Below are 144,179 nucleotides of genomic sequence, written 5' to 3'. Positions count from 1 at the left end.
TCCGGGAGATAGTGGCTTCGAATCCCACTGTCGGCAGCCCTGAAGATGTTTTTCCGTGGTTTCTCATGTTCACACCAGATAAGTGCTGGGGCTGTAACCCTAATTAAGGCCACGGCCGCTTCCTTCCAACTCCTGGGTCTTTCCTATCCCATCGTCGCCATAAGACCTATCTGTGTCTATGCGACGTAAAGCAACTAGCAAAAGAGGAATAATAATAAATTATGTGGGTTGCGCACCTGGATATCATGTCCGCCTCCGTAGCGTAACGGTTAGTGTTATTAGCTGCCGTCCTCGGGGGCCCGGGTTCGATTCCCGGTACTGCCAGGAATTAAAAAAACTGGCAGGAGGGCTGGTATGTGGTTGAAATGGTACATGCAGCTCACCTCCAATTGGGGGTGTGCCTGAAAATAGCTGCACCCCCTCAGGATGAGGACACGAGTTTATTTACCTGGATATCATCATGTGTGATGCCCAGCACTTGTAGATCTTTTTCTACCGCAGGGATCCAGGACCCTTTCGTCTTTTAATTCTGGAATTATAGAGAAGATCCACCTGGTTGACCTCGCTAGGCACATTCTTGTCACGTGACCGTAGTATGAAATCAGTTTCTTCCGCATCGTGTCGGTTATCTTCTCCGCGTGGGAATATTGCTCGTATTCTCCATGTCTTCATGTCAAGCATAAATGAAATAAAAATATCATACCATATAATCCAGAGTGTCTACAACGAAATATCAATATTCTTCAACGCCAAGCCCAGACACTGCCACACTACCACCGTTGTCTTTTTTTCTCAAAAATCTTTCTTTGATCTCAAGTTTCTCAATAAGGTTTTTCTTGTATATTACGAGTCACTCCGCCTCCGGACGAATGACGGTGCGGTAGTGTCTGAGTTTGGCGTTGAAGGGTATTGATATTTCGTTGCAGACACTCTTGGAAAAATGGTATGATATTTCATTTATGCTTGACATGAAGACTCATTCTCAGACATGTTGGGTTCTATCTACTCACCTAGATATTGAAACTTGCCTGGTACATATCCAGCTCTTTTAGTGCCGGCTTTATGTTTGTTATCAACAGAGATTATTTTAAAAGAGACCTGAAGATCAGCTTTTTCTGCCTGTCTTAAGCTGGCTGATTTGTTTTTCAGCTGTCCGTACGGAATCGGAAAAGACTGCGAGATCACCTGCGAAAGCAATTCAGTCAATTACAAGGTTCGTGTTCCTGCAACCCAGGCTGACTCCACTGTCCACCCATTCATTTCTCATTTCCTTGCGCCACTCGCGGGTGACTTTCTCCGGAACACAGTTGAGCACAGGTGAGAGCCGATCTCCATGCCTGATTCCTGCTCTTATTTCAAATGCATCTGAAATTTATGCTCTGAATTTCACTTTGGAAGTGGTTTCTGTCAGAGTTTGTTGAATAATACCTCTTATTTTGCTGTCCAAGCCAAATTCCTTCAGAATTTATATTACAACACGTCAATCAATCGAGTCATAAGACTGTTTGAACCGAGCTCGATAGCTGCAGTCGCTTAAGTGCTGCCAGTATCCAATATTCGGGAGATAGTAGGTTCGAACCCCACTGTCGGCAGCCCTGAAGATGGTTCTCCGTGGTTTCCCATTTTCACACCAGGCAAATGCTTGGGCTGTTCCCTAATTAAGGCCAAGGCCGCTTCCTTCCCACTCCTAGCCCTTTCCTGTCCCATCGTCGCCATAAGACCTATCTGTGTCAGTGCGACGTAAAGCAACTTGCAAAAAAAAAAGGCTATTTGAAACGACAAATTCCTGTTTCTGAGCTTTAGATATGCGAGGGTAGATTTTATTATTATTATTATTATTATTATTATTATTATTATTATTATTATGTTGTGTATTCAGCCCGAAGGCTGGTTCGATCCTCTGCAGCTCCGCCAACAGCTGCCATAAATAGTCTATGCGTCACTGAAGAGGCGTACTAGGGAAATGAGGTAGTTTCCCGTTCCTTTGCTCACCATTATTATGATTATTATTATTATTATTATTATTATTATTATTATTATTATTATTATTATTATTATTATTATTATTTATTGGGACCATCGAGGATCTCCTTAGGTCTTGTTACATTTGGCAGTCAACTTTGCTTCCTATTGTGCCCAGAATTCCCTTATTCTTTCTGAGTGGCCATGCGTTGCTCTGTCCAAAGGACACCGTGTCATCTTTCTGGTTGTTCGTCTCGGTTTAGCCCGTTCGTCACTATATTTTTTCGGAAGAGATCTTTGTCAAAGACGTCTTCGGTTTTGATTTGTATCTTTTTAAGAGCTTCTTTGATGTTTATAAATCAAGGCATCATGATTTTAGGTTTTGAATTTAAAAAATTGAAAGAACGTTTTTGTCAGCCTGCTTCTGTCCATTCTTTTGAGGTGACCGTAAAAATGTCCTTATTGGATCTTTTTTTGTTTTGCGGATGCCATTCTAGTAATTGGATCTGACAATTCCTCCAATGATTCCTTTTTATTTTGCCTCCACTTCTTCGAGGATTCAAGGGATAGGGCTTTGGCCTCATACTTAACTATTGGCTTCAGAACCGTTTCACAGCGACCATTCCCATTACTTTATATCCAGGATTCTTTTAAAATACAGTGTCCATCTTCATTTTTGCTATATTTGCAGCTTTACCTGTACCACGATCCAGTTGATACACAGTATTATTTACTATTTCGAAACATTCAGAAAGTGACAGATGCGAGTTACGGAGCCTTTGTGTGCTTTTTTGATGCATGTAACATTATTCTGAATGTAACTTCATTCCTCACACTCATATCCCAGGCAACTGTTTTCGCACTGTTGATGAATAGGATTTTCAGAGTTACGAAATTATGGGATAGACATAGTCTTTTAATATAAAAAAAATTAACCGAAATGTAGACTGTATTGATTTTAATGACTAAGAATGTAGAGCACATATGCTAACTCAAAAATATAGACAATTTCAACTTCACAGGTCATGGTTCGTAAAGATAATACAAAATATAATTAAGTTTAGTTTCCTAAACAGAGATGTATTTACATAGAAATCGTTTCCCTGCTGATAAGCCATCACCGCTACCCAGGTATATTTATTGCACGCTGGCAGCATGGTAGATACAGGGCAGATCTACAGGCTCGCTATTAAGAGGAGCAAGCTGACTGTGATAGCGGACGGACGTATGTGCCTCTCTCCTCGCCAGGAAATTGTACTTATCAGTACATGCCAGAAGCAATTTGTCTGTGTACTTTTAAGTGCACCTCACTGGCATTTCTCTGGTACTTCTCAGTACTATTTCTGTTTCAGGATTGTATTACCGGTATCATCAGGGAAGATGGCAGACGACTGGGAGCTCATTGAGGAAAAGAAGAGAGAATGGTTCCAACCCGTGACGTGAAGGACTTCAGGCTGCAGACTGGTTACGCTGACACGGTCACTCCGGCACTGCTGGTATACCACGACTAGAAGCAGAAGATAACGGGGCCAGAAAGCCTGAAATACTGCATAATTAGGAACATTCTGTACTTTCACATCTACGTCGAAGACTACCCAGACTCTGCTCGGGAACCGAGCCTTTTCTGCTCCGGGGCGTAACAGTACGAAGAACCATTCCAGACCTTCCAAACAGTCACAATTCCGGGAATAGATTAGACTCACTGTTGCAGTACTGACAGCGCCATGAGGACAGACGAGTCGCCCACGACCTCCAATTAAATAACAGCAATGACCATAATGTTATATGAAATTATGTAAATTATTATCTGGAATTCTAATTTGATAAGATTTCAGTGAGTGCACAGTCTAAATGATCTGACCTGTAAATGAAACGTTTCTGGAACACGAAGTAAACATTGTGACTGTGTTATGATTATTAAATGAGCTGTAGTCTACACGCCCTGTGCCGCGTTACAGAATAGCGTAGATGGTAAGAGCAAGCTGAATTCTACGGTGCGCCGGTCTTGCCTGTGATAGGGTCAAGTCAGGTCAGGGGTATTCTTTTCTCTTTTTTAGCACTTACCGTCTCTTAATGTATGTGGAATATCCTCTTTTCTACAAATTTTCAATGAATTAAAGTGTATGTGGCCCTAAGAAGGGCCTAAGAAGTCTTGGTAAGTAGCGGGAGGGAATCAAACTGCACATAGCAAGTGCTCGATATCATGACCAGCATGGTTCGTGCACATCGGGGCATGCCACTGAATGGATATTCTAGTGCGCTGTAGGTTTCAGCGATGAGTTGTCGAAGGCACTCGAGATTTTTTAGCTCATGTGTTTAAATTGTTTGTTTACATGAAGAAGTCTAACGGCGTTAAATCCGGTGACCTGGTGGTCCAAGAAATAGGACCTCCCCTTCCTACGTGTTTTCTTGGATATGTCTCATTCAGATGGTCAGGAGAGACTAACATCCAATGTTATGGAGTTCAATCGTGTTGAAACTATATCGTTAAACGTTCTCCTAATGGACATCCCCCAGCAGAAGTGGGAGTCCAAGACGTAGAAAGTGCAGGTGGCGTGCGCACACCATACATTTAACACCCCATTCCACTTGACAGGCTACTCGTCACACCCAGTGGGGATTATCAGCACTCTAATAGTGCATTTTGTGGCGGTTGACGATACCATTATTGTGGAATATGCTTTCCACATTAGTTTATCGTAGTTTTAAGCGTTAATATCGCGTTTTTCTATACCGGGTTACTTGGCACGACATCTTACCTTAGTTATATTGACGTACGATAGAAGATTGAAAGGATGCCATATATTTCAAACGGTCTATAGTTACATGACGAGAACAATAACAGAGTCCAGCATCGTTTGCGGGATGTTCCTACAGTGCATTCGTGCCATACGGGACGCTAGGAGAGAAATATCGACCTGGCGATGATATCACATGATTGTTGGGCCACAAAAGTAAATATTGGTAAAGTCAGCTGACCCACCTGGTATCTCATAGCACCAACATCCTCAATGAACTCACACTATTCAAATAGCCGATACTACACGACCATATCATTAAAAACTTCCTTTCTAACATCATTGATGGTAACGGATTTAAGGCATCAAGTTACTTTTCTTTTCAGGAGTTAGTTGCCGAGGATGGCCGCTCATAAAGCAGTTGAGCGCGTTCCAACCGATAATTCATTTACCGTCAAAATCACCAGTGGCTATGGATAATTCGTTATAACTGAGATAGAGTGGCTGATTGCCTGTCATGTTAATCTACATAACTTATTCCCAAAATAATTAAATATTGGTAGGTTATCAAAATTGTTAAAGCATTTTCCTTAATTAGTCTCATTTAATTAGAATATGTCCGTGCGTAGGAGATAAGATCAGCTGACTTTCTTACTGCACATTTACACCGTGGAACTAAGAGAAAGAATTCTGCTCATCTAGCATACTTTTTACTGTGTAGGGTGTTTTTTTTAATGTCTATGTGTGGCGGTGGGGGGATGGTGGAATGCTGCAGGAACGATTAACGGTCCACCGCCTTTAATCCTTATGATAATTACAAGTTACAAAAGAAAAAAGTGTGGAAAAAGTCGGGAGCCGTAAGACACTAATGGCCCCATGTGTCATCGCTAATGAACTTTTTAAAAATCTCTTGAAAAATCTCAACTTGCTTTATATTATAGAAGTTCTCATATCGAGGTACTTATAATTATTAAGAAAACTAATTTATTACAATGCGCGTCTTTTTTCTGATTAAATACTAGCGTAAGCCGTCTAAACACGGTCTATAACCTGTAAAATCATATTTATTCAAGCTAAAGAGGTTGTCACCTTGGTCTCATGATAACATTTCTTATTGCTGTTCGCTAGGTTCAGTTTCTGGTCCTAAACAATATACTTTTTGCTAAAGGCATATTTTGGAAGAGGGCTCGATAATTTCGGAAGATTTACTCAAAATTTCGGATGATGTTTTCAAATATGTCAATTTTTATTTTTCTACAGACAATTAAATGATCACACAATTAACACTGAGCGATGGAACTGAATAACTTTCAGTCATTTACCTGAGTTCGATTCTCGGCCGGGTCTGGGATTTTAACTTTCGTTAGTTGATTCATATGGCTCGGGGAATAAGTATTTGTGCCATTTTCAGTAATAGAAATCATCCTAGGTAGGGCTCCATTCTCATAGACGCGCAGCTGCCTATACAGCGTCAACTCGAAAGACCTGCACCAGGCCTCACCGAAGGCCACACGCCAGTATTATTATTATTATTATTATTATTATTATTATTATTATTATTATTATTATTATTATTATTATTATTATTATTATTATTATTATTATTATCTTTCTCTTCGCTTATATAGATGTGGTTCCTCCTCAGACATAGAAACACCATTCCAAGTTCGAAATCCTAGCAGGATTTTACTCATCGATTGCCCCTTGAAATTATGTGGAAGGTCGTGTACTGATATTCCAACTCAGCTATTATTTAACAGTACTTACATGCGAGAGACTCGTACCACTGGCACGTTAAACAAGACCTTCTTAATGTGATATGTCAGTATCGCGCCACAAATTTCCTTAAGCCTGCTGGCATTTCAAGGAAACTTAAACACATATTACTGTGGTAATATGCAGCCGTGTAAAGTGTACTCCTGCCTAGCAGCTTGTGTCTAAAATGTGAGAGTGGTAATAGGAAGATGACCAAATAATTTCGTATTTTCTGGAATAGTTTCAAAAATCGGACGATCATCTGACATTTCATAGTACCTGGCAACATTGGCATAGCCCTTAATTCCGAACTGAATTGCAAAATAAGCAATGGTAGTTATCATAACAGAGCACCGTATTTCGCTCAGCTCTTGCCGCCAAGCTGCGTACCAACCCTGTCACAGAATTCCCAAGACTCTCCGCCTCACTCTCTTTCGCCTCATTCTGTTGAGAGGTGTCCGGCTTCGTGACTGACTGGTTAGCATGCAGGCCTTTTGTTCAAGGTGTCTCGGGTTCGATTCCCGGACGGTTCGGGGACTTTAACTTTCATCGGTTAATCCCTCTGGCTCGCAGTCTAGGTTTGTGTGTCGTCTTCAACGAAAACTCATCCTACGTACGGCCCCAACCTTGCAGACGAGCAGGCCATCCGTGGGTGTCAACTGCAATGTAATAATAATAATAATAATAATAATAATAATAATAATAATAATAATAATAATAATAATAAATTATATGCCCGCCTCTGTGGTGTAGTGGTTAGCGTGATTATCTGCCACCCCCGGAGACCCGGGTTCGATTCCCGGCATGGAACGGGGTCCACTCAGTCTCGAGAGGTCAGCTGAGTAGGGGCGGGTTCGATTCCCACTTCAGCCATCCTTGCAGTGGTTTTCCGCAGTTTCCCACTTCCCCTCCAGGCAAATACCGGGATGGTACCTCACTTGAGGCCACGGGCTCTTCCTTCCCTCTTCCTGGTATATCCCCTCCAATCCTCCCATCCCCCACACCAGGCCCCCGTTCAACATACCAGGTGAGGCTGCCTGGACGAGGTACTACTGGTCCGCCTTCCCAGTTGTATACCCCGACCCAAAGTCCCATGCTCCAGGACACTGCCCTTGAGGTGGTTGTGGTGGAATCCCTCGCTGAGTCCAAGGAAAAACCAACCCTGGAGAGTAAAAGGATTATGAAAGAAAGAAAGAAAGAAAGAAAGACAGAAAGAAAGAATTATATCTGGCACCTTGGCTGAACAGTAGGCGTAGAGGCTTTCAGTCCACAGGGCCTCGCATTCAATTCCCATCCGGCTCGAGGATTTTAACTGCGTACGGCTAAGTCCACTGGCTCGGGAACTGGGGATTTGTGTTCGTCCCAATAGATACCTCTCCACGTAGGGTTGGCGTCAAGAAAAGCAACCGGCTGTAGGACAGCGCTTAATCCACATTAGTGCCGAAACCAGATTACTGCGAAAAGGCTAGGAAATAAAAATAATATATAAATAAATAATAAAAAGTAAACAATAATAAATGGTTCATGGTGTGGGTTACTGTAGTCACGTCCAAGTTCGTGAACCATGGGCAACGGCTGAGTGGCGTAGTAAGTGGTCCTGAGAGTCGGGATACCAGTTCCTATGGAATGGGAATAGGCATCTCAGACATATTCTGAGTCATGGCCCTCCTTGTGCTTAGAACGCTAGGACTATACAATCAATCGGTGGTCCCAAACCCGTTAAAGGAGAGATCCTTATTTGGACTATGTGTAAGTAGGGTAGCATCCTGCTTCATGAATTAACCGAGCTCAGAACATTTTAAGCAAGCCTCGGACCTAAGGGAGTAACGGAGTCCCACTCCCATTTGACAGCTGAGGAACTCCTTGGAAACAGCTTGGCGAACGAAATGGAATTCGATGGGGAGCTATCAATATTAATGCGGCTTATGGAAGAAAGAAAGTAGAACTGGCTGAGTCAGCAAAGAGGATGCATCTGGATGTGCTAGGAGTAAGTGATATTCGGGTAAGGGAAATTAACGAGGAAGATATAGGAGATTATAAAGTGTACCTGACACGTGTTGAAAAGGGAAGGGCAGAGTATGGGGTAGAGCCGTTTATCAAGAATACCACTGCACGCAACATAGTTTCTGTTAGGCACGTAAATGACCGAATGATGTTGATAGATTTGGCAGTTGGAGGAATTAGGACGAGAATTTTCTCAGTGTATTCGACATGTGAGGGTGCAGATGAGGACGAAGTTGACAAGTTTTTTGAAGCATTGAGTGACATCGTAGTCAGGGTCAATAGCAAGGATAGAATAGTGCTAATGGGCGATTTCAACGCGAGAGTTGGAAAGAGAACTGCAGGATACGAAACGGTGATTGGTAAATGTAGGGAAGATATGGAGGCTAATGGGAATGGGGAGCGTTTGCTGGACTTCTGTGGTAGTATGGGTTTAGCAGTTACGAATACATTCTTCAAGCATAAGGCTATTAACCACTACATATGAGAGGCTAGATGTACCAGATCCATAATAAACAATATCTTAACCGACTACGAATTCAGGAAGTCTGTTAGGAATGTACAAGTTTTCCGAAGATTTTTCAATGAAACAGACCACTATCTGATCTGTAATGAACTAAGTATCTCTAGGTCTAGGAGAGAGAAAATTAAATCTGTCTGCAAACGAATAAGGGTAGAAAATCTCCAGGACGAGGAAATTAGACAGAAGTACACGGATATGATTAGTGAGAAGTTTCGAACAGTAGACCAGGCATCGTCAATCGAGAGCGAAATGCCTTCGGAGCCAGTTTGCTCCCCGCTCTTGAGGAACGAGAGCAGCTTAGCGAGCAAGTAGAGGAAGAAGTAGGGGAAGTGCATGACGTAGTACAGCTGAAGGTCAGTGGCTCAAAGGTATAGCACATCTTTCTGGACAGGTTAAATTGCGACACGATTCGACGTGAACACACGTGAGGTGACAGTAGTGTGTTCCCGCCTTTATCCTCACACCGCATGACGTTCAAGCCTAGTCGGTAAATGTTGCATTTACAATGGAAGAGAGTTCAGCACAGCCTAGGCCATCGATGCCAAGAACATTCAAACCTTCTTGGGATAAGAGTATTTGATACTTCAAGAAAATAACACACAAAATGTTTAATATGTAATAAAATATTGAATCACATAAAAAAATTAATCTGCAGCGCCGTTGTTCCTTATTGTCATTTCAACAAGTATGATAAATATGAGGGCCGGGAAATAATAGCGTTACTATAAAAACATAAATATAACACATTTAATGACGTGCCTACATTTTATATTACCCTATTCAACTCTGTTTATATCATAATGTATGATAACTCCTCGGAGATGATTTATTTATGTACCGGTACGTATTTCATTGCTGTTGTTCATATGGTAACATTTTCGAGCGGCAAGTACAGTACCGCCACGGTATGGAACCCGCCTGTCCACTACTCTCTGGTCACGTGACTGACTGCCGTCTCGAGCGGAGCAAGTAATTCGGGCTCCCTAGAGCAAGTACGTGATGATGTCTGCAGTAGACAGTAAGAAGGTTCAGGATATAGAAAGAGAATGGGCGGCATACAGGGATGCTGTAGTAGAAACAGCAAGGGAATGCCTAGGAATAACTGTGTAAATATGGTAAAAAGCGAACATCTTGGTGGAATGATGAAGTGAGAGGAGCTTGTAAACGTAAAAAGGAGGCTTATCAGAAATGGCTCTAAACAAGGGCTGATGCAGACAGGGAATTATACATAGATGAAAGAAACAGAGTGAAACAAATACCTGTTGAAACCAAAAAGGAGTCGTGGAAGATTTACGTAATAATCAGGAAAGGCTAGGTCAAGCGGCAGGGAAATCTTTCTGGACAGTAATAAAGAATCTTAGGAAAGGCGGAAAAAGGAAATCAACAATGTTTTGGGTAATTCAGGTGAACTGATAATAGATCCCAGGGAATCACAGGAGAGGTGGAGGGAATATTTTGAGCATATTCTTAACGTAAAATGAAATCTTCCTGGTGGTGTTGCAAACAGCCAAGTTCACGGGGAGGAGGAAAATGATGCTGATGAAATTACGCTTGAGGAAGTGGAAAGGATGGTGAATAAACTCCATTGTCATAAGGCAGCAGGAATAGATGAAATTAGACCTGAAATGGTGAAGTATAGTGGGAAGGCAGGGATGAAATGGCTTCATAGAGGAAAATGTAGAGTAGAGGATGGGAAAAGACAGGTGGAACAGGGTCATGGGAAGGAGAAAAGGGAGGAGGAAGTAGCTTCTGCAGCTATCAGGAAAGATAGGGCTGACCAGGCGGGGAGGGGATCAAATGAGGTGGGTAGGGTTGAGGCTCTGGTCATGGGGGATTCCATCGTTAGACACGTGGGGAAAGTGTGTGGAGGAAAGGGTACCAGGGTAGAGTGTTATCCAGGAATTAGGTTGAGGCAGATGTTGAGGAAAGTAGAAAAGAGGGAGGAGGGGAAGGAGAAGGTGGTAGTGTTTCACGTTGGTACCAACAACGTAAGGCAAGCTGATATAAGTACCAACATAGTTGGAGATGTGTGTAATCTGGTAAATGCAGCACGGGTGAAGTTTAAGAAAGCGGAGATTGTTATTAGTGGAATACTGTGTAGAATGGATACTGACTGGAGGGTGATTGGGGATTTAAATGAGACTATGGAGTGGGTAGGAGATATGGATCTGCTCTCAGATGGCCTTCATTTAACCCGCAGTGGTACGTATAAGTTAGGAAATTTGTTTGGAAGGGTAATAGGGAGGTACATTCAGGGAAACGGGATGGCCTAGGGAGCGCTGATAAGGGAACAGGGAACTGGAAATCAAGTAGGGATGACATAAAATCGTTAGTGTTGAACTGTAGAAGTATTGTAAGGAAAGGAATAGAATTAAGTAGTTTAATAGATGTATATTTACGAGATATTGTAATAGGAGTTGAATCATGGCTGAGAAATGATATAACGGATGCAGAAATTTTCTCACGGCATTGGAGTGTGTATCGTAGAGATAGGATAGGAATGGTGGGAGGGGGAGTGTTCATTCTGGTGAAAGAAGAATTTGTAAGCTACGAAAAAGTTAAAGATGAGACACATGAAATTCTAGGTGCAAGGCACATTTCTAAAGATAATAGGCAACTTGATATATTTGGAGTGTACAGATCGGGAAAGGGTAGCACTGACATGGATTCGGAATTATTTGATACGATAGTCAGCTATGTGGGAAACGACATGGAAAGAAATGTGATTGTAGCGGGAGATCTGAATTTGCCAGATGTCAATTGGGAAGGAAATATGAACGACAGGAACCATGACCAAAAAATGGCAAATAAGTTAATATGGGAAGGACAGCTGATTCAGAAAGTGATGGAAGCAACCAGAGGGCAAAATATCCTGGATGTCGTGCTGATAAAACCAGATGAACTCTATAGGGAAACTGAAGTAATAGATGGTATTAGTGATCATGAAGCTGTTTTTGTGGTAGTTAAAAATAAATGTGATAGAAAGGAAGGTCTTAAAAGTAGGACTGTTAGGCAGTACCATATGGCTGATAAAGCAGGCATGAGGCAGTTTCTAAAAAGTAACTATGATCGGTGGAAAACGGTAAATAAAAATGTAAACAGACTCTGGGATGGGTTTAAAGGAATTGTTGAGGAATGCGAAAACAGGTTTGTACCATTAAGGGTGGTAAGGAATGGTAAAGACCCACCTTATTATAATAGAGAAATAAAGAGACTAAGAAGGAGGTGCAGACTGGAAAGAAATAGAGTTAGAAATGGCTGTGGAAGTAAGGATAAATTGAAGGAACTTACTAGAAAATTGAATCTAGCAAAGAAGGCAGCTAAGGATAACATGATGGCAAGCATAATTGGCAGTCATACAAATTTTAGTGAAAAATGGTAGGGTATGTATAGGTATTTTAAGGCAGAAACAGGTTCCAAAAAGGACATTCCAGGAATAATTAATGAACAAGGGGAGTGTGTATGTGAGGATCTTCAAAAGGCAGAAGTATTCAGTCAGCAGTATGTTAAGATTGTTGGTTACAAGGAAAATGTCGAAATAGAGGAGGAGACTAAGGCCAATGAAGTATTAAAATTTACATATGATAACAATGACATTTACAATAAGATACAAAAGTTGAAAACTAGAAAAGCGGCTCGAATTGACCAGATTTCTGGGGATATACTAAAGACAAAGGGTTGGGATATAGTACCATATCTGAAGTACTTATTTGATTATTGTTTGGTCGGAGGAGCTATATCAGATGAATGGAGAGTTGCTATTGTAGCCCCTGTGTATAAAGGAAAGGGTGATAGACATAAAGCTGAAAATTACAGGCCAGTAAGTTTGACATGCGTTGTATATAAGCTTTGGGAAGGCATTCTTTCTGATTATATTAGACATGTTTGTGAAATGAATAACTGTTTCGATAGAAGGCAGTTCGGTTTTAGGAAAGGTTATTCCACTGAAGCTCAACTTGTAGGATTCCAGCAAGATATAGCAGATATCTTGGATTCTGGAGGTCAAATGGACTGTATCGACATTGACCTGTCTAAAGTATTTGATAGGGTGGATCATGGGAGACTACTGGCAAAAATGAGTGCAATTGGACTAGACAAAAGATTGACTGAATGGGTTAATATATTTCTAGAAAATAGAACTCAGAGGATTAGAGTAGGTGAAGCTTTATCTGACCCTGTAATAATTAAGAGGGGAATTCCTCAAGGCAGTATTATCGGACCTTTATGTTTTCTTATATATATAAATGATATGAGTAAAGGAGTGGAATCGGAGGTAAGGCTTTTTGCGGATGATGTTATATCTATAGAGTAATAAATAATTTACAAGATTCTGAGCAACTGCAACGTGACCTCGATAATGTTGTGAGATGGACAGCAGGCAATGGTATGTTGATAAACGGGGTTAAAAGTCAGGTTGTGAGTTTCACAAATAGAAAAAGTCCTCTCAGTTTTAATTACTGCGCTGATGGGGTGAACGTTCCTGTTGGGGATCATTGTAAGTATCTAGGTGTTAATATAAGGAAAGACCTTCAGTGGGGGAATCACATTAATGAGATTGTAAATAAAGGGTACAGATCTCGGCACATGGTTATGAGGGTGTTTAGGGGTTGTAGTAATGATGTAAAGGAGAGGGCATATAAGTCTCTGGTAAGACTCCAACTAGAGTATGGTTCCAGTGTATGGGACACTCACCAGGATTACCTCATTCGAGAATTGGAAAAAATCCAAAGAAAAGCAGCTCGATTTGTTCTGGGTGATTTCCGACAAAAGAGTAGCGTTACAAAAATGTTGCAATGTTTGGGTTGGGAAGAATTGAGAGAAAGAAGAAGAGCTGCTCGACTAAGTGGTATGTTCCGAGCTGTCAGCGGAGAGATGGCGTGGAATGACCTTAGTAGACGAATAAGTTTGAATGGAGATTGTACAGAAATCCTGCCGTCTAATATCTTGGAACTTGAAATTAGGTACAATGAATATGGTATAAAAATTAGCCTTTCGAAGGCTTAATTGATGTCAGTAGGTAAGAAATTCAACAGAACTGAATGTCATTGGAGATACAAAGCTGGAGCAGGTAGATAATTTCAAGTATTTAAGTTGTGTGTTCTCCCAGGATCGTAATATAGTAAAAGAGATTGAATCAAGGTGTAGTAAAGCTAATGCAGTGAGTTCGCAGTTGCGATCAACAGTATTCTGTGAGAAGGAAGTCAGCTCTCGGACGAAACTATCTTTATATCGGTCTGTTTTCAGACCAACTTTGCTCTACGGGAGCGAAAGCTGGGTGGACTCAGGACATCGTATTCATAAGTTAGAAGTAACAGACATGAAAGTAGCGAGAATGATTGCTGGTTAAAAGGTGGGAACAATGGCAGGAGGGTACTCGAAATGAGGAGATAAAGCTAAGTTAGGAATGAACTCGTTGGATGAAGCTACACGCATAAACCGGCTTCGGTGGTTGGGTCATGTGAAGCGAATGGAGGAGGATAGGTTACCTAGGAGAATAATGGACTCTGTTATGGACGGTAAAAGAATTTGAGAGAGACCAAAGCGACGATGGTTAGACTCAGTTTCTAACGATTTAGGATAAGAGGTATAGAAATAAAATAGGCCACAACACGAGTTGCAAATAGAGGATTGTGTATATTCAACCCCTTGATCAGTCCTCCCCCCCCCCCACCCTCACCCCCATTTAAAAGTATTCTCTGAAAACAAAAATGCATGTTTCTTTATTTTTAAAGAAGATTCCAAATACCTATTTTCGCGTCTGCAACATCTTCAATTTTTAAGATATAAGTATCCTCATAAAAAATAATTCAACTACTTTTCACTTCCTTTTATCCCCTGTTAAGTACCTTCTCCGAAAACAAAAAGGTACAGGTTCATGTATTTTTAAAGGGCATTCCAAATACCAAGTTTCTTGTCTCTAACATGTTAATTTTTTACACATAATGTAGACATACTGGTACTCATTTTAAAAATTCACCCGCTTTTTCAATTCTTTTCAGCCCCTTAACGGGATTTTCCTAAAACAAAAAATACGTGTTTCATTATTTTTAAAGGAGATTCCAAATACCAGTTTTCATGCCTGTACGTCTGTAATGCCTTTAGTTTTTGAGATTAATGTATACTCGTAATTCAACTTCTTCTTCTTCACTTCTTTCCACCTCTCTCCCCCCTTAAGTGGACTTTCCGAAAACAAAAAAGTACGTGTTCCTTTATTTTGAATGTAAATTCAAAATACCAACTTTCATGTCTGTAACACCTTCAGTTTTTAAGATAAAGTATCCTCATAAACGTATTTCAACTCCTTATATATTTATTTTCAACCCCACACCGCTTACTTCGATTTTCCGGAAAAAAAAACAACAAATGCGTGTTTCTTCATTTTTAAAGGAGATTCAAAATACTAATTTTCACGTCTGTAGCATCTTCAGTTTTTGAGATATAAGTATTTTCTTGCTATTTGTTTGCGGCGTCCACCTAGGAAGAACTTCTGTCCCTACTTGCACCATAAGTGAGGAACCTGCGTTTATAATGTAAATGGCGGAGGTATAACATGTTGAATGTGAGGAAAGGAACATTAAGGATGAAAGAAACCACGCCTTCTCGAGGCCAGGGATATCAATCACTTATAATTAAAAATCCCTACCCGGCCGGGAATCGAACCCGGAGCCGCCGATTGACATGCTCATGAAGGTAATTCAACTCCTTTTTCACTCCTCTTCCTACCCGTTATGTTGATTTCCCCTCCCAAAAAATGCGTGCTTATTTTTAAAGAAGATTCCAAATACCAATTTTCACGTCTTTAACATTTTTAATTTTTGAGATATAAGTATCCTCACACATAGAATTCAACTTGTTCAATTGATTCACCCCCCCCCCTTAAGTGGACTTTCCGAACACAAAGAATACGTGTTTCTTTACTCTGAAAGAAGATTCCAAATAAAAATGTTCATGCCTCTAACATCTTCAGTTTTTAAGATATAAGTATCCTTATAAAATGAATTCAACTCCTTTTACACCCCAGCCCGTTAAGTTGATTCCCTCCTCCAAAAAATGCGTGTTTCTTTACTTTTTAAGGTGATTCCCAATACAAATTTTCACGTGGGTAACCTTAAATTTGTGGGATATAAATTTCTCCATAAAGAGAATTACATTTTCTCACTTCCTTTCACTCTCCGCCCTTAAATGAATTTTTCGAAAACCAAGAAAACTTGTTTATTTATAAAGGAGCTCTCAAATTCCAATGATCAAGACTGTAACATCTTCAGTTTTGAGATATATGTATCCTCATAAAAAGGAATTAGGCTCCTTCTTCACCGCCCCCACCCCCAAGTTGACCCCCCACCCGCAAAACTGCGTGTTTCTTTATTTTTAAAGGTTATTCCAAATACTAATTTTCACGCCTGTAACATTTAGTTTTTGAGACATAAGTATCCTCATACAAAGATTTCAACTAATTTTTCAATTAATTCACTCCCTTAAGTGGATTTTCCAAAGACAATAGATTACGTGTTTCTTTACTGTGAAAGAAAATTCCAAATACAAATTTTTATGTCTGTAACATCTTCAGTTTTTGATAGGCCTATATAAGTATTGTCATAAAAGTAATTCAACTCCTTTTTCAACCCCCGCACCCACCCTTCCTACCCGTTAAGTTGATCCCCCTCCCCACAAGTGCGTGTTCCTTTATTTTTAAAGGAGATTCCAAATACCAATTTCCACATCTTTAACCTTCATTTTTGAGATATACGTTTCTCCAGAGAAAGAATTCAATATATTTACTTCCTTTTACACTCCCCACTCCAGTGAATTTTCCAAAAACAAACAGTACTCGTTTCTTTAAAAGAGCTTCCAAATACCAATTATCACGACTGCAACATCTTCAGTGTTTGAGATATATGTATCCTCATAAAAGGAATTCATCTCCGTTTTCTCCCCCCCCCCCTCCCCACATACCAAGTTGATTCCATCAACAAATGTGTGTTTCTTCATTTTTGAAGGAGATTCCAAACACCAGTTTTTACGTTTCTAACGTCTTTATTTTTATATAATATATTCTTAAACAAATAATTCAACTAATTTTTCATTTTTTTCAACCAACCCCCTCCCCCCCACCCCGTTAAGGGTATTTCCCGGAAAACAATGAACACGTGTTTTCTTATTTTTAAAGGAGATTCCAAATACCAATGTTCACGTCTGCAACATGTTAAGTTTTTGAGATATACCGTACTGTAGATACTCTCATTTTAAATATTCACCCTCTTTCTCAGTTCTCCTTTAAGTGGATTATCCGAAAAAACATATTTATGTTTCTTTACTTTTACAGGAAATTCCAAATACCAGTTTTCAAATCTGTAACATGTTACGTGTCTGAGATAATTTGCAGATATAGTCTTTTTAAAAATTCACCCAGTTTGTATTTTCAAAGGAGATTCCAAATTTCATGTAACATCTGTAATGTCTGTAACATCTTCAGGTTTGAGATATGTCTCCTCATAAAAGGTGTTCAACCCTTTTCCCCCTTTTTAACCCCTCTTAATGGGATTTTCCGAAAACAAAAAAATACGCGTTTCCTTATTTTTAAAGGAGATTCAAAATACTAATGTTTACGTCTGTAAACTTTTAAGTTTTTGAGATCTAGATATCCTCATTTTAAAAATTATCTCCCCTTTTTACCCCCTTATCGATGGAATATCCAAAAATCCTCCCTTAGCGAGCACCTACATGTTAATATGAATGTATCCCCAAAATTTCATTTCTTTATATCTAGTAGATTTTTCGGCGATGATGAATCAGTCAGTCAGTCAGGACAAGTTATTTTTATACAGGGTTATTCACCTAACATATTACACGGAAATAACTTCTAAACTGTTAAAGATATCGGCATTCTGTTTTCATATTCGTAAATGGTAATCAGGGTCTTGTAAAATAACGTGCTACTTAGTCTCATGGGGTGATTAATAATCGAGATATTGATACTAATTCCATATTTTTAAATGGAATGTCACAAATTTATACACCTGGCCTAAAAGTTCCACTGCGTACAAGTTCAAATATGTAAGTATTTTCAAAATCGGACAAGTACATTTTGAGATATAAATAAGAACAGCATGCGTGGTTTCACATGCCGCATCAGACGGCGTGAAGTCGGGTAAGGACATACTGACGCGCAAGCAGTTTCCTGGGAATGAGTTCAGCCTCAGAACGGATACCAGGCATGTATTGTAAACATTGTGATGTACCGATGCTAGGAAAACAACAGATGGGGAATCTGCCACCTTGGCGACTGCCCTAAATGCATATCAGGATTGATTGATTGATTGATTGATTGATTGATTGATTGATTGATTGATTGATTGATTGATTGATTGATTGATTGATTGATTGATTGATTGATTGATTGATTGATTGATTGATTGATTGATTGATTGATTGATTGATTGATTGATTGATTGATTGATTGATTGATTGATTGATTGATTGATTGATTGATTGATTGATTGATTGATTGATTGATTGATTGATTGATTGATTGATTGATTGATTGATTGATTGATTGATTGATTGATTGATTGATTGATTGATTGATTGATTGATTGATTGATTGATTGATTGATTGATTGATTGATTGATTGATTGATTGATTGATTGATTGATTGATTGATTGATTGATTGATTGATTGATTGATTGATTGATTGATTGATTGATTGATTGATTGATTGATTGATTGATTGATTGATTGATACCGTAACATACCCTAGGTGTGCAAAGTTATTGTATGACTGGCAAACACACAACGGGGAAGGGCGATTAATTTTTTTTGTTTCGTTTTGTTTCGTTTCGTTTTGACATCCATGTGTAATAGGCTGCGCTCAGTTTAGCGTCTTTCCCTACGGATGGGAATGGGAAGTATTTGGAAAGGACGTCGGCCGTGGCATATCCCTAAGGTACCTATCCGGTATTTGCCTGTTGTTGAACATGGGACTCCATGCAAATCACTTTCATGTTGGGCGAGGCAGGACTCGAACCTGCGCTCTCCCGAATGCAGAGTAGTCTGTCGAGTAGCGGCTAGCATTCGTATCTGTCGCCGCGGTGGTCCGGGTTAAATTCCCGGCTCTGATAAGTCATTTAATTCTGGTTGGAGGGCTGGAACGGGGTACACTCAGCCTCGTGAGGCAAAACGGAGAAGAGGTGGGTACGGTACCCATCTTACCTATCCTGGAAGTGTTTCCGCGATTTTCCACCGCTACTCCAGGCAAATGTCGGGATGGTTCCTTACTTACTCCAACGGCCGCCTCCGTCACAATTCCTCACCTGAATTACAAATACAGTACACTACTACAGACACCACAATAACACAGGTTATCAGACACATTCTAACACACATACAGTACACACTCACATCCAAGCACATGGGGCTACACGACCACGATGTCCAAGCCCCGGAAATGAAATAACAACAACTATTCTCTGTACCCCTTCGAGTGTCTTAATCACGTACGTCTGGAGAGGAACCCGAACAATAAGATGCATTACTGAAAGTGCGACCGTATAAGCATTACTGTTCTGGAATAGACGTAGTGTTTGAAAATGTGGATTTTGTCATGAAATCGCAGTGTGAATGACACTCGTCTTGCAAACAAATGGAAATAGTAAGATAAGGTAGTGTAGCTGGTATTAGAGGGCGTAGGAGGGGAAGGTCTTGTCCGCCCTGTTCTCCTGGAAAACGTACCCCGTAACATACGACAGGATATGTGGTTCCAGCACGACGGGTCTTCTGCCCACTACTCGCTTGTGGCCCGGCAAGTCTTAAACGAGATATTCCCCGGTCGATGGATCGGACGTGGATGCCCCATTAGGTGGGCAGCACGGTCACCTGATTTGACACCGCTGGACTTTTTCTTCAGGGGTACGTGCACGGACATAGTCTACGCGTAAGCTCCAAAAACATCACAGGATCTTAAGCGACATATCATTGCAACATGTGCTGCAATGTCGAGGGAAACTTTTCGGTCCGTGACATCATCCCTCGCGACACGACTGCAAATGTGCATTGCCGTTGATGGTGAACATTTCGAGCACATAATGAAATAGACACAATGTGTATGCGGATCACTGAGACGCAGTCCGGCTCCATGGCTAAATGGTTAGCGTGCTGGCCTTTGGTCACAGGGGTCCCGGGTTCGATTCCCGGCAGGGTCGGGAATTTTAACCGTAACTGGTTAATTTCGCTGGCACGGGGTCTGGGTGTATGTGTCGTCTTCATCATCATTTCATCTTCATCACGACGCGCAGGTCACCTACGGGCGTCAAATCGAATCAAAAGACCTGCACCTGGCGAGCCAAACTTGTCCTCGGACACTCCCGGCACTAAAAGCCATACGCCATTTCATTTTTTCCTGGGACGCACGTATTCAAACATTACCCACCTCGTATCTTTATTGTAGTGATCATTCAGCCTCCAGCCAATCAACGATTGGCCACGAATGGCTTTGCCACATAAAGTACTGAACTCGTTGCCAACACGGTCTCTACATACAAAATGCCAAGAAGCCCGACTCATAACAATTACACTGACGAGACGTTGTTGTACTGTACACTAAAACCAGTGACAATTATAGCTTTCGTTATGTTCTTTTCAAGGCAAAGTACTTATTTTATTCCTTTTAAACACATCAGTCCTCCGTGTCCTGTCATGACTTCGCTTGTCATACACACTTTACAAACCCATCACATGTGTACGAGGTGCTTACATACCTGGTATCCATTCTGTGGCTGAACTCACTCCCAGGAAACTGCTTGCGCGTCAATATGTGCTTGCCCGACTTCACGCCGTCTGATGCGGCATGCAAAACCGCGCGTTCTGTTCTTATTTATATCTCAAAAAGTACTTATCCGCTTTTGAAAATACTTACATATTTGAACTTGCACGCAGGTGACCTTTTAGCCCAGCTGTATGAATTTGTACCGTTCCATTTAAAAATATGGAGTTAGTATCAATATCCCGGTTATTAATCACCCCATGAGACTAAGTGGCACGTTGTGTTACAAGACCATGTGTACCATTTACGAATATGGCAACAGAATGTCGATATCTTTAATTTTTAAGAAGTTATTTGCGTGTAACATGTTGGGTGAATCACCCTGTATATAGATGTAACATGTGTTGAAGTTGCAAGGTTATATTAACTTAAGGATTAGATGTTCTGGTTTTATACAATGTAAGCCTGGCCTGTGGAGTAGAGATAGCGGTTTTGACTCTTGCTCGCATAACCGAACCAAGAACGTCAATCTTGGTGTAAAATGTCTCATGGGGTCTATTTATTCTGGTGCGGTCAATGTAGCAGCTGTCCGAGCGAGTTTGGTTGATAAAGTCAAGCAATATATATAAAGTAATTATTCTAACTACATTTGCTTCAATATGGGCCAGCCGTGTGACTGAACAGTAGCCATCTTGGCAGGACCCAGGCTCATTCTAAAATGCACAGTGCACGGGCTTAGTTTTCAAAGTTTTGCGGAATGTAAATTGATATAAGAGCTCTTTCTTACTTTTTTTTTTTTTTTGCTTAACGTCGCAAAGACACAGATAGGTCTTATGGCGACGATGGCACAGAAAAGAGCTAGGACTGAGAAGGAAACAGCGCTGGTATTTATTAAGGTACAGCCCCAGCATTTGCCAGGTGTGAAAATGGGAAACCACGGAAAACCATCTTCAGGGTTGCCGAGAGTGGGGTTCGAACCCACTATCTCCCGAATACTGGATACTGACCGCACTTAAGCGACTGCAACTATCGAGCTCGGTTCAGCAACTGGGATTGAGAAGATTTCTGGGGATATACTAAATCAATGTGTTGGCGTATGGTGCTTGGAACAGAGTGCCATATCGGATATGTTTATTGGTTACTGCTTGCATGAAAGAGCTATACCAACGGAATGGATAATTGCAATTTTATCCGCAGTGTATGCCTTTGCTGGCAGGTTGTAGTGTTTACAGTGCACTAAGTCTTCTGGTATGGGCTAGAGCAATTTTGTTACTTTCATTGATCTGTCTCTGTCTTATCCTTGGCTTTGACAAAATGAAAGTGACTGAGGTATGGGCAATGCTAGTACTGCCATTCCTTACGCAGCCAGTCCCTGCTATGAATGGTGTGAAAATATTGCTCATAGGGTCTGTCGGTGCATGCATTTCAGTGGGCTTGGCAGACTGATATGTAATAGCAACTTCTGGCTCGGTGAGGAAAGCAACGGGAAACTACCTCACTCCTCATTTCCCTAGTACGCCTCTTCAGTGATGCCTAGGCCATCTATGACAGCTCATGGCGGAACTGTTGGGGATCCAACCAGCCTTCGGGCTGATGACTAAACATACATACATACATCCGCAGTGTAGAAAATAAAGGTGGATAAGCATAAACCGGATAATAACAGGCCAGCCAGCTTGACACGTGTTACTTGTTTGCTCTAGGCAAGCTTTCTTTCTGATTATATTAGACACTTTGTACCATACAACTGACTGCTTTGAAAGAAGGTAGCTCGGGTTTAGGAAAGGTTGCTCCAGTGAGGCTCAACTCGTAGGATTCCAGCAAGATATAGCAGATATTATAGACTCGGGAAGTAAAACGGTCTGTATCACTATAGACCTATCCAAGGCTTCTGATAGGGTCGATAATGGAGGATTACTGATGAAAATGATGGATATTGAACTAGACAAAAGAGTGGTTGAAGGGGTGGCTAAATTTGTAGAAAATAGAACTCAGAAAGAAGTTGAAGTATTATCTGATCCTTAACGACTAAGAAGGGGGTCCCGCAAGGCACTATTATTGGAAATCTATGTTTTCTTATATATAAATGAGTGGTTCGTGATGTGGGTCACCGTAGACACGTCCTAGTTTGTGAATCATGGGTAACGGCTGAGCAGCATAGTAACTGGTAATGAGAGTCGGGATACCAGCTGTTATGGAATAGTAGTGGGCATCTCGGACACATTGTGAGTCATGGCGCTCTTTGTGCTCGAGTCGAGTAATATTTTATTTACCAGCTAACTAGATGAACGTCACCAACCGACGTATCAATTGACCGCATGAAACCCGAAACCAAACCCCACGGCACTTAACGCCCTTGAAAGGGCCATAGCCTGCCCAGCGACCGCTGCTCACCCCGACGGCCTGCAGATTATGCAGGGTCGTGTGGTCAGCACGACGCATCCTCTCGGCCGTTATTCTGGGCTTTAGAGACCGGGGCCGCCATCTCACCGTCAGATAGCTCCTCAATTCTAATCACGTAGGCTGAGTGGTCTTCGAACCAGCCCTCAGGTCGAGAGAAAATTCCCTGACCTGGCCGGGAGTCGAACCCGGGGCCTTCGGGCGAGAGGCAGGAACGCTACTCCTACACCACGGGGCCGGCTAATTGACCGCATGAATACCAAAAAATTTATCGCCATAACTCTAAGTTGCCTTACACCATTACAGAAAATCATAAATAAGACCTCATGTCAAATCTTAACAACTATTATTTATTGAAAAATAGAAATCTTAGTAAAAAATTGAAATTATGAAATTAAAATTCAAAATTGAATGAATAGTTAACATTTGGTTACTTAAAATATCTATTAGTGATCACAGTCTTCATTCTCATTTTTTAATCATAATTGAAATGTGCTTATAGTTCGTCTTATTACAGCATTCATAGATAAAATTGATAACATACAGTACGCAAAATCAGCATGGGAAAATTATGGTTTCGTTTAGGTATTACACTTGCTTGTAGATATCATTCTCTGTCCATGCCACTGTTCTTAAATGTTCTTAGGACACTTTGTTCAAATACGGTTTATTAATTTTAATTTGGATTATCTCAGTATATATATTTGATATATCTCAATATAAGCATCCGGAAAAGCGATAAGTTTACTTTCTTCATTGTCAAAGATCTGCTCTTTATCAATTAAAATTACCATATTACTCAAAGTCATGCCTAAACTTAACTTCCCTATACAACCTGAATTAATCATTAAGTCCCACGAGGTATTCAGATCCTTTAGTAACCTTAAATATGAATATGTGACCTCGCGCGAATCAATTTAAATCATTTGGGAAACATCATTCTTAAAGACATTTTGTGATATTCAACTGATCTATATTCCTATATAAAGTAGCAATGATCATTCATATTAATCTACGTATGCAATAATTACTGAGTTAGAATGCAACTTGTCAGAAGAAATCCCAAGTCAACATGTCCAAGTAAATTAATACACATTCTTATAAGGATATCGTTTGATGACTCAATCCTACCATAATATTCCATTAAGGTTAAAACACGTCACCATTATCACAGTACTGTATTTGGATTCTCGAAAACAAATAATGTTATTCAATCATGAATATATATGATCCTAATTTGCGTCAATCATTTCATTTTTCACCTCAAATATTCTGTTTCCATCTTTCATTTCGTCGTAGCACATATCTCTATCCAATTCATTTTTCATTATGTCATCTACATAGATTTTAACATAGCACTTGGATTCTTATTATCATCATAAAGTATACTACTCGTAAGAACTTCACGTCTGCTTTGGCATAACATATTTGGAGAGAATATCCCGTTTTCTAACTAGAGTTTGGTTACATTTATTTACGAAGACAAACTTTTCCCTTGATATCAATATAATAACAAAATCACTCGCGAGAATCTGACATAAATTAGGTTATTTTGAAGACTATAATGACACAATATCAAAATTCTAGCTACAACTGATCAACTCATAATAACATCTACCAATCTACCTATATTTATTTAAGAAACTTATCGCTTTCCCTACGCTTCTGGAATAATTGTATGGCTCGTTCATGCTCCGTTGCCGTGGTCGACTGTCCTGCTGCATGGCTGGCTATGTAGACGTCATTTGCAATTTTGGTCCAGCTCGGTTCAGCTCGGGTTTACCCAGGTAGCCTGTCTCCCATCTTTTAGAAAGCCATCGTCATCTTGTCTTGCTCAAATGCAAAGATAGAATATAATTGTGAAATCAGCTGTTGCATGTTCATCATATCAAAGCCTTCTATTATACTGTACAATAATGTTTATTTTGAGGTGTCTTTGCATGATCTCTAATCTCTATCAAACCTACGAGATGTATGTATATACATCACAATATACACATACGTTATACGGATTTGCTTAATAAATTTTCTAATGATAATATCGCACTATTTCGATCATTTGCTTCTCTGGTTAAGACTATCTTCTTGCCATCTTTAATATGGATGGTCTCCAAATCTTGTTGCATATTTTAAATGAAAATAACGTACTTTATGATGATATTCTGATACGCTCCGCGTTATATCGACGTTTTATCGCTGTTGATATCTTCTTTTCTCAAATTGTCATTTTTTCTTCATATATTTTTACGTTTCAACTTGCTTCCTAATTGCAATACGTGTGCTCGCTAAGCTAGTGAGTCATTTGCGTTTTTCTACAGTGTTGGGTTTTTAACAATTCGAATTCCTTTTTTGTCTTTTTCACTGCCATCACGATTATATATAATTCGACATTGCGTTAACCTGAGCTTCTGTGATATTCCATAAAGTTATTCACTATGTTTATTTTCGTTGTGGGTAATCGCATTTACTCCAACTCGACTGTATTTCATTTTCGGAATAGTGGAATGGCATACAAGGTAGTCTGCTCCAGACTAGTCAGCCGCTCCCAGGCGTGCTCAGTTCTAACTATGAAAAGTAACTTAAAAATTACACCTTGGATTCTTGGGGAACATTTATCTATTATGGACAAGAGGAGGTCAACTAATAGCTATAAATGATACAAAGCGAGGCATGACGTCAGTTTAGGGGGAAATATGTTTCTTAGAATAAACAAGAAAATACGAAAATATGTTGCAAAAATCATCAAAAGTGACAAAAAATGTATGACTCAGATCTTTCTCAAAGCTTATAGAGTTCATTTTAAGGATCAAATATATATTACATTTTAACAAGTGTATACCGACACACATGCATAAACTTTAGCAAGAAAATTCCCAAACCTTTTGCATTTTAACTCTGTGGCCCACGTGCTCACACCACGCTTCTGGTTGCTTTGTTAATCCTTTACACTTTAGATGAGTATTTCCCCTTTCCTGCACACTTTATATTGCATTGGGGGTCCCTAAACATAAAGAAAAGACATATTTTAATACGCTTTGGGGTGAAAATAACTAATCTAACTGTACACAATAAAACTACGCTGAGTGGTTAAATATCCGATCAATATATACACTTCGATCATTATACTCATCAACACACAAAAAACTGTGGGTCGGAACCACAATCATTAATAATCACATAAATGGCACAATTTACACCAATCAAAGGACAAAAACATGTTGTCATATTTTCCTGGCATCACCAAGGAAAAGCATGCCGCATTCATGCAACTCTTACTCACATACAGTCTCGATGGAAAATATGAATAAGATAAATCTTACACTTTGAGCAATCACTTCCTATTCAACGTAGGTTCCTGAAATAGATCACATGACACAAAACCAACCGTCTGGTGGACCTTACAGCGTCCCACATAATTCAACGTGGTTTGCTGAAATAAATTACAAGACACAAAATTCAAGAAACATAACAGAGTAGGTTTCTACCTTCAACACATAACTCAACGTTGGTCTCTGAAAAATATTACATAACACAAGTAATCCTCACTGAGGTCATATCATAAAAGACAAGACAAAACTAAGCGTCGTGATATAAAAGTCTTGTCTACAGCATCAACCGTAGTGACATGGACAAACACCAATAAAATCAACACAAACAGGCCGCTAAAATAAAACTCTCCTCGGTAGAAACACACATCGTGCTCGCCTACCACACGGTGGAATGACTCAAAAGCGGAGATTCAGTCTCCCAAAACTGCAGCAAATAGCAATACATCCGGGTCCAACCCTTAACACACGCTGCTCATAAGTCTACCTGAGGCAAGTTACTCAACCATAAAATCCAGGCCTCTTAGAATGAGGAACGCGTCTCCTTACTCAATATCACACAAAAAATATCACACGTTCTAAGGTTGCCAAAACTGATCCAAATATAAATGACGCCGTCTAACTTTCGCTCTCAAGAAAGAAAACCATACCGCGCTGGTCACATACAAGAGCACTCACGCTCGTAAAGCTAAACTTTAAATAAAATTGGCCAACTCTGTTACAATACAATAACCAGAAACTGAGAAATTATCACATAGACATAGATCATGTCTGAAAATCTGAAAGTTACTGAAATATCTTACCCGTTCAACTCCAGAAAATCGCACCAATAAGAATAATAATAATAATAATAATAATAATAATAATAATAATAATAATAATAATAATAATAGCAAGATTTAAAGAAAACTGATTCTAATATACGGAACTTGGAATACGAAACTGCGATCGGGAATATCGTGAACCAATCACAAATTCTCACCCATATTCTCATTCAAATAATCATGATGATGACGCTAACAAAGTTCATGGATTCCAGCTCCACCATTCCACTCATTCTCATCCATACTTCATGCAATAAATCGGAGAAAACGTGACGGAATGTTCTCGTACACTTTGACATTCCAATTTCTAATTAATCTAGTCCTTCCTGACTTTAATTTAAATCCTCTTCTTTACATGTACATTTAAGCCCCGAAACATCCACTGCGTCTGAAACATCAAAACCGGGCGAGTTGGCCATACGCGTAGAGGCGCGCAGCTGTGAGCTTGCTTCCGGGAGATAGTAGGTTCGAATCCCACTATCGGCAGCCCTGAAGATGGTTTTCCGTGGTTTCCCATTTTCACACCAGGCAAATGCTGGGGCTGTACCTTAATTAAGGCCACGGGCGCTTCCTTCCAACTCCTAGGCCTTTCCTATCCCATCGTTGCCATAAGACCTATCTGTGTCGGTGCGACGTAAAGCCCATAGCAAAAAAATGAAACATCAAAGGAAAACAAATCAAAAATAAACAAGGCTAAAAGCACAAAAAATGATTCGTATAAGGAATGACGTTACCCACTCAGCTATAAAATATAAGAAAAGGCAGGCTGTGACCTCATACCATAGGTCCACATGTACTTTACTGTTATTTACATTTAAATATATAAGCGTATTTACTGAAATAGGACGTAGTCCTTCCAACAAACCGCTAAACCTACTGAAATTAAATAATAAAATAAACAAACCTATCCCCTTGGCTACATTAAAGCACGTGCACAAATACATCATGACATTGCAAATCTAATACACATCTTTTGTTGATTCGGCCGCCCGCTTGCGGTCAGCCCACTCCCAATTCTTCTAGCCTGCCATATTGACTGTGATGCCTTCAAATTGGAACTCGATCAGTTCGTGGTTCTCCATCCTGGCGTAGAAAACGTGTTCTTCCTGCATCTTCCTGTATCTGCGGGTTCGGACCTTGTCTATAACATTCAGTTCAATACAACCTGCCAGTTGCTATTTACAACAGTCGGGGTAATTTCCCGTGACGGTGAAAACCAGTTCCCATTCAACCGCGCGACAACTCTTCGGTTATATAACACCGTAACTAGGTCAATTTCCCACTCACTCCGTACTTCAACTGTATTAAGTCACAGCTGAACATCTGATTAGGAGTATCAGGCGGGAGAATTGGGAGCCTTCTAAAACAGCTGTTCTCTGCTCGGATCACTTAGAGGAAGACTGTTTTGATAGAAATGGACAAACTGTACACCTTAGAAGTGATGCACAGCCAACTGTTTTCAATTTTACTGAACATTAACTGCAAGTAAAAATTTACTTATATTTTTTTATTTCTCGTAATTAAACTGACGGTTTCGATGAAATAATTGACGTGACCTTATAACAATCTTAGAAAATGAAGTCTGGGGGAATTGTAGACCTTATTTACATCAGTAATAATTATGGGTGGGAGAAGGGAAAGTGTGGTGGATGTTTGGGGCTATCCCATTATACAATTCGTGGTATTTGGGACTCTTAACTGGTGTTACATATATCTGATGATGACTATCAATATCGCTTTGCTAGCTGAATTTAATTAAAGAGGTCTGTAATAGTAAATTAAGCTGCAGGTAATGTGATATATTGACAAGTTTTGAATATTTGCTGGTTTTATAAATGTGTACATTTGCTTCACTGATATTTTAATTTGATAATATGCGCGTTATTTCATGGAAACAGGAAACAGAAATTCATTATCAAGCACCGATTACGAATGTCGAATCTAGGCCTGTATAGTGAGCTACGTTTATAGGTACATCATTTTAAGAATGCATAATTTAATGGCATACATGTATACAATTTACAGCAATGTTTCTATAAACTGGTTTTTACTTGTATTGTGTTACCGATCGCTAATTGCATGTATTCAGCACCTAAGTTAATATTTGTCGGCCGTTATTATACACTCATGTTTATTGCTATCCCGGAGATTTACTGACCTCGGAATGACGTGTCAGTGATCCCAATGTCCTTATGCTTCGAGTGAACATGTCTCTATATTTTTAATGATTCCAATGCGCCATTAATTGCGACTTAAAAATGACTATATTATCATTGCTTCGCCATAAGGAGAGCTCTAGGTTGGGCACGCCAACATGGCGAACCGCGCACTCAACTTGGCGTACTTTCTCCTGCAGCGGAAACCTGCCATCAGCGATCCATGTATAGAGATCAGTGATCGTACCTTAAGAGGGAATAGCGGTCAAGTTGTACCATACCGGAGGGTATGCTCTGTGTAACCCAGCTTTCGCTAATACCAAGAATATGGATATTATTTTCCCTCATTGTGGCTTGAATTTAATCGAAGTGCGCTACCATGGAGATTGCGTTGACATGGCAGCACTGTTAACATTTGGTAGAGGAAGATAATGCCTGTTTGAGGAGAATTCCTCTGGTGAGAGGTGACGGAATGAGAAGGGGTATGTTGCCACGGTCAGTGTCAGGTACATAGCTCTGGATCAGCTGAATAAGGGAATGTTAACGAAATAGTATAATCGAAATAGCATGCAACTTACCTCGACATCCTGATAAATGCTTACCCTGACTACCACTAGCACACACACACACACACACACACACACACACATAATCCACGTACATAAAAAAATTATGAATAAAAAACAAATACACAATCGACCTGTGTTCTTTCATTTCAATAACTGTCACTGTTATCAGGCATATTTTTCATGCTGTCCAGTTCCGCGACAGTGGAAGGTGGATAACGTTGCGTCCGTCTTGGGTCCAGACGCATGAGGGCCGAACTGATCCCTCGCCGGGTTTAGTATAGCCTTACGGGTTTTCGTGAGGGACTCGGTAATGAGTACCTGTGTGCCCTTCAGGAGACGCTTCGCCTTCCACACGCGGTCAAGTTCGTGGTAGCTGGTAAATGTATCTATTATAAGGCGCCTGCCAGTAGTTACCACTTCAGCTGATGAGCGCTGAGGCCGTCTAATCCTGCGGCACCGGTCGAAGCTCTCCAACGTGAAGTCCACGTTCAACTTCGTACGGGAAGTTTCCCTCACATTCTCGTAAATATCCTCCCGCTGTTCCACGGAGAATCCTTGGATAAGGAGGCAGTTCCTACGGTAGGACTGCTCTCCTTCATCAACGAGTTCCTCTTAATGGTCGAGCTGCCGTGCTAACTTGCACAGCTCTTCTTTCAGCACGACAAGTTCAGAGAGATGGCGCTTCGGAAGTCTCGAAAATCCTGACTCAGTGAGTCTAGGGACTCTCCCTGGGGTTGGCAGAACTGGTTAACAACAGCAGGCGCCCCTCAAAGTCCTTCACTGTTGCTTCAAAAGCACTAATACGCTTATTCACGTTCTGGATGGACATACCTGTTGATATTTATGTCCAAACTGGAACCACAGTTGTACAAGTTCACTTAGCGTACACTTGCAGGACGAATGTGCTACCAGTTATGCGGCTTCTGCGAGATACAGGCTGAGCACTCCTCCGTGTACGTTACAGTACGTTTAAATGCTAAATATGCATCGTTATCTCCGTCGGCCAGTAGTATAAGTCACGGTTTCGGCGGCCACCTCCCCCTCAGGCTCTCGGGAGAGGCCTCCACCTCATTGACCGCTGGCAAGGTCATGTTTGTAAACAAAGCCACGTGCCCTTGTTTGTAAACAAAGCCACGTGCTTTTTGACAGCTGCCAAGCTGACAGCCACGTGCTTTTTTGACAGCGGCCATTTTCAATCAACAAAGCATCGTGCTGCCCTCTTTACGGCACTAAACCTCATCGTGGTGGTGGGTAATTTAAAATCCACGTGCTTTTTGACAGCTGTCATCCGCCATCTTGCATCGCTAACCCCAGTGCTTCCCTTCTTACGGCACTAAACCTTATCGTGGTGGCGGATAATTTGAAAGCCACGTGCTTCTTGTCAGCTGGCAGCTGGCATCTTTAAACAAACAAAAGCAACGTGCTGCCATCTTTACGGCAGTATAGTTTATATGCATGTAGTAGCGCGCAATTTCCACGTGCTTTTTTTGACAGCTGCTATCCTTAAACAACAAAGCATCGTGCTGCTATATTTACGGCACTACCTTTGAAATGTTGTGGCGGTAATTTCCACGTGCTTATTTTGACAGCCGGCATCTTTAATCAACAGAGCATCGTGCTACCATCTATACGGCATTAAACCATGTCCTTAGGCATGCGGTGGAGGGCATTTCGAAATTCCACATGCTTTTCACAGCCACGTGCTTTTGGACAGCTGTCAACAGCCATCTTTAATTAACAGAGCATCGTGCTGCCATCTTTATGGCACTACCTTTGAAATATGGTGGCGGCAATTTCCACCTGCTTTTTTAACAGCGGTCATCTTTAAACAACAAACCACCGTGCTGCTATATTTATGGCACAACCTTAGAAATGTAGTGGCGGTAATTTCTACATGCTTTTTTGACAGCGGCCATCTTTAATCAACACCGCACCGTGCTGCCATCTTTACGACACTAAACCTTATCCTTAGGCACGTGGTGGCAGGCAATTCGAAATTCCACGTGCTCTTCAAAGCCACGTGCTTTTTGACACCGGCGATTTTCAATCAGCAAAGCATCGTGCTACCATCTTGACGGCACTAATCCACATGCCAAAGGAATGTGGTGGCGGCAATTTGAAATTCTATGTGCTTTTTTGACAAGCTGCCATCTTTAATCAACAGAGCACCGTGCTGCCATCTTTACGGCACAAATCCACATACCTTTGACATATGGTGGCGGCATTGTGCTGGCTAAATCCACATGCCTGCAACTTTACGCATGTGGTAGTAGGCAATTTGAAAAATTCTGTTAGGCGCCATCTTTAACTACATACACACGGCTTACTGCTAGCAGGACAAGCAAGCAAGCAAGCAAGCTGCTAGCAAGGTGTCCTATAGAGAACGACTGGATGCCCTTGTTGACGGTCCCCATCCAACGGACCTAGTCAGGATTCGAGTTAAAGCATGCACGACGAGAGAAGCAAGCAGAAAAAACTAAACCTTGGTCTACTTAGAAATAAAAGAACTAAATTAACGTTCTATCCAAGTTCAAAGCCCCTTTAGTAGCCCCTTACGATGTTGCAGCTTCAAAGTAAGTTTTTGTTTTTGTTATCGCTCGGTTGTTCGCTGCAGCTTCAAAGTATTGTAGTGCCGGAATTTTGTCCTGCAGTATTGTTTTTCAATATTCGCTATTATACATTGTATGTTTTGTTTTTCTTATCGGCCGCTTTTTGGATATGACATTGTTCGCTGCACTATCAAAGTAAGTATTGTACTGCCGGAATTTTGTCCTGCAAGTAATGTTTTTCAATATTCGCTATCAAACATTCTAAGTTTTGTGTTTCTTATCGGTCGGTTTCTTCGATATGGCATTGTTCGCTGCAGCTTCAAAGTATTGTACTGCAGGAATTTTGTCCTGCAAGTGTTGTTTTTTCAATATTCGCTATTATACATTGTAAGTTTTGTTTTTTCTTATCGGTCGGTTCCTTCGATATGACATTGTTCGCTGCACTATCAAAGTAAGTATTCTACTGCCGGAATTTTGTCCTGCAAGTGTTGTTTTTCAATATTCGCTATCAAACATTCTAACTTTTGTTCTTCTTATCGGTCGGTTTCTTCGATATGTCATTGTTCGCTGCACTATCACAGTAAGTACTCTACTGCCGGAATTTTGTCCTGCAAGTGTTGTTTTTCAATATTCGCTATCAAACATTCTATGTTTTGTTTTTCCTTAACGGTCGGTTTTTTTGGGTATGGCATTGGCTGCAGCATCAAAGTATTTTAGTGCCGGAATTTTGTCCTGCAAGTGTTCGTAAAAACATTAAGTACGTGTCCTAACGTTTCTAATATTTGCAATAAAACATTCTGCAGCTTGAACTTTTTTCTAAGAAAGCATGCGTTTTGTTGCCCTTTTAGAAAGTGCGCATTATTAGTTTAGATTATAACAATACGTTTTTATTTTAGCACGTTCTGCTCGGTCGGTTTCTTGACTATTGCATGTTTATAACACTCAAAATTCACAATCTGTTAAAAAAGCGAAAGGCGTACGTTAGCCGTTTACACCTTCAACACTATAGCGATATACTTACCTCTAGAAATCCCGCTTTCTGTATGCAAAAAAGGATTCAATCACGTAAACGTCATGTGTATACAATCGAACAAAATAAATGTTCATTGCTTCCTTTCGATAACAAACGTGTATCGGATAGTGATTCCCTTACCAGTTTTCCATGAGGGTACAGCATCAACTAAAACTTGTAGATATATGGAGGGGAAAAGGTACACGAACATTGTAAGATAAAACATGTACATACAAGAATTGCATTAAGAAGGGGGAGAAGTACACGAACATCAAGCAGAAATCACTACAGCAAATGATTCAAGATAAAACTCGTACATACATGATGCAATAAATAATGTAGAATTAGCATATTCTTTTATTTTAGATTAGGTATTACCTTCTCCTCCTCCCGCTCCTTCCTCTTGAAAGTTTTGTTCAATACTACATCACTCGAAGGAGAAGAAAATCAGATTCGTAAGTATATCATCGTCTCAGCTTGCTAAAAAGAAGAGCAGCTTTGTAAGTATATTGAGAAGGGAATTTTTGTTTACAAAGTTATATCTCTGAACAGTGTTTGATTCTAAATGTCTAAACGTGCACAATGATGTTATCGCTGCAGCACGTGCACGCTCTTGCCTTCGTGATGCATGTTCGATAGAGATATGCCTTGACAGAGTAGGAGGAAGAGCAGCTCAGTAAGTATGTTAAGAAGAAAAAATGTATATCTCTGAACAGTGTTCGATTCTAGTCTTGCAATGCAGTGTTCTGAACACTTACAACATCGAACTGTAGTATACGATTTACTTATTTTTTGTTCTCAACACTTGTTCGACATCAACTATAGTATGTAATTCTGGTCATAATATGTTTTGAACAGCAGCTTCGTAAGTATGTGTGTTCAAGTCTAAACATCCACAATGATGATATCGCTGCAACACGTGCACACTCTTGCTTTCGCGATGCATGTTCGATAGAGATATGCCTTGACAGAGGTGGTGGTGGAGGAGGAGGAGGAGGAGGAGGAGGAGAAGAAGAAGGAGGAGGAGGAGGTTATAACAGCCTATTTTATAGCCGCCATCTTGTGCAGTAGCCTCTAAGCTAGCAGCTGCTATCTTGTGTATTTAGCGTCGGGAAGGGTAATTTTTTGTAAAACTAAGGACAGCCCCTTCAGAATAGTAGTTCTGAGGTTAAGTTCACCCACTTAGGCGTCGAGAATGCACTAAAAGTTTTGTTGTTTAAAGATGATAGCTAACGGATTTTTTTTTCAAATTGTCCGCTATAATATGTATAAGGTAGTAGCCATAAGGTTTTAGCCCCGTTAAGATGCCAGCACTGAACTTAGCGATGCTGTCTTGTTTGAATATAACAGCTGTTAAAAAGGCACATGGAAATTTTCAAATTGCCTGCTACCACGAAGAGGTTTAGTGTCGTAAAGATAGCAGCCTGACGTTAGCGATGTAAGATGGCGGATGACAGCTTTCAAAAAAGAGCACGTGGCTTGGTTTAAAGATGGCCGTTAACAGCTGACGAGAGCACGTGGAATTTTTCAAATTACCGGCCACCACATGTCAAAGGTATGTGGATTTGTGTCGTAAAGATGGCAGCACGGTGCTCCGTTGATTAAAGTTGGCAGCTTGTCAAGAAAGCACATAGAATTTCAAATTGCCGCCACCACATACCTTTGGCATGTGGATTAGTACCGTCAAGATGGTAGCACGATGCTTTGCTGATTAAAAATCGCCGGTGTCAAAAAGCACGTGGCTCTGAAGAGCACGTGGAATTTCAAATTGCCTTCCACCACGTGCCTAAGAATAAGGTTTAGTGTCGTAAAGATGACAGCACGGTGCTCTGTTGATTAAAGATAGCCGTTGTCAAAAAAGCATGTAGAAATTACCGCCACTACATTTCAAAGGTAGTGCCATAAAGATAGCAGCATGATGGTTTGTTGTTTAAAGATGACCGCTGTCAAAAAAGCAGGTGAAAGTTGCCGCCACCATATTTCAAAGGTAGTGCCGTAAATATGGCAGCACGATGCTCTGTTAATTAAAGATGGCTGTTAACAGCTTTCTAAAAGCACGTGGCTTTGAAAAGCATGTGGAATTTCGAAATGCCCTCCACCGCATGCCTAAGGATATGGTTTAGTGCCGTACAGATGGCAGCACGATGCTCTGTTGATTAAAGATGCCGGCTGTCAAAATAAGCACGTGGAAATTACCGCCACCACATTTCAAAGGTAGTGCCGTAAATATAGCAGCACGATGCTTTGTTGTTTAAAGATAGCAGCTGACAAAAAAGCACGTGGAAATTGCCCGCTACTACATGCATATAAAGTTTAGTGCCGTAAAGATGGCAGCATGATGCTTTTTTGTTTAAAGATGCCAGCTGACAGCTGTCAAAAAGCACCCTGCTTTTAAATCACCCGCCACCACGATAAGGTTTAGTGCCGTAAAGAGGGCAGCACTGGGGTTAGCGATGCAAGATGGCGGATGACAGCTGTCAAAAAGCACGTGGATTTTATATTACCCGCCACCGCGATGAGGTTTAGTGCCGTAAAGAGGGCAGCACGATGCTTTGTTGATTGAAGATGGCCGCTGTCAAAAAAGCACCTCGCTGTCAGCTTGACAGCTGTCAGAAAAGCACGTAGCTGTCAAAAAGCACGTGGCTTTGATTACAAACAAGAGCACATGGCTTTGTTTACAAACATGACCTTGCCAGAGGTCAATGAGGTGGAGGCCTCTCCCCAGAGCCTGAGGGGGAGGTGGCCGCCGAACCCGTGACTTATATTACTTCGGCCATTTCATGTTTCTAGAGTCACATGTTTACAAAATATTAGCCTGCATTTTTTGTTGCTCCAGCGCCCCAGCTGCCTTGTGCCACGGCGGGCAACGGCAAGTCCCTTTTATTATAGCAGACTGGCCTTTGATTGGTTGTAGAGAAAACAGAAGAAGCGTACTTAAGCAGTGACTTTACAGGAGGTGCCAACACCCGATCATTATAATTGTTCCACAAAAGCAAGGTTCCAACACTGGCTCCCAGGTGGCAACCTCAAACAGTAAACCGATACTTACAGGTAGCCTACAGAACTGCATACTTGGATAGAGTCCAGCGTTTCGCCACTAGGTGAAATTATCGTCAGATAATTGAAGTGCTGCCTGACTCTATGGATAGGCCCTCTTCATGGTATTATTATTATTATTATTATTATTATTATTATTATTATTATTATTATTACTATTATTATTATTATTATTATTATTATTATTATTATTATTATTATTATTATTATTATTATTATTACCAACCGTGTTGGTCGGGCGGTTAGCGGCGCGCAGCTGTGAACTTGCATTCGAGAGATAGTGGGTTCGAACCCCACTGAAGATGGTTATCCGTAGTATCCCAATTTCACACCAGACAAATTATTCACCTTACTTAAGGCCATGGTCACTTATTTCCCACTTCTAGCCCTTTCCTCCCATCGTCGCCATAAGACCTAACTGTGTAGGTACCACATAAAGCCAATTGTAAAAAGTTATTATTATTAGTTCTCTTGTTTTTAACGAACATCGATTGATTCATTGATACATATCTATCTGAGGTGTTCTCATTAACGTCAATTCTGTTTCAGAGTAGTGACAAAGGAAGAGGCTTGCCGAAACCACATGGACTATATCTCCATAATATAGTATGTCGTATTTTATCTGTATTCAGTAGGTTACATACCAGTATCATCTACCAGAAGGAGAGAAAAGTACATCTGTTGTACCTCACAAAAGCACGTGTCTCTATGTTGGTTTTCCTATTGGAGATAAGATGACTTACAGATGCTAAAACTTATTTCTGCATCCGCGGATACCACTGGGGCAAACATCGGGATCAGTCAGAATGACCAGTATATAGATGTGGCACTAGATCCGCGCGTTTTTGATCTTGTCAAAATTCTTTCACAAGAAAGCAGTATATTCAGTCCATGATCCCAAGCGAGTCATGAAAGGAAATGTAGAAAAGGCAAAACTGTATATAGGACAGAGATGAACGAATTCACAATGCGGTATTTACACGTAATGGATTCACAAACCCTGCGATGGATATGTTACAAGGAGGTTACATGCTTCAAATTAGAAAAGAAAGGCTTCAGATGGTTACTGTCGAAAACATGCACAGAGCCTGGTCTGTAACCACAGGTGGACCCTCTCTAGCTGGATGCCACATGGCCGCTTCTGTTTACAAAAGTCTACGAATGACTGCATTGCTGAACTGAAATTGGCTTGCTGCAACTCATACATCTTCAATAACATGGGTTTGACTTCCTCACCTGGTAGGGGAGAAACCGAACCACTCAAAAAATATCGAACTACTGCATCTGTGATTTCATCCAACTTGATACCCACCGCGTAATTTGATATTTTCTCCTTAATTCTTAATAGGATTTTTTGATAAACAGGCTCAGTATACTTTTTCTAAAAGCACTACCATCAGGCACTAGATCCGCGCGTATTTTTCGTTAAATCCATTGAAATCCAGATGGTTCACCTTGCAGAGAGAAATTCCCGTCTTTGTAAAAATTACACACAAATACACTTAAAATGTCTTTAAATGTTATATCTTAAAATAACACTGATCAAGTCATTTCATAATAGAGGCCGTAGGGATTTATTTGCTTGAAGAGCCTTGTTCTTTTCAGTCTTCGAGCTGGAAATGCATTGCTAGATGCGGTCTCACTGGTGGTTTCCATCAACGTGATTCCTCAATCGCAAACAGTGCATCGTATAACAGTTCCATCAGTTTCGTTAAAATCTTTCTTGAATTCCTCAGCCAATATGTAAAATCGGGTTCTGCACACCTTCGGCATGACGAAAGGTTGTGATAACTTATTAAGCAACACTTGTACTTCCACCATCAATAGACTACTGATTCCAGTCAAATTAATAAAGGGGAATGCAAGGAACATAAATTACTAGACTCCCTCACCATATTTGAATTTCTCGTTTTCATTTCGGGTGAGAAGATGAAAGTTGCAACGTAGCCTCATCGTTCTATGTACGTTTTGTGTATGTAATGGATATCAGGACACTATGACCTTCTATTTTGACTTCGAAAAGTCTTAATTCACTGATTTACGGGATTTCTCGATGCTAGAATGCGTTATCCACGGTCAGGTGCTTTATGCTAGAGGCTGTAATTTTTCGTCGTCAAGAGGGAGATAAATAAAAGTACAGCAAAGATAGTAATATTTCAGGTATCACAATATTACCATTTCATGTGTTGTAAAGACCATTTTGGTATAGCCTAGTTGAGGCTAGTAAGTATATTAATGGTCTTTTAAGCTGAAATTTCAGGCTTCTTAACGGTGCTAACAATGCCATTTAATGCCAGAAAAAGAAAGCATACTTACACAGTCTCTCAATAAAGGCAAAAAAGAAAAGAATAATAAAATGGAGAATTTGAAAATAAATTGAAGGATACCTACCAGATGAAATTCAAAGATTCTGGAAAAGTGTGTATGATTGGGATACCACAGATAGGTAGAAGGACTGGAGGTCCTGTGTTCAGTAGTTTTATACATACTCACTTCTTCTAAGTTTCTCAGCATTGTTTATTACTAACTGGAGTATGAAGAATTTTCTGAGTAGATGATGCAATTCAACATATTATTGTGATAGGTGTGTGTCAATGCCAAAATGGAACCTGAATTATTGTCTAATTAAAAATAATCATCAAACGTTTTTACTTAAATTTTTAAATCCTCTAAGTCAAGAACTCTTAAACCAGTCTAGCAAAAATTTTAACATTTTATATAACTCTATAACAGACATTGATGACTTCTTCATCAAGATTTAAGTTTAAGAAGCAAAGTAATAAATATACTCCTCGTTATTACAGTAATGCACATTTATTTTGCTTCCCACAAATTTACATTTTTGACATACGGGGCCTAAAAGAAACGATTCATTTATGTAAAATTCATAAGATACATTAAGGTTAAATGGAGAGAACTTCGTTTTGACAATGGTCAGCAATTGGAATTTTCGATTGTTGAATGTTTGTTTTGCGTTCGGTCCTGCGTTCACTACTGTGACACGTTGTACAAATTTCAACGCAATGAAATTCAAAAGCAGGTTAAATGATAACATTTACTGTGAAAACATGTTAAGAAGTAGATATAAGAGGATATAAAACGGGATTCTGGCAAGAGTGGAGCAAAGCATGGAAATATTTCTAAAAGAGGAGAAAAAATCGTTGGTCCTTAACTAATGGCAACATTTCACACACGGTTTTTTTCAGAGAGCTTTAATTTGGTCCACAAAGAAAAAGAAATGTATTGCAAATCTAGTAATTACCAGGGGAGGAACGTATTTTGTATGGCTGCTGTCGGAACTAGTATTCGATTCTTCGTTCTTCAAAACAGCATATCCTATGTAAGCCACATCTGTAAGGTGCTCGAAGTTTACGAGGCAGATCTCTGTCAAACCAGAAGTACAGACTGTCTTGTTATGTTCTAAACCATATTCCGGCCATCTAGTGATCAACAACGGAGTAGCTAGGGGCTCAAGAAGAATATCAATTAATTTTGTGGCGCTGGCATTCTGAGCTTCTCGACGATCCTAAGTTTTGAGGTAAATTAAACGATTTCTCGACATCTCATTTCGCATCACCCAATTGCAGACTGAAGACAATTAAGTTCAATAAAACTCTCAGCACAATATTGTTCAACACCTAAGTGGCAGTTAATAAGTACACGGCAGAATAACTTAAGCTAATTTGTGCATGCAGAAAGACAATTGATAATTATTTCCCATATTTATGAGTTCGAGGCGATTTTTTCCTAGTGACGACCATTTGGCCACCTGCTTTCAGACAATTTCTTGTCCAGAACAACCATAGTAAACTTCACTAATGAACCGCTCGGTATCAATGAACTCGAAAGTAATGCAATGAAATAGATCACTTCATAATTTGAATTTGAAGCGAATAAATTAAACCACGAATAAAACAGGGAAACTGATTGAGTTATGAAATACATGATGAATGAAATGCATAATTCATGAATTGTGAACATATTACACATGTCACCATAACATCGTGTTAGAAATAGTAATTTGAAGAACTTAGCATATGGAGTTTATATATACCGATACGTGAAATATTACGATAATAAAAGCAGTGAATAATGGGTAAAGAGGTAGAGCTCGATTTTGTGTGCGAAATGTATATTACTTTCTGAATATTTAAAGGTATACGAAAGCAATACTATTTGTCAAGTCATATATTATTATTATTATTATTATTATTATTATTATTATTATTATTATTAATTTGTCACTTTTAATACCAACACTCATAAAATATCAGGAATTCCCATATTGCTTAATGGCGTGTAAAAAGTGTTAGAAAATTAAATGGTCAGGGAAGAGCCAGGTAAAATTATTTTATGTAAAAGACAGCGCTTTCTCGAAAATAAAATTCATGATTGGGCTGCACATTAATACAAAGTTCAAAATAAATCTATACATCCTCCTAGCTATTTCCAAAATTAGTGCGTACCGGTATTTCAATCCACAAATTCAATGATGATCTGTTTCACAGTATCACAAGATAAAATACTCAAACGAAGATTATACAGAAGAAACAAAATTTTGGTAATGAAATGGCGTATGGCCTTTAATGCCGGGAGTGTCCGAGGACAAGTTCGGTTCGCCAGATGCAGGTCTTTCGATTTCACGTCCGTAGGTGACCTGCGTGTCGTGATGAGGATGAAATGGTGATGAAGACGACACATACATCCAGTCCCCGTGTCAGCGAAATTAACCAATTTTGGTTAAAATTCCCGTCCCTGTCGGGAATCGAACCCGGGACCCCTGTGACCAAAGGCCAGCACGCAAAGTATTTAGCCATGAAGCTGAACATTTTGGTAATGCTATGTACAAACAAAAGATGTCGTTCAGAACATAAGAACTTGGCTTAATGTTCGAATACAATTATACAGCCCAGTATACAAGTTTTCTAATATTTCCCGTCCGTACTCTTGCTCTCGTTTCTGTTTCATGCAGAGGTTCTTGGATCACTGAGGTCCAACCGCTCTGTGTACTTAGTGCATGCGAAGTCAGTCTGATAGCCCATGTATTTGATGTATCTGTACTGGTGTGTGTATTTTTAATGGAGTTGATTCTAGGATTGGATGGAAGCCAGGTAACATCCCACCTTTCGAAATAGGAATTTTCAACCCACCTTTCTCCTTTATTGTGTTTCCCGAGGAAACTACGAGCATAGTCCACAGTTATCCTCGTGTTAATTATGATGAAACCATACACACCTCTGCTACAGCTAAAGCTAGGAGAAAATTCTTGTAAACTAGAAGCAGGCTGTGTAAGTGAATGTAATCATGTGTTCACTTTATTGAATATAGAGCAATAATAAAATGGTCTGATAATGATGGCATTAATTATAGTCCACTTACTCGTAAAAGCTTTTGCAAATGAAGAATATGCAGGTGTACCTTGAGTTTCAGTAACATAGGCACGTTATACCATACATACATACATACATACATACATACATACATTATCATTATAGACTGTTATGCCTTTCAGCGTTCAGTCTGCAAGCCTCTGCGAATTTACTAAACGTCGCCACAATCCTCGATTTTCAACTAGTGTTGTGGCCTCATTTAGTTCTATACCTCTTATCTTTAAATCGTTAGAAACCGAGCCTAACCATCGTCGTCTTGGTCTACCTCTACTTCTCTTACCCGCCATAGCAGAGTCCATTATTCTCCTAGGTAACCTATCCTCCTCCATTCGCCTCACATGACCCCACCACCGAAGCCGGTTTATGCGTACAGCTACATCCATCGAGTTCATTCCTAAATTAGCCTTTATCTCCTCATTCCGAGTACCAACCTGCCATTGTTCCCACCTGTTTGTACCAGCAATCATTCTTGCTACTTTCATGTCTGTTACTTCTAACTTATGAATAAGATATCCTGAGTCCACCCAGCTTTCGCTCCCGTAAAGCAAAGTTGGTCTGAAAACAGACCGATGTAATGATAGTTTCGTCTGGGAGCTGACTTCCTTCTTACAGAATACTGTTGATCGCAACTGCAAGCTCACTGCATTAGCTTTACGACACCTTGATTCAATCTCACTTACTATATTACCATCGTGGGTGAACACACAACCTAAATACTTGAAATTATCGACCTGTTCTAGCTTTGTATCACCAATCTGACATTCAATTCTGTTGAATTTCTTACCTACTGACATCAATTTAGTCTTCGAGAGGCTAATTTTCATACCATACTCATTGCACCTATTTTCAAATTCCAAGATATTACACTGCAGGCTTTCGGCACAGTCTGCCATTAAGACCAAATCGTCAGCATAGGCCAGACTGCTTACTACATTTCCACCTAACTGAATACCTCCCTGCCATTTTATACCTTTCAGCAGATGATCCATGTAAATTACGAACAGCAAAGGTGAAAGATTACAGCCTTGTCTAACCCCTGTAAGTACCCTGAACCAAGAACTCATTCTACCATCAATTCTCACTGAAGCCCAATTGTCAACATAAATACCTTTGATTGATTTTAATAATCTACCTTTAATTCCATAGTCCCCCAGTATAGCTAACATCTTCTCCCTCGGTACCCTGTCGTATGCTTTCTCTAGATCTACGAAACATAAACACAACTGCCTATTCCACTCGTAGCATTTTTCAATTACCTGGCGCATACTGAAAATCTGATCCTGACAGCCTCTCTGTGTTCTGAAACCACACTGGTGTTCATCCAACTTCCTCTCAACGACTGATCGCACCCTCCCTTCCAAGATGCCAGTGAATACTTTGCCTGGTATACTTTTTTTGCTACGGGCTTTACGTCACACCGACACAGATAGGTCTTATGGCGACGATGGGATAGGAAAGGCCCAGGAGTTGGAAGGAAGCGGCCGTGGCCTTAATTAAGGTACAGCCCCAGCATTTGCCTGGTGTGAAATGGGAAACCACGGAAAACCATTTTCAGGGCTGCCGATAGTGGGATTCGAACCTACTATCTCCCGGATGCAGCCTGGTATACTAATCAATGAGATACCTCGATAGTTGTTGCCATCCTTCCTCTTCCTTTGCTTATAGATAGGTGCAATTACTGCTTTTGTCCAATCTGAAGGTATCTTACCAACACTCCATGCTAATTTTACTACTCTATGAAGCCTTTTCATCCCTGCCTTCCCACTATACTTAACCATTTCAGGTCTAATTTCATCTATTCCTGCTGCTTTATGACAATGGAGTTTATTGACCATCCTTTCCACTTCCTCTAGCATAATTTCACCAACATAATTTTCCTCCTCCTCGTGAGCTTGGCTGTTCGCAACACCACAAGGATGATTTCTTTTTGCATTGAGAAGATGTTCAAAATATTCCCTCCACCTCTCCAGTGATTCCCTGGGATCTATTGAGTTCACCTGAATTACTCAAAACACTGTTCATTTCCTTATTCCCTCCCTTCCTAAGATTCTTTATTACTGTCCAGAAAGGTTTCCCTGCTGCTTGACATAGCCTTTCCAGGTTGTTACCAAAATTTTCCCATGACTTCTTCTTGGATTCAACAACTATTTGTTTCGCTCTATTTCTTTCATCTACGTACAAATCCCTGTATGTCTCGGCCCTTGTTTGGAGCCATTTCTGATAAGCCTTCTTTTTACGTCTACAAGCTGCTCTCACTTCATCATTCCACCAAGATGTTCGTCTTTTCCCATCTTTACACACAGTTGTTCCTAAGCAATCCCTTGCTGTTTCTACTACAGCATCCCTGTATGCCACCCATTCACTTTCTATATCCTGAACCTGCTTACTGTCTACTGTTTGAAACTTCTCACTAATCATATCCACGTACTTCTGTCTAATTTCCTCGTCCTGGAGATTTTCTACCCTTATTCGTTTGCAGACAGATTTCACTTTCTCTACTCTAGGCCTAGAGATACTTAGTTCACTACAGATCAGATAGTGGTCTGTATCATCGAAAAATCCGCGGAAAACTCGTGCATTCCTAACAGATTTCCTGAATTCGAAGTCTGTTAAGATATAGTCTATTATGGATCTGGTACTCCTAGCCTCCCATGTGTAGCGGTAAATAGCCTTATGCTTGAAGAATGTATTCGTAACAGTTAAACCCATACCAGCACAGAAGTCCAGCAAACGCTTCCCATTCCCATTAGCTTCCATATCTTCCCCACATTTACCAATCACCCTTTCGTATCCTTCAGTTCTATTTCCAACTCTCGCATTGAAATCGCCCATTAGCACTATTCTATCCTTGCTGTTGACCCTGACCACGATGTCACTCAATGCTTCATAAAACTTGTCCACTTCATCCTCATCTGCACCCTCATATGGTGAATACACGGACACAATTCTAGTCCTAATTCCTGCAACTGACAAATCTATCCACATCATTCGCTCATTTACGTGCCTAACAGAAACTATGTTGCGTGCAATGGTATTCCTGATAAACGGCTCTAATACCAGTCAAGTACACGTTATAATCTCCTATGTCTTCTTCGTTATCTCCCCTTACCCGAATTTCATTTACTCCTAGCACATCCAGATGCGCCATCTTTGCTGACTCAGCCAGTTCTACTTTCTTTCTTCCATAAGCCCTATTAATATTGATAGCTCCCCATCGAATTCCATTTCGTTACGTTATACCATTAATGCGTTTTTTACTATCTCAGTAAATTTCGAAAATTACACTCCCGCCTAGCATATCTCCAGTTTGCGCAGCAATATTTACGGAGAAAATCAAAGATAATCTTCTAAGGTGGAAATGCTAGAAAAATACTACACGTTGTGGCGGACCGTAATGTACGTACGATCCAAATATGTCCACATATAAGCTCATATTCTTTGGACGTTCCTATTTGCTATTGTGCATCTTCTTTGTTTCATCTATGTTTATTTAGTCCTTGTTCGTTTTAAAATAATGTATATCTTCCTAGCATTAAAAACTACTCACAAAAACACTTTCCTGTATTTATGGATTACAACATTTAACGTTATCCATATTGATGACTCCAGCCTGATTAACAGAACGAAGTGAGATTTGTGAAGTGTAAAAATGAACAACACCGGCGACAACACTAATCCACCACTAACCTCAGCGTCGAATTAATTGGAACTTGCACGTATTTCAGTGAAGGTTCCGCCGATTTGGAAAAACACAAACTTCAAGCAGAAGCACAATTTGCTACATTAAGTATAAAAATGAAACCACGAAATTTAATTACGTCGTTGCATCGTTAGAAGCGGATGTTGTGGAATTAATTTCAGACCTTTTGACGTGACCCTTATCTACAATTCCCTTCACGGATCTTAACTAGGCTAATCCAGGAATTGGAAGAGTCAGAAAATAGGAAAGTGACGAAATTGTTAACAGAATTAGAACTAGGTGACCAGGAACCAACACAACTCATACGACAGATGCGAACTTTAGCTGGTATACAGGTCAGGGGCGTACCAAGTGGGAATTGCTGGGGGTTATATTGAAATCTGAACATGCCATTCGCCGTATAATTATTCACTTTGATCATATTGTCCTTGTTATTTGTTTTAATGTAAGATTATGTAATGTACCGGTACTGGAATTTGAATATCAACATAATTTTCTTGTATCAGTGTCCTTATGACACTCGTCCGTGTGCGCACCACACACGCACAAGTACTTTCATTGTGTTCTATAATCATTTTGTAAGTATAATCCACCCATCCACCCAGCCCCCTCCCTTATAGGTCGATTCTGGCTACGCTACTGATACAGGTTAAGGACTATTTCTTAAAAACCATATTTATGCAGTGGCTTCGCGATACAGCACGTTCCATACTAGCTACCAGTAAAGACGATTTTGACACCATGTCAAAACTGACAAAACTGTTGAATTTTCACCAGCCGGGTCGAATATTTGTGCTCAAATTGCCATCACCTATTGTGATTAATAGAAAAACGATACACGAAACGATTGAATTTCAAGACTGGAAGCACAGTTCGTTGAATTAGCAGTATCCATGAATGAATTAGAAACAACGTCACGTTCCAAAAAGAGTAGCTCATTTTCATCACGGTCCTCGCAAAGTAGATCACGAGACCGGTATGATGGTATCACTTTCAATATCGCCACAGGGTGAAGGAATGTCAGAGCCCATGCTCATAACAACCAATTTCTGCCCGGCATTCTAATTAGCAGTCAAACTAAAACGCTCCACACTAGCGACGTCAGGTGACGGGAGCTATCTTTCACGCCACCTATTCCTTACAGACAGAAGCAGTGGATGCAGATACTTAATTGACACTGGAGCTGAATTTCAAGACTGGAAGCGCAGATCGTTGAATTAGCAGTATCCATGAATGAATTAGAAACAACGTCACGTTCCGCACATTCCCCAATCGGATCGTGATCACCGGAAGGAAACAGACCGTGAACTTTATGCAGCAAACGGCTCCTGTATTAAAACTTACGGTGAGCGTCTATTGGATTTCAACCTAGGTTTACGACACAATTTCACATGGAGTTTCCTGCTTGCAGACGTAAAAGCACCGACCATTTGAGCTGACTACATTCATCATTACAACCGTTTAATAGATCTAAAAAACAGGTGACTCATTAACTCGATAACCTCAACAGCGACAGCTGATACACTGATTAAGAACTCAGGCATAGAATACGCTATGCCACCAGACCACAAACATTCTGACATCCTGAAAGATTTTTCCAACTTCCTTCATGAAAACTTTCATTTTGACATCTCAGACACAACTGATTTTCACACCATTATCACCGAGGGATATCCTGTAGAAGCAAAGGCACGACAACTACCCCCATAAAAACTGAGAACGGCCAAAGCAGAGTTCCAGCAGATGATTAACATGGGAAAATCTGCCAGCCTTCAAAGAGTGTCTGGGAAAGTCCCCTCCATTTAGTCCCAAGAAAGATGGCTCCTGGAGTCCTTGCGGGGACTATCGCTCTCTCAATGCCAGCACTAAGCCAAACAGATATCCTGCTCCTCACGTCAAAAATGTTAACAACCATTGGATAGGAAACGAATATTTTCAAAGGTAGATCTAGTCAGAGGTTATCAACACATCCCTGTACATCCAAATGATATAGCCAAGACAGCAGTGATAACTCCATTGGGGTTTTTCGAATTGTTAAGACTCCCGTTTGTACTTCGAAACGCGGCCCAGACTTTCCAAAGATCCATCAACACTATACCGAAGGACCTAGACTTTGTGTAGTGTTACATAGATGACATACTTGTTGAATCACAAAACGTGGAAGAGCACAAGAAGTTTCGATTGCTCTTCGAACGCCTCAATAAGTTCAACATCAGAATTAACCTGATAAAATGCATTTCTGTTCCACAAATGTACCATTCCTGGGATACTAGATATATGAAGAGGGGATCCGACCATTGCCTGAAAGAGTAAAAACCATTATAAACGATCCGCTACCTACAACAATAAAAGAACTGCGTCGATTTCTTGGCCTCATTAATTTCTACCGAATATCACTCCCAGGCTCAGCCAGCAAACAACCTTCTCCATGGCACTAACAAGAACGATAACAGGAAGGCTGACCGGACGGAAAATCTTCGACAAGCCTTTAATTTCCCACAAACCAACATTTCTGGCTCATCTATCTTCAAATGTACCGCTACTTTGATGGTTGACGCCTCAGATTTTGCCATCGGTACATCTCTACAGCAAATAAAAACAATAATTTGCAACCATTAGCATTCTTCTCCAGGAAACTGACGAGCGCAGAGGAGAACTACTCAAGCTATCATAGAGAACTGCTCGCTGCCTACTCTGCTTGAAACGAATTTCAGTGCATGCTCCAAGGGCGTGATTTTCCTATTTATACCGACGACAAGCCAGTCACCTTCATGTTCATGCAGCGTTCAGATAAAGCTTCTTCACGTCAGATCCGACACATTAGTTTTATTGGTCAGTTCCCCACGGACATACGTTATACTGTTGGAAAGGAAAACATTCTAGCTGGCGCTTGCTCACAAATTGCTTCGATTACTATACCTCCAGCCATCGCAATGGGGCGATTCGCAGAGAGTCAACAATGTGAAGAAGTGCTTACACATCTTAAGAATTCTACGTCACTTGCACTTCAAGCAAATATTGTTACCAAATGGTAAAGAACTTGTTTTCGACATGTCAGAATATGGCGTTCGCCCGTATCTTAACAGTTCTGACAAGCAATTTTCAACTCGATGCACAACCTACCAGATGCAATTAGCATCAACCGATTAAAACCTGCCTTCATTCTGAAAGACTATTCATCTGACAACATGGAAGGCACATCAAAAAGAACCACTTTGGTTATTCCATCGCGTTCCCCATCAAACATTGTCAGATTTAAGAAGACAACAGCTGGCAACCAAGTTTGTGCACCTTCGTCACGGACTACCAGATCAGGTCGCCAGGTCACCTTCCCTCGAAAATACATGCACGTTATCACTGAAGAGGGAGAGTGTGGCGGACCGTAGTGTACGATCCAAATATGGCTACAAATAAGATCATATACTTTGGGCTTTCCTATTTGCGACTGCGCGCTCATTGTAGAATAATACACAGTACATCTTCATGTTTGTGGGTTACTGTAGTCACGTCCTAGTTCGTGAACCATGGGCAACGGCTGAGTGGCCTAGAAAGTGGTCCTGAGAGTCGGGATATCAGTTGCTATGGAATGGGAGTGGGCATCTCGGACATATTCTGAGTCATGGCCCTCCTTGTGCTCAGGCGGCTAGGACTATACAATTCACCGGTGGTCCATAACCCGTTAGTGGAGAGATCATCACTTGGACTATGTGTAAGTAGGGTAACATCCTGCTTCATGAATTTACCGAGCTCAGAACATTTTAAGCAAGCCTCGGACCTATGGGAGTAATGGAGTCCCACTCCCATTTGACAGAAGAAGGACTCCTTGGAAACAACTAGGCGAACGAAATGGAATTCGATGGGGAGCTATCAATATTAATGGGGCTTATAGAAGAAAGGAGCTAGAACTGGCTGAGTCAGCAAAGAAGATGCATCTGGATGTGCTAGGAGTAAGTGATATTCGGGTAAGGGGAGATTATGAAGAAGAGATAGGAGATTATAAAGTGTACTTGACGGGTGTTTGAAAGGGAAGGGTAGAGTGTGGGGTAGGGCTCTTTATTAGGAATACCATTGCACGCAACATGAAGTTGACAAGTTTTATGAAGCATTGAGTGATATCGTGGTCAGGGTCAACAGCAAGGATAGAATAGTGCTAATGGGCGATTTCAATGCGGGAATAGAACTGAAGGATACGAAAGGGTGATTGGTAAATGTGGGGAAGATATGGAAGCTAATGGGAATGGGAAGCGTTTGCTGGACTTCCGTGCTAGTAAGGGTTTAGCTGTTACGAATACATTCTTCAACCATAAGGCTATTCACCGCTACACATGGGAGGCTAGGGGTACCAGATCTATAATAGACTATAACTTAACAGACTTTGAATTCAGGAAATCTGTTAGGAATGTACGAGTTTTTCGCAGATTTTTCGATGATACAGACCACTATCTGATATGTAGTGAACTAGGTATTTCTAGGCCTAGGGTAGAGAAAGAGAAATCTGTCTTCAAACGAATAAGGGTAGAAAATCTCCAAGACGAGGAAATTAGACAGAAGTACATGGATATAATTAGTGAGAATTTTCGAACAGTAGACAGTAAGCAGATTCAGGATATAGAAAGTGAATGTGTGGCATACAGGTATGCTGTAGTAGAAACAGCAAGGGAATGCCTAGGAACAACCGTGTATAAAGACGGGAAAAGGCGAACATCTTGGTGGAATGATGAAGTGAGAGCAGCTTGTAAACGTAAAAAGAAAGCTTATCAGAAATGGCTCCAAACAAGGGCCGAGGCAGACAGGGATCGGTACGTAGATGAAAGAAACAGAGCGAAACAAACAGTTGTTGAATCCAAAAAGAAGTCATGGGAAGATTTTGGTAATAACCTGGAAAGGCTAGGTCAAGCAGCAGAGAAACCTTTCTGGACAGTAATAAAGAATCTTAGGAAGGGAGGGAAAAAGAAAATGAACAGTGTTTTGAGTAATTCAGGTGAACTCATAATAGATCCCAGGGAATCACTGGAGAGGTGGAGGGAATATTTAGAACATCTTCTCAAAGTAAAAGGACATCATCCTGGTGGTGTTGCAAACAGCCAAGCTCATGGGGAGGAGGAAAATGATGTTGGTGAAATTATGCTTCAGGAAGTGGAAAGGATGGTAAGTAAACTCTCAATTGTCATAAGGCAGCAGGAATAGATGAAATTAGATCTGAAATGGTGAAGTATGGTGGGAAGGCAGGGATGAAATGGCTTCGTAGAGTAGTAAAATTATCGTGGAGTGTTGGTAAGGTACCTTCAGATTGGACAAAAGCATTAATTGCAGCTATCTATAAGCAAGGAAACAGGAAAGATTGCAACAACTATCGAGGTATCTCATTGATTACTATACCAGGCACCGGGCGAGTTGGCCGTGCGCGTAGAGGCACGCGGCTGTGAGCTTGCATCCGGGAGATAGTAGGTTCGAATCCCACTATCGGCAGCCCTGAAAATGGTTTTCCGTGGTTTCCCATTTTCACACCAGGCAAATGCTGGGGCTGTACCTTAAATAAGGCCACGGACGCTTCCTTCCAACTCCTAGGCCTTTCCTATCCCATCGTCGCCATAAGACCTATCTGTGTCGGTGCGACGTAAAGCCCCTAGCAAAAAAAAAAAACTATACCAGGCAAAATATTCAGTGGCATCTTGGAAGGGAGGGTACGATCAGTCGTTGAGAGGAAGTTGGATGAAAACCAGTGTGGTTTCAGACCACAGAGAGGCTGTCAGGATCAAATTTTTTTATGCGCCAGGTAATTGAAAAATGCTATGAGAGGAATAGGCAGTTGTGTTTATGTTTCGTAGATCTAGAAAAAGCATATGACAGGGTACCGAGGGAAAAGATGTTCACTATACTGGGGGACTATGGAATTAATTGTAGATTATTAAAATCAATCAAAGGCATTTATGTTGACAATTAGGCTTCAGTGAGAATTGATGGTAGAATGAGTTCTTGGTTCAGGGTACTTGCAGGGGATAGACAAGGCTGTAATCTTTCACCTTTGCTGTTCGTAGTTTACATGGATCATCTGCTGAAAGGTATAAAATGGCAGGGAGGGATTCAGTTAGGTGGAAATGTAGTAAGCAGTTTGGCCTATGCTGACGACTTGGTCTTAATGGCAGACTGTGCCGAAAGCCTGCAGTCTAATATCTTGGAACTTGAAAATAGGTGCAATGAGTATGGTATGAAAATTAGCCTCTCGAAGACTAAACTGATGTCAGCAGGTAAGAAATCCAACAGAATTGAATGTCAGATTGGTGATACAAAGCTAGAACAGGTCGATAATTTCAAGTATTTAGGTTGTGTGTTCTCCCAGGAAGGTAATATAGTGAGGTTGAATCAAGGTGTCGTAAAGCTAATGCAGTGAGCTCGCAGTGGCGATCAGCAGTATTCTGTAAGAAGGAAGTCAGCTCCCAGACGAAACTTTCTTTACATCGGTCTGTTTTCAGACGAACTTTGCTTTACGGGAGCGAAAGCTAGGTGGACTCAGGATATCTTATTCATACGTTAGAAGTAACAGACATGAAAGTAGCAAGAATGATTGCTGGTACAAACCGGTGGGAACAGTGGCAGGAGGGTACTCGGAATGAGGAGATAAAGGCTAATTTAGTAATGAACTCGATGGATGAAGCTGTACGCATAAATCGGGTTCGGTGTTGGGGTCATGTGAGGCGAAGGGAGGAGGATAGGTTACCTGGGATAAAAGTGGACTCTGTTATGGCTGGTAAGAGAAGTTGAGGTAGACCAAAACGACGATGGTTAGACTCGGTTTCTAACGATTTAAAGATAAGAGGTATAGAACTAAATGAGGCCACAACCCTAGTTGCAAATCGAGGATTGCGGCGACGTTTAGTAAATTCTCAGAGGCTTGCAGACTGAACGCTGAAAGGCATAACAGTCTATAATTATAATGTATGTATGTATGTATGTATGTATGTATGTATGTATGTATGTATGTAATGTACATCTTCCTAGCATTGATTAAAAGCTACTCACATAAAACACTTTTCTGTGTTTATAGATTACAGAATTTCCGTTAATCAATCAATCAATCAATCAATCAATCAATCAATCAATCAATCAATCAATACTGATCTGCAATGAGGGCAGTCGCCCAGGTGGCAGATTCCCTATCTGTAGTTTTCCTAGCCTATCCTTAAATGATTTCAAAGAAATTGGAAATTTATTGAACATCTTCCTTTGTAAGTTATTCCAATCCCTAACTCCCCTTCTTCTTGAATTCCAACTTTATCTTCATATTGTGATCTTTTCTACTTTTATAAACGCCACTCAAACTTGTTCGTCTACTAATGTCATTCCACGCCACCTCTCCACTGACAGCTCGGAACATACCACTTAGTCGAGCAGCTCGTCTTCTTTCTCCCAATTCCTCCCAGCCCAAACATTGCAACATTTTTTAACGCTACTCTTTTGTCGGAAATCACCCAGAACAAATCGAGCAGTTTTTCTTTGAATTTCTAAAAGTTCTTGAATCAGATAATTCTGGTGAGGGTCCCATGCACTGGAACCATACTCTAGTTGGGGTCTTACCAGAGACGTATATGCCCTCTCCTTTACATCCTTACCACAACCCCTAAACACCCTCATAACCATGTGCAGAGATCTGTACCCTTTATTTACAATCCCATTTACGTGATTACCCCATTGAAGATCTTTCCTTATATTAACACCTAGATACTTACAATGATCCCCAAAAAAAACTCAGAAGACTTTTCATATTTGTGAAACTCACAACCTGACTTTTAACCCCGTTTATCAACATACCATTGCCTGTTGTCCATCTCACAACATTATCGAGGTCACGTTGCACTTGCTCACAACCTTGTAACTTATTTATTACTCTATACAGAATAACATCATCCGCAAAAAGCCTTACCTCTGATTTCACTCCTTTACTCATATCATTTATATATATAAGAAAACATAAATGCCCAATAATACTGCCTTGAGGAATTCCCCTCTTAATTATTAGAGGGTCAGATAAAGCTTCGCCTACTCTAATTCTCTGAGATCTATTTTCTAGAAATATAGCAACCCATTCAGTCACTCTTTTGTCTAGTCCAATTGCACTCAATTTTTCCAGGAGTCTCCCATGATCCACCCCATCAAATGCTTTAGACAGGTCAATCGCGATACAGTCCATTTGACCTCCTGAATCCAAGATATCTGCTATATCTTGCTGGAATCTTACAAGTTGAGCTTCAGTGGAATAACCTTTCCCAAAACCGAACTGCCTTCTATCGAACCAGTTATTCATTTTGCAAACATCTGTAATATAATCAGAAAGAATGCCTTCCCAAAGCTTACATACAATGCATGTCAAATTTACTGGACTGTAATTTGCAGCTTTATGTCTATCATCCTTTCCTTTATACACAGGGTTACTATAGCAACTCTCCATTCGTCTGGTATAGCTCCTCCGACCAAACAATAAAGAAATAAGTACCTCAGATATCATACTATATCTCAACCCATTGTCTTTAGTATATCCCCAGAAATCTTATAAATTCCAGCCGCTTTTCTAGTTTTCAAATTTTGTATCTTATTGTAAATGTCATTGTTATCACATGTAAATTTTAATACTTCTTTAGCCTTAGTCTCCTCCTCTATCTGGACATTATCCTTGTAACCAACAATCTTTACTTACTGCTGACTGAATACTTCTGCCTTTTGAAGATCTTCACATACATATTACCCTTTTCATTAATGATTCCTGGAATGTCCTTCTTGGAACCTGTTTCTGCCTTAAAGTACCTATACATACACTTCCATTTTTCACTAAAATTTGTATGGCCACCAATTATGCTTGCCATCATGTTATCCTTAGCTGACTTCTTTGCTAGATTCAATTTCCTAGTAAGTTCCTTCAATTTTTCCTTACTTCCACAGCGATTTCTAACTCTATTTGTTTCCAACCTGCACCTCCTCCTTAGTCTCTTTACTTCCCTGTTATAATACAGTGGATCATTTCTATTCTTTACCACCTTTAAAGGTACAAACCTATTTTCACATTCCTCAACAATTGCTTTAAATCCATCCCAGAGTCTGTTTATATTTTTATTTCCTGTTTTCCACCGATCATAGTTACTTTATAGAAACAGCCTCATGCCTGCTTTATCAGCCATATGGTACTGCCTAACAGTCCTACTTTTAAGACCTTCCTTTCTATCACATTTATTTTTAACTACGACAAAAACAGCTTCATGATCACTAATACCATCTATTACTTCAGTTTCTCTATAGAGCTCATCTGGTTTTACCAGCACCACATCCAGGATATTTTTCCCTCTGGTTGGTTCCATCACTTTCTGAATCAGCTGTCCTTCCCATATTAACTCATTTGCCATTTGTTTGTCATGCTTCCTGTCGTTCGCATTTCCTTCCCAATTTACATCTGGTAAATTTAGATCTCCCGCTGCAATCACATTTCTTTCTATGTCGTTTCCCACATAGCTGATTATCTTATTAAATAATTCTGAATCCGTGGCAGCGCTACCCTTTCCCGGTCTGTACATTCCAAATATATCAAGTTGCCTATTATCTTTAGAAATGAGCCTTACACCTAGAATTTCATGTGTCTCATCTTTAACTTTTTCGTAGCTTACAAATTCTTCTTTCACCAGAATGAATAATCCCCCTCCCACCATTCCTATCCTATCTCTACGATACACACTCCAGTTCCGTAAGAAAATTTGCCACGGCATAATTGATTTGAGCAATAGTACTGACATCTAGTGACATATAACCTTACCTAAAGATTAATGGAATCTTATAAAACGCTTTATAGTTTGCTCACCATTTTAAAATTATTATTACCGTGCTCGATAGCTGCAGTCGCTTAATTGCGGACAGTATATAGTAATCGGAAGATAGTGGGTTCGAACCCCACTGTCGGCATCCCTGAAGATGGTTTTTCGTGGTTTCCCATTTTCACACCAGGAAAATGCTGGGGCTGTATCTTAATTAAATCCACGGCCACTTCCTTCCCATTCCTAGGTCTTTTCCCATCCCATCGTCGCCATACGACCTATCTGTGTCGGTGCGCCGTAAAGCAAATAGAAAAAAAGGAATTACTATTTCTAACACGACGTTATGATTACATAATTAATTAATTATGCATTTCATTCATCATGTATTACATAAATCATTCAGTTCCCCCGTTTTATTCGTTGTTTGTAGCAGTATTCCGATCGAACTAGGGACTGATCATATTCCATGAGACTCGCTATTTTGCTACTTCCCTTTTTACTGCTATCTTGGGGGCCCTACGAAATTCGGGGCACTTTTCGTGATTGCGATCCCGAATATCTCCCTCTCATGACAGTGGTTCTGGTGGAAGAGGGGGATGCTGCTTATTTATAGGGTTTGTCATTAAAAAATTACTCATACTGACCAATTTAACCTGTAATTTGTGTACATACTTTCAACAAAAGTACGTATAGAAACCGTTGACTTCTATGTTTAACTCAAAATGGTAGACTGAAGAAAACCTAAGTTATAAATTAATTGGGTCGAAACTGAAGAGAGATGGCTTCAGACGTCCCAAAAAGTCAATATATGAACAATATTCCTTAAATGCAAGAAAGTAACCTGTGCAAGTTGTGTTTGGCATTTTGTAACTTAACATAAAACACGCTCCACTGCCGGATAAAATTGCAAATTCACACATTTACTTTATATTTATTAGTCCATATTGGGCATCAATTGTACCTTCATAAAATTGGTATTAATAATATTAATTATTGTACCACAACTGACTGTAATTATCACTTGGTGACTTCTAATGAAATAACATTTAAAGTAAATTATGATTGCCGAAAGTGAAGGTAATTGGGCGCCATAAGTCACTATAGTATCCCTCAATTTAGAATATTAATAACTATAATAATAATAATAATAATAATAATAATAATAATAATAATAATAATAATAATAATAATAATAAATGGTACAACATTAAGTTTCTTCCCAAGTCGTGTTCATGAATGCTGCAAAATTTGTACTCTGTTGACTGGTCCTTACCTAATACGGCTTGCAAAACTTAGACAATATTAGGAGCATGCTAACAAGTCAACCATAAATAACTTTAACTAACTGTTTCAGTCTAATATGTATATATGTTGCACCCATCTGAAACATGTAAAAAATGTATCAATTAGACATTACAATCTTTCTGTATGAATTAGATCAACCCTAGCACATATTAATTTACATTTACGTCCCAACTTTGTAATGGGTAGTTGCTCACTCTAGTAGACTACTGCTTCCGTGACTGGATTTGAAGCCACACATCCTGAAAATTCCGGAACTATCCTAAGTTTGACCTCCTTATGACGACATGTCCCCAAACTCGTGCCGTGTAATGCTAGCGTGCGTATCACCATCACCTCTTGTTTAGTAGCGGGTACCACTTCCATGCATGATAAGCATAGTCCCTGCTGACGTCAAGCGCCGTCCAACCAGATGCACATATCTGTCGATCTACTCCCATACAGCCCTATGTACTGACGATAGTTCATGTGCGATACTTCTAATACAGCAAACAATTGAGACGAAATCTACTGTCTGTCCTTGATGTTGTTTGTTGATGTTTGTTGTTTAAAGGGGCCTAACATCTAAGGCCATCGGCCCCGGTCTGTCCTTCACTTACAACACTGACACAATAGAATAGAATCACTCAAACTTGCCAAACATAGGACTGGTAGCACGGCACACGGTCCACAGTTAATGAGTAATCAAATGAGTAACAGCATGGCAGTTCACCGAATAACCGAATGATTAACATCATGAGTCTTCTAAATCAGAATCAGCTCTCAGACTAACTACGATTTTATGCCCTTGCTTACTTTTCGTCATTCGCCTTTCGGTTTAACTCAAATAGAAATTTCCGTTCCGTTCCATCAATCCACGTTTTCCTAACCAGTTGCTTGGATAATCCCAGCTTCACAATTTTCTTGTCTGGGGTCTTCACGTTTTTCTAACTACTTTTCAACTCAGAATATTTGCACTTTACTGTGTTTACCAGGATATTCTTGGGCATGGTTTTACCCAAAATTACAGCCCTCTTTATACACAAATTTTCTTTCTTTTCTTTTTTTTGCTATTATCTTTACGTCGCACCGACACACATAGGTCTTACGGCGGCGATGGCACAGGAAAGGGCTTCACAGTCGAGCCATAAAATGAATCTCGCTCAATTGTACAGAATGTACAGGATGTAAAGGAGAGGGCATATAAGTCTCTGGTAAGACCCCAACTAGAGTATGGTTCCAGTGTATGGGACCCTCAGCAGGATTACCTGATTCAAGAACTGGAAAAAATCCAAAGAAAAGCAGCTCGATTTGTTCTGAGTGATTTCCGACAAAAGAGTAGCGTTACAAAAATGTTGCAATGTTTGGGTTGGGAAGAATTGAGAGAAAGAAGAAGAGCTGCTCGACTAAGTGGTATGTTTCGAGCTGTCAGCGGAGAGATGGCGTGGAATGACATTAGTAGACGAATAAGTTTGAAAGGCGTTTATAAAAGTAGGAAAGATCACAATATGAAGATAAAGTTGGAATTCAAGAGGACAAACTGGGGCAAATATTCATTTATAGGAAGGGGAGTTAGGGATTGGAATAACTTACCAAGGGAGATGTTCAATAAATTTCCAATTTCTTTGAAATCATTTCGGAAAAGGCTAGGAAAGCAACAGATAGGGAATCTGCCACCTGGGCGACTGCCCTAAATGCAGATCAGTATTGATTGATTGATTGATTGATTGATTGATTGATTGATTGATTGATTGATTGATTGATTGATTGATTGATTGATTGATTGATTGATTGATTGATTGATTGATTGATTGATTGATTGATTGATTGATTGATTGATGCTAACACTCATACAGATCTACACTGCAGCGACGGCTATCCTTACACAGGGCTCCTGAATTTTTGCTCAATGACTGATAATCTCCTACCGAAATGTAATTTGAACTTTAAAGCTTAATTTTCATATAAAGCATTACGAAATTGGTGGTCTATGCAATTAGATATATTATTATTATTATTATTATTATTATTATTATTATTATTATTATTATTATTATTATTACTATTATTATTATTACAGTGAGAAGGAAGTGGCCGTGGCCTTAATTAAGGTACAGTCCTGGCATTTGCCTGGTGTGAAAATGGGAAACCACGGAAAACCACCTTCAGGGCTGCCGACAGTGGGGTTCGAACCCACTATCTCCCGAATACTGGATACTGGCCGCACTTACGCGACTGCAGCTATCGAGCTAGGTTTTATACAGAACTAGGCTGAGTTGAAATGTTCCAGAAATCCGATTCTTACGACTTTTAACAAATAAATATACGAAATGCCATACTTGATTATCTTAACCTAGAAATTTACATTATAATAAATACATGAATTATAGCATTATGTTAGTATTATTGCCTCCATATTTTCTTACATAATTCACTATTACACATTAGTGATGTACCTAAATTTTTGTGCGTGTAACATGGTCATCATCACCATCATCATCTGTAGGTTCCAGCTGCTGGCTGCATGTATAACATGATGCATGTCACATTTTTATACCATATTAATATAGAAAGTCAACCCTGCCTAATGCAAAAGCATGCTCACAAATAACTGTAATTGTTGCAGAGAAAGAATGTGCGAAAAGCCCCAACAACAACGAAAAATGCAGACCAGAGTGATGGGTACAGTTATTTAATTCCATACCACGAATCCTAAATTCACAGTCGAGCCATACATTGAATCTGGCTCAATTGTACAGAATGGTAACACTTATACAGATCTACACTGCAGCGACGGCTATCCTTACACAGGGCTCCTGAATTTTTGCTCAATGACTGATAATCTCCTACCGAAATGTGATTTAAACTTTAAAGCTTAATTTTCTTATAATGCATTACGAAATTGGGGGTGTATGCAATTAGATATATAGGCTATTATTATTATTATTATTATTATTATTATTATTATTATTATTATTATTATTCCTTATCTGTTTACCCTCCCGGGTCGGTTTTTCCCTCGGACTCGGCAAGGGCAGTGTCCTGGAGTGTGAGACTTTGGGTCGGGGGATACAACTGGGGAGGATGACCAGTGCCTCGCCCAGGCGGCCTCACCTGCTATGCTGAACAGGGGCCTTGCGGGGGGATGGGAATATTGGAAGGGATAGACAAGGAAGAGGGAAAGAAGCGACCGTGGCCTTAAGTTAGTTACCATCCCGACATGTGCCTGGAGGAGAAGTGGGAAACCACGGAAAACCACTTCCAGGATGGCTAAGGTTCGAATCGAACCCACCTCTACTCAGTTGACCTTCCGAAGCTGAGTGGATCCCGTTCCAGCCCTCGTACCACTTTTAAAATTTCGTGGCAGACCCGGGAATCGAACCCGGGCCTCCGGGGGTGGCAGCTAATCACACTAACCACTACACCACAGAGGCGTACTATTATTATTATTATTATTATTATTATTATCATTATTATTATTATATATAAACTGCTGGCCAAATTAAGCGGAAAACTCAGATGTTACCAAATAATGTGAATTTAACTAACCAAAGATTCTTCTTCTTCTTCTTCTTCTTCGTCTTCTTCTTCTTCTTCTTCGTCTTCGTCTTCTGCATCTCCTTCTTCCACTCTATTTCCCGCACAGTGATAAGGTCTCGGGTGCAATCTGTGTCGCATAGGTGATGTTTGCTCTGTTTTTACGGCGGGGTGTCCTTCCTGAAACCAACCCCATGAGGAGGCTCTTTTATATGTTATTTTCAGTTTATAATAAGAAAGTATCTCTGTTCAGAGAGACTTCTCAAAAACTGTTCGGAACGTAACTTCCTTCAGAAAGGATATCTATCACACATAACTGACACCGTATTTCAGTAGTTCTGGCCACCCTCATTCAAGAACCGCATGGATTCGACTGAAAAAATATACCCTACGATTTATATAGACAATCTAAATAATTGTATTCAACTGATTGACACTAAATGTTCCTAAACGTCGTTCTCGCTGACATTACTTTGGATTCCAAGATACTAGTTTTAGTCACTGGTCTGCTCATCATATTTCTGGTCAGTATGTGTAAGAATTGAAAGTATTAAATGGATCATATATTAATAAGTAATCAATCAATCAATCAATCAATCAATCAATCAATCAATCAGTCATTCACCACTGGTCTGCACTTAGTAGGCCTACAGTGGTCCAGGTGGCACATTCCCCATCAGTTGTTAATCTAGTCCTTTCTTAAGTCACTCCGAACGACTTGGAAATTTGTTGAACATCTCCCTTGGTAAATTATTCCAATTATTAATTCCTCTCCCTACAAACGAATATTTGCCCTAATTTGTCCTCTTACATTCCAACTTTACCTTCATATTATGATCTTTCCTACTTTAAACAATTCCAATCAGGCTTATCCGTCTACTAATATCATTCTTCGCAATCTCTCCACTGATAGCTCGGAGCATGCCACATAGTCGAGCAGCTCGTCTCCTTCCCAGCCCGAGGTTTGCAACATTTTCGTAACATTACTCTTCTGTTAAAAATCACCCAAAACAAATCGTGCTGATTTATTTTGCATCTTTTTCGGTTCTCTAGTCAAGTAATCCTGGCGAGGGTCTTGTACAGTGAAACCATACTCTAATTGGGGTCTTACAGTACAACTAACCTTTACGTCCTTACTACAACCCTTAAATACAACCTTTATAATGTACGTAAGATGTTCCAAAACATGTGCGAAGTCATCGGGGTTGGATAGTGTACTCCCAAACAACAATATTATCTTCTCTATTCTTCAGTAAATCCCTTCCTTTCACTCAGATGTATTTCAACTTTAAACCAGTACACACAGCTCAACTGCAAAAGAATAACATTGCTTTAAGTTTTACAGCTATTCATTGCGTCCTTGGTCAAAGAGTGATGCAATTATTTTCGAAGGGTAACTTCACCAGTTCAGAAAGGAAACATTCCGTATTGTTGCTGTTTTGAATGCGTGCTGCACATCAAGAAAACATATCAAGAGTAGTTGCCGTTTTGAACTCGTTATTTCGTTAGGAATGATCAGTTCCATAAGAAGTTAGCCATACGTCGTTGCTATTGGGAAATGAGTAGCTGCCTTTACTGTACCTCTTCGGTACCTAACTCAGAAAAGTATTTTTTAAGTTGTTTTTGTTTTTAACTGGCCGTTGGTACATACCTGGCAGCAGTGGTTCATTATCTACTTTCGTTGAAGAATGCTTACATCCGTTCTATGGTAGGACTGGGGAGCTGTTCCGTTCAGAGAAACGGCACTGACATTAGACGTTCTAAAAGTGTTTTCATTTGCTTATACTTCAACACTCTTCCAGCCATACAGTAGTATAATACTTTTCGTCAAAATACCTATTTTAATTCAACATCCACATATTTACAATGTCTCCATATTACTACACTCCTGACAGTAAGAAATGTTATAAGACAGTTTCCACTCTTAGAGTAACACTAGTAAAGATAATCAAAAATACCCTAAGCTCCCAGCATGAGTCAACAACAGAAACAATGGCGAATATCCCTAATTGCGTCTGATTTTGCTCTTGCCAAACTGAGACAAAAGAGACATGGTATATTGCCATCAAGGGTCAATGCTGACGGCCCATAGTGCATAGTTTGCAGGGGCCACCTGCACGCTGTGGCTCGTGGCAGGGTGGTATAAAGGATAGGGAGAGAGTATTTTTAAACTCGTTTGAAGCTGCAGAACTCTCCTGATGTTACCCAGCCACGAGAGTTCATTGTTTCCTGGCAGTTCCGGTTATTAACTTGGCTGATATTGTTTACCTAACGCCGCACTTTCTCACGTGTTGCTGCTGTCGGAGAGAATCCACGGTAGCTATTAACCCCCATAAAACATTGACTCCGCAAGGGCAGGGCGCACCCTCACAATAGTGTTTACCGAGTGGTTAGCAGCCGATTCTCTAATGTCATCAATGTAAACGTCCGCCCCCTCTTCCACCCACCAACCCCATCCTTCGTTCGCATGTCTGTTACAAGGTCGAGGGAAGAGCAGGGCGTAATGGGTGGAATTGAGCAGGTGGGAACAAGTTTATCGAGCGTTCAAGCGACCAGTCGTAGACATTTTGCTGTTGTTCAGTCAAGAATGTTGTACCTAGGCTTAACCGTTGTTTAAGTAATCTATATATATAAAATAAGAGTTTTGTCTGTACATTGCTCAGATTTTGAAAAGAATGGTATTCCTGCATCGGTCATGTCCATAGTAACAAGGAAATGCACTTTTTACTTTTCCGTAATCTCTGTCTGTCTGTCTGTCTGTCTGTCTGTCTGTCTGTCTGTCTGTCTGTCTGTCTGTCTGTCTGTCTGTCTGTCTGTCTGTCTGTCTGTCTGTCTGTCTGTCTGTCTGTACACGCATCACGAGAAAACGGCTGAAAAGAATTTAATGAAAATCGGTATGTAAAATCGGGGGATGAGCCACTACAATCTAGGCTATAAATCATTTTACTCACGCTGAGTGAAATGGTAGTTTAGGGGAAGGCCTACTTAATTCTCTAATATTTATACTATTAGTGGTCCTATCGATAAATATCATTAAATGCTTTATAAGTTATATAGAATTAAATTTCCGATCATTTATGTTATACATTTTTACCGTATCGGCTTTGATAACACAAATATTCATGAATTTGTATTTTTGTTGTCAAGTCCATATGAAGGCCGAGCCACGAGAAAATGGGTTAACAGAATTTAATGAAAGTCGGTATATAGAGTCGGGGAATAAGAAAGTACAGCCTAAACTGCAGACATGGACAAAAGTATTCATACCCCTACCCATCCAATGCAAAATGCTTTATTGCTGGACCAATATAGAGTACAGGTCAAAATTACAAACCTAAACGTATACCTTGTACATCAGTGGTCATTAAAAAGAACAAAATAAACTGGAAGTAAATAACAGTACATAACAAAGCAACAAATGCGTACTCCATGACACTTCTTGTCTGGACATAAGTATTCATACCTCACGTGTTGAAATGGGGTTTGAACGAGTAAACAGAAACCTATGTTGTTCCGTGGCATTAGTTGTGTAGTAGATGTAGACAGAGACGGACTGAGCAGCTGGTCAGAGACGGTACTAGTCCAATAACGAGTAAAACTAGGGAAACGTCTGTTGAAGAGAGGTGACTTATTCTACGCCTTCACTACCAAGGAAATTCGTATTCCGAGATCGGAAACATCATTGAATGAAGTAAACCAACTGTGCAAAGCATCATACAAAGGTTAAAAAGACAGGATGTTCTTATAAGCAAGAAAAAAAGTGGACGTCCGAAGAAACTGACCCCACGAGAAGAAAGGTTCATAGTAACCACAATTAAAAAACAACCGCACACTACATCTTCGGCAATAGCATCGCAGCTGGCAGAATATTTCCATCACACAGTGTCACACAAAACAGTAAGGAGGATCCTACATCGTGCTGGGTATCGATCTAGGGTCCCAAGAAAGAAACCGCACATAACGAAAGTGAATCAATGGAAGAGACTACAATTTGAAAAAGAATATGTGGCGAAAGATAATGCGTTTTGGTTTACAGATGAGAGTAAATTGAATATTTTCCGAAGTGGTGGATGAATTTTTGTGTGGAGACGCCCTAACACAGAGCTCGATGAGCAGAACATCGTTACCACTGTGAAGCAAGGCGGGGGGTGGGGTTATGGTGTGGGGCTCAATGACCGCTTCAGGTGTTGGGGAGTTGGTATTTATCGAGAGGACTGTGGACAGATTTCAATATTACAACATCCTGAAAGAAAACATTCTCAAAAGCGCCGAAAAGCTTGGGATTGTTAATTGTTTTTACTTCCAACACGACAATGACCCCAAACATACAGCAGAAATTGTTCGTTTGTGGGTACTCTACAACACACCGCACACATTAGAAACACTTCCTCTATCACTGAATACCAACCCCATCGAACGTCTATGGAGTGAATTGGAGTCCAGACTAAGAAAACACCACATAACAAGTAAAGCACACTTGAAACAGTTACTACAACAAGAATGGAGGAATATTTCATCTGAACTAACATAGAAACTAGTGTTCTCAATACCCAGCAGGTTAAAAGAAATAATATACAGGAAACGCGCTACTGATCGAGTAGGTAATATCCGTTTCTTCATTGAATTGTGAACTCTTCTGGGATACGGTATGAATACTTATGTCCAGACAAGTAGTGTCATAGAGTACGAATTTGTTGCTTTGTTATGTACTATTATTTACTTCCAGTTTATTTTATGCTTCTTAGTGTACACTGCTATACAAGGTACACGTTTGGGTGTGTAATTTTGACCTGTACTCCGTATTGGTCCAGCAATAAAGCATTTTGTATTGGATGGGTAGAGGAATGAATACTTTTGTCCATGTCTGCATAAGCAATTTCATTCACCCTGTATGAAATTGTAGTTTAGGGGAACGCGCCTAAAATTTAATTTTTAAATACCTATGGTATTGGTCCTATCGAAAAGTACTTAATAACAACAGTTATAGAGAATACAATTTCCGAACATTTAGGTTTTATTCAATTTTACCGTACCGACTACGGTAAGAGTGGTATTTCATAGTAGGAAGGAAACTAAATGTGAAGGCCTACAATATTGAAAGCGCATAACATTGATGAACAATATCATTACATTGACAATTGATTGTGGTGATGTCCTTTGTCTCTTATGCTGCCCCTCAACTCCGATAGATGGGATTACTGCTGCGTACAGAGTATAACAGCCTGACTGAATATTGGAAGGATAGAGCTGGGAATTTAGAAAACTTTCTTCTTTACCATGGCATTCCTCTGGTTCATACATTTTCTGATACCGTACTGCTGGTACGTAACTCACTGTTTCATCATAGTATTCCAGCTATTCGATCCCTACTCTGACGCACAGTTTTGAATGAGCAGTGTGCACTCTTAAGGCAGACGCTCAGTAGTAGTAGTAGCAGTAGTATGCACTGGTTTAGAATTACAATTTAGGCATATTCCAAATTATAGCACCACAATTCACTAAATACTCAAAATACAACCCTGGAAAGAGTCGTTTCTTAAAAAGAGCTTCTTCTTCTTCACTTTAATTAAATTTAAAATCATTTTATTCAAAATTAGCAGTGAAGAGGAGTTTCTCCTCCGGCTTGGAGGAAAAAAATGCCTCTCAAGTCAGATAGATTTTTCCGCCGCCAGTGTAGTGAATTGAGATTTTCCGACTCATCGGGTACTCCTAGGAAACGGATTAGTAAAAGGGCATAGTTTTTGCCCCGGGACTCTCCATCTTCGCCCCCCCCCCCCCCCGAGAAAAGACTAAGAGTGCTCACGGATCACGGCTGTCTGCGGCCTGATCATTCCAGCTCTGGAACTTTGGACTCTTGGATCGGCAGTGTAGTGCTGTTCGTTAAAAGTGAGAAAAAGTGTGGTTTTTCAATTGATCGAGTACTTCATGTGAAATCATTGCTTTTACCCGCGCCATTCCTACTGACGTCATTGTAATGACCTATGTTCATTTCAGTTGGGAAAACCACTAAGACAGTCTTTCTGAGGATGTAAAAAGGCAGGTGGAGAGCGAGTGTCTGCCATTATAATGCGATTCCCCCAACCTAATTGTGAATGCTAGGCAAGCGGGCCTACCATTGCAGTGAAAATTCCCTAACGCAGTCTTCATATGAGAAAATACGTTTTGTGATTTCTCCATCGCGTTTCTAGGGTAACGTTAAGAACTATTCAATTTAATACAGTCAATCAATCAATACTGATCTGCATTTAGGGCAGTCGCCCAGGTGGCAGATTCCCTATCGCTTGCTTTCCTAGCCTTTTGCTAAATGATTTCAAAGAAATTGGAAATTTATTAAACGTCTCCCTTGGTAAGTTATTCCAATCCCTAACTCCCCTTCCTATAAATGAATATTTGCCACAGTTTGTCCTCTTGAATTCCAGCTTTATCTTCATATTGTGATCTTTCCTACTTTTATAAACGCCACTCAAATTTATTCGTCTACTAATGTCATTCCACGCCATCTCTCCGCTGACAGCTCGGAACATACCACTTAGTCGAGCAGCTCTTCTTCTTTCTCTCAATTCTTCCCAACCCAAAATTTGCAACATTTTTGGTACGCTACTCTTCTGTCGGAAATCGCCCAGATCAAATCGAGCTGCTTTTCCTTGGATTTTTTCCAATTCTTGAATGAGGTAATCCTGATGAGGGTCGCATACACTGGAACCATACTCTAGTTGGAGTCTTACCAGAGATTTATATGCCCTCTCCTTTACATCATTACTACAACCCCTAAACACCCTCATAACCATGTGCAGAGATCTGTACCCTTTATTTACAATCCCATTAATGTGATTCCCCCACTGAAGGTCTTTCCTTATATTAACACCTAGATACTTACAATGATCCCCAACAGGAACGGTCACCCCATCAACGCAGTAATTAAAACTGAGAGGACTTTTTCTATTTGTGAAACTCACAACCTGACTTTTAACCCCGTTTATCAACATACCATTGCCTGCTGTCCATCTCACAACATTATCGAGGTCACGTTGCAGTTGCTCAGAATCTTGTAAATTATTTATTACTCTATAGATATAACATCATCCGCAAAAAGCCTTACCGCCGATTCCACTCCTTTACTCATATCATTTATATATATAAGAAAACATAAAGGTCCGATAATACTGCCTTGAGGAATTCCCCTCTTAATTATTACAGGGTCAGATAAAGCTTCACCTACTCTAATCCTCTGAGATCCATTTTCTAGAAATATATTAACCCATTCAGTCAATCTTTTGTCTAGTCCAATTGCACTCATTTTTGCCAGTAGTCTCCCATGATCCACCCTATCAAATACTTTAGACAGGTCAATGTCGATACAGTCCATTTGACCTCCAGAATCCAAGATATCTGCTATACCTTGCTGGAATCCTACACGTTGAGCTTCAGTGGAATAACCTTTCCTAAAACCGAACTGCCTTCTATCGAACCAGTTATTCATTTCACAAACATGTCTAATATAATCAGAAAGAATGCCTTCCCAAAGCTTATATACAACGCATGTCAAACTTACTGGCCTGTAATTTTCAGCTTTATGTCTATCACCCTTTCCTTTATACACAGGGGCTACAATAGCAACTCTCCATTCATCTGATATAGCTCCTCCGACCAAACAATAATCAAATAAGTACTTCAGATATGGTACTATATCCCAACCCATTGTCTTTAGTATATCCCCAGAAATCTGGTCAATTCCAGCCGCTTTTCTAGTTTTCAACTTGTGTATCTTATTGTAAATGTCATTGTTATCATATGTAAATTTTAATACTTCACTGGCCTTAGTCTCCTCCTCTATTTCGACATTTTCCTTGTAACCAACAATCTTTACATACTGCTGACTGAATACTTCTGCCTTTTGAAGATCCTCACATACACACTCCCCTTGTTCATTAATTATTCCTGGAATGTCCTTTTTGCAACCTGTTTCTGCCTTAAAATACCTATACATACCCTACCATTTTTCACTAAAATTTGTATGACTGCCAATTATGCTTGCCATCATGTTATCCTTAGCTGCCTTCTTGGCTAGATTCAATTTTCTAGTAAGTTCCTTCAATTTCTCCTTACTTACACAGCCATTTCTAACTCTATTTCTTTCCAGTCTGCACCTCCTTCTTAGTCTCTTTATTTCTCTATTATAATAAGGTGGGTCTTTACCATTCCTTACCTCCCTTAAAGGTACAAACCGGTTTTTGCATTCCTCAACAATTTCTTTAAATCCATCCCAGAGTCTGTTTACATTTTTATTTACCGTTTTCCACCGATCATAGTTACTTTTTAGAAACTGCCTCATGCCTGCTTTATCAGCCATATGGTACTGCCTAATAGTCCTTCTTTTAAGACCTTCCTTTCTATCACATTTATTTTTGACTACGACAAAAACAGCTTCATGATCACTAATACCTATAGAGCTCATCTGGTTTTATCGGCACCACATCCAGGATATTTTTCCCTCTGGTTGTTTCCATCACTTTCTGAATCAGCTGTTCATCCCATATTAACTTATTTGCCATTTGTTGGTCATGCTTCCCGTCGTTTGGATTTCCTTCCCAATTTACATCCGGTAAATTCAGATCTACCGCTGCAATCACATTTCTTTGTATGTCGTTTCCCACATAGCAGACTATCCTATCAAATAATTCCGAACCCGCGTCAGTGCTACCCTTTCCCGGTCTGTACACTCCAAAGACATTAAGTTGCCTATTATCTTTAGAAATGAGCCTTACACCTAGAATTTCATGTGTCTCATCTTTAAGTTTTTCGTAGCTTACAAATTCTTCTTTCACCAGAATGAATACTCCCCCTCCCACCATTCCTATTCTATCTCTACAACACACACTCCAGTGCCGTGAGAAAATTTCTGCATCCATTATATCATTTCTCAGCCATGATTCAACTCCTCTTACAATATCTGGTAAATATATATCTATTAAATTACTTAATTCTATTCCTTTCTTTACAATACTTCTACTTCAACACTAACAATTTTATGTCATCCCCACTAGATTTCCAGTTCCCTGTTCCCTTATCACCGCTCCTTAGGCCACCCTGTTTCCCTGAATGTACCTCATTATTACCCTTCCACACAAATTTCCTAACTTATGCGTACCACAGCGGTTTAAGTGAAGGCCATCAGAGCCTAGATCCCTATCTCCTACCCACCCATTAGGATCTAGAAATGTCACTCCCTGTTTCCCATATACCCACTCAATAGTCTCATTTAAATCACCAATCACCCTCCAGTCAGTATCCCTCCTACACAGTATTCCACTAATAACAATCTCCGCTTTCTTAAACTCCACCCGTGCTGCATTTACCAGATCCCACACATCTCCAACTATGTTGGTACTTATATCAGCTTGCCTTACCCTGTTGGTACCAACGTGAAACACTACCACCTACTCCTTCCCCTCCTCCCTCTCTTCTACTTTCCTCAACATCTGCCTCAACCTAATTCCTGGATAACATTCTACCCTGGTTCCCTTTCCTCCACACACTTTCCTCACGTGTCTAACGATGGAATCCCCCATGACCAGAGCCTCAACCCTACCCACCTCATTTGATCCCCTCCCCTCCTGGTCAGCCCTATCTTTCCTGATAGCTGCAGAAGCTACTTCCTCCTCCCTTTTCTCCTTCCCATGACCCTGTTCCACCTGTCTTTTCCTATCCTCTATTCTACATTTCCCTTTCCTACCTTTTCCCTTCCTCCTACTTCCACACATCTCAGCAACAGTTCCCTGTCCCTCATCTTCCCTCTGTTGTTCTACCTGGAGTGACTCGTACCGATTTCGCACAGACACCTGTCCTGAATTCTGATCCTGAATAGAGCCCTTAGCCTGCAATCTCCTTCCCCTTAGAACATTAGACCACCTGTCTTCTACAACTCCCCCCTTTCCTTCCCCTCCCTCTTGTACACCTACTGCAACCTGTACATTGTTTTAGGAAGTCCTATCTTCCTTCCTGTCTTCTGTGAGCATCCTAATTATCTCCCTCAAACTCTCCAACTCCTCCCTCATACCCCTCAACGCCTCGCTACACCCACAGTTCGTACAGTCGCGCTCCTTAGCCATTCTTATGGAAAAAAATGAAAATGAAAATAAAATAACTTATTTGCAAAAAATACAAGAACGCAGGTATATATTGTCTGGGATAGTACTCAAAGATCACACAACAATACGGTAATTAATATACGACTACACTACAATACTACTTGGTCGTACTCTTTTCTTTATCCTTCAACCCCCTAGATTAGTTTGTAGTCAAATACTAAATGACCTTTATATTGTACGCCTATAATAACACCATGCTTCTATTTAATTGTAATACATGTGTAATACTGTTCCTTTGGTGAATGTTTCATTGTATAGTATTGAATCAAAGTTTCAAAATGATTATTACCGCAGTTAAGCTGGTAAACTCTGAAAAACTTACCATTTTGTAGCTATTTTTTCAACTTTGAAGTATACCTCCCCCTCCCCAAATCCCCCAGACCAACCGGTACTTTGTGTTATCCATAATTTTGTTAATTTATTTAATTTACTGGCTGATGTACCCGTGCTTCACTACGGAATTCTACATTGTATACAGAGTTGTAGGTTAGCTACAGTCCACGTTGTGAGCAAGACTGTATTAAATTGAATAGTTCTTAACGTTACCCTAGAAACGCGATGGAGAAATAACAAAACGTATTTTCTCATATGAAGACTGCGTTAAGGAATTTTCATTGCAATGGTAGGCCCGCTTGCCTATCATTCACAATTAGGTTGGGGGAATCGCATTATAATGGCAGACACTCGCTCTCCACCTGCCTTTTTACATCCTCAGAAAGACTGTCTTAGTGGTTTTCCCAACTGAAATGAACATAGGTCATTACAATGACGTCAGTAGGAATGGCGTGAGTAAAAGCAATGATTTCACATGAAATACTCGTTCAAATGAAAAACCACACTTTTTCTCACTTTTAACGAACAGTACTACACTGCCGATCCAACAGTCCAAAGTTCCAGAGCTAGAATGACCAGGCCGCAGACAGCCGTGATCCGTGAGCACTCTTAGTCTTTTTTCGGAGGGGGGCGAACATGGAGAGTCCCAGGGCAAAAACTATGCCCTTTTACTAATTCGTTTCCTAGGAGTACCCGATGAGTCGGAAAATCTCAATTCACTACACTGGCGGCGGAAAAATCTATCTGACTTGGGCGGCAATTTTTTTCCTCCAAGCCAGAGGGGAAACCCCTCTTCATTGCTAATTTTGAAAAAAATGATTTTAAATTTAATTAAAGTGAAGAAGAAGAAGCTCTTTTTAAGAAACGGCTCTTTTCAGGGTTGAATTTTGAGTTAGTGAATTGTGGTACTATAATTTGAAATATTCCTAAATGGTAATTCTAAACCAGTTCATACTACTACTACTAATATACTACTACTACTACTACTGAGCGTCTGCCTTAAGAGTGCACACTGCTCATTCAAAACTGTGCGTCAGAGTAGGGATCGAATAGCTGGAATACTATGATGAAACTGTGAGTTACGTACCAGCAGTACGGTATCAGAAAACGTATGAACCAGAGGAATGACATGGTAAAGAAGAAAGTTTTCTAAATTCCCAGCTCTTTCCTTCCAATATTCAGTCAGGCTGTCATACTCTGTACGCAGCAGTAATTCCATCTATTGGAGTTGAGCGGCAGCATAAGAGACAGAGAACATCACCACAAACAATAGTCAATGTAATGTTATTGTTCATCAATGTTATGCGCTTTCAATATTGTAGGCCTTCACATTTAGTTTCCTTTCTACTATGAAATACCATTCCTACCATAGTCGGTACGGTAAAATTGAATAAAACCTAAATGTTCGGAAATTGTATTCTCTATAACTGTTGTTATGATGTACTTTTCGATAGGACCAATACCATAGGTATTTAAAAATTAAATTTTAGGCACGTTTCCCTAAACTACAATTTCATACAGGGCGAATGAAATTTCTTATAGCTTAGACTGTAGTTTCTTATTTCCCGACTCTATATACCGACTTTCATTAAATTCTGTGAACCCATTTTCTCGTGGTTCGGCCTTCATATGGACTTGGCAACAAAAATACAAATTCATGAATATCTGTGTTGTCAAAGCCGATACGGTAACAATGTATAACACAAATGATCGGAAATTTAATTCTATATAACTTTAGTTATGGTATAGTAGTAGTATAGTATTGAAAGCGCATAACATTGATGAACAATAACATTACATTGACCATTTGAGAATTAAATTTTAGGCCTTCCCCCAAACTACCATTTCACTCAGCGTGAGTAAAATGATTTATAGCCGAGATTGTAGTGGTTTACCCCCCGATTGTACATACCGATTTTCATTAAATTCTCTTCAGCCGTTTTCTCGTGATGCGTGTACATACATACATACAGACAGATAGACAGACAGACAGACAGACAGACATTACGGAAAAGTAAAAAGTGCATTTTATTGTGCATTTATTTATGAACAACACAGGCGATTAGCCCCAATACATGTTCACAATAGAGCATAATACTAACTAACTACTACTACTACTACTACTGTCCGGCCATCTCATCACCCTTGGTGAGAGAAAGGCCACCCTCCCGTCGATGACATGGCCGGCCCTCTCCCTGGGGTCTAACTATGGACCCCCATAATCCTCACAGATGACAATGTGATTCCCTCTCACCAATCCAATGCGGCCCATCCACTTAACTGGCGCCGCTCCCTTCTCCTATTCCTCTATTCCCATCTTATCTTCTTAACTCTAATCTGCGTGGGCCCCTCCCACCCCTTCTTCATTTGGAATGGGCCCACCCCCACTCAGTCTTTATACATGACTAGGGAGAGAAAACCACATGCCATCCTGCACTCCTTTGGGCGCGCCATGGAGTCCATCCGATGCTCCGGAAACGTGCCTTCAAATATAGGTCACCACGGCAGCCATCCTTTTTCCCCATGGCACGTCCACGCTTCCCTCCTAAAAAAATACTCAATTCCTAAGCCACCCTACACTATCACGTCAAATAAATAATTAGATGAATAAATAAATAAATAAATAACTAAATATAAAATACCCCCTACCCACATATAAAATAATAGTAGTGATGTCAATAATAATAATAATAATAATAATAATAATAATAATAATAATAATAATAATAATAATAATAATAATAGTAAAATAATGGTAATAATCATAATAATAAAGTAATAATAATAATATTAATAATCAACTGGACAACGGTACATTCCCTCTATGAACCGTTTGCCTTACTTAAATAATAAACTTAGAATATCACATATGCGATCCCGGCGCAAGACTACACCTTCTACCAACTGTCCTTGTTTACTTAGCACATTCCAACACCACCATTGTTTTTCTGCTTGACCTACTCTGCTTTGGTGTGCTCAGGCCAACCATGCCTATGTTTACCTTACACCTCACCTGTCGCAACTTATTCTTGCTTAACCCTGCTTGATCCACTTCAAGACCGCAAAACCACAATTTGCTTACTCTCACACATACACATAGACCCCTATGCACTACTTCTCTAATTACAATCTAATTAACAGACATACTTCTACTCTCTCCACATTTTAACAATGAATACCCCATAATACCTATTCCACTCTCACATATACATATTGCACCCATAAGCGAATTTACGTAATTAATTTACAAATTAAAAGTTGAATATTTCGCATATGGGATACTGCAGTAGGCTGGGAATCCAGCAGTCACAAAGGAACTTTCTGGCGCCAGCCAGACGGCGAGTAAAATCCACAAAACTCTCCTTAGAGCACGACCAACTTGTAAACCACCCTGAGTACTCCTTCCAATAAATTTTATGACACCGCCTAGGAGTGGCGACTTTCTGTTGGTTCTCACGAGAAAATCACGCGTTGAGGCCTGACCTACTTAGCTAGGACAAAAGGGACAACGACAATACCCGCCAATCCTTGGGAGGAAATGGAAGCATCCACGCTACGAAGAGCGCAAAAGTCTCAGCCAATCACAAAATTCTAAATTTGAATGAACTGTCACAGCGGGAATCTACAGGCAGTATTTCGCTATCTGAAGCACGGTGTGGTGGTGAAAAACAGTGTCCTGATTTCTTTATAATATTTGGAAATTTATCAGTGCGAATCTGTGGTTAATAAGTGCCTAATTGATAAAATTTAACTTCACACGGAGGAGTAAGTGTGCCCAGAAGGATGAACTGTCATGGCAGGATGGAGCCATTCACCGGAAGAAAATAACACCAGTGACGCGCGCCGTCGTGTGGATTATCCTGTGATCATTTCCCACGACGCAATATTACATGTAAGTCAGACCGAAATTAGGGAGTTTTGTACATAAATTTTGAAAACCTTAACCTACGGATGTACGATAAAGTGCTCCCGAGGGCTAGATCATTACGCCACATCCCTTCCACGGAACTATTTTCTAGGTGGGGGGAGAACTCTTTACAAAACCCAGCGACCAGGAGGTTGAATTCTCAGTGTTTCTTGAATTCTCAGTGTGTTTCTAGAATTCTCAGTGTTTCTTGAGTTTTCTCAGTGTGTCTTCAGAATTCTCAGTGTTTCTTGAATTCTCAGTGTTTCTTGAATTCTCAGTGTTTCTTGAGTTTCTCAGTGTGTCTTCAGAATTCTCAGTGTTTCTTGAATTCTCAGTGATTCTTCAGAATTCTCAGTGAAACTTCAGTTTGACAGTGCGAATCAGAGCGACAGTGTGACAGAGAGTGACAGCTAATTTAGTTAGTCAGCTTTACTTTTGGCTGGTAAGAAAGTAATTAGAGACACTTGTAGGCATTTTGAGAAGGCCTTGTATTATTTCACTTGGGAGAGTAACATTTCAGAAATGAACACTTTAACAAACTTTGCTATTTATGCAGAAACAACAGACAAGAGCTACACTTTCAACACTTGGCTTAAATAAACTCACATTACGAGTCGAGAGGAACAAGTCCATGTTTTCAGCATAATTACATAAAACCTCTCTAACCCACGGGTAGTTTCACATTTGTTATAAGCATAAATTTCTCCACAACATTGGAACTGTATTTAGCTTGCTTTACCATTTAATAAACTGTTTGGCAAGCGAGATGTTTACGGGGAGAAACTTGTAAAGGCAGACGGGGAGGAGAATGACTTTTCTTTAATGAAGGCCGCAGTGGCAGACCTTGAACAAACAGTTATGTCCCGTTGGGGTTAATGTTCGATAAGCTGTGTGTGTAAACAAAAGCTGAGAGACCGGTGTGTAGACCAACAGGTGATTTCCAGGCAGGTAGCGAGACGACCGTTTAACTTCACGACAGGAGTCTGCAGTGGCATCGTCTAACCTTCACTGGAGTGCGAGAAATGCGAGTGTTTTTATGTCAACGTAAGCGTGTGTTACGCCATGGCAAATATGTGTCAAATTTGCGTGTGTAAAAATTTGGAATACCACATCAGCTTGAAGATGGAATTCTAAATTCACCATGACCGAGGCCGGAGGGTGAGACAACATGCCTCCATCACACAGGTATGAGCATCAATAAATAATGTAAATAAATATGTAGGACCGTGACTAATCGATGATCAATGTAGTTTAGAGTATTAGGTAGGATTGTAAATAATTAACATTTTTTTAATAATCGTAATTATAACTATAATAATAATAATAATAATAATAATAATAATAATAATAATAATAATAATAATAATAATAATAGGGTTATTTGTGCACTTCGTTTAGGTAGATGTTGTTTGCGTGTTCTGTAGCATGTCACTTTGACAGTTTAGGAAGCTATGATATTTGATCTATGAGTGTAATGCCGTTTTATAATTAATTATAATATTCATCATATTATATCGTTGGTTTTGAGTCATATTTGTTGGAGTTTTGATTTTGTAAACGCCGCCTAGATGTTTTTAATGTTTATTTTTGTTATTTTGCGCTTACAGCTTGTTTTATGTTGTGTATTTTGCGACGATTCTTGGTAGACGCGAGTATTTACTTCCGTGTAGTTGCGGTTACACATCTTTCAACATCTGTGTTTTGAGAGGCAATCTCGTCATTTTTTTTAAGAAACAATGAGTGCTAGGAAGCCATTGATGAGTCAGCTCTGGTGTTTTGTGAAGCAGAGAATGATCAAGAGATCGAGCTAGATGATTAATATCCCTGATGATCTACGTTGATAATGGAAATATGATTTTGGACCATGTCATGAACTGTCGTAAGAAGTCGTAATATGCACGACAGATATTTTGCCCGCCGGATACGAGCGAGGCCGTGTTGTGAGAATAATGAATAATAATGACGTCGAGAATTAATGAGCAAAGAGAATTGTGAAATGAATAATTTAACCAAGAGTGTTAAATGTGTTACGACATGGGTTATGATTGTAGGCAGAAGCCTGTATTTGTTTAAATAATTCCAGGGAAAGTAGATGCTCGGCAAATATGCTAGCCATTGTAAATGTGAGCAGAGCGACGAGTCAATGTGTTTTTTTTGATAATCATGTAGAGTCATGGATGACATGAAATAACAGTAATTATTGTCCACAAAGGTTAAATAGTATCATGGCCAGACATTTATCGTCTGAGGTTAGAGATTGCCGTCAAATTCACAATATTTATATTTTTGCTACTCGCAGCGGGGTATATTTTTATGGAGACTCCGATTTTATTTTGCGCATTCCATCCTTATTAATTTCCAGTAGGCCGCGATGGTGGGATCTAGTTTTGCTTATTTTATTTCTTTCTGAGTGTACTTTATTACCGTTTATTTGTAGGACGTAAGCGTATGTGAATTATTTATATTTGATTTGATGTAAATAGATAGGTGTAGATAGGCTAGTTTTGTTTGCTGTATTTTCTTTGTCGGAGCAGTGTTTCTCCATTTAACAGATTTAATGATGTAAATAAGATTTCAGATGTTAGGTTAATGGATCGTCGATTAAGTCACAGTCGAAACGATAGTAGTGGTATGCTCATACCAGGCATTTAAGTAATTACCAAACTTTTTAAAATCCACTACATTCTATTTAGAAATGAAGCGATCTTTAATAAACCAATTGTATAAAACTGCCGCAATGAATGAGGTAAACAAGATGGCATCTGCCTCCATCTAGTGGTGGTACCACAAATAATGAGTTGATAATGAAATGCAATTAACGGCAAATTCAATAGAAATTTTAATGTACAAGGATCGCTGTCATTTGAAATGTTAACATCAGGCACTTGGCCTAATCTTTTGGATTATTTTAAGCAGTCCAGTCTATCACAGGTATGCAAGTGAAGTTTAAAAATTAGATGAGTGGTTGTAACACTCAGATTGATGTTTCAATAATTTATTTGTTTAATCATGAGGTGCTTGAGTAAGACAATGGTTATGTAGGAAATGAAGGGTGATGTTCATGGTTGTTCTTCTTCGAAGTTTTCCTTATGTGATACACTTGGTTAGTGCAGTCCATGATTTTATTTTAAAGTGGGGTGTTTTCCCAAAGGAGCCACAAGTGATAAATATTTGATAACTCCTATGAGTCAGTGGATTTGATGACGTAACTAATTATTTTATTATGATTCAACTATTTTAATTTAGTTTGGAGAGATATTTTCTACGTAATATAATTCTGTATTTCAAGAAGGTGGTCTTTCTGACCAGAGTTTTAATTGATTCACGTTATCAACTTTAAGACAGAGTCAACATAGTCTGATATATTTTAATTAATGTGTTTGACCTTCAGTCAGTTTATTAGGCAGATAATGGTGTTTTGTAAGGCAGATCTTCAATCTTTAATTTTCTTAGTCTCATTTATTTCATTTTGTTTACATTTTTCCACTAGTTCAGTTTACGTTCATTTTCTTTTTGGCACTTTGCATTTTTATTCAATAAATCAGTCTTTTATTTAAATTTTTATTCAGTCTTTGGGTACCATCATTTTTAGTTAGTCTACCCCCCCCCCCTCTTTTCATTTCCTCACTCCTTGATCGGCGGGTGGCCTCTCTTCGGGGATAGCGGACGGTCACGACTGAGGAAGAAGAGTCTACATGCAGCGGTGAGTATGATTTACATGTCATTTATTACAGGAGCAGCCGGCGCACAGAAGAAGGAAGAGTTCACCGCAGTTGTTGCCTTGAAAAGGGCACAGGGGCCGGAGTGAGGAGTGAAAAGCGTGTCGCCCACCTTTGGGGCCAGATTTGCTTATCCCCGGGACTTTGCACTTTACATTTAATTTATTTTTGTACCTAGACTAACAGCCATGAACATAGGTTTACTGAGTGTTGATAAATATGAATGCTGTGATAGTACTGTTTGACAAGTAGTGGTATTAACTATAAATGACATGTTTTGTATAATTTTATCCAAATTTAGGATAAAATTTTTTTGTTTGGTGATTACTGTGTCTTGCATGTGTTGGAAGTATTGTTGGGGAGCCTGAAGGTCTCAGTCGTTTCTCTCAGTATTCAAAATGTCGATTAGTCAGGAGCAGTGGGACATGTTAATAAAAACATTTAGTGATTTAAGCATAACAGCTAATGAACTGAAATCCAGTCAGGCAGAATTGACTAATGAACATAAAACAAGTCAAGACGAATTAAAATCCAGTCAGGCTGAACTTGTAAACAAGGTAGAAAGTAGCCAGGCCGAATTAGCTAACGAATTTAAAACCACACAAGGCGAATTAAAATTCAGCCAGGTAGAATTAGCCAATGAGTTAAAAAACACACAAAGCGAATTGAAATCTAGTCAGGCTGAACTTGCAAATAAAGTAGAGACAGTACAAAGACAGGTATTAGAAGAATTCAAACAGTGCGAGGTGAAGCTCGAACAGAAATTTATAAAGAGCCAGGTTGAATTGAAGAAAGAGTTACAGGCAAACCAGGACAAACTCATGCAGGCGTGTAATGCGAACAGGCAGGAGACCATGGAAGAAATAAAGAAGTTAGCAGATGTACAAGCACAAATACAAGAACAGTTAGACAGCCATAGCGCGAATGTTGAGGAAAGTATGAGGGAAACCAGGGCGATGATACAAGATTAGGGCAAGGATTTAGCTCAAGGTATCATACTCTTGGAAGAACGAATAGATAAAATTGAGGACGAGACCAGGAAAGAAATGAGTAAAGTATGCGTGCAGGTTGGAGAGACTCAGGAGAAAACGAGTCACGAAATCATGACCCTAAAGTCGGAAACCCAGGACATTACAAAGAAGTTAACAGAACTGTCGGAGAAGATAGCAGAGACTGAGGGTGAGATTACACTCAGTGAGCAGTCAATAAGACAGGAATTTAACGAGGTCATTGAGGGAAAAATCCAGGCAATTAAGACCCAGGGCGAAAACCTGTCGACCTTAGTCAAGCTGCTGGTAGACAAGCAGGCAGCCGAGTCGCAGGTAGCAAAGGAGATTAGGATACAGCCGCAGTGTGAGCAGACAGAGAGCGAGCCGATAACACAAGTATTTAACGTGGAAAGGACAATGCCGGAAAGTACACAAAGAACTGAAGCTTCCACTCAGATAATAAACATTGTGCGTACAAGTGACGATCAACCAAAGAAATTTAGTGGAACGTCACAAATTACCCCAAAAGTATATCTTAGGGAATTGAAACAATATTTCCAAGATATAAAAGCCCCAGAAGACAAGAAACTACGTATTGTAGAAAAATACCTAGAGGGACAGGCAAAGACATGGTACTACGGTTTCGTGGATACCTTTAAGACATTCGAAGATTTCGAAAAAGCTTTCCTCGAAAGGTACTGGTCCTTGTCAACACAACAAGCACTCAGAATGGACTTGTACACTCGCAAGTACATGTCAACGCAGCCCACACGTTATCTAGACTTTTTCTTAACACAATTGGTGAAACTTAGACAATTAGACTCCCCTGTGTCTGACGCAGAAATCGTTCAGACAATAATCAAGCAATTTCCGCCGGATGTGCAGCGAATGCTAATTACGGCGAGGGTAGATGATCCAGCTCAAGTTGAGGCAATTTTAAGGGAGCTAGACGCCACATCAACCAGTAATGTACCGCAGAGAGTGACTAGGCAGATGCAGGAACATAGGGCTTACCTAGCTAATGCCACAAGTGAGAATGCACGAGGCAACGCGCAGGTAAACGGCCCGAATTCAGGTGCTGTACCGCGGCGAGATATGAACACGAGACGCCAGGAGGAAGAAACCCAACGTCCGTGGTATAGAAAACCTAATTATCCAGACAGGCGACCGAGATACCAGGACAGGCAGCCATACCAAAGGAGGTACCTCTCACGAGATAGAAGGCGATGGGAAGATAGAGGAAGAGACAGGCCTTATTATCGTGACCTTGAAAGAAGATGGAACGAGAGAAGAAATTACCAGCGAGATAGGAACTCGGACCCAAGGTACCAAGAGGGGCGCCGATACATTAATGACCTGAATAATAAACAGCAGCGCGATCCGTGGAAACAGGCAATCGAATCCCAGGACATGAACCCGGATATCACGGGAGCCGAAAGCCACGAGTTTCAGCCAGCCAGGAGAGAAACCCAGAATAGCAGGCCACTAAACCCAGAAGCACCCGTACACAAGGAAACTGGTGCTAGGAAGAAAGAATATCCTCCGAATTGGAATTAAGGACTTCATCGAACGGCGTAGCCACATTGGAAAAATCCCGAAATCACGGAGAGGCAATCAGTTTATATTAGTCACCATGGATGTATTTTCGAAATTTACAAACCTTTCTCCAATGCAATAGGCCAATACTAGGTCAGTTTTAAGATGCATTAATAGGGAAATAATTCCGGCTATGGGAAAACCGGAGAAATTATTAACAGATCACGGAACACAATTCACCTCCGCAGAGTTCAAAACAGGTTTACGGCAACTAGGAATACAACATGTTCTGAGTTCAACACGTCACCCAGAGTCGAACCCGGCAGAAAGAGTAATGAAAGTCATCGCAAAATTTAGCAGAATTTATATCCCAGAACAGCATTGGCGATGGGTCGATATTCTCCCATTGATCACTGACTGCATAAATAATACTGTCCATGAAGCAACAGCGAAAATCCCGGCCACAGTGCATAATGGCTTACAACCGGCCAGACCGTGGAATCCAGTCGTCAATTGTCCGCCAGAACCCCTATTATCTCCGGAAGTGTGTACACAACAGGTACAGGAGCGTTTAAGAGAGCAAGCTGACCGCAGGCTGAGAAGGGTTCGAGGAAAAAAATTTCACAAGCCATTAAGAGTAGGTGAAATGGTATTGATCCGTAGACCAGCCATCTCCGATCCTGAAAGGAAGTATTACGCAAAATTCGCACCATTGTAAATCGGTCCTTACCGCATTGTTCAAGATATGCAAAACAATGCATATAAAATTAGAAGTTTAGATGGAGAAAATGAAATGGTTATGAATGCATCTAATCTTAAAATATATAAAGTAGCACCAGGCGCAGCTCAAGTGAATCTCGTGGAAAAACAGGGGAGCTCAAACGCAGGAGAAGACACAAGTTCCGGCACGGAAGAAGAAGATGATGATGAAGACCCATGTACTGAAGCAGAAGAAGAAGATGACCAGGAAACCCTATCAACGAACCCAGGAGACGACAGTCATTTCGAGATAGAGACAGGTCAACAAACAGAAGAAAATTGTCCGGAATGCGAACAGAACTCAGCCGAGATACTGGCAGTCATGAAACAGATTGCAGACGACCTCGAGGAAGAGGACAAAAGTTTAGAGAGAGAAATCAGAGAAAAACTCAGACATAAGCAGAGGTATACTTCATAGTCAGGAGTATACATTCGCTTATGGCTGCAAGTGTGTGTATATCACTGGTTGGATTGAGAAATCTTCAACTATCGCGTAAGATTTCTAACGTCGTAGGGGAGCATTGCACCCATAAGCGAATTTACGTAATTAATTTACAAATTAAAAGTTGAATATTTCGCATATGGGATACTGCAGTAGGCTGGGAATCCAGCAGTCACAAAGGAACTTTCTGGCGCCAGCCAGACGGCGAGTAAAATCCACAAAACTCTCCTTAGAGCACGACCAACTTGTAAACCACCCTGAGTACTCCTTCCAATAAATTTTATGACACCGCCTAGGAGTGGCGACTTTCTGTTGGTTCTCACGAGAAAATCACGCGTTGAGGCCTGACCTACTTAGCTAGGACAAAAGGGACAACGACAATACCCGCCAATCCTTGGGAGGAAATGGAAGCATCCACGCTACGAAGAGCGCAAAAGTCTCAGCCAATCACAAAATTCTAAATTTGAATGAACTGTCACAGCGGGAATCTACAGGCAGTATTTCGCTATCTGAAGCACGGTGTGGTGGTGAAAAACAGTGTCCTGATTTCTTTATAATATTTGGAAATTTATCAGTGCGAATCTGTGGTTAATAAGTGCCTAATTGATAAAATTTAACTTCACACGGAGGAGTAAGTGTGCCCAGAAGGATGAACTGTCATGGCAGGATGGAGCCATTCACCGGAAGAAAATAACACCAGTGACGCGCGCCGTCGTGTGGATTATCCTGTGATCATTTCCCACGACGCAATATTACATGTAAGTCAGACCGAAATTAGGGAGTTTTGTACATAAATTTTGAAAACCTTAACCTACGGATGTACGATAAAGTGCTCCCGAGGGCTAGATCATTACGCCACATCCCTTCCACGGAACTATTTTCTAGGTGGGGGGAGAACTCTTTACAAAACCCAGCGACCAGGAGGTTGAATTCTCAGTGTTTCTTGAATTCTCAGTGTGTTTCTAGAATTCTCAGTGTTTCTTGAGTTTTCTCAGTGTGTCTTCAGAATTCTCAGTGTTTCTTGAATTCTCAGTGTTTCTTGAATTCTCAGTGTTTCTTGAGTTTCTCAGTGTGTCTTCAGAATTCTCAGTGTTTCTTGAATTCTCAGTGATTCTTCAGAATTCTCAGTGAAACTTCAGTTTGACAGTGCGAATCAGAGCGACAGTGTGACAGAGAGTGACAGCTAATTTAGTTAGTCAGCTTTACTTTTGGCTGGTAAGAAAGTAATTAGAGACACTTGTAGGCATTTTGAGAAGGCCTTGTATTATTTCACTTGGGAGAGTAACATTTCAGAAATGAACACTTTAACAAACTTTGCTATTTATGCAGAAACAACAGACAAGAGCTACACTTTCAACACTTGGCTTAAATAAACTCACATTACGAGTCGAGAGGAACAAGTCCATGTTTTCAGCATAATTACATAAAACCTCTCTAACCCACGGGTAGTTTCACATTTGTTATAAGCATAAATTTCTCCACAACATTGGAACTGTATTTAGCTTGCTTTACCATTTAATAAACTGTTTGGCAAGCGAGATGTTTACGGGGAGAAACTTGTAAAGGCAGACGGGGAGGAGAATGACTTTTCTTTAATGAAGGCCGCAGTGGCAGACCTTGAACAAACAGTTATGTCCCGTTGGGGTTAATGTTCGATAAGCTGTGTGTGTAAACAAAAGCTGAGAGACCGGTGTGTAGACCAACAGGTGATTTCCAGGCAGGTAGCGAGACGACCGTCTAACTTCACGACAGGAGTCTGCAGTGGCATCGTCTAACCTTCACTGGAGTGCGAGAAATGCGAGTGTTTTTATGTCAACGTAAGCGTGTGTTACGCCATGGCAAATATGTGTCAAATTTGCGTGTGTAAAAATTTGGAATACCACATCAGCTTGAAGATGGAATTCTAAATTCACCATGACCGAGGCCGGAGGGTGAGACAACATGCCTCCATCACACAGGTATGAGCATCAATAAATAATGTAAATAAATATGTAGGACCGTGACTAATCGATGATCAATGTAGTTTAGAGTATTAGGTAGGATTGTAAATAATTAACATTTTTTTAATAATCGTAATTATAACTATAATAATAATAATAATAATAATAATAATAATAATAATAATAATAATAATAATAATAATAATAATAATAATAGGGTTATTTGTGCACTTCGTTTAGGTAGGTGTTGTTTGCGTGTTCTGTAGCATGTCACTTTGACAGTTTAGGAAGCTATGATATTCGATCTATGAGTGTAATGCCGTTTTATAATTAATTATAATATTCATCATATTATATCGTTGGTTTTGAGTTATATTTGTTGGAGTTTTGATCTTGTAAACGCCGCCTAGATGTTTTTAATGTTTATTTTTGTTATTTTGCGCTTACAGCTTGTTTTATGTTGTGTATTTTGCGACGATTCTTGGTAGACGCGAGTATTTACTTCCGTGTAGTTGCGGTTACACATCTTTCAACATCTGTGTTTTGAGAGGCAATCTCGTCATTTTTTTTTAAGAAACAATGAGTGCTAGGAAGCCATTGATGAGTCAGCTCTGGTGTTTTGTGAAGCAGAGAATGATCAAGAGATCGAGCTAGATGATTAATATCCCTGATGATCTACGTTGATAATGGAAATATGATTTTGGACCATGTCATGAACTGTCGTAAGAAGTCGTAATATGCACGACAGATATTTTGCCCGCCGGATACGAGCGAGGCCGTGTTGTGAGAATAATGAATAATAATGACGTCGAGAATTAATGAGCAAAGAGAATTGTGAAATGAATAATTTAACCAAGAGTGTTAAATGTGTTACGACATGGGTTATGATTGTAGGCAGAAGCCTGTATTTGTTTAAATAATTCCAGGGAAAGTAGATGCTCGGCAAATATGCTAGCCATTGTAAATGTGAACAGAGCGACGAGTCAATGTGTTTTTTTTTGATAATCATGTAGAGTCATGGATGACATGAAATAACAGTAATTATTGTCCACAAAGGTTAAATAGTATCATGGCCAGACATTTATCGTCTGAGGTTAGAGATTGCCGTCAAATTCACAATATTTATATTTTTGCTACTCGCAGCGGGGTATATTTTTATGGAGACTCCGATTTTATTTTGCGCATTCCATCCTTATTAATTTCCAGTAGGCCGCGATGGTGGGATCTAGTTTTGCTTATTTTATTTCTTTCTGAGTGTACTTTATTACCGTTTATTTGTAGGACGTAAGCGTATGTGAATTATTTATATTTGATTTGATGTAAATAGATAGGTGTAGATAGGCTAGTTTTGTTTGCTGTATTTTCTTTGTCGGAGCAGTGTTTCTCCATTTAACAGATTTAATGATGTAAATAAGATTTCAGATGTTAGGTTAATGGATCGTCGATTAAGTTACAGTCGAAACGATAGTAGTGGTATGCTCATACCAGGCATTTAAGTAATTACCAAACTTTTTAAAATCCACTACATTCTATTTAGAAATGAAGCGATCTTTAATAAACCAATTGTATAAAACTGCCGCAATGAATGAGGTAAACAAGATGGCATCTGCCTCCATCTAGTGGTGGTACCACAAATAATGAGTTGATAGTGAAATGCAGTTAGCGGCAAATTCAATAGAAATTTTAATGTACAAGGATCGCTGTCATTTGAAATGTTAACATCAGGCACTTGGCCTAATCTTTTGGATTATTTTAAGCAGTCCAGTCTATCACAGGTATGCAAGTGAAGTTTAAAAATTAGATGAGTGGTTGTAACACTCAGATTGATGTTTCAATAATTTATTTGTTTAATCATGAGGTGCTTGAGTAAGACAATGGTTATGTAGGAAATGAAGGGTGATGTTCATGGTTGTTCTTCTTCGAAGTTTTCCTTATGTGATACACTTGGTTAGTGCAGTCCATGATTTTATTTTAAAGTGGGGTGTTTTCCCAAAGGAGCCACAAGTGATAAATATTTGATAACTCCTATGAGTCAGTGGATTTGATGACGTAACTAATTATTTTATTATGATTCAACTATTTTAATTTAGTTTGGAGAGATATTTTCTACGTAATATAATTCTGTATTTCAAGAAGGTGGTTTTTCTGACCAGAGTTTTAATTGATTCACGTTATCAACTTGAAGACAGAGTCAACATAGTCTGATATATTTTAATTAATGTGTTTGACCTTCAGTCAGTTTATTAGGCAGATAATGGTGTTTTGTAAGGCAGATCTTCAATCTTTAATTTTCTTAGTCTCATTTATTTCATTTTGTTTACATTTTTCCACTAGTTCAGTTTACGTTCATTTTCTTTTTGGCACTTTGCATTTTTATTCAATAAATCAGTCTTTTATTTAAATTTTTATTCAGTCTTTGGGTACCATCATTTTTAGTTAGTCTACCCCCCCCCCTCTTTTCATTTCCTCACTCCTTGATCGGCGGGTGGCCTCTCTTCGGGGATAGCGGACGGTCACGACTGAGGAAGAAGAGTCTACATGCAGCGGTGAGTATGATTTACATGTCATTTATTACAGGAGCAGCCGGCGCACAGAAGAAGGAAGAGTTCACCGCAGTTGTTGCCTTGAAAAGGGCACAATATAGGCCCCTATGCACTACTTCTCTGAAATACACTATAATTAAAAGACATACCTCTACCATCATTTCTCCCTCTCCACATTTTAGCAATAAATACCTCATACACCCCTCCGTCTCCACACTTTCGCCACAAATAGATTTATATATTACAACAATACATATTCAGCACTTACGTCTCCTACAATGTAATCTAAACCAAAACAGACAAAATATCACTACTTCTCAACATTGAATACTCCTCATACCCTACTCAAATGCTACATAAATAATAACTAAATTTAACTACCCAGCCAACTTTTCTTACCCTACACAAGTACTCTATATTCCGATGTCCAAACCCTACCAACCATTCTCGCTTCTCATCTCTACTTTCAGTAACCAAACCACCTACTACTGTTTTTTACTTCTAGTAACTACCCCTCTCTCATATCCACTTGTACGCCACATTTCTGTCAGATCTCTGTTCCTGTATCTGGTCCTACTCTGGTCGAGACTCCCCAAGTTTAACCTTGCTGTTACCTTTTTACCTTGCGCTTCCCTTACTTCACTGCATACACTTCCCTTACTTCCCTCTTCACTGCAAATAGCCATATTCTCACTTCGCCTCTCTACCCGCACTTCTTCACTCCGAACACTGTCATTGGTCACTTTAGCACTTGGCACTTCTCCCTGCCTCTCTTCACACGGTACACTGTTACTTCTGGTATTTTGCCTATCATCTCCACTAATCGCTGCACTACACTCTTTTTCTTCGGCCTGCTTTGACTTCATCCCTACGTCCATCCTCAGCACACTGTTATTTGTATTTCGCCTCACTTGCCTACAGTTTATTGCACTACTCTTCTTTTCCTCATCTTGTTTTAACTTCAATTCTAAATCCATCAATCTATCCACAGACCAGATCCTCTTCCAGCTTCTGTCTGACACCACTAGATTTTGACCTCTAATAGTTGCCCTCAGCCCCTGTTTTACAGCCAGTATCTTGTGTTTTCTGAGTATCCTCTCATTTCTGATCGCGTCACTTCCCACGTCTCTCTTTATCCATATTTTCTCCCTCTGGACGTTTCCCGCATTTGTTAACACAACATCCGCCATCAACGTTGAAAACAATTGTAGCTTTATAGGCCTGTTGCCTCTAGTTCTCCCCACTCTCTGCACATCGTCAATATCTACTTCACTAAAATTTATTTTCATTTTCCCCTGTATTAGGTCCACTACTTTATAAGTTGTAAGTACTTTGCCTTCTCTCGACTCCTCAGGCACTCCATAAATAAACAAGCACCTCTTCCTTCTGTATAAAGTATTTGCTTCCACTTCTGCTTTCAGCTTGCAATTCTCCTCTTCAAGTCGTCCTACTTTTTCCCTTAATGCTACCACTTCCTCGGTGTTATTTCTCGCCTGTGCAGCTATGTCGTCCGTTTTTTTCTCTTATCCATACTTCCATTTTTTCAATCTTACTGGTTTGGTCTTCAACCATCTCTTTTATTTGCCCGAAAGGGCAAACTTCTGTCAACACCTCTCTTACAACTCTTTTGATTGCGTCCATATTTTCCCTATCCTCATTTCTACTAGATGACGGGCCTGGGTTCAACTCGACCCCCCCAATACATAATAAAATTATAATCACTGCTGCTGATAACAATAGTTCTCCTTTCCTCTCCATATCCATTTTACACCCACCTGGCTTCTTTTCTTCTTTCTTCATTTTCCTCTGCCATCTTCCTATCGTCACTCTGTACTGCTCTATACCAATCATTGTCGGCCCACTTCTCGGCGACCTTCCAGCACTCCACACTCTCGAACTCCACTCCCCCTCCCGGGACCCACAGCTCACTGCGACCTCCTTCGTCCGTGGCTTAGGCAAGACTCCAAGTAAAAAGTGCATTTCCTTGTTACTATGGACGTGACCGGTACAGAAATACCATTCTTTTCAAAATCTGAGCAATGTACAGATAAAACTCTTATTTTATAGATATAAATGTTTTAATGTTAAAAATTTGACGCTCAATAGTGGAGCAAGTATATTTTATGAAGTTATTGATGCCTAATAGTGGAGTGAATAAATTTTAAGTAAATATGTAAGGTTACAAAACATACAGTTTGCAAAGGTTTAATATCACATGGTATAGTTGAAGAACTTGCAGCAGAAGTACGAATAAAGAATAAACCGCCAGGAAAGTATCATTAACCAAAATTTAACACTTGTGAGTGATTTAGATATTGAACAGAGAAAGAATGGCCAGAAAGGGGTGTTAGAGACATGGCTGTAAGGAAAGAAACTCCTCGGAGAGGTCCATCGGATACTCCAGAAACGTGACCCCCGAAAGTGAAGGTCACCACAGCAGTCATCCTCAGTCCCTGCATACCACGTCGACGCCTAACATGAACGTTAGTACTCACTGTCAGAAAACATGAAGACTAACAGACTACGGAGGTAAATTAATTAATTAATTAGTTATATGCTATACTTTACGTACCTAATTGCCCTAGAATTCAACAAGGTTATATTGCCTACGTTGACTTAGGCACAATTCTGTTACTAACTAGCACGTATCAATTACTTTTTTTTCCTTAATTTACTTCACCATATTCCCTTAATAATAACAAATAATTTTGCAAATGTTACTAACTAGCACGTGTCAGTTCCTTTCCTTTCCTTAATTTACTTCACCACATTCCCTTAATAATAACAAATAATTTTGCAAATCTTCCTGGGTGCATTTCTAGAGCTTCGAAACGTCAGATCATAACTTATGTAAACTTTGAGTTTAGCACATGGTTTACAATTACTTGAACCCACTGTATGATATTTTTCAAAGTTTCAGATATTTCGAGAGGACTATGTCAACAGGTGAAGAACCATCTACATTTTGAAGATGATTTGGACATTTTCTCAATTTTCAACGTGGGATGCTCACGATATAACATGATTTTGCAGCCAGTTTCGAAGCCAGCACCATGACAGTGTAATAGGGGAGCCATCGTCTACAGAAACCAGGATGTGAAAAAATACAACCAGCCAGTAATCAATCCAGTGGATAATCATGTTCCTGTACTACACATAAGATAAGTCGACTCATTAATTTATTTAGTATTTCTAAACAAGGAAATTAGAAGATTTGATCATCTATTCGACAGTTATAAAGTACTGTAAAGTAACGTTACACTATATTCTTATACGTTATTTATCTCACATCCTTTTAAAACAGGAAATTTGGTGCCATGATGATAATTAAATTTTCTAATTAAATCTTCTGATTACAGTGATTGATACTAGGATGTCTAAAATACTACCAATAATTATTAATCTAAACGTAATTTGTCTCAACCGTCTAACATTTATTACTATAAAATTTGCTTGATTTTTTAATTTATTTTGAATATTATTTATTCATGGTTTTGAATTAAGGTCGGATCTTCGAAAGCTTACGAAAAATCGTGGTGTGAAGTATCAAAAGTTCATTCTTAATCATTTCCACCTTCAATAACCTACTAATAACTATTTAAATAAGATGCATCTATTGCACCCATAAGCGAATGTGCATAATTAATGCATATTCTAAATATTTAATAACTAGCAAGATACCCGTGCTTCGCTACGGTATTATACTGAAATTTATAATTGAATGCTTATTGTATTAGATATATAATCCGCCGAAATTCGCGATCTGACTCGTTTTCTGCGAGAATCCACCAAAATTCTCGATCTGACTGGTTTTCTATGATTTTACGGCACGTTTCCTCCCACTTTTAAGTCTTCCTTTCCAGCAATCGATTTCGTACTTCCCGGGCTAGGCTCAGATATTCCTCCCGGTCAGTTGGGTCCGTAAATCTTTGCCTTCTTTTAATATAATATTTTTAATATGGATAAAATCCTTCAGGAGATCCGGCGTGGTGTCATATTGGGTGCCTTGGCGGCACTGAACGATTATGTGTTGTTAGAATGGCTGATGACAGGGAAAACCGGAGTATCCGGAGAAAAACCTGTCCCGCCTCCGTTTTGTCCAGCATGAATGCTACATGGAGTGACCGGGATTTGAACCCGTAACCCAGCTGTGAGAGGCTGGCGCGCTGCCGCCTGAGCAACGCAGGCATCCTTATAAGTACATTAATAACAGTAAAATCAATTGGTCTCACCTCCTTCTACACCCCACCGAAGTTAAGTTTATTTACCGCCAACCCCCCCCCCCCCACCATAAAAAATTAAAAGAATGCTTGTTTCTTTATGTTTAAGGGAGATTCCAAACACCAATGTTCACGTCTATTACCTTCAGTTTTGAGATATAAGTATCCCCATAAAAATAATTCACTTTTTTCACTTCATTTCACAATAATCCCCCCCCCTTAAGTGAATTTTCCCGCAAATAAGACTTGTTTCTTTAATAGTAAAGGATCTTCTAAATACCAATTATCACGACTCTAACTTCTTCAGTTTTCGATTTATGTGTCCTCATGAAAGGAATTCAACTCCTTTACACTCCCGCCCTCCAAGATGGTTTCCCCACCAAAACGCGTTCTTCTTTGTTTTTAAAGGAGGTCCAAATAAGAATTTTCACGTCTGTAACAACTTTAGTTTTTATTAGATGTATGTATTTCTCATACAATTCAGTCAATTAATTTTTCAATTCTTTCACCCCCCCCCCCCCCACTTCATTGGATTTTCCGAGAATACGTGTTTCTTTACTTTTAAAGCAGATTGCAAATATCAAATTTCACGTCTGTAACATCTTCATTTTTGAGACATCAGTAGTATAATTAAAAGAATTCATCACCATTTTCAGTCACTTTTACCCCCCTTCCACCCAAGTGGTATTTTCGAAAACTAAAAGTACACGTTTCTTTATGTTTAATAGAGATAAAAATACCATTTTTCACTTCTGTAACATGTTAAGATTTTTAGATATACTGTAAAAATTCTCATTTTAAAATTTCACCCCTTTTGAGTTCCCCTTAAATGGAGTTTCCAAAAAAAATCACCTATATTTCTTTACATTTACAGGAGATTTACACCCACTCTTTACGTCTGTAACATTTTACTTTTCCAAGATATTCTGTAGATATAGTCTTTCAAAAAATTCACCCCAATTTGTCACTCCTGTTTAACCGCCATTAATTGGCTTTTCCAAAAACTAAAAAATACGTGTTTCTTTATTTTTTAAGGAGGTCCCATATGCAAATTATCAGTTCTGTAAGATCTTTCGTTTCTGAGATATGTGTATCCTCAATTAAGGCATTCAACCCATTTTTCACCCTTTTCCTATTAGGATTTAGAGGAAACAAAAAAATAAGTGTTCCTTTATTTTTAGAGGAGATTCAAACTGCCAATTTTTACATCTGTAAAATTTAAAGTTTTAAGATGTAGACACACTCATTTTAAAAAATTCACCCCCCTTTTCACCCTCCAATATTTGGATTTTCCAAAAACCAAAAAATACGTGTTTCTTTACTTATAAAGTAGATCCAAAATACCAATTTTGAGGTCTGTAATATCTTCAGGTTCTGAAATATAAGTAGCCTCATGAAAGGCATTCAACCAATTATTCACCCTTTTACACCCTTCCTACTGGGATTTTCCGAAAACAAAAGAATACGTGTTTCTTTATTTTTAAAGGAGATTCTAAATACCAATTTTTACATCTATAAACTTAAAAAGTTTTGAGATATAGATACACTCATTTTAAAAAATCACCCCCTTTTCACCCCCCCCCCCATTAATTGGATTTTCCACAAAAAGAAAAATACGTATTTCTTTATTTTTAAAGGAGATCCCAAACACCAATTTTCAGGTCTGTAATATCTTCAGGTTCTGAAATATAAGTAGACTCATGAAATGCATTCGACCCCTTTTTCAACCTTTATCACCCTTCCTATTAAGATTTTCCGAAAAAAAATATACGTGTTTCTTTATTTTTAATGGAGATTCTAAATACCAATTTTTACATCTATAGCCTTTAAACGTTTTGAGATATAGATACAGTCATTTTAAAAATTCACCCCCTTTTCACCCTCCCATTAATTGGATTTTACAAAAACAAAACAATACGTGCTTCTTTATTTTTAAAAGAGATCAAAAGTACCAATTTTCAGGTCTGTAATATCTTCAGTTTCTGAGATATAAGTACCGGTATCCAGATTAAAGGCATTCAACCCATTTTCCCCCACTTTCACCCTTTTTCATCCCTCATATTGGGATTTTCTGAAAACAAAAAAATACGTGTTTCCTTATTTTTAAAGAAGATTCTAAATACCAATTTTTACATCTGTAAACTTTTAAAGTTTTGAGACATAGATACACTCATTTTAAAATTTCACCCCCATTTTCACCCCCTTACCGAAGGAATATCCAAAAATCCCCTCTTAGCGAGCACCTACATCATAATATGAATATATCCCCAAAATTTCATTTCTTTATGTCCAGTAGTTTTGGCTCGGCGATGATGAATCAGTCAGTCAGTCAGGACAAGTCATTTTATATATATACTAGCAAGATACCCGTGCTTCGCTACGGTATTATACTGAAATTTATAATTGAATGCTTATTGTTTTAGATATATAATCCGACAAATTCGCGGTCTGACTCGTTTTCTGCGAGAACCCACCAAAATTCCCGATCTGACGCGTTTTCTATTAGATTACGGCATGTTTCCTCCCATTTTTCAATCTTCTTTTCCAGCAATCGATTTCGTACTTCCCGGGCTAGGCTCAGGTATTCCTCCCGGTCAGTTGGGTCCGTAAATCTTTGCCATCTTTTCCTATAATCATTTTTAATATGGATAAAATCCTTCAGGAGATCCGGCGTGGTGTCATATTGGGTGCCTAGAAGGCACTGAACCCGCGGCCGGACTGCATTCTTAGTCATTACCCGTCCAGGAGCCGTTTCCAGCGCGGTCCGCACATTTGACGACGGTCCGGAACATTATTATTATTTTTTTTTTTTTGCTAGCGGCTTTACGTCGCACCGACACAGATAGGTCTTATGGCGACGATGGGATAGGAAAGGCCTAGGAGTTGGAAGGAAGCGGCCGTGGCCTTAATTAAGGTACAGCCCCAGCATTTGCCTGGTGTGAAAATGGGAAACCACGGAAAACCATCTTCAGGGCTGCCGATAGTGGGATTCGAACCTACTATCTCCCGGATGCAAGCTCACAGCCGCGCGCCTCTACGCGCACGGCCAACTCGCCCGGTATTATTATTATTATTATTATTATTATTATTATTATTATTATTATTATTATTATGTGTTGCTGGAATGGCTGATGACAGGGAAAACCGGAGTATCCGGAGAAAAACCTGTCCCGCCTCCGTTTTGTCCAGCACGAATGACACATGGAGCGAACGGGATTTGAACCACGGAACCCAGCTGTGAGAGGCCGGCACGCTTGCGTCTGAGCAACGGAGGATCCTTATAAGTACATTAATAACAGTAAAATCAATGTCTCACCTCCTTCTACACCCCACCGCCGTTAAGTTTATTTACCGCCACCCCCCCCCCCCTCCCCACGAAAAATTAAAAGAAGGCTTGTTTCTTTATGTTTAAAGGAGATTCCAAACACCAATGTTCACGTCTATTACCTTCAGCTTTGAGATATAAGTATCCCCATAAAAATAATTTACTTTTTGCACTTCATTTCACACTACTACCCCCTCCCCAAGTGAATTTTCCCGCAAACAATACTTGTTTCTTTAATAGTAAAGGATCTTCTAAATACTAATTATCACGACTCAAAATTCTTCAGTTTTTGATTTATGTGTCCTCATGAAAGGAATTCAACTACTTTACACTCCCGCCCTCCAAGATGTTTCCCCCCCCCCCAAACGCGTTTTTCTTTGTTTTTAAAGGAGATCCAAATACGAATTATCACGTCTGTAACAACTTAGTTTTTATTAGATGTATGTATTCTCATACAATTAAGTCAATTAATTTTTCAATTCTTTCACCCCCCTTCATTGGATTTTCCGACTATACGTGTTTCTTTACTTTTAAAGCAGATTCCAAATATCAAATTTCACGTCTGTAACATCATATTTGAGATATCAGTAGCCTAATTAAAAGAATTCAACACCATTTTCAGTCACTTCCCCCCCCTCCGCTCCGCCCAAGTGGTATTTCCGAAAACTAAAAATACACGTTTCTTTATGTTTCATAGAGATAAAAAATACCATTTTTCACTTCTGTAACATGTTAAGTTTTTTGCGATATACTGTAAAAATTCTCATTTTAAAATTTCACCCCTTTTGAGTTCCCTTTAAGTGGAGTTTCCCAAAACAAATCACCTATGTTTCTTTACATTTACAGGAGATTCCAAACACCCACTTTTTACGTCTGTAACATTTTACGTTTCCAAGATATTCTGTAGATATAGTCTTTCAAAAAATTCACCCCATTTTGTCACTCCTGTTTAACCGCCATTAATTGGATTTTCCAAAAACTAAAAAATACGTGTTTCTTTAGTTTTAAAGGAGATCCCATATACAAATTTTCAGGTCTGTAATATCTTCAGGTTCTGAAATATAAGTAGCCTCATTAAAGGCATTCAACCCATTACTCACCCTTTTACACCCTTCCTATTGGGATTTTCCGAAAACAAAAGAGTACGTGTTTCTTTATTTTTAAAGGAGATTCTAAATACCAATTTTTACGTCTATAAACTATAAAGTTTTGAGATATAGATACACTCATTTTAAAAAATCACCCCCTTTTCACCCCCCATTAATTGGATTTTCCAAAAAAAAAATACGTGTTTCTTTATTTTTAAAAGAGATCCCAAACACCAATTGTCAGATCTGTAATATCATCAGTTTCTGAGATATAAGTAGCCTCATTAAAGGATTCAACCGCTTTTTCACCCCTTTTCACTCCTCCTATTGCGATTTTCCAAAAACAAAAAATAACTGTTTCTTTATTTTTAATGAAGATTCTAAATACGAATTTTTACATCTGCAATTTTTAAAAGTTTGGAGATATAGATTCACTCATTTTAAAAATTCACCCCCTTTTCACCCTCCGATTAATTGGATTTTCCAAAAACAAAAAATACGTGTTTCTTTTTTTTAAAGGACATTCTAAATACCAATGTTTACATCTATAAACTTTAAAAGTTTTGAGGTATAGATGCACTCATATTAAAAAATCATCCCCCTTTTACCCCCTACCATTAATTGGATTTTCTAAGAACAAAAAAATACGCGTTTCTTTATTTTTAAAGGAGATCCCGAATACCAATTTTCAGGTCTGTAATATCTTCAGTTTCTAAGATATAAGTATTCTCTTTAAAGGCATTCTACCCCTTTTTCACCCCTTTTCTCCCCTCTTATTGGGATTTTCCGAAAACAAAAAGTACGTGTTCCTTTATTGTTAATGAAGATTCTAAATACCAATTTTTACATCTCTAAACTTTAAAACATTTGAGATATAGATGCACTCATTTTAAAAATTCACCCCCCTTTTAACCCTCGCATTAATTGGATTTTCCAAAAACAAAAAAATTGTGTTTCTTTATTTTTGAAAGAGATCAAAAGTACCAATTTTGAGGTCTGTAATATCTTCAGTTTCTGAGATATAGGTACCGGTATCCTGATTAAAGGCATTCAACCACTTTTTCACCCTTTTTCACCCCTCCTATAGGGATTTTCTGAAAACAAAAAAATACGTGTTTCCTTATTTTTAAAGAAGATTCTAAATACCAATTTTCACATCTGTAAACTTTTAAAGTTTTGAGATATAGACACACTCATTTTAAAATTTCACCCCCCCTTTTCACCCCCTTAGCGACGGAATATCCAAAAACCCTCTCTTAGCGAGCACCTACATCTTAATATGAATATATCCCCAAAATTTCATTTCTTTATGTCCAGTAGTTTTGGCTCGGCGATGATGAATCAGTCAGTCAGTCAGGACAAGCTACTTTATATATATAGATAGATTCACATATTGGAATACAGCAGTAGGCTGGGAAAAGATTGCAGTCTAACAAAGCAACTGCCAGGCGCCGTTCAGACGGGAAGATAGATCCGCAAAACATGTTTTAAGGCACGGACAGGAAGTAGCAAGTCTAAGTGGTACATCCAATCATGTTTTATGATGCCGACAGGAGGCGAAACTTTCTATCCAGCTCCCACGTCAATTCGCACGATTGGAATGCACTTGACCTAGAAGAGTGAGTGAGACGCGAATAATACTCATCATCCCTTAGCAGGAAATGGAAGAACCCAAACTGCCAAGGGCGCGAACGTCTCAGCCAATCACAAAATTGCAAATTTTAATGTCTTGTCATAGCGGGAATCTACAGCTAGTTTTTCGCGATCTGGTGCCCGAAGTAGCCGTAAAATATTGTGCCCTGACTTCTAAGTAACATTTAAGGATTTATCAGCGCAAAGGTGTGATTAATTAGTGGTTAATTAAGAAATTGTTAACTTCACATGGAAGGGTGGTATCGCCCAGGAAGCGAACCGTCTTGGCGGGAAGACGCCATCCTCTGACAGAAAATAGAGCCAGTGACAAGCGACGTCGTATGAATAAACCTGTGATCGTTTCTCCTGACGCAATGTAACACATAAGTCGGACCAAAATTAGGAATATTTTGAGTGCATTTCCTAAAGTTATAACCTACGGACACTCGATAAATCAGTCCCAAGTGCAGAATTATTACGCCACATCCCTTCCACGGAACTATTTTCGAAGTGGGGGGAGGACTGTTTACAAAACGGAGACACCAAGGGTGGTGAACTTCAGTCTCTAACAGCAGTCTTCAGTTTCAATCAGTCTCTAACTTCAGTCTTGAATCTCAACTCTACAGTCTTCAGTCTCGCGGTGAATCTCAGTAGTCACATTCAGTAGTTGACATTCTAGTGAGTACTGGATTTATTTGTGTGAGTAGTAATATCTTAGCTGAAATGAACACTTTGATAAACTTTATTTCAACTTTAGATTATGCAGAACACTTGCCATAAATGAAATTAAAGTGCTAGGACCGAGGTGAACATTGAATCTTGTAGTAACTCGTAGCTGCACAACGGCTTCACTATTTCAAATGTAATTTTGCATTTTTCGTGGAAAAGTCAAATGGTGGGAGAACAATTATTAGAAAATTTTCCACATCATTGGGAACATTACACGTAATTTTCCACACTCCCATAGAACTCTTATCGTAAGCGAGATATTCGGGAGCAGAATTGGTCCAGCCAGTACAGGGGAGAAACTGTGTTTTCATAATTGGAACCGTACTAAGACCTTGAGTTCAGTGTCTTGGTCGGGGAAGGTGAATAACCGCTAATCCTGTACACAAACAATTTGAGAGGGGTGAGTGAGAGAGAGCTTCGGCAGGCAGGTAGCAGGGTCCAGACTTTCGACTTCACGTCAGGTGATCAACGCAGTGTCATTGAGTATTCTTCGCAGGAGTGTTAATGCGAGTGATAACAAATATGGGCGTGTGCCACAATTGTGTAATAATGCATCAAGTTTGCGTGTGTGACCTCTTGGATATCATCAGCTTGAAGATGAGGTACTAAATGCAACATGACGGGATCCGGAGGATGATCTGACCTGCCTCCAGCACCAACTAAGGTATGAGCATAATATAAATATGTAAACATCTAGGGCTATGAACAAATCGATGATCAACAATGTAGTTTAGAAATTTAGATAGGACTGTAAATAATTCACGGATCGGATAGTAATTGAAAACTTATAATAATAATAATAATAATAATAATAATAATAATAATAATAATAATAATAATAATAATAATATAATAAGTGTTAGCGTGTGTTACTTGCACAGTTTCTTTTAATGTAAGTCATTCTGACATGTGAGAATCCTATTTTACTGGGAAATTTATATACGGTGTAGTGCGGATTTTTTATGTGTTGAGAATAATATAGTTGTGGTAATGAGCGGTATTTTAGTTGACGCTTTGATTTTTGTGGATGCCGCCATGTCAGTTTTAAATGTTTATTCTGCTATTTTCGCATTTAGTTTATTATTTTCACGCCCTGTAATCTGTATTCAGATGACCGTTTCCGGTAGCTCTCATACCTTATATTTCACAACGATGGTTGATACGCGAGAGTTAGTTTCTTTATGTAACGTGCTTACGCATGTCGATAGACGTGGTTTTTGAGAGGCAATCTCATTATTACAGTTAATTAATTAGTGACAGGAAGCCATTGACAAGTTAGCTCTGATATTACATAATATGCGGAAAGATGGATAATCACGATGACGAGCGAAGTACTAGCAATATCCCTGAGGTTGTCATGTTGAGAAATGGAAATATGATATTTGGACCATATTATTGATAATGTCGTATAAATGAATGTGTGAACGACACAGCTATGTTGCCCGCCGGTACGAGCGAGGCCGTATCATGAGTTACTACGTCGAGAATATTGATGAATAAATAGAATTGAGAGATGAACAATTTAACCGAGAGTGTTAAATATATGACGACATGTGTTATGATTGTAGGTGGAAAGCCTGTATTGCTTAAGATAATTTCCAGGGAAATAAATGCTCGGAAAGTATGCGATTAATAGTCCGAGGTAAATTGTGAGCAGAGCGACTGATCAATGCGTGTCTCGACAGTCTAGTATAATTACTGATGACTTGTAATACCAATAATTACTGTCCGTAAAGATTTGAGTAAGGTTATGTCTAGACATTTTAGTCTGAGGTTAGAAGATTGCCATCAAATTCACGTATTTATTTGCTACTTGAATCAGGGTTATATTTTATGTATCTTCAGTGCGCATTCATTTTTTTTTTATTTTAATGTTTATTAGGCAGCGATTTTTGGGATCTAGATTTTTATGAGATCATTTCTTTGTATACATATTGTCACCGTATTATTCCAGATCTGATACGTGAATAGTGTTTGATTTAATGTGTGTAAATAGAATAGTATAGGCGTAGTTAGATTATTTTAATTTCAGTATTTCCTAGGAGCAGTGTTTTTCCATTGACATGCCCATTTATGTAAATAAGATTTCATGTGTTAGGGTAAGAGATCATCGATTAGTTCATAGTCAAAATTATAGTAGTGGTATGCTCATACCAGGAAGGAGTTTGTAACCACCAAGTCTTAAAAATCCACTACATTTCAGTTAGGAAAATGAAGCGATCTTTAACAAGCAGTTGTATCATAAGTGCCGCAAATGAATTATTTAAATGAGATGGGATCTGCCTCCATCTAGTGGTGGTACCACAAGTATGAATTCGCAATGAAAATGCAGGTAGCGGCAAACTAATAAGAATTAATAATGTAAAGGGATCGCTTTCATTTCAGATGTAAACCTGAGGCACTTGGCCTAATTAATTAAAGTAGTTTTAAATGTCCGGACTATCACAGTGGGATGAATAAGGTTTAATAAAATAAAGGAGTGGTGGTAGCACTCAGATGTTCAGTTCAATTGATTTTCTTGTTTCAGCCACGAGCAATTTAAATATGTGGCAAAGATTACTTTTCATCATCGTCATCATCTGTTTACCCTCCAGGTTCGGTTTTTCCCTCGGACTTAGCGAGGGATCCCACCTCTACCGCCTCAAGGGCAGTGTCCTGGAGCTTCAGACTCTTGGTCAGGGGATACAACTGGGGAGTATGACCAGTACCTCGCCCAGGCGGCCTCACCTGCTATGCTGAACAGGGGCCTTGTGGAGGGATGGGAAGATTGGAAGGGATAGGCAAGGAAGAGGGAAGGAAGCGGCCGTGGCCTTAAGTTAGGAACCATCCCGGCATTCGCCTGGAGGAGAAGTGGGAAACCACGGAAAACCACTTCCAGGATGGCTGAGGTGGGAATCGAACCCACCTCTACTCAGTTGACCTCCCGAGGCTGAGTGAACCCCGTTCCAGCCCTCATACCACTTTGCAAATTTCGTGGCAGAGCCTCCGGGGGTGGCAGCTAATCACGCTAACCACTACACCACAGAGGCGGACATAAAGATTACTTTTAATGGATAAAAGTACCATGTTCATGGTTGTGTTAATGTTCCTTTTTCATTTATTATTACACATGGTTAGTGTATTTCTGGTATTACTTTAGAGTTGGGTGTTTCCCAATTGAATTTAAACATGAATTAGATATCTGACAGACACCTTACCGTCAATGTTAATTGGATGAATTTATGATTTAATTAATTAATTACTGGATTATCTGTGAGATGACATTTTTCAAGGTATTTAAAATCATTCATTCAAAGGAAACTGTATTTCTGACCACAGTTTAAATGTGGTCATGTCATCGTCATGGAGACAGTGGTTCGATGTATCCTGAACACTAAAATTTAATCGACATTCAGTCATAAATTTTATCAAGGCTGATAATTAATTTATTGTTATGCAGATCTTTTATTTTTCTTTAAATTTAATTTCATTTCAAATTTAATTTCATTTACACCATTTTACTTTCAATTTTACACTTTGCATTTTGTTCAATAAACCATTTTATTTATTTAAATTTTAATTCAGTCTTTGGGTACCGTCATTTAATAGTTAGTTTACCCCATCTTTCATTTCCTCACCTCCCTGATCGACGTGTGGCCCAGTAATCCGAGGGATATACGGACGCACCACGCTTGAGGAAGAAGAGTCTACATGCAGCGGTAGGTATTTTGATAAATGTCATTCTTTACAGGAGCAGCCGGCGCACATTTCAAGAAAGAAGATCACCGCGTTTGCGTGCCTTTACAAGGGCACACTATATGATCAAATATAAAAATAATTTGGTATGAACCGGGCGAGTTGGCCGTGCGCGTAGAGGCGCGTGGCTGTGAGCTTGCATCCGGGAGATAGTAGGTTCGAATCCCACTATCGGCAGCCCTGAAGATGGTTTTCCGTGGTTTCCCATTTTTACACCAGGCAAATGCTGGGGCTGTACCTTAATTAAGGCCACGGCCGCTTCCTTCCAACTCCTAGGCCTTTCCTATCCCTTCGTCGCCATAAGACCTATCTGTGTCGGTGCGACGTAAAGCCCCTAGCAAAAAAAATTGGTATGATGATAAGCGTCGATTTCTTTCTATGTTTTTACTGTGATAGTAGATAATTTGTTCGAGATATTTGTGCGTTCATTTATTTAAGGCGATGTGGAATCGCATATTTTGGATTCTGCGCTATCCAAAATCAGTTAGTGAGAATTTTCTGTTATGGAACACATGTAATTTTCGAAGATATAAGACACACTTCTGTTCATGCAAGGTAATGATGCGACGTATACGATGTCCTCTTAAAACAATTATTTTTGGTGTGGATTGAAATATTTTAGGGTGGTTATCACGAGTGTCTTCTAGTCGTGCGTGCTATATTTGTAAACTTATTCTTCGTGTCAATATTTAAAGCCACGTTCGTAACTTATTTCTCAATAAGTGACCATGTGGTACGCCAGTAACAAAAGAGAAAAATCACAACGCTGAAATACAAAGAATCAAATCAAGTAGCACAAACATCTAATGCTGGAAGAGAAAAATGCACAAATAGGCCTAATATACAAATAAACTAATTAGAACTATAAATCTATGCATATAATATAGGCCTACTCCAAAATATACAGTGTATCCAGGACTTTAGTTTAAAATGTATTATTATTATTATTATTATTATTATTATTATTATTATTATTATTATTATTATTATTATTATTATTTGCCGGGCGGAGTGGCTCAGAAGGTTGAGGCGCTGGCCTTCTGATCCCAACTTCGCAGGTTCGATCCTGGCTCAGTCCGGTTGTATTTGAAGGTGCTCAAATACGGTCAGCCAGATGTCGGTAGATTTACTGGCACGTAAACGAACTCCTGCAGGACTAAATTCCGGCACGTCGGAGTCTCCGAAAACCGTAAAAATAAGTTAGTGGGACGTAAAGCAAATAACATTATTATTATTATTATTATTATTATTATTATTATTATTATTATTATTATTATTATTATTATTATTATTATTATTATTATTATTATTATTAGTTTACCATAAGTTGAAGAAGAATGATATTGTATTACTTTTACACAGAAGAAGTGTAATTCATTCGTAATGTCTACGTCGAAATATTAGCGTATTGTGACTTTAAATATTTTGTCAACGTTGTTGTGTCCATGTTTATTGTTAATGCTGAAGCGTATACTTTCTTTATCAGACATTATGTGCAAAAAATGAATAGGTGAACAGAGGCCAAATAGATTAAAATAGTCGAATTATTTTCACAAGGGTGCATACAAATAAACCGAAATTTTGTTAAATAATGTAAACTTTTTATGCCTACTTCTTTCTTTCTTTCTTTCTTTCTTTCTTTCTTAATCCGTTTATCGTCCAGGGTTGGTTTTTCCTTCGGACTCAGCGAGAGATCCCACCTCTACCACCTCAAGGGTAGTGTCCTGGAGCATGAGACTTTGGATCGGGGATACAACTGGGGAGGAGGACCAGTACATGTACCTAAATCAGGAGGCCTCACTTCACGCTTCAAATTTTGTGGCAATTCTGGGAATCGAACCCGGGCCTCCGCGGGTGGCAGCTAATCACACAAACCACTACACCACAGAGTTTTGCCCAATTTAATCAAGATATTTGTAAGTTCTTTCCTGGCAGTAAATTATGTTAATGCCACATTCAGTGAAAATAATTATTTCTTCTCAACTTTACAGAACATTTGGAACTTGAAGACGTTATTCTCTTGATAAATAAATGGAAGAGTATTTTCAAGTAAAAATTAAAATTAATGTTTATTTACAAGCGATGACCAAATATTCATTTACGAGATGTAGGGAGATCATTATAAAACCTCATTGGTCTGAACGAGATGGATATATTTTGATAAAAGTAATAAGGTAGTGATCATTTCTCATTATCGTAGGTGTGCTACAACGGCCAAATTTTCAACAAATAGACTATAGTTGAATGTTATTGTTTCTTGATTTGCCCGCTCTAATAATTTCATTTTCATGGATCCTAAATATAGCCTATTCCGTATCAATGACAACACTTACTTTTCGCCTTCCATCTAAGGACTGAGCATCAACTGAGATGTATTTTTGCTTCTATCATTGAGCTAGTGAATGTTTTAAGTGTTGTCCTTCCACATTGTGATTCCAAGTGCTGTAGGCTATGTATGTATGTATGTATTTATGTATGTATGTATGTATGTATGTATGTATGTATGTATGTATGTATGTATGGCAAGAAGAAGAAGCCCAGATCCATCTTTGGTGAGACAGAATGTTTACATTATTTTACAATTTGTTTTACGTCACACCGACACAGATAGGTCTAATGGTGACGATGGGATGAGAAAGGCCTAGGAGTGGGAAGGAAGCGGACGTGGCCGTAATTAAGGTACAGCCCCAGCATTTTCCTGGTGTGAAAATGGGACACCACGGAAAACCATCTTCGGGGCTGTTGACTGTGGAGTTCGAACCCACTATCTCCCAGATGCAGAGTGTTTAGAGTGCCTATGTTTACTGGTATGGGCTAGAGTAAATTTATCACTTTCATTGATTTGTCTCATTCTCACTCTCGTCCTTGACTTCGGAAAAATGAAAGTGACCGAGCCATGAGCAATGCTAGCAAAGCTATTTCTTCGGCAGCCAGTCTCTGTTTAGAATGGTATGAAGGTGTCGCCCATAGGGCCGGTCGGTGTGTGCATTTCAGTGGGCTTGGCAAACTGATACCATAGTACATTATTGCTCAGAAAAGAAAGTAACGGGAAACAATATCACTCCTCATTTTCAGCGATGCCTTGGTTATGTTAACTACCGTTTGACAGCTGATAGTGGAGCTGTTGGAGATCCCACCAACTATAGGTCTGAGGACTCAACATACACAAATAATAATAATAATAATAATAATAATAATAATAATAATAATAATAATAATAATAATAATAATACCGCCTACGAATAAAGGAAAACTCGACCAACATAAAAGCTCAACGGAAACAGTTGAAATGACCTGTTCCTTAGTTGGCCGAAACGAAATAATAATAATAATAATAATAATAATAATAATAATAATAATAATAATAATAATAATAATAATCAGTCGGCGTAACTTACCGCAGGCTGCCGAAGGACTAGATAGCATGATGGGTACTGGCGGAGACAGGTAGTCCTACATTAGGTTAGAATCCAACCGTTGGCCATCGTTGAAATGGCCGTACGTGATTTCCCATTCTACTCCATGTAAATCCTCAGATGATTCCTTGCTGTAGACTACGGCCGTTTCCTTCTCAAGCCAAGCCCCAATTATACGAACTACACACACATCAGAACAGACAGCAATAACTCTATTGTTCTTCCTTTCTTTCCTGGTCTTTTCCCAATTTTCTGGGGTCGGCGCCAATCAGGATTAAGCCCAATTGTACCCCTTCCTGAAGCCAACCCTATGTGGAGGGATGTAGGTGAATTCACTATTACGTGTTTCTGTGGTGATTTTGTAATGTTATGTGTTGTTTGTAAATTAATATGTGTGTTAAGGCAGTCACAAACACTCATCCCCCAAGGCACAGAAATTAACCATACGCGGTTAAAGTCCTCGATCCATCCGGGAATCGAACCCAGGTCCCTCTGAACAATTCAGCCAAGGAGCCAAAGATCACCACCTCTGGTCATTAGGCGAAATTAAAATGTGTAGTAAGTAAAAGGTGCTGTTAACTGAGATTACTCAAGCCCTTAAACTGAAACAATAAATTATTATTGTTATTATTATTATTATTATTATTATTATTATTATTATTATTATTATTATTATTATTATTATTATTATTATTATTATTATTATTATTATTAATGGTTCATGGTGTGGGTTAATGTAGTCACATTCTAGTTCGTGAACCATGGGCAACGACTGAGTGGCCTAATAAGAGGTCCTGAGTGTCGGGATACCAGTTGTTGTGGAACGGGAGTGGGCATCTCGGACATATTCTGAATCATGGCTCTCCTTGTGTTCAAGCGGCTAGTATTATACAATCCACCGTGGTCCCTAACCCGTTAGAGGAGAGATCCTCACTTGGACTAAGTGTAAATAGGGTATCATCCTGCTTCATGAACAGTTCAGAACAGTTTAAGGAAGCCTCGGACCTATGGGAGTAACGGAGTCCCACTCCCATTTGACAGCCGAGGGACTCCTTGGAAACAACTTGGCGAAGAAAACGGAATTCGATGGGGAGCTATCAATATTAATGGGGCTTATGGAAGAAAGAAAGTAGAACTGGCTGAGTCAGCAAAGATGGCGCATCTGGATGTGCTAGGAGTAAATGATATTCGGGTAAGGGGAGATAACAAAGAAGACATAGGAGATTATAACGTGTACTTGACGGGTATTAGAGCCGTTTATCAGGAATACCATTGCACGCAACATAGTTTCCGTTAGGCACGTAAATGAGCGAATGATGTTGATAGATTTGGCAGTTGGAGGTATAAGGACGAGAATTGTATTCACCATGTGATGGTGCAGATGAGGATGAAGTTGACAAGTTTTATGAAGCATTGAGTGACATCGTAGTCAGTGTCAACAGCAAGGATAGGATAGTGCTAATGGGCGATTTCAATGCGAGAGTTGGAAATAGAACTGAAGGATACGAAAGGGTGATTGGTAAATGTAGGGAAGATATGGAAGCTAATGGGAATGGGAAGCGTTTGCAGGACTTCTGTGCTAGTATGGGTTTAGCAGTTACGAATACATTCTTCAAACATAAGGCTATTCACCGCTACATATGGGAGTCCAGGGGTACCAGATCCATAATAGACTATATCTTAACCGACTTCGAATTCAGGAAGTCTGTTAGGAATGTACGGGATTTTCGGGGATTTTTCGATGATACAAACCACTATCTGATCTGTGGTGACCTAAGTATCTCTAGGCCTAGGATAGAGAAAGTGAAGTCTGTCTGCAAACGAATAAGGTTAAACATTTCCAAGACGAGGAAATTAGACAGAAGTACATGGATATGATTAGTGAGAAGTTTCGATCAGTGGACAGTAAGCAGGTTCAGGATATAGAAATGGAATGTGAGGCATACAGGGATGCTGTGGTAGAAACAGCAAGGGAATGTCTAGGAACGACTGTGTGTAAAGATAGGAAAAAGCGAACGTCTTGGTGAAATGATGAAGTGAGAGCAGCTTGTAAACGTAAGAAGAAGGGTTATCTGAAATGGCTCCAAACAAGGGGCGATGCAGACAGGGAATTGTATGTACATGAAAGAAACCGAGCGAAACAAACAGTTGTTGAATCCAAAAAGAAGTCGTGGGAAGATTTTGGTAATAACTTGGAAAGGCTAGGTCAAGCAGCAGGGAAACCTTTCTGGACAGTAATAAAGGATCTCACAAAGGGAGGGAAAATGGAAATGAACAGTGTTTTGGGTAATTCAGGTGAACTGATAGTAGATTCCAGGGAATCACTGGACAGGTGGAGGGAATATTTTGAAAATCTTCTAAACGTGAAAGGAAATCTCCCTGGTGGTGTCGCGAACAACCAAGCTCACGGGGAGGAAGAAAATGATAGTGAAATTACGCTTGAGAAGTGGAAAGGATGGTAAATAATTGTCATAAAGCAGCCGGAATAGATGAAATTAGACCTTAAATGGTAAAGTATAGTGGGAAGGCAGGAAAGAAATGACTTCAAAGAGTAGTAATATTAGCATGGAGTGTTGGTAAGGTACTTTCAGATTAGACAAAAGTAGTAACTGCACCTATCTATACGCTAGGGAACAGCAAGGATTGCAACAACTATCGAGGTATCTCATTGATTAGTATACCAGGCAAAGTATTCACTGGCATCTTGGAAGGAAGGGTGCGATCGGTGGTTGAGAGGAAGTTGGATAATAATTATTTCGTGTGGCTATTTCTAGCCGAGTGCAGCCCTTGTAAGTCAGACCCTCCGATGAGGGTAGGCGGCATCTGCCATTTGTAGGTAACTGCGTGTTATTGTGGTGGAGGATAGCGTTATGTGTGGTGTGTGAGTTGCAGGGATGTTGGGGACAGCACAAACACCCAGTACCCGAGCCAAGGGAATTAACCATTTAAGGTTGAAATCTCCCACCCGGCCGTGAATCGAACCTGAAACCCTCTGGACCAAAGACCAGCACGCTAACCATTTAGCCATAGAGCCGGACAGGAAGTTGGGTGAATACCAATATTGTTCAGACCACAGATGGGCTGTCAGGATCAGATTTTCAGTATGCGCCAGATAACTGAAAAATGTTACGAGAGGAATGGACAGTTGTATCTATGTTTCGTAGATGTAGAGAAGTCCGCCTCTGCGGTGTAGTGGTTAGTGCGATTAGCTGCCACCCACGGAGGCCCAGGTTCGATTCCCGGCTCTGCCACGAAATTTGAAAAGTGGTACGAGGGCTGGAACGGGGTCCACTCAGCCTCGGGAGGTCAACTGAGTAGAGGTGGGTTCGATTCCTACCTCAGCCATAATGGAAGTGGCTTTTCCGTGGTTTCCCACTTCTTCTCCAGGCAAATGCCAGGATGGTACCTAACTCAAGGCCACGGCCGCTTCCTTCCCTCTTCCTTGTCTATCCCTTCCAATCTTCCCATCCCCTCGCAAGGCCCCTGTTCAGCATAGCAGGTGAAGCCGCCTGGGCGAGGTACTGGACATCCTCCCCAGTTGTATCTCAAGCTCAAGCTTTTGAAGCTCCAGGACACTGCCCTTGAGGCAGTAGAGGTGGTATCCTTCGCTGAGTCCGAGGGAAAAGCCAACCCTGGAGGGTAAGCAGATTAAGAAAGAAAGAAAGAAAGAAAGAAAGAAGATCTAAAGAAAGCATATGACAGGATACCGAGGAAAAAGATGTCCGCCATACTGGGGGACGTTGGAATTAAGGGTAGATAATTAAAATCAATCAAAGGCATTTATGCGGACAATTGTGCTTCAGTGAGAATTGATGGTAGAATGAGTTAATGGTTCAGGGTACTTACAGGGGTTAGACAAGGCTGTAATCTTTCACCTTTGCTGTTTGTAGTTTACATGGATCATCTGCTGAAGGATATAAAGTGGCAGGGAGGGATTCAGTTATTTGGAAATGTAGTAAGCAGTCTGGCCTATGCTGTCGACTTGGTCTTAATGGCAGATTGTGCCGAAAGCCTGCAGTCTAATATCTTGGAACCTGATAGTAGGTGCAATGAGTATGGTATAAAAATTATCCTCTCGAAGACTTAATTGATGTCAGTAGGTAAGAAATTTAACAGACTTGAATCTCAGATTGGTGATACAAAGCCGGAACAGGTAGATAATTTTACGTGTTTAGGTTGTGTGTTCTCCCAAGATGGTAATATAGTAAGTGAGATTGAATCAAGGTGTAGTAAAGATAATGCAGTGAGCTCGCAGTTGCGATCAGCAGTGATCTGTAAGAAGGAAGTCAGCTCCCGGACGAAGCTATCTTTACATCGGTCTGTTTCCAGACCAACTTTGCTTTACGGGAGCGAAAGAGGGAAGGCCTAGGAATGGGAAGGAAGCGGCCGTGGCCTTAATTAAGGTACAGCCCCAGCATTTGCCTGGTGTGAAAATGGGAAACCACGGAAAATCATCTTCAGGGCTGCCGCCAGTGGGGTTCGAACCCTCTATCTCCCGGATGCCAGCTCACAGCTGCGCGCTCCCAACCGCACGGCCCATAAGTTAGAAATAACCGACATGAAAGTAGCAAGAATGATTGCTGGTACCAACAGGTGGGAAAAATGGAAGGAGGGCGCTCGGAACGAGCAGATAAAGGCTAAGTTAGGAAGGAACTCGATGGATGAAACTGTACACATAACCGGCTTCGGTGGTGGGGGTCATGTGAGGCGAATGGAGGAGGATAGGTTACCTAGGAAAATAATTGACTCTGTTATGGATGGAGGGTAAGAGGAGTTGAGGGAGACCAAGACGACGATGGTTAGACTCAGTTGCTAACGATTTTAAAATAAGAGGTATAGAGCTAAATGAGGCCACAGCACTAGTTGCAAATAGAGGATTGTGGCGACATTTGGTAAATTCAGAGAGGCTTGCAGACAGAACGCTGAAAGGCATAACGGTCTATAATTATAATATACGTAATTATTATTATTATTATTATTATTATTATTATTATTATTATTATCTTTCTCTTTCTTTCTTAATCTGTTTACCCACCAGGGTTGGCTTTTCCCTCGGACTCAGCAAGGGATACCACGACTACCGCCTCAAGGGCAGTGTCGTGTAGCTTCAGAAGTTTCAGCTTCAGATACAACTGGTGAGGATGACCAGTACCTCGCCCAGGCGGCCTCACCTGCTATGCTGAACAGGGGCCTTGCGGGGTGATGGGAAGATTGGAAGGAATAGACAAGGAAGTGGGAAGGAAGCACCCGTGGCCTTAAGTTAGGTACCATCCCGGCATTTGCCTGGAGGAGAAGTGAGAAACCACGGAAAACCACTTCCAGGATGGCTGAGGTGAGAATCAAACCCACCACTACTCAGTTGACCTCCCGAGGCTGAGTGGACCCCGTTCCAGCCATCGTACCACTTTTCAAATTTCGTGGCAGAGTCGGGAATCGAACCCGGACCTCCGGGGGGTGGCAGCTAATCACACTAACCACTACACCACAGAGGCAGACATTATTATTATTATTATTATTATTATTATTATTATTATTATTATTATTATTATTATTATTATTATTATTATTATTATTATTATTACTCATCTTTGGTTTGCTACCTTTTTAAGCACAGTAGGCCTACGTGTCTTTTCGCGAACAGCCATATGGAAGTCAGTATCAAAGCACTACACTGCAACCACAAGCTATGCTTTTATAATCACACACACTGCCCTCCGAAATATATTAAACGGGTCCTAGATATCCCTAAGATCTGTCCCATGTTCATTATTCGTCAAATTACTCTACTCTCATATAAACTTCAGTATATCCTCATTGTGATCCGATTTATCCATTCAGTCTTCAATGGCCGTCTGTAACATCACTTTTCCAAGTCTTTTAATCTCGTTCGCTCTGCCTCAGGCATCTTCCATTTTCACTTCCACGAAATGCCACGCTCCCCATAAACGAATCGACTTTCTGATAAGTGTATAATTTTAAATTTATATTTGAGATGATTAAATGTATCTTCCTCAGAAATTATTTTCTTACTTATGCCAGCCAGTATTTTAATTCCGCCTTGCTCATATTCACATACACTGTTCTTCTACGTTAGGGGGACCGATGACCTACATGTGAGGCACTTTAAACAACAATCATCATCAATCATTTCTACGTTTGTCTTTACAACACCAACGCAGAAGAGTCCACCTAACAGTAAGTTTCTCTTCATTCGTACCGGTAAAACTCTCAGTAATATCTACATCCTGAACTGAAATTGCCTGTATACCGTATTGTGAAACAAATACACCCCTCTTATTCAAGAACATCGTGTGGCACGGCCATTCTTTGTCCTCTTACCCATTTTATGCACGTAGCAGTACATGAACTGGCCGCGTGGGAGGCTCAGCGCCACCAGTTTACGAAATATCTCCCTTATCCAGTGTTGCCCGCCACCTAGTATACATTTCGATGAACCGTGAGACGGGATACACACACGCTCTTCACATGACAGCCGCAAAAGGGAGGGTGGCGCTTGTAGCTGTAGTAGAAATCGGCAAAGAGTGAAATGTACAGGCAGGAGTTGTGGTGTAGTAGGCCTACAACATACTCAATGAAAGATTAAGGTTAAAACATCCTATATTAGGAAGTATGAATAAGCTGGAAGGAAATCGAAATAAAAAAGAAAGAATCAATTTATCACCTCTTGCGTCCAGTGACTTGTAAAAAATATCATTAGACCTGTATGAGAAACTACTACTGTTATTATTAATAATAATATTACTTGAAGAAATTGAGGACGATAATATAGTCTAGATGTCGGAATTCTTCACGTTATCATACACTTTCGCTCCTTAAATGTAGGCTATTGTTTGTTTGAAAATGTGTATAAATCTATTAAATCTAGTGTTTGCAGTAAAAATGTATTACATAATATCACAGCTCTAGAATGGAGTTTATTGAATATCGACAAAAATAAAGTAATGCAAAATACATAAAGTATTAGGCCACAAATACAAACAGTTTGTAGAGAGGAACCGGAACTTAAAATGAGTAGTCGTATAAAGGAAAGAGATTTTTCTCTTCAAAAATTTCCTAGTCCGCCTCTGTGGTGTAGTTGTTAGTGTGTTTAGCTGCAACACTCGGAAGCTCGAGTTCGATTCCGGGCTCTGCCAAAAAAAATTTGAACGTAAACTGAGTGGAAGGTGTTCGATTCCCATCTAAGCCATCCACCAAGGTTTCCCAATTCTTCTCCAGGCTGGGATGACAACTACTTATGGCCACGACCGCTTCCTTCCCTCTTCCTTCCCTATCACTTCCAATCTTCTCATCCCCCACAAGGCCCCTGTTAACTATAGCAGGTGAGGCTACCTGGACGAGGTACTGGTCCTCCACCCCAGTTTAATAATGGCCAAATGTCTCATGCTTCAGGACACTAAACTTGAAGTGATAGACTCGATATCCAACCCTGAGTGCGGAGGAAAACCAACCCTGGAGAGTAAAGGAATTAAATAAACAGAATTTCAAATCTTCCGATCAATTATATGTGATCTCGGTGGTTTTTCTTTTTAATGATCTATAGGCTCATTGACAAAGGAAATCCGAGGCTTCAAACAATCTGGAAGATGTTCTTGTTAGCTGGCCAGCGTAGCGCAGGTCTTGTAAGTTGACAGTAGCATTTTATCTATATATACGTATCTACTGTACAGTATAATATACATAAAATACGAGTTTTGTCTGTACATTGCTCAGATTTTGAAAAGAATGGTATTTCTGTATCGGTCATGTCCATAGTAACAAGGAAATGCACTTTTTACTTTTCCGTAATGTCTGTCTGTCTGTCTGTCTGTCTGTCTGTCTGTCTGTCTGTCTGTCTGTCTGTCTGTCTGTCTGTCTGTCTGTCTGTCTGTCTGTCTGTCTGTCTGTCTGTCTGTCTGTCTGTCTGTCTGTCTGTACACGCATCACGAAAAAACGGCTGAAGAGAATTTAATGAATATCGGTATGTGAAATCGGGGGATGAGCCTCTACAATCTAGGCTATAAATTATTTTACTCACGCTGAGTGAAATGGTAGTTTAGGGAAAGGCCTATTTAATTCTCTAACATTTATACTATTAGTGGTCCTACCGATAAATACTTTATAACTAAAGTTATATAGAATTAAATATCCGATCATTTATGTTATACATTGTTACTGTACCGGCTTTGATAATACAGATATTCATGAATTTGTATTTTTGTTGCCAAGTCCATATTATGAAGGCCGAGCCACAAGAAAATGGGTTAACAGAATTTAATGAAAGTCGGTATATAGAGTCGGGGAATAAGAAACTACAGCCTAAGCTATAAGCAATTTCATTCGCCCTTGAAATTGTAGTTTAGGGGAACGTGCCAAAAAATTTAATTTTTAAATACCTATGGTATTGGTCCTATCGAAAAGTACTTCATAACAACAGTTATAGAGAATACAATTTCCGAATATTTAGGTTTTATTCAATTTTACTGTACCGACTATGGTAAGAGTGGTATTTCAGAGTAGGAAGGTAACTAAATGTGAAGGCCTACAATATTGAAAGCGCATAACATTGATGAACAATAACATTACATTGACCATTGTTTGTGGTGATGTTCTTTGTCTCTTATGCTGCCGCTCAACTCCGATAGATGGGATTACTGCTGCGTACCGAGCATAACAGCCTGACTGAATACTGGAAGGAAAGAGCTGGGAATTTAGAAAACTTTCTTCTTTACCATGTCATTCCTCTGGTTCATACATTTTCTGATACCGTACTGCTGGTACGTAACTCACAGTTTCATCATAGTATTCCAGCTATTCGATCCCTACCCTGACGCACTGTTTTGAATGAGCAGTGTGCACTCTTAAGGCAGACGCTCAGTAGTAGTAGTAGTAGTAGTAGTAGTAGTAGTAGTATGAACTGGTTTAGAATTACAATTTAGGCACATTCCAAATTATAGCACCACCGTTCACTAAATAACTCAAAATTCAACCCTGAAAAGAGTCGTTTCTTAAAAAGAGCTTCTTCTTCTTCACTTTAATTAAATTTTAATTCATTTTATTCAAAATTACCAGTGAAAAGGGGTTTCTCCTCTGGCTGAGAGGAAAAAATTGCCTCCCAAGTCAGATAGATTATTCCGCCGCCAGTGTAGTGAATTGAGATTTTCCGACTCATCGGGTACTCCTAGGAAACAGATTAGTAAAAGGGCATAGTTTTTGCCCTGGGACTGTCCACCTTCGACACCCCGCCCCCCCCCCCCCCCCGAAAAAAGACTAAGAGTGCTCACGGATCACGGCTGTCTGCGGCCTGGTCATTCCAGCTCTGGAACTTTGGACTGTTGGATCGGCAGTGTAGTACTGTTCGTTAAAAGTGAGAAAAAGTGTGGTTTTTCATTTGATCGAGTATTTCATGTGAAATAATTACTTTACTCGCGCCATTCCTACTGACGTCATTATAATGACCTATGTTCATTTCAGTTGGGAAAACCACTAAGACAGTCTTTCTGAGGATATAAAAAGGCAGGTGGAGAGCGAGTGTCGGCTATTATAATGCGATTCCCCCAGCCTAATTGTGAATGATAGGCAAGCGGGCCTAACATTGCAATGAAAATTCCCTAACGCAGTCTTCATATGAGAAAATACGTTTAGTGATTTCTGCATCGCGTTTCTAGGGTAACGTTAAGAACTATTCAATTTAATGCAGTCTTGCTCACAACGTGGACTGTACCTAACCTACAACTCTGTATACAATGTAGAATTTCGTAGCGAAGCACGGATACATCAGCTAGTATATAATAAGTTTCGTCTGCACATTGGTCAGAATTGTATATCTGTATCGGTCGTGTCAACAGTAATAGAAAATGCATTTTTTTAAATTTTCCTTCATCTCTGTATGTATGTATGTACGTGCATCACGATAAAATCGCTGAACAGAATTTAATGATTTTCTTTTTTTGCTAGTTGCTTTACGTCGCACCGACACAGATAGGTCTCATGGAGACGTTTGAATGAAAATCAGTAGTATAATTGGATGGTTCGGGCGCCGCCGCCGCCGCCCGCCTCCTCCTCCGCCGCCTCCTCCGCCGCCGCCCGGGGGAAATTTGAATTTTGGCGGGAAATTTGAATTTTGGCGGGAGATTTGAATTTGTAAACAAAGCCACGTGCTTTTTGACAGCTGTCATCGACAACAACGCATCGCTAACCTCACTGCTGCCATCTTGACGGGCCTAAACCTCACTAGTGCCAACTTAACCTAACTAGCGTGAGGTAAACAAAGCCACGTGTTTTTTGACAGCCACGTGCTTTTTGACAGACAACAACGCATCGCTAACCTCAGTACTGCCATCTTGACGGGCCTAAACCTTAGTGGTACCAACTTAACCTCACTAGCGCGAGGTAAACAAAGCCACGTGCTTTTTGACAGCCACGTGCTTTTTGACAGATTTGTAAACAAAGCCACGTGCTTTTTGACAGACAACAACGCATCGCTAACCTCAGTACTGCCATCTTGACGGGTCTAAACCTTAGTGGTACCAACTTAACCTAACTAGCATGAGGTAAACAAAGCCACGTGCTTTTTTGACAGCTGTCATCCGCCATCTTTGAGCACAGTGCTGCCCTCTAAACAAAGCTACGTGCTTTTTGACAGCTGTCATCCGCCATCTTTAATCCAGAGAGAACAGTGCCGCCCTCTATGTGGTGACGGTAAATTCCACGTGCTCTTGTTTGTAAACAAAGCCACGTGCTTTTTCAACTTAACCTAACTAGCGCGAGGTAAACAAAGCCACGTGCTTTTTTTGACAGCTGTCATCCGCCATCTTTAAACTACAAAGCACTGTGCTGCCCTCTATATCGCAGTAGCTGCAAAATTCGTCACCTGTCATAGGCAGTGCTGCCATCTTGACGGGTCTAAACCTTAGTGCTACCAACTTAACCTAACTAGCGCGAGGTAAACAAAGCCACGTGCAGCTGTCATCCGCCATCTTTGAGCACAGTGCAGCCCTCTTTAGCTACTTACCTTTGAAATGTGGTGGCGGATAATTTGAAAAATGCTTTTTTGACAGCAGCCATCTTGCATCGCAAACCTCAGTGCTGCCCTCTATGTAGACAAATCCACGTGCTTTTTGACAGCCACGTGCAGCTGTCATCCACCATCTTTGAGCATAGTGCTGCCCTCTTTAGCTACTTACCTTTGAAATGTGGTACGTCATCTGCCATCTTGCATCGCGAACCTCAGTGCTGCCATCTTGGCGGGCCTAAACCTCAGTGCTACCAACTTAACCTCACTAGCTCGAGATAAACAAATCCACGTGCTTTTTTGACACCTGTCATCCGCCATCTTTGAGCATCGTGCTGCCCTCTTTAGCTACTTACCTTTGACAGCTGTCATCCGCCATCTTGCATCGCAAACCTCAGTGCCGCCCTCTATGTAGACAAATCCACGTGCTTTTTGACAGCTACGTGCAGCTGTCATCCGCCATCTTTGAGCATAGTGCTGCCCTCTTTAGCTACTTACCTTTGAAATGTGGTACGTCATCTGCCATCTTGCATCGCGAACCTCAGTGCTACCCTCTACCTGTGGTGGCAGACAATTCTACGTGACAGCAGTCATCTTTGAGCACAGTGCTACCCCTCTTTGTAGCGGCGGGAAATTCCACGTGCTCTACGAATTCACGTGCAGCTGTCATCCGCCATCTTGCATCACAAACCTCAGTGCTACACTCTATGTGGTGGCGGCAAATTCTAAATGCTTTACAAACCTATGCGCTTCAGCTATCATCCGTCATCTTTAATCACCGTTCTACCCGGTGGTGGTAAATTCCACGTGCTCTTGTTTGGAATCAAAGCTTTTAATCCAGAGAGAACAGTGCTGCCCCGGTGGCGGCAAATTCCACGTGCTTTACAAAGCTATGTGCTTTTTTGACAAAAAAAATTCAGCTCTCGAGATACTTACCGAACAAGACGATACTATACTTACGAATCCGCTCATCACCTTCTTTCTTCTATGAGTAATAAACAAAAACTCTATCTTGCAAATAAGGAGCGGGAGGAAGGTGATACCTAACCTAAAATAAAAGAATATGCTAATTCTACATTATTTATTTACATCTTGTATGTACAAGTTTTATCTTGAATCATTTTACCCCAGTGATGTTTGCGTACTTCTCGACGCAATTCTTGAATGTACAAGTTTAAACTTGCCGTACTACACTCTCAGCGTACCTCTCCCGAATTGTGATGTAAGACAGCGTAACGTAAGTACACACACCTCTAGCATAATGTTTATGTAAAGTAGTACTTATCAATACTACTATGCCCCCAGGCTAGCGTGTTGGTAGAATTTGGAATGACAAACCGTTTACTATCATCGCTATTAAGGGCTACCTTACTAATTAAATGAGTGTACAACTGGTGCTTCTTGCTTCTAATGACAGACATTTGCTTATGCAAAACAGGCGGATTACTTTTAATGCAATTGTTATAGTTTTCAAAACTTAGCTGATTCTGAACGACATTCTTTTTAACCCCCTTCAATCTCTTTATTTGTAATTCATTTAAGAGTTTTATGCAATATGACTTGGATTTAGTACCTACAAATGAATCGATAATATTCCCAGCACATTCATCTTTCATTTTACCTAGAACCTTTTTGTTCACTAGCGGAAGATGATATTGATTATCTGCAGGATAGTTACTCGTATCAAACCTACCCAAGTCTGGCTTTATATCATTGTAATAGTCATCAGTTTTGATTTGATAAATAAACGAATCGGTATCTGTGCAGAGCAATTGCGCATTATGCGCGTACTTCTTCATCATATAATCGTAATGGAATTCATACATGAGTGTTTTAGCCAATTCAAGTACTGCAAAGCCGACGTAGGTAGGTTTGTCATACTTAACCTTGACACGATTCATCTGTATAATAACTAAATTCTCATGTATGATGGTGCAGCTGTGGAAATTTGGTTTACTTATTAAATAGTTAGCACCATACATTTTCTTAATATTATCCCAGTTTGTAATCAATTTTACATCAACGCGTTTGTCAACATTCTCCATAGTCTTACCAAACACACTGTTATTCATGAGCTTGTAGAAATCTTTTTCAAACTCGTTAACCGCATTCGTTCTTAATTTATTGTTCAGATCGATATATGGCTTTAGCCACGGTGACTGATTAAATTCTAGTACGCGATGAATTTTGGATAACTTCAAACCATGCTGCAAACACTGTTTTAAATTTCGGTAATGAATGATATACTTAGATTTATCGCATAAATTAGCAATGAGCATTTTCGTCGTTGATGCAATGTACGGGGGCTTCATATTTTCAGGGCAGAACGGTAGGTCATTATGAGAAGTGTGTAACTCTTTAGGATACTGTAAGTCAACTTCGAGGAAATAGCCTTTATCAGCTTCATCACCTAGGGCGTGTAGCTGTAAAGCATCAATTTCGCACTGCGTCAGCCAGCGGAAACCACTCACCGGTAGATGCTGACTCATCGCCCACCCATACTGATTATTAGCATCGAGGTAAACGATATACCGAGATTCCTGACTGGAATCGAAACTCGGCATGTACTTATTATTAGCCCTCGAATGTCGGCTGCTGCACTGACTCAGACCGCCTCGAATTGACGATTTTACGAAGTGTACTATATCGATATCGGTTAGCAGTTCCAAATTCACACGCGTGTGTTTCAACATCGCATCCCAACTTAACCCAGGTGCAGTAAAATACTGACATGGGTCAAGGCTGTAGGTGTTCATGCAAACACAGCGAAAATTTTCAAAAACATCAGCTAACAAAAGTACATCTGTCTTTAAATATAAATCGGAGTATTCACCCAGCGTTTGAATGTGGAACTGCTCCCAGATATGTTGTGCATGTAAATAGTCATCATCACTAATATCTGCTGAATTCAGCGAGCTGTAAAAGGATTGTTTCGATGGTAAGGCACGTTCTTCGAGGCGGTCTAAGCAGTCGAGATATTCATAACAAAAAACACCCTTACGCCGAAGTAAATTAAACTGCGCTTCTTCGGGAAAAACGCGTCGAGTTTCTGTAAATTGTTCAGGCTGTAAATGACTAGAAAGTTTATCGAGGCTACTCGCCATAAAGCGAAACGAGTCAAGGAATCTCAGTTTTATAGAATGCTTAGCATCTACTTTTACAGACTTTGCAAACGCAATGTACCGCTCTTTATTCTGAGGGATTATATCTACTTTTTCATCCGAAGCTCCAAATTGTGAAATGATGAAATGAGAGTCGTAACCAGATAAGTTATGAAAAATTACAGGGATAAATTTAGGAACTCTATACTTAAGATTACAGCTATAACGAGCGGCACATCTGTAGAAACCAGTTAAATGATCATGATCAAAAACTTTAGGGTCATTTTCGGAAAATTCCCCATCACAAATGCTACACTTTGTAGCACGTTCATGATCATTTAACTGAATGTCGGTGAGTGGCTTCATAGGAATATTACTATTCAGAATACGACCGAGACGAACTGCATCACTTTCAAGTCTTTCCAAAAAAACTTTAGCAGCATCATGTCCTCGATACAGCTCTAACTTGTTAAGCGTACTATCGTAACTACACTTGATGTAATACGCGAAGCTATACGGGACATGCATGTGCGTAGTATTAGTGAAAGAGTTGTCAGGATTAGGTGAGCATGTGTTGCATGGCGTGAGGATGGCTTCAAAGTCTGCATAAATCACGAACGGTACCCACATCTGCTTGTGAAAATTTGTAAATTTTAAAACATTATTGCCTGTAGTAGGTATCTCTGTACGTACATGATTGCAGTCATTCTTGGAATGCTTCGTTAACTGATCTTCATTTCTGAAATACTGCAAGCATCCATCACATAGCCACTTTTTGTTACACCTGTTTGACAATTGACTACCAACAAGTCTACTCAGATTTTTAATCCAGCAAAAGTGGCTATTCACACTGTTTTCAATATAGAGTAAATTAACGTGAGTACTCTTCTTATGACATGTATAATACAGAGGACCTACTACAGACTTTTTCTCTACACCATACACATTAATACTAATGTTATTTAGTTCCTCAAAGCGCTTAATATCCTTTATCTGCACAGGAAGTTCTATACTATCGAAATTTAGCTGCGTTGAATAGTGTGGATACGATAATGTTCTATTCGCTACATTCCGTTTCACAGGATTTAAAGCTGACATCACCGCCCATGCAAAACATGCTTCGTCATTGTTTCGGATGTTTACAACAGCTTCTTTTCGCTGAATCCATGTCGGCAGCTCGATGTACGATGAACCTCGCATGGGATTGTACTTATTGATGTTAACTTCTAGATACATTATCTCAACTAAAGCCCACCCTGATTCCTTTTCCTGAAATTCCTCGCTCTTAGTTGAAATAATGTTAGAGACATCCCTAAGTACATCACCAAAATTAGTCGACTGACTTATGACAAAATTCTTCGTATTAAATGATTTAATGTCCGTTATTTCAGATTCATCCGTGCTTTTAATGTACAAGGCGAAAAGTTCAAAGTTAACTTTAAATAAACTATGATTGGACAAAGATTTAGCAAGAAGCTGTTGTACATCTGGTTGAACGCAATTTAAAAAGTTTGAAGTGCTCTGAAACTTTTGACTGGTGCGAATTCGGTAACTAGCAATCCTACTTTTAAATGCTGTATTAATTTCCTCGATGTTTGCGTTACTACCACTTCTACATGCATTATTTTTATGCGCATTACTCCGTAAGTGCCCCTGAAAATGCGAAGATGGTACATCAGTGTTACAGTGCTCGCAGTGAATAGTTTGAAGTTCATGATTTTTTCTAGGTTTTTTACTACTAGTACTTTCTACAGCTACATCAGTAGCTGCACGCTTTCCCCCTACTACTACCTGAGGGCAAGTAGATATTTGATGTACCTCTGCTAAGTGATCCTCATATCGCTCTACGTTAGCGAAATACACACTACAAACTTTACATAAAGCAGATGTTATGCTAGGGTGTTTTGATTTCATATGGCGCGTGAAGTTATCACGCCTTGCAAACGTTACATTACATTCCTCACAGCAGGGGGACATCTGTTCATGATTTTTTCTAGGTTTTTTACTACTAGTACTTTCTACAGGTACATCAGTAGCTGCACGCTTTTTCCCTACTACTACCTGAGGGCGAGTAGATATTTGATGTACCTCTGCTAAGTGATCCTCATATCGCTCTACGTTAGCGAAATACACACTACAAACTTTACATAAAGCAGATGTTATGCTAGGGTGTTTTGATTTCATATGGCGCATGAAGTTATCACGCCTTGCAAACGTTACATTACATTCCTCGCAGCAGGGGAACATCTGAAAGGAGAACGACCGATAGAGATTAGGTGAAAGTTACGGAAGAAACCAAGTTTCAGCGTATAGAGGTTGGACATGGCTGTGAGTTAGGCCTATAGCATGAGGACTGAAGAGAACGACTAAAGTTATGATGTTCGGAAGAAACCAAGTTTCAGCCCGTTGAGGACAGACATAGCTATGTGTACGTGTTTGAAATTATACCACGTCTATAGCGCGAGGATTAAAGAGAACAACTATTTATCAATTGCTTAAAGTTACGATGTTTTAGAAGAAACCAAGTTTCAACCCGTTGAGGATAGACATAGCTATGTGCGTGTGTTTGAAATTATACCACGTCTATAGTATGTTGACTAAAGAGAACAACTATTTATGATTAGCTTAAAGTTACGATGTTCGGAAGAAACCAAGTTTCAGCCCGTTGAGGGCAGACATAGCTATGTGTACGTGTTTGAAATTATACCACGTCTATAGTATGTTGATTAAAGAGAACAACTATTTATGATTAGCTTAAAGTTACGATGTTCGGAAGAAACCAAGTTTCAACCTGTTGAGGGCAGACATAGCTACGTGTGCACCTCGTCTATAGTATGTTGATTAAAGAGAACAACTATTTATGATTAGCTTAAAGTTACGATGTTTTAGAAGAAACCAAGTTTCAACCTGTTGAGGATAGACATAGCTATGTGTACGTGTTTGAAATTATACCACGTCTATAGTATGTTGATTAAAGAGAACAACTATTTATGATTAGCTTAAAGTTACGATGTTCGGAAGAAACCAAGTTTCAACCCGTTGAGGATATACATAGCTATGTGCGTGTGTTTGAAATTATACCACGTCTATAGTATGTTGATTAAAGAGAACAACTATTTATGATTAGCTTAAAGTTACGATGTTTTAGGAGAAACCAAGTTTCAGCCCGTTGAGGGCAGACATAGCTATGTGTACGTGTTTGAAATTATACCACGTCTATAGTATGTTGATTAAAGAGAACAACTATTTATGATTAGCTTAAAGTTACGATGTTCGGAAGAAACCAAGTTTCAACCCGTTGAGGATAGACATAGCTATGTGCGTGTGTTTGAAATTATACCACGTCTATAGTATGTTGATTAAAGAGAACAACTATTTATGATTAGCTTAAAGTTACGATGTTCGGAAGAAACCAAGTTTCAACCTGTTGAGGGCAGACATAGCTACGTGTGCACCTCGTCTATAGTATGTTGATTAAAGAGAACAACTATTTATGATTAGCTTAAAGTTACGATGTTTTAGAAGAAACCAAGTATCAACCTGTTGAGGACAGGCATAGCTATGTGCGCGTGTTTGAAATTATACCACGTCTATAGTATGAGGATTAAAGAGAACAACTATTTATCAATAGCTTAAAGTTACGATGTTCAGAAGAAACCAAGTTTCAACCCGTTGAGGGCAGACATAGCTATGTGCATGTGTTTGAAATTATACCTCGTCTATAGTATGTTGATTAAGGAGAACAACTATTTATGATTAGCTTAAAGTTACGATGTTCGGAAGAAACCAAGTTTCAACCTGTTGAGGGCAGACATAGCTACGTGTGCGTGATTGAAATTATACCCCGTCTATAGTATGTAGATTAAAGAGAACAACTATTTATGATTAGCTTAAAGTTATAATGTTTTAGAAGAAACCAAGTTTCAGCCCGTTGAGGTCAGACATAGCTATGTGTGCACGTGTTTGAAATTATACCACGTCTATAGTATGCGGGTTGAAGAGAACAACTATTGATCAATTGCTTAAAGTTATGATGTTTTAGAAGAAACCAAGTTTCAACCTGTTGAGGGCAGACATAGCTATGTGTGCGTGTTTGAAATTATACCTCATCTATAGCGTGAGGATTAAAGAGAACAACTATTTATGATTAGCTTAAAGTTACGATGTTTTAGAAGAAACCAACTTTCAGCCTGTTGAGGATAGACATAGCTATGTGCACACCTCGTCTATAGCGTGAGGATTAAAGAGAACAACTATTTATCAATAGACTAAAGTAACGATGTTTTAGAAGAAACCAAGTTTCAACCCGTTGAGGTCAGACATAGCTATGTGTACGTGTTTGAAATTATACCACGTCTATAGCATGATGATTGAAGAGAACAACTATTTATCAATAGACTAAAGTTGCGATGTTCGGAAGAAACCAACTTTCAACCCGTTGAGGTCAGACATAGCTATGTGTGCGTGTTTGAAATTATACCACGTCTATAGGATGCGGGTTGAAGAGAACAACTATTTATGATTAGCTTAAAGTTACAATGTTTTAGAAGAAACCAAGTTTCAACCCGTTGAGGTCAGACATAACCATGTGTGCCTGTTTGAAATTATACCCCGTCTATAGCGTGAGGATTAAAGAGAACAACTATTTATCAATACTCTAAAGTTACAATGTTTTAGAAGAAACCAATTTTCAGCCTGTTGAGGGCAGACATAGCTATGTGCGCACCACGTCTATAGTATGCGGGTTGAAGAGAACAACTGTTTATGAATAGCTTAAAGTTACGATGTTTTAGAAGAAACCAAGTTTCAGCCTGTTGAGGGCGGACATAGCTATGTACGTACCTCGCGTGAGGATTAAAGAGAACAACTATTTATCAATAGACTAAAGTTACGATGTTTTAGAAGAAACCAAGTTTCAACGTTTAGAGGTCAGACATACCTTAAAATCTTCGCGCTGCAAACTGTTACTCGGATGTATAAAATGCGTGCGTTCAAGCCTGAAACTCGAATGATAATATTCTGGTCGTACCTAAAAAAAGAAGAAACATATATGAATGTAGTGTAGGGTGCATCATCTAACCTAATTATCTTTACAACTCAAAGTTCGAAAACATACCTTTAAAAAAATGCACGTGCTGCAGGCTGTTACTGGGATGAATAAAATTGCGTGCTTTCGAACGGTACCTTAAAAAAAGAATAAACATATATGAATGTAGATGTCTAGCGTAGAAGTTGCTTTGCAAAAAGTAACTAACAGTTCTACCTTACCTTAAGATAAAGGCTGAAGAATAATATTCACAGCAGACGGGAGATGTGTGTACGTACGTAATAAACGCATACAGAGAACTGTGAGCACTTCGCGCGGACTGCAGCGGCTAAATATTCTGCTTGTTGCCGAGCGGATGTGAAAAAATCGCTGACAAACTGCGGGTACAGTCAGAACGAAGTGTTTATGCAACAAGAGCTCCCACCTGCAGGCTGACGCATTCGAACCTCCTGTTGATGCCGAGGTGTCAGAATTTAAGAGTTCGAGCCTTGGAAAGTTAGCGCGCGATCCTCGACTTCTCGAGGGTACATCCGCGGTATTCCTTACCTGTAGGTATTGAGCTAAAGCTAGATCATGTAATGACGATCGCGCAGGCCCCTCGCCTAGCATTTACGGCTTCTAGTTTGAACCCGCTATCCCTCGAAGTAGTGAGAATGATTGAAGAGTGTTGAGGGTGATTCATTTGTCGGATGGAGGCGTTAAGCTATGTGCAGGCTTCTTCTAGTCGGGGTACGCGATTCAAATCCTGGCAACTTATGCCGTCGGGAAGGGCATCCGGCTAGATCATGCAATGACGATCACGCAGGTCCCTCACCTAGCATTTGCGGCTTCCAGTTCGAACCCGCTATCTTCCGAAGTAGCGAGAATGATTGAAGAGTGTTGAGGGTGATTCATTTGTCAGATGGAGGCGTTAAGCTGGCTTCTTCGGTAGGAGTAGGCTATGTTGTAATGTTCGGAAGAAACCAAGTTTCAGCCTACTGAGGTCGGACATTGTCGTGAGTTTTACTAAGCTAAGTCTACATCTACCGTACCCCCTACCTGCTAGCAATAACACGAAACGCTGAGGTACCGAAATATACAAGTTCTACAAGCTGACGTACTTGTACTATGATTGAACTGGGGGAGGTTTGAGCTCAACTCGAGAAGCTGCTAATAATTTTAATGCGAACTGTACACGTGTAGTAGACTCTGTACCCTGCTGAGGTAAACGCATTCCAGCGAGGAGCTAGCGAGCCGGATGCAGCTTGCGTGCGCGTGTGTGTGTGTGTGTGGGCATGCTATCCCAGAATATTTTTTCCTCGTTCTAGAGCCTGTTACCTTCCTGATGTAACAAGACTAGGATTTATTTTTTAGACTACACTTAGCTAGAAATAGCTACATGAAATATCGCAAGAATTTGTTGAGTTGCCCTTCCTGATGCAAACTACGAAGCTACGTATTAGGCGGAAAAATTTTGTCCGTTTTGCTCTACGATGCATCGTTTTCGAGATATTTAACATTTTGCATTTAAGCCTCCAAATTTAATTAATCGAACCTGCACGGTACGTCTCTACCATAGCTAGACCTGATCATGTTACGAAGACTCGCTTCAATACAAGCTGAAACAGAGCAAATGCCAAAGGGCCTAAGTAGGAACCGAACCGTTGATCCCATCATTAGACTATGATTTTCTTGTTCCTCATACTGCGAACCTAGGTATTAGGCAGAAAAATGTTGTCCGTTTTGCTCTACGGTGCACCGTTTTCGATATATTTAACATTTTGCATTTAAGCCCTAAATTTAATGAATCGAACTATCACGACACGTTAGCCTCTAAGCTAAGAGTAGCAACCATCTTGCGCAAGCACCCTTAAAGCGTCTCATAAGGAGTTATGTATAGCCGCCATCTTGTGTCCACCATCTCGCGCAAGCATCCTTAGGGCGTCTCAAGCCATCTTGTGCAAGGACACTTAAGCCGTCCTATAAGAGCAGTCGCTATCTTGAGCAAGCATCCCTAGGGCATCTCATAAGGAGCCATGTATAACTACCATCTTGAGCAAGCATCCCAAGGGCGTCTCATAAGAACCTGTGTATAGCAGCCATCTTGCGTAAGCACCCTTAAGGAGTCATGTATAGCCACCATCTTATGCAATTAGCGTCGAGAGAGGGCTGCTGTAGAATTTTTCTTTTTAAATTATCGCCACCACATTTCAAAGGTATCTAGCTAAAGATGGCAGCACTGCGGATGACAGGTGACGAATTTACATCTAAAGAGGGTAGCACGGTGCTCAAAGATGGCGGATGACAGCTGCACATGGCTATGTTTACCAAACAAGAGCACGTGGAATTTGCCACCGCTACATAGAGGGCAGCACTGTTCTCAAAGATGGCGGATGACAGCTGTCAGAAAAGCGCATAGGTTTGTAAAGCACGTGGAATTTACCACCACCACATAGAGTGCAGCACTGTTCTCTGGATTAAAGATGGCGGATGACAGCTGACGAAATTGCCCGACTGTCAAAAAGCACGTGGATTTGTCTACATAGAGGGCGGCACTGAGGTTTGCGATGCAAGATGGCGGATGACAGCTGTCAAAGGTAAGTAGCTAAAGAGGGCAGCACGATGCTCAAAGATGGCGGATGACAGCTGTCAAAAAAGCACGTGGATTTGTTTATCTCGAGCTAGTGAGGTTAAGTTGGTAGCACTGAGGTTTAGGCCCGCCAAGATGGCAGCACTGAGGTTCGCGATGCAAGATGGCAGATGACGTACCACATTTCAAAGGTAAGTAGCTAAAGAGGGCAGCACTATGCTCAAAGATGGTGGATGACAGCTGCACGTGGCTGTCAAAAAGCACGTGGATTTGTCTACATAGAGGGCAGCACTGAGGTTTGCGATGCAAGATGGCTGCTGTCAAAAAAGCATTTTTCAAATTATCCGCCACCACATTTCAAAGGTAAGTAGCTAAAGAGGGCTGCACTGTGCTCAAAGATGGCGGATGACAGCTGCACGTGGCTTTGTTTACCTCGCGCTAGTTAGGTTAAGTTGGTAGCACTAAGGTTTAGACCCGTCAAGATGGCAGCACTGCCGATGACAGGTGACGAATTTTGCAGCTACTGCGATATAGAGGGCAGCACAGTGCCTTGTAGTTTAAAGATGGCGGATGACAGCTGTCAAAAAAAGCACGTGGCTTTGTTTACCTCGCGCTAGTTAGGTTAAGTTGAAAAAGCACGTGGCTTTGTTTACAAACAAGAGCACGTGGAATTTACCGTCACCACATAGAGGGCGGCACTTTTCTCTCTGGATTAAAGATGGCGGATGACAGCTGTCAAAAAGCACGTAGCTTTGTTTAGAGGGCAGCACTGTGCTCAAAGATGGCGGATGACAGCTGTCAAAAAAGCACGTGGCTTTGTTTACCTCATGCTAGTTAGGTTAAGTTGGTACCACTAAGGTTTAGACCCGTCAAGATGGCAGTACTGAGGTTAGCGATGCGTTGTTGTCTGTCAAAAAGCACGTGGCTTTGTTTACAAATCTGTCAAAAAGCACGTGGCTGTCAAAAAGCACGTGGCTTTGTTTACCTCGCGCTAGTGAGGTTAAGTTGGTACCACTAAGGTTTAGGCCCGTCAAGATGGCAGTACTGAGGTTAGCGATGCGTTGTTGTCTGTCAAAAAGCACGTGGCTGTCAAAAAACACGTGGCTTTGTTTACCTCACGCTAGTTAGGTTAAGTTGGCACTAGTGAGGTTTAGGCCCGTCAAGATGGCAGCAGTGAGGTTAGCGATGCGTTGTTGTCGATGACAGCTGTCAAAAAGCACGTGGCTTTGTTTACAAATTCAAATCTCCCGCCAAAATTCAAATTTCCCGCGGGCGGCGGCGGCGGCGGCCGAACCATCCAATTATACTACTAAAATCAGTAGGCTATGTAAAGCTGAGGAATAAAGAACTATACTGTAGGCTCTAAATAATTTTATTCGCGCTGAGTGAAATGGTAGTTTAGGGGAAGACCTATCATTTAATTGTCAAATATCTATGTCATAGCGGTCCCATCGATAAAAGCTACATAACAAAAGTTATAGAGAATACCATTTCCGATCATTTATGTCATACAGTTTTATCGTACCGGCTATGATAACAGGGATATTCATGAATTTAGACATTTGTTTTGAATCCATATCAACGCTAACATGAACATATTGTTCAACCGTGTTAACTGGTGATGGTGGTGTTATTATCATGATTGTCCTAAGGTGAAAACTGCGTGGTCATCAGCTCATGTCAGCAACGAAAATTATGATGATAATTATCAAAATGAGAAAGAAATCCTGAAGTAACGATAACTTGAAGAATTAGACAAGAGAAAGTCATGAAAGGAAGGAAAAGGACTCCCTTTACAACTGGATACCCTAATATCCCAGAGTCGGAAGAAAACTAAATGTGAATGTCTACAATATCTAAAATCCATAAAATTGATCAACAGTAAGATTACATTGACTATTGATTATTGTGATGTACTTTGTCTCTTCTGCTTCCACTTATCTCCGTCCGATAGAATTACTGCTGCATCCCGAGAGCAGCTTGCCTGAATATTGGCGGTAAGTAGTTGGGGAGTTAGATAACATTTTTAGCATACTATTCCTCGGGTTCATTCTGATAATTACTGGTGCGTGGCACACTGGTTCATCATAGTATTCCAGCTACTCGATACCATCTCTGAGGCGCTGATAGGACGGAGGAATGTGTACGTTTAACGTAAAACAAGCAATGTTCACCGCGGTCTGTGGTCGAGCCACTCCAGCTCTGGAACGTGGCACTGCTAGAACGCCAGCTTAGTACTGTTCGTATAAACCGAGAAACAGTGTTGCTTTCTTATTTAATTGAGCATCTCTTTGATAGCATTGCTTTTAAACGCGACGTTTAAGTCGGTTAATATTGTATTCTGACAAAAATACTGACGTAATTGTAATAACCTATGTCGAGTTCAGTTTACTATTTGTCTGTGTCTCTTACAGCATCACGGGGAATTGAATGGGTTAGTTTTAATGGACCTTGGTATTTCAGTTTAGAATACAATCTTAGCTATAAGTTGTCCAAAAATATTTCACCAGAACGGGGTGCTTCAGAAGAGGACTAAAGCATAAATCTCTAGGCATCTCTCTTACGGCTGGTTTTACACGAAAATAGCTCTTGACATTTTTTTTACTGTACCAGTTTTCGATACAGTGAAAAATAAGAAAATATCAGTGGCAGTCTTGTTTTGAGCACGTTTTAATGACTTTGTACACCTGTCAATATTTTCTGAATATTAACCCGATAGGTACTTGGCTCTCTTTCATACCGGAAGGAAGATATCAAATCAAATGACGTAAGGCTTTTAGTGCCGGGAGTGTCCGAGGACAAGTTCGGCTGACCAGATGCAGGTCTTTTGATTTGGCGTCCGTAGGCGACTTGCGCGTCGTGATGAGTGTGAAATGATGATGAAGACGACTCGTACACCCATCCCCTGTGCCGGCGAAATTAACCAATTATGCTTAAAATTCTCGATCCTGCCGGGAATCGAACCCGGGACCCCTGTGACCAAAGGCTAGCACGCTTACCATTCAGCCATGGAGCGGGACAATATCAATTCAAGATCAGCATTAATGCTGCAGAGGGCCACAGAGAGCAAGGAAGCGAGTGCATCACGACAAGCCGCTAACAAGAAGGGGAATGCCCACTTATTGCCTTAGATTCTGGGTAACAATGTGAGGAGTGGACAAAAATGTTATCATGCACTTACTAAGTGATTGTACAGTACACGAACCTTTTCGTGATACCTGAGCTCTCTCGTGCTGCATCGGTAGACCTCGGTTATCTTCGAGATTCGTATTAGCAACCTTTGGCACACAAACTATGAATCGCCGTGAGACATCTGGTGTACACTTTACGTACTAGTACTGTTGTTGTTTACACAGCAAAGCCAAACTATAGAATTCATGCTAGGAACAAGATTCGCATCGAGAAATGTTGAATAATGTCATATAATGTGTGTGTGTGTGTGTGTGTGTGTGTGTGTGTGTGTGTGTGTGTGTGTGTGTGTGTGTGTGTGTGTGTGTGTGTGTGTGTGTGTGTGTGTGTGTGTGTGTGTGTGTGTGTGTGTGTGTGTGTGTGTGACACAGTTGTTGGCTTAAGATAATACAGGTTTAGAAAATTCCTGTCGATCGATCATACTATCGATTCAATTCAGATTTCATTTCCATTCAGTTGGCAGTATAATCAGAACCGGAGACCTCCCTCCTTACTCCTCACCCCTGTAAAACATGGTATCAAGAAAAGGTTCGCGTACTGTACTACAGCTAGTACGGAGATAATGAAGTTATCTCAGATATCCTACTTTCTCAATCCGTTTACCGCCCAGGGTTGGATTCTTCCTCGGACTCAGTGAGGGATCCCACCTCTATGTCTCCAAGTCAGTGTTCTCGGGCGTGAAACTTAGGGTCGGGGATACAACTGGCAAGGAGGACCAGTACCTCGCCCAGGCTAGGTGAGGCCTTGCCTGCTGAACAGGGACCTTGTGCGAGAATGGGGAGATTGGAACGGATAAATAAGGAAGAGAGAAGGAAACGGTCTTTGCGTTAAGTCAGGTACCATCCCGGCATTTGTCTGGAGGAGAAATGGGCAACCACGGAAAAGCACCTCGAGGATGGCTAACGTGGCAGGCGAAATATCTCATATATATGAAACTAATGTAGCTAGGCTGAGTGGCTCGGATGGTAGACCATTGGCTCCCTGAGCCCAAAGTTGGGGGTTCGATCCCGCCTCAGTCCGGTGGTATTTGAAGGTGTTCAGATATGCCTCGTATCATATTTACTGGCACGTAAAATAACTCCCGCGGGACTAAATTTTCGGCATCTCAGATTTTCTAAAATCAATAGCAGTATTTATTGGGATTTAATACCAAAAATATTATTTAAGTTAAAATAGCCAAAGAAATAAATGCTAACTATCGAATTGGGGACCGATATGATTGCCAAAAAAGTTCCTAGTAGAATACAGTATCCTGGAACATGATATCAGAGCATTAACATTTACAGCGCCTAGTATGCGTGTTAACACACATTGACTCACCTCTGCGGTCACGTGGTCGGCCTCAAACACAAGCTGACAGTGCACGTGACTTGACACGTGGACAAATTGAATGTTAACAGTACAACATGATGACGATTCTTGATAATACATCAAGTGTATATTTTATTGTTTTGAGTAGCAGTGGTAGGTTAGACGTGACATTAATTGAAGTGAAATATATCGCACTGACCACGCAATAACAACACTTCGGTCAGTATTTAAAGTCCTAAAACTTGGTAGCGCTGTAAGCCTTTGTTCTTGTTCTTTCACAGAACTAGAACTGAGGAAGACCGAGTTCGATAGCTGCAGTCGCTTAAGTGCGACCAGTATCCAGTATTCGGGAGATAGTGGGTTCGAACCCCACTGTCGGCAGCCCTGAAGATGGTTTCCCATTTTCAAACCAGGCAAATGCTGGGGCTGTACCTTAATTAAGGCCAAGGCCGCTTCCTTCCCAGTCCTAGCCCTTTCCTGACCAATCGTCGCCATAAGACCTATCTGTGTCCGTGCGACGTAAAGCCAATAGCAGAACTGAGGAAGAAATTATTTCCTTGTTCATGTTCCTGTTAACTGTCGTTAACCTTGATATTTTTACTGTATAACTCAGAACTTATTCACTTTAATCTGTGTACAAGGGAAAGTTGTACAGGTACTTCATGTTTAGTTATCAGAGCAGAGGCTCCCTAAAGAGTTCCACCGTTGCTTACGGGATGGTAGGTAAACCCCAAAAGCTCATGGCAATACTACAGGCATGTCAAGGTCATTAGCTGACTGACAGTTCTGCGAGCACGACAAACAGCTGTTACGAGCAGACAGATAGTACAAGCCTGGAGGGGTTTTCATTACATGTTCATAACTACGGTTCTCCGTTCATTGCATGTATACTCGTATATCTATATACTAGCAAGATACCCGTGCTTCGCTACGGTATTATACTGATATTTGCAATTGAATGCTTAACGTTTTACATATAATCCGCCGAAATTCGCGATCTGACTCGTTTTCTGAGAGAATCCGCCAAAATTTGCCATCTGACTCGTTTACTGAGAGATTACGGCAAAGTTCCTCCCATTTTTCAATCTTTCTTTTCAGCAGTCGATATCGTACTTCCCGGGCTAGGTCCACGTATTCCAGCCGGTCAGTTGGGTCTCTAAATCTATGACATCTTTTCCTATAAGCATTTTTAATACGGATCAAATCCTTGAGGAGATCCGGCGTGGTGTCTTCTTGGGTGCCTTGGCGGTACTGAACCCGCGGCCGGACTGCATTCGTAGTCATTGCACGGCCAGGACCCATTTCCAACGCGGTCCGCACATTCTGACGACGGTCCAGGACATTATTATTTTTATTATTGTTACGGAGTTATCCGTGGAATGCAGAGGTGAAAGAAGGTGCGGGCTGGAATGGGTCTAACTACAAGTCCGAAAGATGAATTAAAATTTCAATATAGGTTATATTTTCAATAGACAACAAGATTTAACAAATTTTCACTAGGTAAAATAACAATGAAAAATCAGGTACAAATATAACTTCACAAACGAAAGCACAAGTTAAGGGATCTTTACCAATTCTGGGCTTCGAGCCCCAAGTTTATAATTCCTGAGCCCTCAGCCCACAACCACAAATTACCAAAGGGCAGAAAACCCCTCATTACATGGAGCACTTGCTCCCACCTAGTAATGTCAAGCCTCCTAGAGGCACCTTTCAAAACACCATAAAGAGCTGACCCGCTCTCAATCTTTCACTTGCCATCGAGGCTCAACTTACAAGAATAAAACAGGGGTATCTTGTACCCAGCCTACAGGACCTCAAAGGAAAAATAGGCCCAAAATACCAATATGAATGGAGGCGTAGCTTGCGCTCCTACATGAAACCGTATAAAACCTAAGGGGCACTAGGCCGCAGACACAGGGGCTATTCCCAAACTAGGGAGGTGACTCGTATAAGAAAATTTTAATACATTAAGAGTAGAAAATCGGTTGTGAAAACGTAGTCACCTAAACTCAAAATGAAGGGGAACTCGAGAGGGTAAAGCACTCTCTATCCCCGATATACAGTTAAAGTAATAAGAAACTTTTACATAAGCCGGCACTAAGTTACATTTTTAGAAAGGTAGGTTACATTGAAAAGGATTCGGACCTTCCCCGAGGGCTAAACTGCTGAGCAAGCAAGAAATAAAGATGTTTAAAGACCATTACCTTGTAGAAGAGCTGCTGGCGGATAAAAGAGGCGCTTCCCGCCTCCTGCTATACTTCCATACACTAAGCTAGATGTTGTACGAGTGGCGGAGAGCCAGGAAAACCAGCAGTTTTTATACTCTCGGGGAAGATTCGAGATCTTTCATGAATGAATAAGACACACCCACAGTCGTTTATTTGGTAGCTTACAGTTACACATCAACATTGGGGAAGAAAGATGCCATTGGCTGAAAATTAATGACAGAAATTTACGATTGGCTAATTTCAAAAATGGCGGAAAGAAAGATTAATATGGCCAACCCACAAATGAAAGAACAACATTTAGTAAAGAACAAACTTATGAATACAAAATATCTTCAAGAAAAGTTCCTTCACTTCGCACCAGGGTGCATGATCATAGTTTTTGGTAGAGACATCTGTGAGAGAATGTCCACACTTCTTGATAATTAGTAAACAAAAACAATACGAAATTAACACAGTGACATCTTCTGATAAACGGTTGAATTAATTCAGTTTTAAAGTTGAGTTTCAGCTGTAGAGGAGTACTTTAAGGCGGGAAATTCAAATGTGCGGCGTATAGGTGTACCACCCGAAACAATTATTATTATTATTATTATTATTATTATTATTATTATTGATTTTCTGGACCACACAGCAAGATGCAAGACCACTACTTGGCAGTAAATTACATCTGCAGCCATTGTCATTGCTAATAAAGTGACCAGCACCATTGTCGCGCGTAGGCAAGTGCGTGGGAATTTTGGCGATACGAATGATATACTTCCGTACATTATTGACCTTATTATAGAGGTGAACAATTGCACGGTCAATTTCATGCCTATCGTTTATTTCAATTTTTAAAATTTTTTATTTATATGACAGGAGAATCTACTGTAATCTAAGAACTTTCTCCAAAGGAAAATATGGCTCTTGAAAACGAACCCAGGAAAGATTAAAAATGATCGGTTTATGATCAGAATAATTATATTGAAAATCCACAGCCTATTTCCAGTCATTCGACCGGGTCAGGAATGGAATGAATGAAGCCCCGATCTAACGGCGAGGATAGGAATTGTGCCGGCTACCGAAGCCTGCCGCACTCTTCTGGGGCAGTAATTAATGAATGAGAGATGAAATGAAATGATACTGGAGAGTGTTGCTGAAATGAAATACGTCATATATATAAACGAGCTTGTCCTGACAGACTGACTGACTGACTGACTGACTGACTGACTGACTGACTGACTGACTGATTCATCATCGCCGACCCAAAACTACTGGGCATAAAGAAATGAAATTTTGAGGATATATTCATATTAAGATGTAGGTGCTTACTAAGAGAGGGTTTTTGGATATTCCGTTGCTAAGGGGGTGAAAATGGGTTGAAATTTTAAAATGAGTGCATCTATATCTCAAAACATTTAAAGTTTACAGATGTAAAAATTGGTATTTAGAATTTTCAATAAAAATTAGGAAACGCGTATTTTTTTGTTTTCGGAAAATCCCAATAGGAGGGGTGAAAAGGGGTGAAAAATGTGTTGAATGACTTTAATGAGAATACGTATATATCAGAAACTGAAGATATTACAGACCTGAAAATTGGTGTTTGGGATATCCTTTAAAAATAAAGAAACACGTATTGTTTTGTTATTGGAAAATCCCATTAATGGGGAGGGTTAAAAGGGGGTGAATTTTTAAAATGAGTGTGTCTATATCTCAAAACTTTTGAAGTTTATAGATGTAAAAATTGGTATTTAAAATCTACTTTAAAAATAAAGAAACACGTACTTTTTTTGTTTTCGGAAAATCCCAATAAGAAGGGTGGAAAAGGGTGAAAAAGTGGTTGAATGCCTTTAATGAGGCTACTTATATTTCAGAACCTGAAGATATTTGTTTTCAGAAAATCTCAATAGGAGGGGTGGAAAAGGGTGAAAAATGGGTTGAATGCTTTTAATGAGGCTACTTATATTTCAGAACCAGAAGATATTACAGACCAGAAAATTGGAATTTGGGATCTACTTAAAAAATAAAGAAACAGGTATTTTTTCGTTTTTGGAACATCCAAATAATGGGGGGTGAAAAGAGGGGTGAATTTTTAAAATGAGTGTATCTACATCTTAAAACTTTAAACGTTTACAGATGTAAAACATTGGTATTTAGAATCTCCTTTAAAAATAAAGGAACACGTATTTTTTTTGTTTTCCGTAAATCCCAATAGGAGGGGTGTAAAAGTGTGAATAATGGGTTGAATGCCTTTAATGAGGATTCATATATCTCAGAAACTGAAGATATTACAGAACTGAAAATTTGTATATGGGATCTCCTTTAACAATAAAGAAACACGAATTTTTGGTTTTTGGAAAATTCAATTAATGGCGGTTAAACAGGAGTGACAAATTGGGGTGAATTTTTTGAAAGACTATATCTACAGAATATCTGAGAAACGTAAAATGTTACAGACGTAAAAAGTGGGTATTTGGAATCTCCTGTAAATGTAAAGAAACATAGGTGATTTGTTTTTGGAAACTCCATTTAAGGGGAACTAAAAGGGGGTGAAATTTTAAAATGAGGATTTCTACAGTATCTCAAAAAACACGTTACAGAAGTAAAAAATGGTATTTTTTAATCTCTATTAAAAATAAAGAAACGTGTATTTTTAGTTTTCGGAAATACCACTTGGGTGGAGGGGGGGGGGGGTAAACGTGTTTGAAAATGGTGTTGAATTCTTTTAATTAGGCTACTGATACCACAAAAATTAAGATGTTACAGACGTAAAATTTGATATCTGGAATCTGCTTTAAAAGTAAAGAAACATGTTTCTCGGAAAATCCATTGAAAGGGGGGGGGGGGTGAAAGAATTGAAAAATTAATTGACTTTATTGTATGAGAATACATACATGTAATAAAAACTGGATTGAAAAATTAATTGACTTAATTATATGAGAATACATACATCTAATAAAAACTAAAGTTATTACAGACGTAACCATTGGTATTTGGATCTCCTTTACAAACAAAGACAAACGCGTTTTGGGGGGAACCCATCTTGGGGGGCGGGAGTGAAAAGGAGTTGAATTCCTTTCACGAGGACACATAAATCAAAAACTGAAGAAGTTATAGTAGGGATAATTGGTATTTAGAATATCCTTTACCATTAAAGGAACAAGTATTTTTTTGCCGGATAATTCACTTGTGGGGGGAGGAGTGTGAAAGGAAGTGAAAGAAAGTGAATTATTTTTATGGGGATACTTATATCTCAAAACTAAAGGTAATAGGCGTGAACATTGGTGTTTGGAATCTCCTTTAAACATAAAGAAACACGCCTTCCTTTAATTTGGGGGGGGGGGTGTTAATAAATTTAACGGCGGTGGGGTGTAAAAGGAGGTGAAACCAATTGATTTTACTGTTCATAATGTACTTATAAGGAGCCTCCGTTGCTCAGGCGGCAGCGCGCCGGCCTCTCACAGCTGGGTTCCGTGGTTCAAATCCCGGTCACTCCATGTGACATTCGTGCTGGACAATACGGAGGCGGGACAGGTTTTTCTCCGTTTACTCCTATTTTTCCTGTCATCATTCATTCCAGCAACACTGTCCAATATTTCATTTCATTTGTCATTCATCGATCATTGCCCCAGGGGAGTGCTTCGGCAGCCGGCACAATTCCTATTGTCGCCACTAGATGGGGCTTTATTCATTCCATTCCTGACCCTGTCGAATGACTGGAAACAGGCTGTAGATTTTCGAAGTACCTATTCTGATCATAAATCGATCATTTTTAATCTTTCCCGGGTTCGTTCTCAACAGCCATCTTTTCCTTCGGAGAACGTTCTTAGATTACAGTAGATTCTCCTGGCATATAAATAAAAATTTAAACAAATTTGAAATGAACGACAGGAATGAGATTGACCGTGTAATTGTTCACCTCTACAATAAGGTCAATAATGCACGGAAGTCAGTCATTCGTATCGTCAGAAATCCCGTACACTTGCCTATCCGCGACAATTGTGCTGGTCACATTGTCAACAATGACAATGGCAGCAGATATAATTTACCGCCAAGTACCGGTCTTGCACCTTGCGGTGGGGTCCAGAACATCTAATAATAATAATAATAATAATAATAATAATAATAATAATAATAATAATAATAATAATAATAATAATAATAATAATAATAATAATAATAATAATGTTCTGGACCGTTGTAAAATGTGCGGACCGCGGTGGAAACAGGTCCTGGACGGGTAATGACTAAGAATGCAGTTCGGCCGCGGGTTCAGTACCGTCAAGGCACCCAAGACGACACCACGCCGGATCTCCTGAAGAATTTGATCCATATTAAAAATGCCTATAGGAAAAGATGGCAAAGATTTAGGGACCCAACTGACCTGGTGGAATACCTGGACCTAGCCCGGGAAGTACGAAATCGATTGCTGGAAAGAAAGATTGAAAATGGGAGGAAACTTGCCTTAATCTATTAGAAAACGAGTCAGATCGCGAATTTTGGCGGATTCTCGCAGAAAACGAGTCAGATCGCGAATTTCGGCTGATTATATATAAAACAATAACCATTCAATTCTAAATTTCAGTGTAATACCGTAGCGAAGCACGGGTATCTTGCTAGTTTTATATAAAAGAACATGTCCTGACTGACTGACTGACTGACTGACTGACTGACTGACTGACTGACAGATTCATCATCGCCGAGCCAAAACTACTGGACATAAAGAAATGAATTTTTGAGGATACATTTATATTACAATGTAGGTGCTCGCTAAGAGAGGATTTTTTGATATTCCGTCGCAAAGGGGGTGAAAGAGGGTGAATTTTTAAAATGAGGGTATCTATATCTCAAAACATTAACAGTTTACAGATGTAAAAATTGGTGTTCAGAATCTCCTCTAGAAATAAAGGAAAACGTATCTTTTTGTGTCCGGAAAATCCCAATAGGAGGGGTAAAAAGGGGTGAAAAAGTGTTTGAATGCTTTTAATGAGGATATTTATATCTCAGAAACTGAAGATATTCCAGGCCTGAAAATTGGTATTTGGGATCTCCTTTAAAAATAAAGAAACACGTATTTTTCTGTTTTTGGAAAATCCAAATAATGGGGGGGGGGTGAAAAGGGGTGAATTTTTAAAATAAGTGTAACTATATCTCAAAACCTTAAAAGTATACAGATGTAAAAATTGGTATTTAGAATCTCCTTTAAAAATGAAGAAACATGTATTTTTTTCTGAAAATCCCAGTAGAAGGGGTGAAAAGGGGTGAAATACGGGTTGAATGCCTTTAGTGAGGATACTTATATCTCAGAAACTGAAGGTATTACAGACCTGAAAATTGGTACCTGGGATCTCTTTTAAAAATAAAGAAGCATGTATATTTTTGTTTTTGGAAAATCCAATTAGTGGGGGGTGAAAAGGGCGGTGAATTTTTAGAGTGTATCTGAATCTCAGAACTTTAAAAGTTTACAGATGTAAAAATTAACATTTAGAATCTCGTTTTAAAATAAAGAAACACGTATTTTTTGTTTTCTGAAAATCCCAATAGGGAGGGAGGGGGTGAAAAAGGGGTTGAATGCCTTTAATGAGGACACTTATATCTCAGAAACTGAAGATACTACACACCTGAAAATTGGTATATGGGATCTCCTATAAAAGATAAAGAAAGATGTATTTTTTGTTTTTGGAAAATCCAACTAATGGGCGTTAAACGAGAGGGACAAATTAGGATTTCTAGAAAGACTGTAGACAGTACATCTCAGAAACGTAAAATGTTACAGACGTTAAAATTTGGCATTTGGAATCTCCTGTAAACGTAAAGGAACAAAGGTGATTTGTTTTTGGAAAATCCACTTAAAGGGAACTAAAAAGGCGGTGACATTTTAAAATGAGAATTTCTACAGTATATCTCAAAACTTAACATGTTACAGAAAGAAAAATGGCATTTTTATCCCTATTAAAAATAAAGGAACGTGTATTTTTAGTTTTCGGAAAAACCAGTTGGGTGGGGGGTAAAAGTGACTGAAAATGGGGCTGAATTCTTTATATTAAGATACTGATATCTCAAAAACTGAAGATGTTACAGATGTGAAATTTAGTATTTGGAATCTGCTTTAAAAGTAAAAAAAACACGTACTGTCGGAAAATCCAATGAAAGGGGAGGGGGGAGTTGAAAGAATTGAAAAATATATTGCATGAGGATACTTGCATCTAATAAAAACTAAAGTTTTTATAGACGTGAAAATTGGTCTTTGGATCTCCTTTGAAAACAAAGAAAAACGCGTTATGGGTGGAAATCACCTTGGGAGGCGGGAATGAATAGGAGTTGAATTCCATGTCTCAAAAACTGAAGATGCTAGAGTCGTGATAATTTGTATTTAGATGATGAACTATTAAGGAAACAAGTATTATTTGCCGGAAATTTCACTTAAAGGGGGGGGGGTGTGAAAGGAAGTGAAAAAAGTTAATTATTTTTTGGGGATACTTATATCTCAAAGCTGAAGGTAACAGACGTGAACATTGGTATTTGGTATCTCCTTTAAACATAAAGAAACACGCCTTCTTTTCTTGGGGGGGGGCGGGTGAGACTACTTAACGGTGGTGGGGTGAAAAAGGAGTTGGGACCAATTGATTTTACTGTTCATAATGTACTTATTACGAGCCTCCGTGAGTCATGCGGCAGAGCGCCGGCCTCTCACCGCTGGGTTCCGTGGTTCCGTCACTCCATGTGAGGTTTGTGCTGGACAAAACGTAGGCGGGAGAGGTTTTTCTCCGGGTACTCCGTTTTTCCCTGACGTATTTCATTCCAGCAACACTCTCCAATATCATTTCAATTCATCTGTCATTCATTAATTACTGCCCCAGAAGAGTGCGACATGCTTCGGCAGCCGGCACAATTCCTATCCTCGCCGTTAGATTGGGGCTTCATTCATTCCATTCGTGATCCGGTCGAACGACTGGAAATAGGCTGTGGATTTTCAATATAATTATTCTGATCATAAACCGATCATTTTTAATCTTTCCTGGGTTCGTTTTCAAGAGTCATATACCGAGCTCGATAGCTGCAGTCGCTTAAGTGCGGCCAGTATCCAGTATTCGGGAGATAGTAGGTTCGAACCCCACTGTCGGCAGCCCTGAAAATGGTTTTCCGTGGTTTCCCATTTCCACACCAGGCAAATGCTGGGGCTGTACCTTAATTAAGGCCACGGCCGCTTCCTTCCCACTCCTAGCCCTTCCCTGTCTCATCGTCGCCATAAGACCTATCTGTGTCGGTGCGACGTAAAGTAACTAGCAAAAATAGTAGCAAGAGCCATCTTTTCCTTTGGAGAAAGTTCTTAGATTACAGTAGATTCTCCTGGCATATATATAAAAATTTTAAAAAATTGAAATAAACGATAGGAATGAAATTGACTATGCAATTGTTCACCTCTATAATAAGGTCAATAATGTACGGAAGTGTATCATTCGTACCGCCAAAATTCCCACGCACTTGCCTAAGCGCGACAATGGTGCTGGTCACTTTATTAGCAATGACAATGGCTGCATATGTAATTTACTGCCAAGTGGTGGTCTTGCATCTTGCTGTGTGGTCCAGAAAATCAATAATAATAATAATAATAATAATAATAATAATAATAATAATAATAATAATAATAATAATAATAATAATTGTACCGGGCGGTACACCTCCACTCCGCTAATTTAAAATGTGCGCCAGTTGAAACTCCTCTGCTGGAGGAAGTCTGAACTTTATCTACGCTATTAATTCTCTACTTTCTCAGAAGATGTCACCACGTGGAAAATTTTGAGTTTTTGAACTGTGTCATTTTTGATGTGGTTTTGTTTCGCTTGAAGTAAGAAGTGTGAACTTTCTCTTCTAGAGGACACTACTGAAGATCAACAATAGTGCAACCTAGTGCGGAGTCAAAGAACTATTTTGTTGGAGAAATTTTTATTTCAAATGTTTGTTCTTTGCTAAATTTTTTTCAGTCTTTGGTTAAGTTGGCAATATTAACCCCTTCTTTCCCCTTGTTTTAAATCTAGCCTATCCCGAATTTCTTGAATTAATTTTCCACCAATTATGTGTTTCTTCTTGGTATTGTGTAGGGGGTTTATTGATCTACCAATAAAATCATCGCGGGAGGGTGTTTTCATTCCCCTAACGCCTAGAACCTTCTGCGAGAGTATTTAAACTGCTGATTTTAGGGTCTCCGGGCCACTTCTGTTCCATCTTTCAGTGTATAAAGTACATAGCAGGAGGCGGGAAGCGCCTCTTTCCTCGGCAGCGGTCATCAATAAGGTAATGGCCGATTAATAAATTCTTTCTTTGCTAGCTCAGCAGTTTAACTCTCGGGGCGGGTGCGAAGCGTTCCTCCATGTAACCTTTTCCTAAAATGTAACGATCTTTTCTTCTATTCTCTTTTAAGCTGCATATTGGGATAGAGAGTGCTAACCCTCTCGAGCTCCCACTCACATTGTCTTGAGGTGAACTTATTTTCTCAACCTATTCTTCGTTAAGGTAAAACAAATTGCTCTTTTCTAAAGTCACCTCGGTAGTATGGGATTAGCCCTTGCATTAGTGGCCTAGAGCCAGATTAGGGTTTTAAAAACAAGTGTATTAGGAGTGCAAGATCGCCTCCTCTCAAATTGTTATTTTAGAGGTCATGTAATTGCCCATTTTTATTTAATAGACCTCAGTAGGTTGGGTATTTTACCCCTGTGTCTATGTCCAGTGAGGACAACTTGAAGGTGGAGTTTGGTGTGGCCTGGGAGAGGCTTAAATTTTGAGAGCGAGTGGCTCTTTTGAAAATTGAGTGTTGTATGCCTCGTGGAGGCTTTTCTGTGTAATTTGGAGCAAGGGCTCCTAGGTATGAATGGGGTTTTCTGCCCCTCTGTTAAAACTCGTGTTTGGGGTAAAACTGAGCTGATTGCCCAAGCAGGGTAAAATCAGGGCGCGAAGCCCAATTCCTGTACATATTGTAACTACCCCTTTTGATTTGCTACTTTGTACCTGCCATGCTTGTTATTTCTTTGTTTTTGAAAAGAAAATATAACCTTGTTAAATTTTAAATTAATTTTGCTTTCGTGGCTGGAGACCTATTCACACCCCGCACCTTCTTTCACCTCTACCTACCACGGAAAACTCCGTAACAATAATAATAATAATAATAATAATAATAATAATAATAATAATAATAATAATAATAATAATAATAATAATAATGTCCTGGACCATCGTCAAAATGTGCGGACCGCGTTGGAAACGGGTCCTGGCCGTGCAATGACTACGAATGAAGTCTGGCCGCGGGTTCAGTACCGCCAAGGCACCCAAGAAGACACCACGCCGGATCTCCTCAAGGATTTGATCCGTATTAAAAATGCTTATAGGAAAAGATGTCATAGATTTAGAGACCCAACTGACCGGCTGGAATACCTTCACCTAGCCGGGAAGTACGATATCGATTGCTGAAAAGAAAGATTGAAAAATGGGAGGAACTTTGCCGTACTCTCTCAGAAAACGAGTTAGATCGCAAATTTTGGCGGATTCTCTCAGAAAACGAGTCAGATCGCGAATTTCGGCGGATTATATGTAAAACGTTAAGCATTCAATTATAAATTTCAGTATAATACCGTAGCGGAGCACGAGTATCTTGCTAGTTCTTTCATATGAGGACAAACATAAATAAATGTGTTCAACACGGCGTGTGTATAAAACGCGGAACGACATGCTTTGTAATCACCGTGAACTAGCAAGATTAATTACTTCAAAGGTTGTCATAAAGTATGAAGTACAAATTAGGCTACAATTATTTTACGTCGCGTGGTGACTAGGAGTGAGAAGGAAATGTATGTGGCCTTAATTATGGTACAGCACCAGCATTTGCCTGGTGTAAATGGGAAGGCACAGAAAACTGTCTTCAGGGCTGTCCACAGTGGTGTTCGAACCCACCGTCTCCAGAATGTAAGCTGATTGCTACGTGACTCAAACCGCGCGGCCACCCACTCGGTAAGTACAAAATAAAAGGCATTTATAGGGGCTTAACACGATCAATTCTTCCTTTAAACAACCCTGATGCAGAATAACGCCGAATATGGACCACTTCTACATCGCTTCTGTAGCGAAGTCATGTTTAACAAAAAAAGTATATATATATATATACTAGCAAGATACCCGTGCTTCGCTACGGTATTATACTGAAATTTATAATTGAATGCTTATTGTTTTAGATATATAATCCGCCGAAATTCGCGATCTAACTCGTTTTCTGCGAGAATCCACCAAAATTCCCGATCTGACTGGTTTTCTATGATTTTACGGCACGTTTCCTCCCATTTTTAAATCTTCCTTTCCAGCAATCGATTTCGTACTTCCCGGGCTAGACTCAGGTACTCCTCCCGGTCAGTTGGGTTCGTAAATCTTTGCCATCTTTTCCTATAATATTTTTAATATGGATAAAATCCTTCAGGAGATCCGGCGTGGTGTCATATTGGGTGCCTTGGTGGCACTGAACCCGCGTCCGGACTGCATTCTTAGTCATTACCCTTCCAGGAGCCGTTTCCAGCGCGGTCCGCGCATTTGACGACGGTCCGGAATATTATTATTATTATTATTATTATTATTATTATTATTATTATTATTATTATTATTATTATTATTATTATTATTATTATTATTATTATTATTATGTGTTGCTGGAATGGCTGATGACAGGGAAAACCGGAGTATCCGGAGAAAAACCTGTCCCGCCTCCGTTTTGTCCAGCACGAATGCCACATGGAGTGACCGGGATTTGAACCACGGAACCCAGCTGTGAGAGGCCGGCGCGCTGCCGCCTGAGAAACGGACGATCCTGATAAGTACATTAATAACAGTAAAATCAATTGGTCTCACCTCCTTCTACACCCCACCCCCCACCGCCGTTAAGTTTAATTACCGCCCCCCCCCCCCCCCAA

This window comes from Anabrus simplex, chromosome 2 (genome assembly GCF_040414725.1).
Source record: "Anabrus simplex isolate iqAnaSimp1 chromosome 2, ASM4041472v1, whole genome shotgun sequence".
Taxonomy (NCBI): Eukaryota; Metazoa; Arthropoda; class Insecta; order Orthoptera; family Tettigoniidae; genus Anabrus; species Anabrus simplex.
This window is presented reverse-complemented; position numbering follows the sequence as displayed.